Source organism: Somniosus microcephalus, chromosome 5 (genome assembly GCF_052327205.1).
Source record: "Somniosus microcephalus isolate GS21.2 chromosome 5, FLI_Smic_1.0, whole genome shotgun sequence".
Lineage (NCBI taxonomy): Eukaryota > Metazoa > Chordata > Chondrichthyes > Squaliformes > Somniosidae > Somniosus > Somniosus microcephalus.
Genome location: NC_140991.1, coordinates 68,991,181 through 69,135,359, shown reverse-complemented (window position 1 = coordinate 69,135,359; position 144,179 = coordinate 68,991,181).

Genomic DNA, 144,179 nt, shown 5'->3' with positions numbered 1-144,179 from the left:
TGTATCTTGTGAGCCCCCCCCCGCCCAGAGTTTCTGGGCCATGGACATTATCATGTTCTTGTACTGCAATCTAATTGTAAATACTTTACAAATTACAGGAATAGTTCCCAAAGATGTGAATTGTAAGTTAAGAACCAGCGAATCAGACGCTGCTATTAAATCTGTGAATCTTAAGGTATGGTGTTCTTCAATAAATAGATGGAGACTGCAGATCAACAATCAGCAGGTGTTTACTGGATGAGGGTAGTCTAATAACTAACAGTACAGATGCCTGCTCAGGGCTTATATACAGGTGTGGTCACTGCCGGTACTACAGTATACAGGAGCTGTAAAAGTAGTACTCTCTTAAAGGTACATACACTACAATTCCTCCCCTTTTAGATTAACAGTACCATAACATTCAAATAACAGTTAACACTTTTAACATGCACATTAACTGAAATAGTCCATTTATAGATTCAATCTTTGGGGCGGCTTCCTGATCCTTTCTGGATAGCGCCTTTCCTGAGTGTCTTGTTCTTGGTGCGGAGGCGATTCTGGCCCCCTGTCGTCGGTTAGTTCATCAGTTTCCGATGCTACTGTTTCTGGGGTAGATGCTACCGGTATGTCGGGTTCATCACCAGGTACGCTAGACATGGGGTTGACTCGTTCCTGTGACGCTAGGATCTGGTCGACATGGCGTCTCTCAGTGTTCTCCCCGACATCCACTGTGTACATTAGTGGCCCCTGCCGTGTGCATATCGTTCCGGGTTGCCATTTCTCTGTTCGGTAGTCGCAGGCCAAGACTGGTTGTCCTACATTGAAGCTCCTTGTCGGCTTCTCATTGATGTGCTGGAATTGCTATTCTCAAAATTTCTTCGCACATTTGGCCTGAGCAAATCCAGACGAGATCTCAACCTTCGGGTAAAGAACATCATGGCCGGGGTCTGGTTGGTAACTGCATGTGTCGCATTTCTGTAGGCTAACAGGAAATTGGCCACCTTATGCTGCAGTGGAATGTCGTCATCGCACATGGCCCGTACTGCCTTTTTAAAGGTTTGTACGAACCTCTCAGCCAATCCATTTGTGGCTGGATGATACGGGGCGGATGTGTAATGCCTTACCCCATTCCTTCTCATAAATTTCCGAAACTCTTCGGACACAAACTGTGGTCCGTTATCAGAGCAAATCTGCTCTGGCAAGCCGTTCCTGGCAAATATGGTCCGTAGGACTGCAATCGTTTTCTCCGTAGTGGTGGAGGACATTTTGATCACCTCAAGCCATTTCGAGTGCGCATCCACTGCTATTAAGAACATTGAGTCCATGAATGGACCAGCAAAATCAATATGCACCCGTTGCCATGGAGAGGAGGGCCACTCCCATGGGTGTAGAGGGGCATGTGGTGGTGCATTTTGGACCTTCTGGCATCCTGAGCAGCTCTTGGTTAGGTCCTCGATTTGTTGATTGATTCCCGGCCACCACACATAAGCCCTAGCAAGGCTTTTCATTTTCACCCCTCCCAGATGGCCTTCGTGAAGCTCATTGAGCACTCTCTCCCTTAACTTGGGTGGAATTACCACTCGGGATCCACACATCACTGTCCCCTGGCATACTGACAGCTGTTCTCTTCTGGATGAGAATGCTGGCAACAGTGAGTCGCCATGTGTTGGCCATCCCTTCACCGTCAAATCATATACCCGAGACAGCGTCGGATCATTTCGGGTCTCCTCTATATCCGCGTTAGTTACTGGCAAGCGTTCAATTATCGACGAATAAAATATTTCAACAGGGTCCACTGCTGGTGCTTCCTCCGCAGTAGGCAGTGGCAGGCATGATAGCCCATCAGCGTTTCCATGCTGTTTCGTGCCCTTATACTCTATTTCATATTGGTTCACCCCTAGAAAAAGGGACCATCTTTGTAGCCATTGCGCAGTCATCACCGGAACGCCCTTCTTTGGATTAAAGATGGAGACAAGTGGTTGGTGGTCAGTCAGCAAGGTGAACATCTGCCCGTGCAGATAGTGGTTGAACTTTTTTACTCCCCATACTAGGCTGAGGGCCTCCCTGTCAATCTGGGCGTAGTTGCGCTCGGCTGAGGTTAGTGACCGAGACGCAAAGGCTACTGGCCTCTCCAACCCGTCTGGGAATTTGTGCGACAGCACCGCTCCAATACCATAGGGTGATGCATCACACGCCAATCGAATTGGTAGTGCTGGGTTGAAATGGGCCAACACCTCTTTTGATGTGATCAATTCTTTACACTTCTGGAAAGCTCGTTTACTTTCGTCATTCCACTTCCATGGTACCCCCGTCTGCAGTAGGGTGTTCAGTGGGTGTAATACTGTAGACAAATTTGGTAAGAACTTGATGCGCCATCAATTACTCAAAAGACTGAGGTTGAGCGAGTAACAATCAGGCTTTTATTAACTAAAGAATGAAGGTCTTGTCTCGAGTGGTCGACCCGTCCAGAATACTAAGGGACTGGGAGGTAGTCACTTATATACCTGGAATAGTGGGAGGAGTCAGCCGAGGCATGTCCAGACCTGTACCTAGTGGAATACACATACAGACACAGACAGGTATGACAGTGGTTTACCACAGAACTTATGGTAGTAGTTCACCAGCCCGAGGAACGAACTCAGTTGTGACACATTTTCCGGTGCTGGAGCCTTGACTACTGCCTCAATCTTCTCAGGGGACTTATGTAACCCCTCTTCATCAATAACGTGGCCACAATACGAGATCTGCTTCTGGAAAAACTCGCATTTGTGGCGATTAGCTCGTAGCCCATATTCCTTCAATCTAGTGAGCACCTGCTCCAGGTTGGCGAGGTGATCACTGTCATTTTTTCCCGTGACCCGGATGTCGTCCAAATAACACTGGGTCCCTGGAATCCCTTGCAGGACTTGATCCATTGCCCTTTGCCAAATAGCCGGAGCCAATGCTACCCCGAACACCAGCCGGTTGTATTGGTAGAGACCTTTGTGAGTGTTGATCGTGAGGTATTGTTTCGAGGCTTCTTCTACCTCCATTTGCAGGTACGCCTGGGCCAGATCAATCTTAGTGAAGCATTTTCCTCCAGATAGCGAGGCGAAAATATGTTCAATCCGCGGAAGCGGATATTGTACCGTGCGAAGGACTGGGTTCACTGTCACCTTAAAGTCCCCACAGATGCGAACCTTCTTTGGTTCCCCAGGCGTATTACTCAACGACCTCTTCATTACAGGAACGATGGGTGTAGCCCACTCGCTCCAGTCCACTTTGGACAGTACTCCTGAACGTTCCAAACCTTCCAGCTCTGCTTCGACGGCTGGGCGGATCGCATAAGGCACCGGTCTGGCCTTAAAAAAACTTTGGGCTTGCATTTTCCTCTATTTTAATCGTCGCTGTTATGCCTTTTAGTGTTCCGAGTCACTCCTGGAACACTTCTTGTGCGTCAGTTAGCATTTTTGACAGTCGTCCAGGTGTGACGTCGTCATCCTTTTTGGCCTCTGCCGTCAGTGCCTGTATGGAATGCCAATCTAATTGTATCTTCTGGATCCATTCACGTCCTAGTAGTGGTGGTCCTCCATCTGGCAATACATATAGGTCCATTTTTGGTATTTCCTGGCCGTTGTATATCACATTCACCCTTATTTTTCCTTTGGGGTAGACTTTTTGCCCCGTGTACGTCTTCAAGACAATCTCTGTATCTCTCAAGGGTATATGTGAGAATAGCCGCTTGTAGTCCCTTCGGTGTATGACTGTTAGGGCTGATCCTGTGTCCAATTCCATTTTCACTTGGACTCCGTCTATCTTGAGCGTGACCCAGATAGTCTGGTGATCCTCCATTTTGATTACATTATGTAGTTTCAGACAACCCAGCTCCTTGCTTCCGGAGTCTGTATCACTTTTCTGTTCGTCTGAACTACTCTCCGTCACCTTATGTACCTTTTTGTACTTCTCTTGTGGAGATTTCTTGCTGCTGGTTTTCTTCCCCGACCTGCAGACTCTGGCTATGTGTCCTGCTTTTCCACACTGTCTGCACACTTGGTCCTTGAACCAACAATCCTTCTGGTCGTGTGTTGTTCTGCCGCAGCGATAACACTTCCCTGCTCCATATGACATTTCATTTGTGCCATATTCTTGCGGTCTCCGTTGTATCTCTGCAGCGCCCCGTGCTGCTGCTTCGTGTGATACTGCCATGCTGAAAGCCTTGTCCAGCGTAAGATCCTTTTCTGATAGAAGCCGTTTCTGGGTTCCTTCACTTTGAAGCCCACACACAAACTTGTCCCTTAACGTATCTGCTAGTCCCATTCCAAACTGGCAGTGTTTCGATAGCTTGCGCAGTTCCGTTAAATACTCAGCATTACTTTTGTCTTTATGCTGGTTCCTTTTGTGAAACTTAAATCTTTCTGCTATCAGCAGCGGTGTGGGGTTTAAGTGGTCCTGTAGGATTTCCACTATGTTTTCGAAATCCTTATCCACTGGCTTCTCTGGGGTTATTAGGTTTCGCAGTAAGCCATACGTTTTTGCACCCATGGAATTCAACAAAACCAGTGCTTTCCTGGCATCTGGCACTTCATTCGCCTTGCAGTACACCTCGATGCGTTCCACATATGTCGCCCAATCTTCAACTTCATTGTCGAACGCTGTGACACTGCCACTCTTCGGCATCCCTGGGTGTGGTTAGACTGGCTAAAATGGCGTCTCCCGCGCTCTCCCTTCTCCGCTGGCTCAAAATGGCGTCTCCCGCGCTTCCCTTTCTTCCCGCGCTCGCTCTTCTTCTCTGCTGCGGCTTCAAAAATGGCGTCACCCGCGCTCTCCCTTCTTCTCCGCGGCTCAAATGACGTCTCCCGCGCTTCCTTTCTTCCCCCGCGGACGCTGCTCAGCCCTTGAGCCCTGGCTGCGCTCTGCGCGTTTTCCTGTGCGCCTCTCTCGTTGCTGCAGCTCGGTCCTGAACCCCGGCTGTGCTTTACCCTCTCTTTTTGTTTTCTGTCGACGCCGCTCGGTCTTCAACCCCCGGCTGCGCCCTGTGCGCTTTACCCTCTCTCTTACCCCGTCGATGCTGCTCGGCCTTTTCTGTGCCGTCGGTCGGCTCCAGCCGCCGCTGTCTGGGAAGGGTCTGCACTGTACCTGTTGCCAGCCTGTTGCTGGATCATCGTGGCTGGAGAACCAAGCCCAGCTCTCAACAGCCTCCCCTGCAATGCTCACTCTCTGCCGGATGACTGGGCGGTCGCTCATGGTCGACGCCCGTGCTTCAGGCCTCGACTTTCTTCCACTATCCTCCAGGAGCGAATCCTTGGGAGGAAATGCAGAGTTGCAGGTAGGTTTGGAATCGACCTCATCCCCACTATTAAATCCGTGAATCTTAAGGTATGGTGTTCTTCAATAAATAGACGGAGACTGCAGATCAACAAATAGACGGAGACTGCAGATCAACAATCAACAGGTGTTTACTGGATGAGGGTAGTCTAAAAACTAACAGTACAGATACCTGCTCAGGGCTTATATACAGGTGTGGTCACTGCCGGTACTACAGTATACAGGAGCTGTAAAAGTAGTTCTCAAAGGTACATACACTACAGTTGCCACAGACAAACTGGTCCTGAATCAAGCGCAAGACCCTCTTTAATATTAAAAACAACTTGGCACGTTTTGCAGGCAACCGCCAGGGCCACCTAAAGAGAGGTCTTGACGAATTTAGCAGTGTCTTGAATGTACGTGCAGTTCAGGCGTATGTCACCACATTGCTAAATTTGACTGTAAAATGGGCGCGGCAATGTGCATTTCTCCCCCATTGTTTTTTAAACTCCTCTGTAGATTTGTTCTTTTGCAATGTTACAGTTTCATAGTCGTAACCGAACGTGTGCTGGAGGAGGGGGACGGTACTTAATTCACTCTGTTTTGGGGACGTCTTGAGTGTTCTTATGTTAAAAAACAAACAGTTTTTATCCCCCCTTTGTATTAAAGTATTGTAATAATGGCCCAGAAATTCGGGTCTCCACGGGTGAGTACGCACGGGGTACTCACCCGTAAGCTCAATGGAAGTGCCGGTTTCGTGCATGCGCGGGAAACTGGCACTTCCGTTCCCCTGAAAGAAGGGGTTCAGAAGTCGAACGCGTGCGCTGGAAAGGCAGCGCGTGCGCATCGAACTTACGTTTTTTTTGCAGGATTTCCCGGGAAGGTAAGTCTCCAGAAGTTAGACATGTAAAAAGCAGTCGCAAGGCCTGCTTTTTACAAGGTAAGTGGTGAATTAATTAAAATTAAAACATTTTTTCCACAGGTTTATTGGCCCAGAAATTTGGGTCGGAGGCTTCCCACGGGTGCAAGCCTCCAACCTGCACTTACCTAGCGCGCCGGCCGTTGAGCTGTGGGCCCCCGTGGAATTGCGATCCTGGGCCTCCTCCAACTGCTGGCGCGCAGTGCTTGTGTATCCCAGGGGCGCAGTTAGTTCGATGCGTCCCCTGGGATCACGTGGGCCATGGAGAGCCAATGGTAGCAGGGAATGCTTCATTCATAAGTTTGACAGGAAGGACTGTCAAACCTATAAATACTATAAGCCCCAAAACATCACTAAAACCTCAAATAATTTTTTTTTTTTTAAATCGCATTTTTAAAATAAACTATAAATGACATGAAATAACTATTTTAAACAATAATTTAAATTTTTGAAAAAATTAATTACATTTTCTAACGGGGCTAAAAATAAACTTACCTTTCTTTAAAGTATTTAAAAATAATAAACCTGTTGAAAAAATGTTTTAATTTTAATTAATTCACCACTTACCTTACATGTCTAACTTCTGGAGACTTACCCTCCCGGGAAAACCTGCAAAAAAAAACGTAAGTTCGATGCGCACGCGCTGCCTCTCCCGCACACGCATTCCACCTCTGAACCCCTTCTTTCAGGGGAACGGAAGTGCCGGTTTCCCGCGCATGCGCAGTGCATACAGGAAACCGGCACTTCCATTGGGCTTACGGGTGAGTACCCCATACGTACTCACCCGTGGAGACCCGAATTTCTGGACCATTATTTTTAAATACTTCAAAGAAAGGTAAGTTTATTTTTAGCCCCGTTAGAAAATGTAATTAATTTTTTCAAAAATTTAAATTATTGTTTAAAATAGTTATTTCAAGTAATTTATAGTTTATTTTAAAAATGTGATTTAAAAAAAATTTATTTGAAGATTTCACAGAAATCACAGATACCCCACAGTGCAGATAGAGGCCATTTCGGCCCATCGAGCCTGCACCGACACATATCCCACCCGATCCCCGTAACCCCTACACCAACACATATCCCACCCTATCTCCGTAACCCCACGTATTTAGTCCCCCCTAACACTAAGGGTCAATTTATCATAGCCAATCAACCTAACCCGCACATCTTTGGACTGTGGGAGGAAACCGGAGCACCCGGAGAAAACCCACGCAAACACGGGGAGAATGTGCAAACTCCACACAGACAGTCACCCGAGGCCGGATTCGAACCCAGGTCCCTGGCGCTGTGAGGCAACAGTGCTAACCACTATGCCACCGTGCTACCCAACATTTAGTGATGTTTTGGGGCTTATAGTATTTATAGGTTTGACAGGTCTTCCTGTCAAACTTATGAATGAAGCATTCCCTGCTACCATTGGCTCTCCATGGCCCACATGATCCCAGGGGACGCTTCGAACTAACTGCACCCCTGGGATACGCAAGCACTGCATGCTGGCAGTTGGAGGAGGCCCAGGATCGGAATCCCACAGGGGCCCACAGCTCAACGGCCGGCGCGCTAGGTAAGTGCAGGTCGGAGGTTTGCACCCGCAGGAAGCCCCCGACCCGAATTTTGGGGCAATTAATTAACCTCTTTTCCATTCCTGGTTAACACTAGCTCAGCTAAACCATGTATCTCATTATTAAAAGCAAATTACTCTGTTAATGTTCCCATTGTCACTGATGAGTAGTGCATGCAAAGACCTTGTCCTCTGATACCATTTTAGATTACATTTGGGAGCAACATTAGCTGCTTACTTAATGCTGCTTCTATAATAATAATAAACTTGCAGCTTATCTCATTGAAATATCTCGAAGGGCTTCACACACAGTTAATTACTTGAAGTGTAATGACTGTTGACAGAGTTTATGCAAACACGTTATACAGCGACCTTGATGCCATCCTGAACTTTTGAAGCTATTTGCGAATTAGTTCACCTCCAAGAGGCAGGCCTGCAGCAGTGTTGGACTTGCTGGTTGCAGGGTAAACCGTAATTAGAATCACAAACTGCTAAAAGTAATTTAATGGATTTCTGGAGCAGATGCCCAGCAAGAAGAATTGATAACCTCCTTCAAAAAATAGGTCAATACATATGTAGTTGAGAATGGAATCAGTGGTTTTTCCAGTTAACTACAGATAGAAACCACAAGTTCTGTGGAATATTTCAATGTCGCTGAGGCCTGAATGACGTGGGGTGTTATCTACAGAAGGAAGTTGGCTTGAATACCAGACATGTGGGGTGGATAAATATTCAAAATGTTGTGCAAGGCAATGGTTGGGCCACAGTTTGGGTACTATGTGCTATTGATTGGTGGGATAGAGTTCACAATTGAAGTTTACAGTATGTAAGGAAGCCATTTAACCCACTGTATCAGTGCAGACTAGAACAATTCAAAACTAATCCCACTGCCCTGCTCTCTTCCCATAGCCTTGTATCTTTCTCTGCTTTAAATGTTTATCTGTTCTTCCCTTAGAAGATGCAGTGGTCTGTGCCTCAATCACTCACTGTGGGAATACTCTCATAACCTTCTGTGTTACACACATTTCTTCCAATCTCTCTCCTCATTCTCTTGGTGAGAGTTTTAAATCAATGGCTCATCCACCAGATGGAACTATCCTTTCCGTATTCATCCCTATCAAAATCAGAGAATCATAGAAATTTACAGCACAGAAGGAGGCCATTCGGCCCATCTTGTCCGTGCCGGCCAACTAAGAGCTATCCACCCTAATCCCACTTTCCAGCACTTGGTCCGTAGCCTTGTAGGTTACGGCACTTCAAGTGCATATCCAAGTACTTCTTAAAATGTGATGAGGGTTTCTGCCTCTACCACCCTTTCAGGCAGTGAGTTCTAGACCTCCCACCACCCTCTGGGTGAAAGGAATTCTCCTCAAATCCCCTCTAATCCTTCTACCAATTACTTTAAATCTATGCCCCCTGGCAATTAACCCTTCTGCTAAGGGAAATAGGTCCTTCCTATCGACTCTATCTAGGCCCCTCATAATTTTATACACCTCAATTAGATCTCCCCTAAGCCTCCTCTGTTCCAAAGAAAACAACCCCAGCCTATCCAATCTTTCCTCATAGCTAAAATTCCCCAGCCCAGGCAACCCCCTCGTAAATCTCCACTGCATCCTCTCTAGTGCAATCACTTCCTTCCTGTAATGTGGTGACCAAAACTGCATGCAGAATTCTAGCTACGGCCTAACTAGTGCTTTATACAGTTCAAGAATAACCTCCCTGCTCTTATATTCTATGCCTTGGCTAATAAAGGCAAGTATCCCGTATGCCTTCTTAATCAACTTATCTACCTATCCTGCTACCTTCAGGGATCTGTGGACATGCACTCTAAGGTCCCTCTGATCCTCTGCACTTCTCAGTGTCCTACCATTTGTAGTGTATTTATCAGCTCCGATGGACGGGTCACATTGTCCACATGCCCGATACGAGACTCCCAAAACAAGCGCTCTACTCGGAGCTCCGGCATGGTAAGAGAGCCCCAGGTGGGCAGAGGAAACGCTTCAAGGGCACCCTCAAAGCCTCCTTGAAAAAGTGTAACATCCCCACCGACACCTGGGAATCCCTGGTCCAAGACCGCACAAAGTGGAGGAAAAGTATCCGGGAAGGCGCCGAACACCTCGAGTCTCTTCGCTGGGAGCACGCAGAAGCCAAGCGCAGACAGCTCAAGGAGCGCACGTCAACCCAAGCACCCCACCCACCCGCCCCTTCAACCACCGTCTGCCCCACCTGTGACAAGAGACTGTAGGTCCCGCATTGGACTAATCCGTCACCTGCAAACTCATTTTTAATGTGGAAGCAAGTCATCCTCGGTTCCGAGGGACTGCCTAAGAAGAAGATTCCCTTGCCTTGTTAGCCCTCCCCAAGTGCATTACATCATACTTCTCCGGATTGAATTCCATTTGCCACTTTTCTGCCCACCTGACCAGTCCATTGATATCTTCCTGCAGTCTACAGCTTCCTTCTTCATTGTCAACCATACAGCCAATTTTTGTATCAGCTGCAAACTTCTTAATCATACTTCCTACATTTAAGACCAAATCATTGATATATACCACAAAAAGCAAAGGACCCAGTACTGAGCCCTGTGGAACCCCACTGGAAACAGCCTTCCAGTCACAAAAACACCCTTCGACCATTACCCTTTGTTTCCTCCACTGAGCCAATTTTGGATCCAACTTGCCACTTTGCCTTGGATCACATGGGGTTTTACTTTCATGACCAGTCTGCCATGTGGGACCTTATCAAAAGCCTTGCTAAAATCCATATAGACTACATCAAATGCACTACCCTCATCAACCCTCCTTGTTACCTCCTCAAAAAATTCAATCAAGTTAGTCAGACACGACCTTCCCTTAACAAATCCACGCTGACTCTCCCTGATTAATCAGTGTCTTTCCAATAATTTTTCCACCACCAAAGTTAGGCTGACTGGCCGTAATTACTCAGTCTATCCCTTTCTCCGTTTTTAAACAACGGTACCACATTAGCAGTCCTCTGGCACCACATCTGTAGCCAGAGAGGATTGGAAAATGATAGAGCATTTGCTAGTTCCTCTCTTACTTCTCTTAACCGTCTGGGATATATTTCATCCAGGCCTGGGGATTTATCCACTTTCAAAGATGCTAAACCCCTTAATACTTCCTCTTTCACTATGTTTATTTCATCTAATATTTCACACTCCTCTTCCCTGATTGCAGTCTCTGCATCGTCCCTCTCTTTTGTGAAAACAGACGCAAAGTATTCATTAAGAATCATACCCATGTCTTCCGCCTCCACACACAGGTTACATTTATGATCCCTAATAGGCCCTACTCTTACTTTAGTTATCCTCTTGCTCTTAATGTATTTATACAACATCTTTGGGTTTTACTTGCCAATATTTTTTCATGCCCTCTCTTTGCTTTCTGAATTTCCTATTTAATCTCACCCCTGCACTTACTATACTCCTCTAGGGTTTCTGCAGTGTTGAGCCCTCGGTATCTGTCATAAGCTTCCCTTTTTTTCTTTACCCTACCATTTATGCTCCTTGACATCAAGGGACCTCTAGATTTGTTAGTCCCACCCTTTTTCTTTAAGTGAACATACTTGCTCTGAACTCTCACTGTCTCCTCCTTTATACCTCCCACTGCTCTGACACTGATTTACCTTCAAGTTTCTGTCTCCAGTCCACTTTGGCTAAATCACACCTCAGCTTAGTAAAATTAACTTTTCCCCAATTGAGAACTTTTATTCCTAGTCTATCCTTGTCCTTTTCCATAACGACCCTAAATCTAACTGAATTATGATCACTACCACCAAAATGCTCACCCACTGATACCCATTCCACCTGACCAGCTTCCCTCCCTAAAACTAGGTCCAGAACCACCCCCTCTCTTGCTGGGCTTGCTACGTACTGGCTAAAAAAATTCTCCGGAATGCATTCCAAAAATCTTTCCTAATTTTAAAAACCTCAATTAAATCTCTTCTTAGCCTTCTCTGCTACATTGGAAATGGTCCCACGATTTCAAGTCTCTCCTCATAACTATAGCTTAGCATCCCTGATGAATCTACACGATGTGCTTTGATATATTTGCTATAATGGGGGACCCAGATCTGCAAACAGTACTGTAACTGAGGCGGCCTTGCACAAATTTATCATTCCTGCCCTGGTAATCTGCCTCCGTTTTAAAATTGAAAAAGCTATTGTTCCTTATTATGGATTTATCTACCTGCACTTCCATTTTCAAGGAACTGTATATTTGAACCCCAGTGTCTCTCTTTTCAGCCACACCTTCACTGTCTTGCCATTGATTTTTCTTGTTTTGCCTCCCAAAGTACTTCACACTTTTTAAAATTAATTCACTGGATGTGTGTGTCGCTGAACCAGCATTTATTGTCCATCCCTAATTTTCCTTGTGAAGGTGATTGGTGGTGAGGTTCCTTCTTGAATCGCTGCAGTCCGTGTGGTGAAGGTACTCCCATAGTGCGGTTAGGGAGGGAGTTCCAAGATTTTGACCCAGCGACAATGAAAGAACAGCGATATATTTCCAAATTAGGATGGCGTGTGACTTGGAGGGGAACTTGGAGCTAGTGGTGTTCCCGTGCACCTTGTCCTTCTAGGTGATAGAGATCGTGGGTTTGACACTTCTCCACATTAAATTGCAGCAGCTGCCTATCTGCCCATTCTGCTAAACTATATATCCTTTTAATAGGGCGTGCAATTTATGGAAGGAGCAGGCTTCATTGGTTATATGTTTTGAGCTTGTTCCGTGGATTTCCTATGACCTTATACCAACAAAAGACATCTGCCTACGGAAAATTAGCATTCAGAATGGAGTTACAGAAGTGTCAACTAGGTTCATAGTAGCATTCTTGTCTTAGAGTCATGAAGTTTTAAGTTCAAGCCCAACTCCAGGATTTGTCTGAGGACATACTAAACCAAGGCTGACCTGTCTATTCAGGTGGATGTAAAAGATCCCAAGGCACTATTCAAGTAGATGTAGGAGATCACATGGTGCTATTTAAGTGGCTGTATAAAGATTGCACTGTGCTATTCGGGTTGATGTAAAGGATCCCATGGCACTATTCAAGTAGATGTAGGAGATCACATGGTGCTATTTAAGTGGCTGTAAAAAGATTGCACTGTGCTATTCGGGTGGATGTAAAGGATCCCATGGCACTATTCCTAGAAGAGCAGGACAGTTATCCTGATCTTATGACTAACATTTATCTCTCGGCCAACAGCATCAAAAACAGATGAACTAGTCATTTATCTCATTTGCTGTTCATTGGACTTTGCTGTGTGCAAATTGGCTGCTACATTTCTCTAAGTAACAACACTAATTAGCTGTGTAACACTTTAGGACATCCTGAGGATGTAAAAGGCACTATATAAATCATTTCTGCTTGATTGGCACCCCTTAAACATTCACTTCCTCCACCACCGGTGCACCATATCTGCAGTGTGTACCATCTACAAGATGCACTGCAGCAACTCGCCAAGGATTCTTTGACAGCACCTCCCAAACCCGCGACTTCTACCACTGAAAAGGACAAGGGCAGCAGGCACATGGGAACACCATCACCTCCAAGTTCTCCTCCAAGTCACACACCATCCTGACTTGGAGATATATCGCCATTCCTTCATTGGCACTGGGTCAAAATCCTGGAACTCCCTACCTACCAGCACTGTGGGAGTACCTTCAACACACAGGCTACAGCAGTTCAAGAAGGCGGCTCACCACAACCTTCTCAAGGGCAATTAGGGATGGGCAATAAATGCTGGCCTTGCCAGCGACGCCCACATCCCATGAATGAATTTAAAAGAAAGTTCTTTCTGCCTCTCAAGTCCCAATCCCTGAGAACTTGACATACAGAATGACTTTTCACTGAAGAAGTAATGGGAGATGCTCATATAGGTAGCGACATACAAGTAAATCTTACCGTTTGAGCACGGAAACCTACCAAGTCTTCGCATTGCAAAAACTCTAAAGCAGAGGATAATGCACAACCCTTTTCTATGTTACAGATTGTTCAGCTTCACTATCCGATTTTAATGTTGTAATTGTCACTGATGGTTTCAAAGGCATAAAGAGGAGTGAAAATCATGGCCCAAGTTCTATACATTTCTAATGGATTTTCTGCTTTTTATATTTAAAACCACTGATTTTGTTGATTTTAAGTATAGAATATATTTTCATATTAAAAAGCCTTACCAATAATAGGTTCCATACTGTAAGGAAACAATAACTTGTGTATCAGAGATAGTAATATTTTACAAAGACACAGAACCAAATAAATGCCAAGGGTTATAGCAAGAAGCGTACTAAAAATAATGCAGAGCCATCATCATAACTTTCTGTCGTTTGATTTTTCAAAGCAACTTTTTTGTTTCCCATTCTTACCTTCAATGGCTTTGGTAGTGATACAGGGGCTGGGTCTCATAGGCATAAACAAAAGAACTCCTGTTGAGTTTTAGTTATATGTGACTAGTTGGGGAGGTTAGTATTATGGCAGAACCTTTAAAAGGAGCACTGTCTTCATGATGACCTTGTTTTGTTTCCAAACATGCTGCAGTGATGTATTTTGCTTTGAAATTATTGTGACTTACACATCAGATCACACTGACGAAAATTGTGAGGCTTTTCTCCCTCCCAAGAAGTACCCCACAAAATGACTGTGTTTCATTGGGTTTCCACTATAGAGGATAGTGATAGAGTTTCTAAGTAGACAACTAAAGTAACAGGAGTGGCATCTGAATGTATGGGGAAAATAATGGTCAATAATAAATATTAACTGGAGTGCTTGAAAATTCATAAAGCACTAGATTCAGATACCGTGGCATTATGAGTGGCTCAGCTGTACAGGAGGGGAGGAAAAGAGTGGGAGAGCAATAGTGATAGGGGATTCTATCGTAAGGGGAATAGATAGACGTTTCTGTGGCCGCAGATGTGACTCCAGGATGGTCTGTTGCCTCCCTGGTGCCAGGGTCAAGGATGTCACTGAACGGCTGCAGGGCATTCTGAAGGGGGAGGGCGAACAGTCAGAGGTCGTGGTTCACATTGGTACCAACGCCATAGGTAGAAAGAGGGACGAGGTCCTACAACAAGAATTTAGGGAGCTGGATAGCAGATTAAAAAGCAGGACCTCAAAGGTTGTAATTGTAGTGTATGTACCTTTAAGGGGAGAACTACTTTTTACAGCTCCTGTATACTGTAGTACCGGCAGTGACCACACCTGTATATAAACCCTGAGTAGGGATCTGTACTGTTAGTTTTAGAGTAACCCTCATCCAGTAAACACCTGTTGATTGTTCCTCTGCAGTCTCTGTCTATTTCTTGAAGGACACGGTGGCATAGTGGTTAGCACTGTTGCCTCACAGCGCCAGGGACCCGGGTTCGAATCCGGCCTCGGGTGACTGACTGTGTGGAGTTTGCACATTCTCCCCGTGTTTGCGTGGGTTTTCTCCGGGTGCTCCGGTTTCCTCCCACAGTCCAAAGATGTGCGGGTTAGGTTGATTGGCTATGATAAATTGACCCTTAGTGTTAGGGGGATTAAATACGTGGGGTTACGGGGATAGGGTGGGAGATGTGTCGGTGCAGGCTCGATGGGCCGAAACGGCCTCTATCTGCACTGTGGGGTTTCTGTGATTCTGTGACACCATACATCAAGATTCACGGATTTAACATTGGCGACGAGGATGGGATTCGAACCTACCTGCAACTCTGCAGAGGAAGGCCGATTCCAGAGGCGTCGATCATCCGGCGGAGACTCCAGCGAGGCGGGCTGGCAACAGGTACGGCGCAGACCCTTCCCGCACAGCGGCGGCTACAGCCTACCGACAGCACAGGAAAAGGCCGAGCAGCGTCGACGGGAGCAGAGAGAGAGGGTAAAGCGCACAGGGTGCAGCTGGGGTTCAGGACCGAGCGGCGTCAATGAGAGAGGTGTGCAGGAAAATGCGCAGAGCGTGGCCGCTGTTCAAGGGCTGAGCAGCGTCCGCGGGGGAAGAAAGGAAAGCATGGGAGATGCCATTTGAGCCGCAGCGGAGAAGAAGGGAGAGCGCGGGAGATGCCATTTTTGAGCCGCAGCGGAGAAGAAGGGAGAGCGCGGGAGACGCCATTTTGAGCCACAGCGGAGAAGAAGGGCGAGCGCGGGAGATGCCATTTTTAGCCAGTCTAACCACACCCAGGGATGCCGAAGAGTGGCAGTGTCACAGCGTTCGACAATGAAGTCGAAGATTGGCTGACATATGTAGAACGCATAGAAGTGTACTGCAAGGCGAATGAAGTGCCAGATGCCAGGAAAGCACTGGTATTGTTGAATTCCATGGGTGCAAAAACGTATGGCTTACTGCGAAACCTAGTAACCCCAGAGAAGCCAGTGGAAAAGGATTTTGAAAGCATAGTGGCAATCCTACAGGACCACTTAAACTCCACACCGCTGCTGATAGCAGAAAGATTTAAGTTTCACAAAAGGAACCAGCATAAAGATGAAAGTAATGTTGAGTATTTAACGGAACTGTGCAAGCTATCGAAACACTGCCAGTTTGGAACGGGACTAGCAGATACTTTAAGGGACAAGTTTGTGTGTGGGCTTCAAAGTGAAGGAACCCAGAAACGGCTTCTATCAGAAAAGGATCTTAACTGGACAAGGCTTTCAGCATGGCAGTATCACACGAAGCAGCAGCACGGGGTGCTGCAGAGATACAACGGAGACCGCAAGAATATGGCACAAATGAAATGTCATATGGAGCAGTGAAGTGTTATCGCTGCGGCAGAACAACACTGACCATAAGGATTGTTGGTTCAAGGACCAAGTGTGCAGACAGTGTGGAAAAGTAGGACACATAGCAAGAGTCTGCAGGTCGGGAAAGGAAACCAGCAGCAAGAAATCTCCACAGGAGAAGTACAAAAAGGTACATAAGGTGACGGAGAGTAGTTCAGACGAACAGAAAAGTGATACAGACTCCGGAAACAAGGAGCTGGGTTGTCTGAAACTACATAATGTAATCAAAATGGAGGATCACCAAACTATCTGGGTCACGCTCAAGATAGACGGGGTCCAAGTGAAAATGTAATTGGACACAGGATCAGCCCTAACAGTCATAAACCGAAGGGACTACAAGCGGTTATTCTCACATATACCCTTGAGAGATACAGAGATTGTCTTGAAGACGTACACGGGGCAAAAAGTCTACCCCAAAGGAAAAATAAGGGTGAACGTTATATATAACGGCAAGGAAACACCAAAAATGGACCTATATGTATTGCCAGATGGAGGACCACCACTACTAGGACGTGAATGGATCCGGAAGATACAGCTAGATTGGCATTCCATACAAGCACTGACTGTAGATGCCAAAAAGGATGACAACGTCACACCTGGACGACTGTCAAAAATGCTAACTGACGCACAAGAAGTGTTCCAGGAGGGACTCAGAACACTAAAAGGCATAACAGCGACGATCAAAATAGAGGAAAATGCAAGCCCAAAGTTTATTAAGGCCAGACCGGTGCCTTATGCGATCCGCCCAGCTGTCGAAGCAGAGCTGGAAGGTTTGGAATGTTCTGGAGTACTGTCCAAAGTGGACTGGAGCGAGTGGGCTACACCCATCGTTCCTGTAATGAAGAGGTCGTTGAGTAATACGCCTGGGGAACCAAAGAAGGTTCGCATCTGTGGGGACTTTAAGGTGACAGTGAACCCAATCCTTCACACGGTACAATATCCGCTTCCGCGGATTGAAGATATTTTCGCCTCGCTATCTGGAGGAAAATGCTTCACTAAGATTGATCTGGCCCAGGCGTACCTGCAAATGGAGGTAGAAGAAGCCTCGAAACTGTACCTCACGATCAACACTCAGAAAGGTCTCTACCAATACAACCGGCTGGTGTTCGGGGTAGCATCAGCTCCGGCTATTTGGCAAAGGGCAATGGATCAAGTCCTGCAAGGGATTCCAAGGACCCAGTGTTATTTGGATGACATCCTGGTCACGGGCAAAAATGACAGTGATCACCTCGCCAACCTGGAGCAGGTGCTCACTAGATTGAAGGAATATGGGCTCCGAGCTAACCGCCACAAATGCGAGTTTTTCCAGAAGCAGATCTCGTATTGTGGCCACGTTATTGATGAAGAGGGGTTACATAAGTCCCCTGAAAAGATTGAGGCAGTAGTCAAGGCTCCAGCACCGGAAAATGTGTCACAGCTGAGGTCGTTCCTCGGGCTGGTGAACTACTACCATAAGTTCTTGCCGAATTTGTCTACAGTACTACACCCACTGAACACCCTACTGCAAACGGGGGTACCATGGAAGTGGAATGACGAATGTAAACGAGCTTTCCAGAAGTGCAAAGAATTGATCACATCAAAAGAGGTGTTGGCTCATTTCAACCCAGCACTACCAATTCGGTTGGCGTCTGATGCATCACCCTATGGTATTGGAGCGGTGCTGTCGCACAAATTCCCGGACGGCTCGGAGAGGCCAGTAGCCTTTGCGTCTCGGTCACTAACCTCAGCCGAGCGTAACTATGCCCAGATTGACAGGGAGGCCCTCAGCCTAGTGTGGGGAGTGAAAAAGTTCAACCACTATCTGCACGGGCAGAAGTTCACCTTGCTGACTGACCACCAACCACTTGTCTCCATCTTTAATCCAAAGAAGGGCGTTCCGGTGATGACTGCGCAACGGCTACAAAGATGGTCCCTTTTTCTAGGGGCGAACCAATATGAAATAGAGTATAAGGGCACGAAACAGCATGGAAACGCTGATGGGCTATCACGCCTGCCACTGCCTACTGCGGAGGAAGCACCAGCAGTGGACCCTGTCGAAATATTTTATTCGACTATAATTGAACGCTTGCCAGTAACTAACGCGGATATAGAGAAGGAGACCCGAAATGACCCGACACTGTCTCGGGTATATGACTTGACGGTGAAGGGATGGCCAACACATGGCGACTCACTGTTGCCAGCATTCTCATCCAGAAGAGAACAGCTGTCAGTATGCCAGGGGACCTTGATGTGTGGATCCCGAGTGGTAATTCCACCCAAGTTAAGGGAGAGAGTGCTCAATGAGCTTCACGAAGGCCATCTGGGAAGGGTGAAAATTAAAAGCCTTGCTAGGGCTTATGTGTGGTGGCCGGGGATCGATCAGCAAATTGAGGACCTACCAAAGAGCTGCTCAGGATGCCAGAAGGTCCAAAATGCACCACCACATGCCCCTCTACACCCATGGGAGTGGCCCTCCTCTCCATGGCAACGGGTGCATATTGATTTTGCTGGTCCATTCATGGACTCAATGTTTTTAATAGTCGTGGATGCGCACTCGAAATGGCCTGAGGTGATCAAAATGTCCTCCACCACCACGGAGAAAACGATTGCAGTCCTACGGACCATATTTGCCAGGAACAGCTTGCCAGAGCAGATTTGCTCTGATAACGGACCACAGTTTGTGTCCGAAAAGTTTCGGAAATTTATGAAAAGTAATGGGGTAAGGCATTACACATCCGCCCCGTATCATCCAGCCACAAATGGATTGGCTGAGAGTGTTACAAAACATATTTGAAAGTTCTTTATCTGAATGCACGTAGCATTCGTAACAAAATGAATGAGTTAACGGCACAAATAATGACATATGGGTATGATCTTGTGGCCATTACAGAAACATGGCTGCAGGGTGACCATGACTGGGAATTAAACATACCAGGTTATTTAACAATCAGGAAGGACAGGCAGGAAGGGAGAGGAGGTGGGGTGGCTATGTTAATAAAGGAAGGAATCACTATAATACAGAGAAATGATATTGGGTCAAAGGAGCAGGATAGTGAAACAGTTTGGGTGGAGGTAAGGAATAATAAGGGGAAAAAAACACTAGTGGGTGTAGTCTATAGGCCTCCGAACTGTTGCAACTCTGTTGGACGGAGTATTAATCAGGAAATAGTTGAGGCTTGTAATAAGGGAACAGCTATAATTATGGGGGATTTTAACTATCATATTAACTGGACAAATCAAATTGGGCAGAGCAGCCTTGAGGATGAGTTCATTGAGTGTATTAGGGATGGGTTTCTTGAGCAGTATGTAACTGAACCGACCAGGGGGCAAGCAACCTTAGATTTGGTCCTGTGTAATGAGACAGGATTAATTAAAAATGTCCTAGTAAAGGATCCCCTTGGAATGAGTGACCATTAACATGGTTGAGTTCCATATTCAATTAGAGGGTGAGAAGGTTGGATCTCAAACAAGCGTGCTGAGCTTGAATAAAGGAGACTATGAAGGTATGAGAGCGGAATTAATTAGAGTGGACTGGGAAAATAGATTAAAGGGTAAGACGGTACATGACCAGTGGTGTACATTTAAGGAGTTATTTTACAACTTCCAAAAAATATATATTCCACTGAGGAAAAAAGGGTGTAAAAGAAAAGATAGCCATCCGTGGCTAAGTAAAGTAATTAAGGATAGTATCCGACTAAAAACAAGGGCATATAAGGTAGCCAAATCTAGTGGGAGGATGGAAGATTGGGAAGTCTTTAAAAGACAGCAAAAAATAACAAAAAGATTGATTAAGAAAGGGAAGATAGATTATGAAAGTAAATTAGCAAAAAATATAAAAACAGACAGTAAAAGTTTCTATAGTTATATAAAAAGAAAAAGGGTGGCTAAAGTAAATGTTGGTCCCTTAGAGGATGAGACCGGGAAATTAATGGTGGGAAACATGGAGATGGCAAAAACACTGAACAATTATTTTGTATCAGTCTTTACAGTAGAGGACACTAAGAATATCCCAACACTGGACAAACAGGGGGCTCTAGGGGGGGAGGAACTAAATACGATTAAAATCACTAAGGAAGTGGTACTTGGTAAAATAATGGGACTCAAGGCGGATAAATCCCCTGGACCTGATGGCTTGCATCCCAGGGTCTTGAGGGAAGTAGCGGTAGGGATTGTGGATGCATTGGTAATAATTTTCCAAAACTCACTGGACTCAGCAAAGGTCCCGGCAGATTGGAAAACTGCTAATGTAACACCCTTATTTAAAAAGGGTAGTAGGCAGAAGGCTGGAAACTATAGACCTGTTAGCCTAACATCTGTGGTTGGTAAAATGTTAGAGTCCATTATTAAGGAGACAGTAACGGGACATTTGGATAAACATAATTTAATAGGGCAAACTCAGCATGGTTTCATGAAGGGGAAGTCATGTTTACCAAATTTGCTTGAGTTTTTTGAGGAAGTAACATACAGGGTGGATAAAGGGGAACCAGTGGACGTAGTGTATTTAGACTTCCAAAAGGCATTTGACAAGGTGCCACACAAAAGATTATTGCTCAAGATAAAAAATCACGGGATTGGGGGTAATATTCTGGCGTGGGTGGAGGATTGGCTCTCTAACAGAAAGCAGAGAGTTGGGATAAATGGTTCGTTCTCAGATTGGCAACCAGTAACTAGTGGTGTTCCGCAGGGGTCAGTGCTGGGTCCCCAACTCTTTACAATCTATATTAACGATTTGGAGGAGGGGACCGAGTGTAACATATCAAAGTTTGCAGATGATACAAAGATGGGAGGGAAAGTAGTGAGTGAGGAGGACATAAAAAACCTGCAAAGGGACATAGACAGGCTAAGTAAGTGGGCAGAGATTTGGCAGATGGAATACAATACTGGAAAGTGTGAGGTTATGCACTTTGGCAGGAAAAATCATAGAGCAAGTTATTATCTTAATGGCAAGAAACTGGAAAGTACTGTAGTACAAAGGGATCTGGGGGTCCTGGTGCACGAAACTCAAAAAGTTAGTATGCAGGTGCAGCAAGTGATTAAGAAGGCCAATGGAATGTTGGCTTTTATTGCTAGGGGGTTGGAATATAAAAACAGGGAGGTATTGCTGCAGTTGTACAAGGTATTGGTGAGGCCGCACCTGGAATACTGCATACAGTTTTGGTGTCCATACTTAAGAAAAGACATACTTGCTCTCGAGTCAGTACAAAGAAGGTTCACTCGGTTAATCCCGGGGATGAGGGGGTGGTCATATGAGGAGAGGTTGAGTAGATTGGGACTCTACTCATTGGAGTTCAGAAGAATGAGAGGCGATCTTATTGAAACATATAAGATTGTGAAGGGGCTTGATCGGGTGGATGCGGTGAGGATGTTCCCAATGATGGGTGAAACTAGAACTAGGGGGCATAATCTTAAAATAAGGGGCTGCTCATTCAAAACTGAGATGAGGAGAAACTTCTTCACTCAGAGGGTGGTAGGTTTGTGGAATTTGCTGCCCCAGAAAGCTGTGGAAGCTACATCATTAAATAAATTTAAAACAGGAATAGATAGTTTCCTAGAAGTAAAGGGAATAAAGGGTTACGGGGAGCGGGCAGGAAATTGGACATGAGTCTGGGTTCGGAATGGTCATGGCCCTGTGGGTAGTGGAGCGGGCCCAGGGGCCGTGTAGCCTTGTTCTGCTCCTACTGTGTTCTAATTCTGTTAGATTTCAGGAGATGGTTTTATTCCTGTTCCTGGCTGGGGTGGAGATCGCCTTTACAGAAGGTAAGTACTGTAGAAAATATAGGGACAGAGTGATCTCCTGGAAGAATTTCGATCGCCTAGATGGGTCGGAGAGGAATTTCCCAGATTTTTTTCTCCCAAATTGGCCATTGGGTCTTTATCTGGTTTTTCGCCTCTCCCGGGAGATCACATGGGTTCGGGTGGATGCAGAGTGATAGAAGATTTGAGGTTAGGATCAGATCAGCCATGATCTTATTGAATGGTGGAGCAGGCTCGAGGGGCCGATTGGCCTACTCCTGCTCCTATTTCTTATGTTCTTATGTTCTTATGTTTGTACAAACCTTTAAAAAGGCAGTAAGGGCCATGTGCGATGATGACATTCCACTGCAGCATAAGGTGGACAATTTCCTGTTAGCCTACAGAAATGCGACACATGCAGTCACCAACCAGACCCCGGGCATGATGTTCTTTAACCGAAGGTTGAGATCTTGTCTGGATTTGCTCAGACCAAATGTACGAAGAGATGTTGAGAATAAGGAATTCCAGCACATCAATGAGAAGCCGACAAGGAGCTTCAATGTAGGGCAACCAGTCTTGGCCCACGACTACCGAACAGAGAAATGGGAACCAGGAACGATATGCACACGGCAGGGGCCACTAATGTACACAGTGGATGTTGGGGAGAACATTGTGAGACGCCATGTCGACCAGATCCTAGAGTCACAGGAACGAGTCAACCCCTTGTCTCGCGTACCTGGTGATGAACCCGATATACAGGTAGCATCTACCCCAGAAACAGTAGCATCGGAAGCTGATGAACCAACCGACGACAGGGGGCCAGAATTGCCTCCGCAACAAGAGCAAGACACTCAGGAAAGGCGCTATCCAGAAAGGATCAGGAAGCCGCCCCAAAGACTGAATTTATAAATGGACTATTTTCAGTTAATGTTGCATGTTAAAAGTGTTAATTGTTAAATGAATGTTATGGTACTGTTAATCTAAAAGGGGAGGAATTGTAGTGTATGTACCTTTAAGGGGAGAACTACTTTTTACAGCTCCTGTATACTGTAGTACCGGCAGTGACCACACCTGTCTATAAACCCTGAGTAGGGATCTGTACTGTTAGTTTTAGAGTAACCCTTCCAGTAAACACCTGTTGATTGTTCCTCTGCAGTCTCTGTCTATTTCTTGAAGGACACCATACATCAAGATTCACAGATTTAACAGTAATCTCTGGATTACTCCCGGTGCCCCGTGCTAGTGAGTATAGGAATAGGAGGATAGAGCAGATAAATGCGTGGCTAAAGAGTTGGTGCAGGAGGGAGGGCTTTAGTTTCCTGGATCACTGGGTCTGCTTCTGGGGAAGGTGGGACCTGTACAAGTTGGACGGGTTGTACCTGAACCGGAATGGGACCAACATCCTTGCAGGGAGGTTTGCTAGTACTGTTTTGGGGGGTGGGGGGGGGTTTAAACTAACTTGGCAGGGGGATGGGATACGGAGTGGAGCTAAAGTAGTAGGCACTGCCAAATATAGAGGAAAAAACAAGTCAGCCTGTTGGCAGAGCAGATATGTAACGGCACAAGGGAGTATGGCGAGGCTGGATGGCATTTATTTTAATGCAATGAGTCTTGCGAGTAAGGCAGATGAATTGAAGGTGTTGATGAACACATCGGAGTATGATATTGTTGCTATCACCGAGACATGGTTGAGGAAGGGGCAGGACTGGCAGCTCAATATTCCGGGGTATAGAATCTTCAGACGAGACAGAGGGGGGTATAAAAGAGGAGGGGGTGTCGCAATATTAATCAAGGAGTCAATCATTGCTGTAAGGAGGGATGATATCTTAGGTTCCTCTAATGAGGCCATATGGGTAGAACTTGTGGTGTATGTGCCTTTAAGAGCCCCTGTGTACTGTAATGCCGGTAATGGCCACTCGGGCTATATAAGCTTGTATAGTGTGTTGTATCTGTTAGTTCACCTCCAGACTTTGTTCAGTAAACACCTGTGCAACCAACTCCTGCATTCCGTGTCTCCCTTAACACACGGATACAACAGTGGCGACGAATTGGAAACGGACTTACCTGCAATTCGGCAGCACCTCAAGGAGATCGATTCCTCAGACGAAAGTCGAAGAAAAACAAGAAAGAAAAGGGAAAGGCTGTGGTTTCACCGGCTGGCCGAGCTGGTGGCAGGTACTGCAGTGGTCCTTCCTGGGCGGCTGGCTCTGCAGCGGGGCCGAGCAGCGAAGGCGGAGGCAAACAGAGACAGAGGGGGGGAGCACTCGGGAGACGGCCGGCGCTGCAAAGCAGGTCGGCGTTCGGACCAAGCAGAGGGAGGGAAAAGTCCCAGAGAGTCCGGCGGGAACGAGTCTCCACCTATTGGAAAAAAAAACCCTATGTAAATAAAAACCGCAGAGAACAGCGTTGTCAGCAGCGGCAGCGGCGGGAAGCGCCATTTTTTTTTGCTGGGAAGAAAGGAAAGCGCGGGAGGCGCCATTTTTTTTTCACGATGCCTAAGGCTGGCAATATTAATGCTTTCGATAGCGATATAGAGGATTGGACCACATATTTGGAAAGAGTGGAGGTATATTGCACAGCAAATGAAATAGAAGATGATAAAAAGGCATCAGTACTTCTAAATCGAATGGGCGCAAGGACATACGGGCTGTTACGAAACTTAATCACTCCAGCCAAACCAAAGGACAAGAATTTTAAGGAGATTGTTGATACCCTACAGGAGCACTTAAACCCAACACCGCTGCTGATAGCGGAACGATTCAAATTCTTCAAGAGGAATCAGCACAAGAATGAAAGTAACGCTGATTACCTCACCGAATTAAGGAAGCTGTCAAAGCACTGCCAATTCGGGGCAGGACTGGCAGATTCTCTTCGAGACAAATTCGTCGGCGGTCTCCTAAGTGAAGGAACACAGAAAAGGCTACTTTCTGAGAAAGATTTGACACTGGACAAGGCTTTCAGTATGGCTGTATCATACGAAGCAGCCGCAAGAGGAGCTGCAGAGATACAGCAAAAGCCACAGGACTTCGGCACCCATGAAATGACACAGGATTTCGAGAGATGTTATCGCTGCGGCAGATCCACCCATGACCAGAGGGACTGCTGGTTCAAGGACAAAGCATGCAGGCAATGCGGAAAGATTGGACACATTGCACGTGTATGCCGATCTGGACAAAAAAATTCCACGGACAGGAAAAAAATCAATAAGGAAAAGTACAGAAAGGTACAAATGATGACGGACAGTAGCTCCGAAGACCAGAAGAGCGATAGCGACTCCGGAAACAAGAGACTAAGCTGTCTCAAATTACATAATGTAATTGCCAAAGAAGATTACCAGACCATTTGGGTTACCCTCACGATAGCGGGGTCCCCAGTCAAAATGGAGCTAGATACAGGATCAGCTCTGACCGTCATAAGTCGACGGGATTACGAGCGGCTATTTCCGCATATACCTTTGAAAGACACATCCATTATCTTGAAAACATATACGGGGCAGAAAGTATACCCCAAAGGGAAAATAAAGGTGCCTGTTGTATACAACGGCAAGGAAATACAGAAGTTGTATTTATACGTTCTGCAAGATGGTGGTCCACCGCTGTTGGGATGTGAATGGATCAGGAAGATACGTTTAGACTGGCACTCCATTCAGGCACTGACGGTGACCAGTAAGAAAAAAAATGATGATGACGTCATACCTGAACGATTAAAAGACATCTTGGCCAACGCCAAAGAAGTGTTTTAACAGGAACTAGGAACCCTGAAAGGCGTCACCGCCTCAATAAAAGTGGAAGATGCGGCAATTCCCAAGTTTTTTAAGGCAAGGCCGGTGCCATACGCAATTCGTCCAGCAGCCGAGGCAGAGCTGGAGAATTTGGAAAAGGCAGGCGTATTATCCAAGATAGATTGGAGCGAGTGGGCAACACCCATCGTCCCGGTCATGAAGAAAACGTTGAATAATGATAAATCTGAAGAACAAAGAAAAATTCGCATCTGTGGGGACTTTAAGGTGACTGTAAACCCGGTCCTTCACACGGTACAGTATCCTCTTCCGAGGATAGAAGATATTTTCGCCTCACTATCCGGAGGAAAACGTTTCACCAAAATTGACTTGGCTCAGGCATATCTACAGATGGAGGTTGAAGAGGCCTCTAAAAAGTATCTCACGAAAATACACACAAAGGCCTGTACCAGTACAATCGACTGGTTTTCGGAGTAGCATCAGCTACAGCTATCTGGCAAAGAGCTATGGAGCAAGTCCTCCAAGGGATTCCGGGGACTCAATGCTACCTAGACGACATCCTTGTAACAGGAGAAAACGACAACGAGCACCTTGCCAATTTGGAGCAGGTGCTCACTAGGCTGAGAGAACGGGGCCTACGAGCAAATCGCCCAGGTGCGAATTTTTCCAGAAACAAATATCATATTGTGGCCACATAATTAACGAGGAAGGGTTGCATAAGTCACCTGAAAAAATTGAAGCGGTCATAAAAACCCCAGCACCTGAAAATGTCTCACAATTAAGATCGTTCCTGGGATTGATAAGTTACTATCATAAATTTTTACCGAACTTGTCAACTCTTCTGCACCCTCTTAACGAACTGCTACAAACGGGAGTAATTTGGAAATGGAGCGAAGACTGTAAACGTGCCTTCCATAAATGCAAAGGCTTGATCACGTCCAAGGAAGTTTTGGCTCATTACAACCCATCACTGCCAATCAGACTGGCGTGCGATGCATCCCCTTACGGCGTAGGAGCAGTATTATCGCATAGATTCCCTGATGGCTCGGAGCGGCCGATAGCTTTTGCGTCACGCTCATTGAACTCAGCTGAGCGTAACTATGCCCAGATCGACAGGGAAGCACTCAGCCTGGTATGGGGAGTGAAGAAATTCAACCATTGCATACACGGACAAAAATTTACCTTGTTGACTGACCATCAACCCCTCGTCTCCATATTCAACCCTAAAAATGGCGTTCCCATTATGACAGTGCAAAGGCTACAGAGGTGGTCCCTTTTCCTAGGGGCACACCAATATGACATAGAATACAAAGGATCAAAACAGCATGGGAATGCTGACGGTTTATCGCGCCTACCGTTGCCAACGGTAGAAGAGGCACCTACAGTGGACCCAGTGGAGATGTTCCACTCAACCATAGTGGAATGTCTACCAGTAACAAATTCTGCCATTGAAAAGGAAACGAGAAATGACCCGACTCTCTCATGAGTCTACGATTTAACAGTGAAGGGATGGCCAGCACATGGCGAACCACTGTTGCCAGCATTCTCGCAAAGAAGAGAACAGCTGTCAGTGTGCCGAGGAACCTTGATGTGTGGATCCAGAGTGATGATTCCACCCAAACTCCAGGATAAAGTGCTAAAGGAGCTTCACGAGGGGCATCTGGGTGGAGTGAAAATGAAGAACCTAGCCAGAGCGTTTGTGTGGTGGCCAGGTATCGTTGGAGACATCGAAGAAATGGCCAAGAGCTGCCTAGGATGCCAGAAGGTCCAAAACGCCCCACCACAGGCCCCTCTACATCCATGGGAGTGGCCCTCATCTCCATGGCAAAGGGTACACATCGACTTTGCTGGTCCATTTATGGACTCCATGTTCTTAATCGCGGTTGATGCACACTCCAAGTGGCCGGAGGTAATAAAGATGTCCTCCACCACCACGGAAAAAACCATCACAGTATTAAGGACCATATTTGCCAGGAATGGGCTGCCTGAACAGATCTGTTCTGATAATGGACCGCAATTTGTGTCCGAAGAATTCAGGAAGTTCTTAAAAAACAATGGGGTTAAGCACTACACGTCCGCCCCATACCATCCCGCCACCAATGGATTGGCTGAAAGGTTTGTCCAGACCTTCAAGAAGGCCATAAAGGCCATGGGTAATGAAGACATAAATCTACAACATAAGGTAGATAACTTCTTGTTTGCATACAGGAATGCAACACATGTGGTTACAAACCAAACTCCCGCCATGATGTTCTTCAATAGAAGCCTAAGATGCCGGCTGGATTTGATCAAGCCAAACATCAGAAGGGACGTGGAGAACCGGCAATTTCAAGGCATGAATGAAAGGCCAACTAGAACCTTCCAGATAGGTCAACAAGTTTTGGCCCGGGACTACCGTACCGAGAAATGGCAGCCTGGAACTATTTGCACATGACTAGGACCGCTGATGTATACCGTGGACATTGGAGAAAGCATAATAAGGCGCCATGCTGACCAGATCATAGAGTCATCCGAAAAGGGACAACCTACAGCACAACTCTATATGTTTAATGATGAAGCAGAGATACCCATAGTGTCTACCTCCGATCCGGTGATACTGGAACCAGATGAACCCGACACTGGCATTCAAGTCGAATCGACCTTGCCAAAAGAACCTACTACACCACCAAAAACTACTACACCACCGAGGCGTTATCCGGGCCGAGTCAGGAAGCCTCCAGAGAGACTGACTTATAATTGATTAACTGCAGCAAATATGTAGATTATTGTTCTTGTAATATGTTAATTAATGATTACTTAAAATGTTATGTACTGGTTGTCTAAAAGGGGAGGAATTGTGGTGTATGTGCCTTTAAGAGCCCCTGTGTGCTGTAATGCCGGTAATGGCCACTCGGGCTATATAAGCTTGTATAGTGAGTTGTATCTGTTAGTTCACCTCCAGACTTTGTTCAGTAAACACCTGTGAAACCAACTCCTGCATTCCGTGTCTCCATTAACACACGGATACAACAGAACTTAAAAGCAAAAAGGGGGCAAGCACTTTGCTGCGAGTGTACTTTTGGCCCCCAAACAGTCAGGGGGAGATAGAGGAACAGATATGTAGGCAAATCTCAGAGAAGTGTAGAAATAGTAGGGTAATAATAGAAGGGGATTTCAACTTCCCTAATATTAACTGGGATAGTCAGAGTGTGAAAGGCTTAGAGGGTGCCGAATCCTTGAAGTGCATCCAGGAGAGCTTTTTGAACCAGCATGTTGAAAGTCCTACAAGAGAGGGGGCGGTACTGGACCTAATTCTAGGGAATGTAGCCGGGCAAATGGTAGAAGTGTCAGTAGGAGTGCATTTTGGTGACGGGGACCATAATTCGGTGAGATTTAAGGTTGTCATGGAAAAGGACAAAGATGGACCGGAAATAAAGGTTCTAAATTGGGGGAAGGCTGATTTTAATATGATAAGGCAGGATCTGGCCAAAGTGGACTGGGATCAGCTACTTGTAGGAAAATCCACATCTTGGGAGTCTTTCAGAAAGGAAATGGAGAGAGTACAACGCCAACATGTTCGCGTAAAGGTCAAGGGTGGGACCAACAAGCCCAGGGAACCCTGGATGTCAAGGGATATACAAGAATGGATTAGGAAAAAAAGGGAGGCTTTTGGCAGATACAAAGGAGTAAAAACAGTGGACGCTGTAGAGGAGTATAGAAAGTGCAGGGGGGTACTTAAAAAAGAAATTAGGAGAGCGAAGAGGGGGCATGAAAAAACACTGGCAGGCAAAATAAAGGAAAATTCCAAGGTGTTTTATAAGTATATTAGGGCAAGAGGATAACCAGGGAAAGAGTAGGGCCCATTAGGGACCAAAGTGGCAATCTGTGTGTAGAGCCAGAAGATGTGGGTGAGGTTTTAAATGAATATTTTGCATCTGTGTTCACTATGGAGAAGGACGATGTAGGCATAGAAATCAGGCGGGGGGGATTGTGACATACTTGAACAAATTAGTATTGAGAGGGAGGAGGTACTAGCGGTTTTAGCGGGCTTAAAAGTGGATAAACCCCCAGGCCCAGACGAGATGTATCCCAGGCTGCTGTGTGAGGCAAGGGAGAAGATTGCAGGGGCTCTGACACAAATTTTCAGAACCTCTCTGTCCACAGGGGAGGTGCCAGAGGACTGGAGGACAGCTAACGTAGTACCATTATTCAAGAAGGGTAGTAGGGAAAAACCAGGGAATTACAGGCCAGTGAGCCTAACATCAGTGGTAGGGAAATTATTGGAAAAAATTCTGAGAGACAGAATTAGTCTCCACTTGGAAAAGCAAGGATTAATCAAGGATAGTCAGCATAGCTTTGTCAGGGGGAGATCATGTCTAACCAATTTGATTGAATTTTTTGAGGGGTTGACTAGGCGTGTGGATGCGGGTAGTGCAGTTGATGTAGTGTACATGGACTTCAGTAAGGCTTTTGACAAAGTCCCACATGGGAGACTGGTCAAGAAGGTAAGAGCCCATGGGATCCAGGGCAATTTGGCACATTGGATCCAAAATTGGCTTAGAGGCAGGAGGCAGAGGGTGATGGTCGAAGGTTGTTTTTGTGACTGGAAGCCTGTGTCCAGTGGCATACCGCAGGGATCGGTGCTGGGTCCTTTGCTGTTTGTAGTGTACATTAATGATTTAGATATGAATGTAGGAGGTATGATCAGTAAGTTCACAGATGACACGAAAATTGGTGGAGTGGTAAATAGCGAGGAGGGAAGCCTCAGGCTACAGGACGATATAGACAGGTTGGTCAGATGGGCAGAACAGTGGCAAATGGAATTTAACCCTGAAAAGTGTGAGGTGATGCATTTTGGGAGGACTAACAAGGCAAGGGAATACACAATGAATGAAACAGAAACATAGAAGATAGGAGCAGGAGTAGGCCATTCGGCCCCTCGAGCCTGCTCCGCCATTCAATGCAATCATGGCTGATCATCCAAATTCAGTACCCTGTCCCTGCTTTCTCCCCATATCCCTTGATCCCCCTTAGCCTTAAAAAATATATCTAACTCCTTCTTGAATATATTTAATGAATTGGCCTCAACTGTATTCTGTGGTAGAGAATTCCACAGGTTCACCACTCTCTGGGTGAAGAAATTCCTCCTCATCTCGGTCCTAAATGGCTTACCCCTTATCCTTAAACTGTGACCACTGGTTTTGGACTCCCCCGCCATCGGGAACAGCCTTCCTGCATCTAGTCTGCCTAGTCCTGTTAGAATTTTATAAGTTTCAATGAGATCCCCTCTCATTCTTCGAAACTCTAGCGAATATAAGCGAATGGTAGGACCCTAGGAAGGACAGAGGATATGGTGTGCATGTACATAGATCCCTGAAGGCAGCAGGATAGGTAGATAAGGTGGTTAAAAAGGCATATGGGATACTTGTCTTCATTAGCCGAGGCATAGAATATAAGAGCAGGGAGGTTATGATGGAGCTGTACAAAACGCTAGTTAGGCCATAGCTGGAATACTGTGTGCTGTTCTGGTCGCCACACTATAGGAAGGATGTGATTGCATCAGAGAGGGTGCGGAGGGGATTCACCAGGATGTTACCTGGGCTGGAGCATTTCAGCTATGAAGAGAGACTGGACAGGCTGGGGTTGTTTTCCTTAGAGCAGAGAAGGCTGATTGAGGTGTACAAAATTATGAGGGGCATAGATAGGGTAGATAGAAAGGAACTTTTCCCCTTAGTAGAAGGGTCAATAACCAGGGGGCATAGTTTCAAGGTAAGGGGCAGGAGGTTTAGAGGGGATTTGAGGAAAAACTTTTTCACCCAGAGGCTGGTTGGAATCTGGAACTCACTGCCTGAAAGGATGGTAGAGGCAGGAACCGTCACAATATTCAAGAAGCATTTAGATGAGCACTTGAAACACCATAGCATACAAGGCTATGGACCAAGTGCTGGAAAATTGGATTAGAATAGATAGGGCTTGATGGCCAGCGTGGACACGATGGGCCGACGGGCCTCTTTCTGTCCTGTATAACTCTATGGGGGAGAAATTGGGTGAGTAGCGCCACCTGTTAGTGCCTAAAGAGGCAGCCAGTGGCCGTAGCGCCACTGGCTGCGCCTCCCGCGATATTCAGCAGGGGCGCTAATGGTGGCGTTAGCCTGTTGCGCTGCGCCGCCACCGATGACGTCATCGGTGTGCGCAGCGCCACGATCGCGATATTTGGTAGCGAACGCTGCTGTTGCGCTGTTCGTTACCCGCGCCCGGTTCACGGGGCCTTACTGCGCCAGCAGAGGCGCAAGTTAAGGTGGAGGTGCGGGGCGGCCGTTTTTTTCGGCGGCCGCCTGCCAGCACCTCCGTCCCCGGCCTCCAGATCCCCACCCCCCTGCGGCATTGCCGGCTGTTTCCCGAGAGCCCGGCACTTCTCCACGGTGCCGGGCTCTTTTGCCGGCACTCGTGATCGGGGTTCGCGCTGCTGCAGGCCCCGCCCCCTTAACAATGGGAGGAAGGCCTGCAGTACCGCAGCATGCCGTGCCGCAGCGTGTGGCGCTGCGGCACGTTGCGCTGCGAAATTCACTTTCAGCGCCCTAAGAGGGACGCGGAGCGCCTCGAGCCGTGCCCCATCTCCCTCTAGGGGCACTGAGGCTGAATATCTGACGATCGCTACTGCTCCGAACGCTGCGCAAAAATCTGCACCCAGGCGAACTTGGCGCCAATTTGGTGCCTCACCCCAATTTCTAGGCCCATGTCTCTATGACTCTAGATTGCCAGTAAAAGTAAGATAAACTACACGGATGATACCAGAGTCCTACAAGATGGCTGATGTGATTGTAATCTTCAGAAAAAATGTGCTCTTGGGAATAGGGCATCATGGTGAAAAGCAATGGTGCAACACAAGTTTAACTTATACGTGCAAATTGTCATCTTTGAAAATTGGACCCTTATTTCATCTTACTGTCTTTTGAGTTATGCTGAACTACCACAAGATGGCGCTGTTGGAACTTTGGAAACCATTACCGAGCGATGGTCGCCTTCTCGTTAAAGAGATGGTCACAACACTTCGCAGGTTGTCCAATTAAGTCAATGGTACTGAGAAGTAAAAGAACTTAACAAAGAACATTTCTTTTTAGTGGTGGAAGGATATGCGGTGGGTGATATATAAATAATATACCATGCAATATCAGCAAAGGATTAAAATCAACTAACAAGGAACTGGAGGGCCTATTTTTAAGGCCGGCTGCCAGCTGATTAGTGTCAGGAGGTGATAAGTGGTTTGCTGCTCATATGCCAGCTTCTGCTCAGCACCACTAAGGCTTAAACCTTCCGTAGCTGTTTACTGTAAATCAGAGCTGGGTTAATGGTGCACGCCCTCCCACTCCTGCTTTTCTATATTTTTAAGCTGTGTTAAGTTCACATTGAAGCAATCACACCACCATGAATAATATAATTTTAATGAAATCCCAAAATGACTGAAATCTTATTCGCAGTGGGGCAAGACTCCAGCCATGCTGTTTTGCTGCAATTGGGGACACTTTTTCTCTCTCTTTCACCATCACTAAGTCTCTCTTCCCTCTGTCTCTTTTCTGTATAACTCTGAATATCTCTAAAGTTCTTATACACGTTCCTGTACTGACGGTCTCAAATTTCTATCTTACCTTTGTTGAAGCTCAGTTTATGCAGCAAGATACCATTCACTGTGTACTGGACTGAATAATGGCTGAGAGTTTGTCTGGGAGCTGAGGTAAATTTGGGTATTGGGGCTGTGGGCTCAGGCTGTAAGGGAGTGTGGAGCTGGGCCTGGGCCTGGCACCGGGGATGGAGTGCGTAGAGGTCACAGTGGCTTGAGCAGGAGTGAGCAACCTGTGGCTCAGACTAGAGTGGCAGTCTGACACCTGGAGCACTCAAAGGAATCCAGGCTTGGCCCTGGCAGCAAGTAGGGAGTGGGGCTATGCAATGACAGCCAAGGCCTTGCAGCTGTGATGGAGGATAGAGGGCTGGGGCCTTGCAGCAGTAGTTCAGCAGGAATGGAGGTGTGCTGTCTGGGTGCAATCAGGAGAGGGCTGGAGTCTAAAAGCACTTGGGGAGGAGGGAGTCATGGGGGAGGGCAGTTATCACGGGGATGATGTCTGGAACTTGGCTGCATTTAGGTCTGGTGGAAAGTAGTGGGCTAGAATTTTTTTTAAATTCGTTTATGGGATGTGGGCATTGCTGGCAAGGCCAGCATTTCTTGCCCATCCCTAATTGCCCTTGAGAAGGTGGTGGTGAGCCGACTTCTTGAACCGCTGCAGTCCGTGTGGTGAAGGTACTCCCACAGTGCTGTTAGGGAGGGAGTTCCAGGATTTTGACCCAGCGATGATGAAGGATTGGCGATATACTCCTAAGTCAGGATGGTGTGTGACTTGGAGGGGAACTTGGAGGTGGTGGTGTTCCCATGCGCTTGCTGCCCTTGACCTTCTAGGTGGAAGAGGTCGCGGGTTTGGGAGGTGCTGCCGAAGAAGCCTTGGCGAGTTGGCGCAGTGCATCTTGTAGATGGTACACACTGCAGCCATGGTATGCCGGTGGTGGAGGGAGTGAATATTTAAGGCGGTGGATGGGGTGCCAATCAAGTGGGCTGCTTTGTCCTGGATGGTGTCAAGCTTCTTGAGTGTTGTTGGAGCTTCATTCATCCAGGCAAGTGGAGAGTATTCCATCACACTCCTGACTTGTGCCTTGTAGATAGTGGAAAGGCTTTGGAGAGTCAGGAGGTGAGACACTCGCCACAGAATACCCAGCCTCTGACCTGCTCTTGTTGCCACAGTATTTATGTGGCTGGTCCAGTTAAGTTTCTGGTCAATAGTGACCCCCAGGATGTTGATGGTGGGGGATTCGGTGAGGGTAATGCCGTTGAATGTCAAGGGGCGGTGGTTAGACTCTCGTTGGAGATAGTCATTTACTGGCACTTGTGTGGCGTGAATGTCGCCTGCCGCTTATCAGCCCAAGCCTGAATGTTGTCCAGGTCTTGTTGCAACTCTCAAGAGAGGGATTCTGAAATCTGGTAGCAATCAAGTGGGGTCATTAAGGACTTGGGGAGAGTTGAGCTTCTCAGAAATAGTATTTTTTCTTGAGTATTTATCATTGTACAAATTTATATTTAAATTATCTTCCTACTTTGAATAAGCTATTGGCCTGTATCACACTTACCTGGGGGTCGGAAATTCCGACGAGGCAACCACTCTTAAAGGGCTGCACCTCACCAGTAAGGGGGAAGCTGAGGTGATGACAGTAGCTGAATGGCTATGTGTGGGCAGTAGTGCTATTCTTGATGCTAAAGGGTTGCAGATCCTGCTGAAGAAATCTCATCAAAGGCCAGTGGCTCTATTGGTCACTTGCTGGTAATAACACCAGTGCATGGAGGGAGATTGCTGACTCAGTCCAAATGAGGAAGAAATTCTTGGGTATCAGGAGTGTGCTCCTCAGTTTTGCTCACACTTCTTGTGAGGCTTAGCGAGCATGGCACTAATCTAAGTTGGGAAATGCGGCACACTCCAGAAGCATTTGAAGCATTGTCCCAAACCACTGAAGGTCCACTCATGAGAGCCCTTCCTTGACCCAGTGGAATTTAGTGGGTCAGCGGATGAGCTCCGTGGTCCCGGTGTAACTGCAAATGATCTTGGCCAGTGTTCCTGTAGTCAGGTACCACCTGAGCAGTAATTGAGTGCAAACCCTATCTATTCATATAGGCCATGGGGTTGATATGATGTGTCCCAATATCCAAATGGGCCATGCCAACTACATTACCTTGTAAAAAGGAATTAAAGTGTTGGCCATTGGAAACATAGCATTTGTCACTTGCTCAATATAAGTGTGCACTTCAGACTGTTTTGATGTGGCAGATGTACCTGTGGTGGATTGCAAAGCGAGAGTTGCATGAAAGCTGTGGTAACCTTCACTTCTAAGGGAAGTGCCATCCCTGTTGCAGATGTAGTCTGCAGCTTATCCTGCGACAGATGCTACAACTCTGGCAGCCGCACTTGAAGAGAAGGCGGCAGAGACGTTTCCAACTTCAAGCCCCTAATTTAAATAAAAGGTCGGGTGTTAATTAACCACTGCCCCAATCACTGGCTGGCTACACTGGAGGTGAATCAAGCATGTCATGGGTCTCTGTGCCCAACGACAGTGTGCATTCCATCTCTTTATTGGCCCGGTTGGCAAGTTTAATAATCTGTCCCGTGAAAATACCTTTAAAAGAAAATAAATGAGTTAATTGCTGTGTATGAAACATTGTAACTCCAGATTATGCTTGTAAAACATTTCTGACAAATATATAGACCCGAGGCTGCAGCCGGTGAGATTACGAACCGCGGGGAACCTTGGGAAAATCGGGGCTATAGTGCAATAATCAGTTACAGTGTTTTTGATTGTTTGCTGTGAAATTTGAGCCAGCTATCAGCATTTACAAGTTTCTGTCAGGTCAAACATGCTGAATGGTGCAGCATAAGAATTCTGTTGAGACAGATTATATATAATTCTGATGAAGGGTCCCAGACCTGAAATGTTAACTCTGTTTCTCTCTCCACGGATGCTGCCTGGCCTGCTGAGTGTTTCCAGCGTTTTCTGTTGTTATTTCAGATTTCCAGCATCCGCAGCATTTTGCTATGTGTTATAACTGTTTTACAGACATAATCGGTAGCCGCAATGTTACCCACAGAGTAATGACCTATTTTATTTTTTTTAAACAATATTTTCACAGGACAGACTAATATTTGAGAACTGGGGCGATAATGCGATGGAGTGTCAGACAGAATATAGTATTATCTAGGCTATTACAGCATGTTGAAATCTGAAGCCTGAAGCTGCTTAATCGTAGCAACTTTGGAGCATTTATTTCTGAAGAAATAGAAATTCCACCGGAAACAGCTATGAAGAGCCCCAATATCCACATGGGACATGCCATCTACACAACCCTGTGTAGGAACTTGCAGTTGGCAGGGGAAGAATTAATTTGAACACTACATACATTAATTCTTTAAAATATGATGTCCTTGCATTTTGCAGTCAGTGAAGAACGAATGGTACCAGCCGCTCATTACACTTACACTTGCCCACAGACTTTCTGTCGGCTTTTGCACTGGAACTTGCTGTGATTAGAAATCCATTTCAGTGCAGCGCCCTCTACAGGGGATCTGGAACCTGTGTGAACAGGGTAAGCAAGTGTGTGTCTCCTTAACCAATCAAATTGAAGAATTCTTAAAGAGCAGCGCAGAGTCTGAACCAGGAAGTGTTAATTAGAATAGTTAATCCAATGCAAAATTGTGTGCAGAAAGCAAAATAAAGAGAGGGAAAGAAAGATGGCATTAAAAGAAAGAGAGATTAAAAAAGACAGAGAAAAAGTTATTTTTTTTTTATTGTTTTCTTTTCAATCTCCAACAATAATTAAAATCTGAAGGAATGAGACTCCACACTTGTAAAATTAAATTTTCAGTGCCAGAGAGGTTGTTTGGCAGTAATTAAAACTTATCACACTGTTAAAAATCCACTTCCACTAGAATGGACAAGCCTTAACTTTTTCTGGCATGCTTAGTGGGTACAGCAAGTTCACACCCTTCATGTGTTTCAATGCTGAGTCTCTTGGTGAGGTACCAGTGTAGCGAAACTTGTGGAGGAGCAGGGCCATTTGGACAGCAACTTCCTGATTTCCGTGTTTAACTGCGCATGTACGGTCACCAGAAGTTGCTGTCCGATTTACTCTTTAACAACGGTGAGTGCTGATAGCCTCACCATTATTTTTACCGCAAAATCCGACCCATTATTTCTTACTATTTTAACACGCTTGATGCACCTGATGTGCTCAAGTGTAGCCAGCCAGTGACTGGAGAAACGAGAGCCTATGCACAAGCTTTATACAAGGTTCATCAACACCCAGCATTTTATTGAAGTTAAGGAGGCCACCCCATAATGTGACTGGACTGCCTGAGTGATGCTCTAGTTGCCAAGTCTTTCTAGTCTGTCTGAAACTGATTGGGGGGGGGAGGACTTTTGCAGATTGTGGCCCCCCCTCACTAATACATGCCCATCCTCCATTACTTGACCACTTTTCTTTGGCCTTCAATATCTTCAATATAGTGCAGCAAGGAGACTTAGATCCCTAGTGGCTGCAAATGAAAAATAATGGTGGCAATCTTCGGGTCGTCAGCAACCTTTCACTGACTGCCTGACAGTCCAGCCCTCCTTCGCCCTGTGTCATTCATCGTTCCCTGGAACACGACTAAAGTATTCTAATATTTTTATGATGGTGAAAAATCACCGTGCATGTGCACAGGTGCATGGATCTCCACCATTGTCGTGTCACCTTCAAAGTCACTTCTGGATTTAATAAACTTCCAAGGAAAGTACTTTTTGCAAAAAAAAATCTTCCTTTACTGCGGAAATTCAGAAGACTCGATAACAACAGCTGTTCAGTTCATTCACGAACCACGGGGCTACTCTCTGAAGTTGCACAGTCTGCTCAGGTAGACATCTGCCTGCTAGATAACATGTCGAGACAGACAAGAACGCAAAGGTCATGTGACCCATTACTTAAAAAAATCATATATTACTGTCAACAGGTTTTGACACCTAGTTTTTGGGTGCACTCTAGGTAGCAACGCACAGAAAGAAACACCTCTTCATATTAGAAATATATCATAAGATGCTAATGAAAGTTGCAGAAATTGTTTTGACATTCATCTCTTCGCTCATAGAATCATAGCTATTGACTTGGTTCTCACAGATGGGAAGAGTTCTTTAATTGGCTTCTTAGCACTATTGTAGAAAGCAGGATTATTATCCTTAAATCTTAATATTGGCTTAAAATATCCATCAAGATGTAAATGAAATTTAAAATAGTAAGAAATATATTTTAAAGAATTAATATATGTAGTGTTCAAATTAACTCTTACCGTGCCAACTGTATGTTCCTACTGTGTTTTTGGTGGAATTTCTATTTCTCCAGAAATAAAGGGGTGAGTTTTAACAGTAAAGAGCACGTGGGTTTGGGTTCGGGAGGGCCACTAAAACCGGCCAACAGGTCCGGAAACTGACTCCAACAGGCCGAGTTCCGGGTTTAACTCAGACACGTTTCGATGCATGTGCGTAACCCCTTCCGGGGAGACGGGTTACTGCTTATAATACTTCAATGAGGCAATTTCAACAAGATTCTCACCGGGATTTAAATTGAACATGACTTGCATGCGTTTCCCAGGCTTCCTGTAACTCACCATTGAAACAAAGGCGAGAAAAGTGACAGGCAATTCATGGGGCTTATTAAAAGTCAGGCATACGGACATCAATAAATACTCAATGCTCACAGCCGCTTTCTTACCTCCCACTGGACAGGGTTTGTTGAGAGTACATGTGGTGAGAGGCTAATTTGTGCACTTTGGAGGCATTGAGACTCCGATCAGAATGGATGGCGCCATGGCTGCCATAGATTGGACCTTAGACGAGGAGCAAGATGACCATCAGCAGCAGCAACAGCCTGCTATGGAGAGACCTGCAGGTGGTCAGCAGAGAGGAGAGCAACAGAGAGGGGAACAGCAGAGGGATTGAGGGCGCAGGAGGCACTACCCATTTAAAATGGTGTACAGGCAGAGGCTCAGCTTCCTTGACTTCTCAGAAGAGCAGTGCTTCCGGAGGGCCACATCAGCTGGCAGACATCTGCAGCCTCCTAGAAGAAGACCTACTCCCTGCTGGACCTGGTGGCCACGGATTACCAGTGGCTGTAAAAGTGACCATCCCTTTCAACTTTTTTGCCTCTGCATCCTTCCAGGGCACTGCCAGAATCTCCCAATCGGCTGCACATAAATGCATAAGGCAGGTCAATGATGGATTGTTTGCCAGGGCTGGCACTTATGTCATTTCGCTTGTGATGAAACTAGTCAGAATCAGTGGGTGCTCGAGTTTGCGTCTCTGGCTGACTTCCCACAGATGCAGGGCGATATTGATTGTACACATGAAGCAATCCGCTCACCTCCAGATCATCCAGGAGTATTTGTCAACCACAAGGGATTCCATTCCATCAATGTTCAGCTGGTGTGCAACCACAAGAAAAGATTCATGCAGCTGTGCACCAGACTCCCAGGGAGCTACCACGATGCTTTCATCCTGTGGCAGTCCAAGCTCCCCAACCTCTTTGGACCTGCAAGCAGACTTAAAAGGCTCAAATTTCCAAGCCCCGTGGAGGCGGGTTTGGAGGCGGGAGTGGGGGGAAAATTGCAGAATCGAGGGGCACGAACCCTACCCGCCTCCATGCCGTTTCCCAGGAGGCGGGTACCCGACCTGTGCTGGGAGCCGCCTCCCCGAGGCGGGAAGGGGATTAGTGCTAATTAACTGCCTCTTAACAGGTAGTTAACAGGCAGTTTTTGGCCTAATCCCTATTTTTAGCCCTGAAGTGTTGGCTGCCCGACGGCTCCAAACCACGCCAAGTTAGCGAGGCGGACCATCTGGCTGAAGGGCTTGGAGGGTTCGAGATGTCCGATGTTCAGGTGAGTGATGAGTGCAGAGGTAAGTGTGTTTGGTGTGTGTAAAGTGTGTGTAAGTGTGTGTAAGTTTTACTTACCTTTACTTACTAATGCAGGCTTCCTTCCTTCAGGTCTCGGGAGTCCCTCATCTCACCGGCACAGAAAGCAGAATGGCCGCGAGCTGTCAAAAGCTGCAGCATTCTGCTTTCTGTTCTGGAGAGATTTCTAACTGAGTCTGTGGAGAAGGACTCAAGTTAGAAGTCAGATTGTCAGTGTTTGACAGCTTCACAGAGCTGTCAAACACTGATATTTCATCTGTCAAAAGCTCTTGACAGATGAAATGTCAATCCCTGACGTCACCTGTAACCGGGTGTCCCTTAATTGGCCTGCTGGGCCCGTCAATCAAGGGACAATTGCGTGGGTTGGCCACAAATCGATGGAGGCGGGACTACAACCCAAAAAGTGGGAGTCCCGCCTCCATCACATCCCCATTGACAAAATCCAGCCCAAAGGGTGGCAGCGAGGAGACAAAGGATACCCACTTCAAACATGGCTGCTGACACCCGTGAGCAACTCCACCAATGAAGCCCAAGTACCTGGACAGATCTGTAGGCACCCTTCTGTACTTGCCAGCGAGGGTTTCCAGAATGATCGTGGTGTTCTGCGCTCTGTACAATGTTGCGCAGCAGTGAGGATTAAAGCTGCAGGAGGAACAAGGTGCTGAGCACACATCGTCTGTGGGTGAATCCAATGACGAGGAGGAGGAAGAGGCCGATGGTGACCTCAATGCAGCACCAGCCACTCACATTGCTGCCCGGGATGGCAGGAATTCTCTTATAGCTGTAAAGTTCAGTTAGTCACTACCACCAGACCGATGTAACAATCGCATCCAACGGCTACTCTCATCCATCACCCACCCCCCCACAACACACATTCCCACTGACACAAAGCAGTCCTGTCACCGACCATCTTCCCATTCATCAACAAGCAACTGAAAAGGCGAGTTGCCACTTGGCAACCAAGATTGGGCAACGCGGGAAAGTGGTGCAAAATAATATATTTTATGTGATGCTGATAAATAATGGAAACTTAACAACATAACATTTAGTCAAACATTTTGAAGAAGGGTTCGACCCGAAACGTCAACTCAAATTTCTCTCCACGGATGTTGCCTGACCTGCTGAGTTTTTCCAGCATTTTCTGTTGTTATTTAGTTAAACATCCATGTGCATACCCTTTTTGAACTAAAAAGCTTTACTCTTTCTTTTCCTACCGCTCTTACATGGTGCAACCCCTGTGGCTTTAGCAGAGGTAGAGGCAAGCTGCTCAGATCCCTGCCCTGACTGCTGATATGCCCTTGGCCGACGACCTCTGGGATTTGGTCCCTCCAACACGATTCTCCGCAGCTGCCCCTGGCACCATTGTCTGTCCTTGCTCACTTGTGAATTGTGAGTCACCAGGTGAAAACCCAACTAACTGCCTAACTCGACCCACCAAAGTGTGATTATCTGAGCTGGTGCATGGTCTGCATGAGTCCTGTGATGGTGCACCATCTGAAGGAATCAGCTCCTCTGAGGATTTGTCGTCTGGGAGGTCTGACTGCTGCTGTATGTGTGAAAGCCCTGGCGGAGAGAAAAGATATGAATTAGTACTGGCAAGATAAGAATGTTGCAACTTAGCATTGTGAAGATGATCATATTTCGCTCGCTGCTGAAATCAACTTGGTATGACTGATGTTGTTTTACATGTTGGAATCTGATATTTAATTCGATCACCAGGGAGCTGCGAAGCCCCAATCTCCCCATCTCCAATGGTCATGGATGCAGATACGCCACTGATCTCCTTGGCCTCTTCCTCTGATGATGTCAGCTGCACTATGTATGCCGGCCCGCCTCTGGTCCCCTCCCTCTCCCTTGTGTTCTGTGCTCTTTTCTCCTGCAACGGGGGAATGACAGACCTATGAGTGTCTGTAAAGCATGTGTTCACCCGATGGATGTCGTGGATTCAATGAGGGTGACTATCAGGCAGATGCATCACATTGCATAATGATTGGGCTGTGTGGCAGTGGTGGATGGACAAATGGGGAGGTGAGGAAGTGGGTAGAAAGTGAACAATGGGTACTATTCAAACTTAAGTCAGGATTGATGTGATGGAGTACACATCACAGGACAGAGTGGGTCGGGGGGGGGGGGGGTGGTGCGGGGAGTTGATATGCACAACAGGATGTAGGTGAATTACCTTTTCTGACCTGGTTAGGTCATTAAACTGCTTCCTGCACTGGATCCAGGTAGAAGTCACAATACTCCTGCTGGTGACCTCCGCTGCCCTATGCCTTCTTCATGACAGCAGCAGGTTTCTTCTTCCCATTGTTGGGGAAGATTATCTCCTTCCTACTCCTTACTGCCCCCAGCAGTACATCAAGCGAAGCGTCGTTAAAGTGGGATGCAGCCTTTGAACGTCCTGAGTCCATCTTCTACAATTGCCATCTCTATGCAAAATCACCCAAATCCTCCAAGTTCCATCTTTGAATTGGCCCTTTAGATAACTTGAGATTGTGCGTCCGCATGACATGCATTGGAAAAAATGAAACCTGGAAGTAAAATGATTAATATGTATCCATGTTGAAATCAGATATTCTGATGCTCCAAAACTTCTTCCGGGTTTATAATTCCTCCGCACCCCCCCACTCAGAACCCGCCTATGAGTTATTATCCGGGCCAAAGGTTCTAAGGTTGCTAGGATTAACCATCTTCAGACTACAGCTTTCAGCATAATGTAATAGCCTAGACAGATTGGAACTGTTGAAGAGTATGAGCAAGGAATTATTATAAACTAGTGGAAAGCAAATTATAAGCTAATAAGCGTATCTCAAAATGATTTAGAGGTATTCTATGCCTAATCTGTAGAATTAGATGTTGATCAGTCCCTTCATTGATAAAGGAATGCCAATAAATGAGGCTATTCAGCAGGATAGATAGATACAGCAGCCCATAGTGGGTCTCAGAAGCCAATTAAAGAACTAGCCTTGAGGACCTTAGAATTTCTAGAAGATGAAGGAACTATGAATTCAGTGCTTTAATGTCCCTTTGCTGTGCTCTGCAGTAACTTTTGTGGTGGCATGGGCTTCATTGTATATGCTATGCTGCCTTTTAGGGTTTTCTCATTGGGCTCATCAGCCATAGTTAGTACAGTTATTGGATCGGAACTTGCTGAAAAAGTGATGGCGTGTGAACGACGCATGCTGTTATTAATGTACAAATAGGCCAGCAAGTTCAGGGAATTAAGAGATAGGCCGTGAGTAGTGAATCTCCAGAACTTGCTGGTCAATTTATGCTGCTCCACAGTTTACCGCGCATAAACAGCATCTTACTCTTAGCCTCCCCATTATTTTAAAGAAATTGCTGGATTTACACATTAATTGTCTTTTAACCTGCCACAGGAAGTTAAGTCTAGTAATTAATAGCGCAAGTACCCTTTTAATGACATGATAATTGTTAACGACTGCCAATCAACCGCACTGTCCCAGAAAATGAACAATTTAAACTGTGGAGTCTCATTCATTCAGGTAATGAATTGTTGTTGGAGATTTTAAAAATATCAAATTTTAATTTTTTTTCTTTTCCCTTTTTGTCTCTTTTTTTCTCTCAATACAATCTTTCTCCCCTCTCTTTATTTTTCTTTCTGTAGCTGATTTGACTCTAATTCACCCACTCTAATTCACCCTCCTTCTCAGTTCCTCCTCTGTTTATTTCTCAATCCTTAAATCTCGTTGATTAAGGAGATAGACTTTTGATCTCACCATTCACTAAGGTCCCAGATGCCTTGTTGCCCTTGCCATGCTGTTATTGGCTCACACTTCCAACAAGCTAGGGCGTAAACATTTTTGAGTTGAAGGGTGCAGGAAAAAGTCTAAGTAATGGCGTACGCCGCAAGATGCCCTGCTCCAGCAAGTTCCAGCCCATGCACAATATCACCTTTCTGGTGGAAAAGTTACACTTCTGAGCATGGCAATGAAGTAGGAAAGAGTTAAAGAGTTACATTGAGCATTAAGGTGGGCTATAGGATGTACAACTGCTCTGGATTAAAATGCAGTCAGAGAGAGACTTTTGCTACAAAGAGCAATTGTAATACATGCAAATATCTAATAGAGTTGTGGTATGTTTGAAGGAATCTTTATTGCATTTTAAAGCATTTTGAAAATTTAGCTTTGATGGGAAGTTACATACAGAGGAGGCATTGACTGAAGAGGCGGGTGGCAATTTTAAACATTTTCATGAGTACCTGAATAATGTAACTAATAACTGTGTTTATAAAGTACAAGTCAGCTTTTTAAACTACATTTTTGGGAAAGAAAGGCTATTGAGAAAATAAATACAGCTTGTTCAGTTGTAAGTCTTCTAATATTCTTAACATTTAAATTTAAATGAATTCTAAGTGACATTGAGAAGTTGTTCAGAACTAGTACTGCCCAAATATTTGAAAATAAAGTACTAGAACTGTACACAAAAATCCCCATCTTGGGATGTTGATTGGAATAGCTGACAAGTTGTGATAAAACCTTGTCTTTTCACTTCTTTGAACCTGACGTGAATCAAATAAAGACTGATCAGATTGTGTTTGCCAAGGGTCTCAAGTAAAATCAATTTGGCCAAGTTCAATCTAGTTCTCAGTGAATATATCAGTCGTCCAAAACTGCTCTGAGTTGCTACTACTTCAATAATGTTGCACAGACAGGCCTCTCAAAGACAAAGAATGTAAGAAATGGAAATGCCAAACTGGTAGTTAGAGGCTGTTCTCCTGAGGCTGGGGTTTGCAATGTATTGTTGGAGCAGTGTTATCTTGTATACATTACTTCAAACATCTGATTTGTTCTGAGAACCTTCAATTGTCTCTGAGTGTGAACATACATACCTTTGTCTGTTTTCACACTGCTTGTCTTAAATGTTAACAAATAAAATGTCAGAAATTATATCAAACTGATTTAGATTTTATCTGCTGAACTCCCCATGTTGGAGATCTTGAGTGATACTTAGGGCTAGATTTTCAGTATAGACAGTTTTGGGGCGCTAACCTTAGCGCCCGCCCGAAGTTAGCGCCCGCCCCAAAGTGGCGCCCCGTTGCCGGAAATTCAGTGGCTTCGCCCTAAGAGATTGGTGGAGCGCTAAAAGAGGCGTTCCACTCCTATCTTTAGGCGCTAAGCCGGCGGTCCAGAGGGATAGCGCCCAGGCGGGGCGCAGCGCGGGTGCGGTCATTTTTGGACTGACAGCAGACCCCGTGGCGCCGACCAGCTCTTAAAGGGGGAAGGGACGAATTGGTCTGCTGCCACGCCCTGCACACTGCAGCCTTGCAAAGAGGCCTCAACACTGCTGCTCAGCCCCAGGGAGTCATGGCAACGCCAGAGAAGGCCCGTCAGCATGCCCTGCGCTTCTCAGAGGGTGATCTGGACATAATGGTCACAGCTCTGGAGGTGAGGCGCAAGATCTTGTTCCCAGAGAGTGGGAGGAAGCCAACCCACCACGACTACACCAAAGCCTGGAAGCAGATTGCCCAGAGGGTGACGTTCACCGGCGATGCCCCCAGGACCCACAAACAATGTCGTAAAAAATACAACGATCTGACCAGGATTGTGAAGGTGAGTAGCCTTTCCAGTCTCCTCCTCATTCTTGCATGTACACCTGACATGATGGGCAAAGGGAGCTGAAAGTCCTATTGGCCAGCCCTCAGCCAGCAGCATTGGGACAGTCATGAGCATCACATGGCCATTCGGCACTCTACACTTTGTCCAAGCTATTCCACCATGGGAGGCAGTGCACACTACATCAGGGCTTCACTCTGTCCACGCTATTCCACCATGGGAGGCAGTGCACACTACATCAGGGCTTCACTCTGTCCACGCTATTCCACCATGGGAGGCAGTGCACACTACATCAGGGCTTCACTCTGTCCACGCTATTCCACCATGGGAGGCAGTGCACACTACATCAGGGCTTCACTCTGTCCACGCTATTCCACCATGGGAGGCAGTGCACACTACATCAGGGCTTCACTCTGTCCACGCTATTCCACCATGGGAGGCAGTGCACACTACATCAGGGCTTCACTGCGCACTTACAGCCCGTCCTTTCTCTTGCAGGCTAAAGTAGCGTTTAATCGCCAGGCGCGTGCCAGGGGTGGCCGCGCCAAGCTGCAGAAGCTCACTCGGCTGGAGGAGCGCGTGTGTGTGCTCATGGGAGCCCGTGTGATTGTCTCCACAGCGTGCGGAGTATCCGACCCTCCACTGCCCGGCAATGGTAAGGACCTCGCCTTTTGGCCCTCTCGCGTTGCACTGGCCCATCCGAGCTACCTCCTTTGCCACTGTCCCACCAATGCGCTGAATGCCACCAGTCCTAACTCCCTCGCTGACGCCGTCTCCTCACTCTGAAGCTACTCTTGTGCATTCCTGCTTTCAGCTGGTGACGACCAGGACCCTGAAGCTGCCAGTGACAGCACCTCCGAGGAGGAGGAGGAGGAGGAGCAAGCCGGACCTTCGGGGGAACAGTCACGTCCCGCAGGAGAGGAGGAAATGCTTGACACCTCCTCACTGGACGAGTGCCTGGAGGAACTGTCGCAGGGCAATGCAGCTTCTGGGACCAGTGGCGTCCAGCCACCCAGGAGCCGTGCGCGTGGCCCGCGGCCTTCCCCCCAAAGTGGGGTAGGATCAGAGGGGAGTGCTGCTGTTCGGCACACTCGCCGCCACCAACGCGGCAAGGGTCCCCTAGTTCGGCCCCCTCCTCCCCAGCGGGAGAGTCGCGACTCCAGTCCGGACACCTTCACCTCGGAGGAAGTGCGGAAGCTGGATAAGATGGCCGAGGATTCGGACCGGCGCCACACGGAGCTCATGAGCGTGGTGGGGCGCATGCCTGAGGCCATCGAGTCGCTGGCGACCAGTGTGCGCGAGTTCGGGGCAGCAACTGCCGCGAGTGGCCGCATGCTGACTGATGCCGTCAAGACCCTGGTGGCTGTGATGCGCGCGCACAGCAGGACCACAGGGGCACTCACTGCTGCCACATGCGCTGTCTCAGGCAGGCATCGCCAGGGCAGCCGCCGCGCTGGACCATCCCAGCAAGCCGCCCCTCGGCTGATTGTTGCGGATCCTGCAGTGCGGGCCCGGCCGAGTGCCACCGCGCCACAGCACCAGCCAGCGCATCCCAGACGCCAGCTGGCCCACATTGCGCCATCCGTCGCCGCCATTCCCCCACTGGGGCGTCAAGGGCAAGCGGCTGCAGCTGATGGTGGCCAGGCTCAGGTGCGCCACTCAGCAGACGGCCCCTCGAGGCCCAAACGCCGTGTAGGCCGCCCCCCAGCGGCATCTGGCGGAAGGGCATCTGAGCCTCAGGCGCCTTCCCCCAGCCTTGCAGCAGCCACTGGGCAGAGCTTGCGAAGGAGCAGTAGGCCGGGCAGGGGAGGCAAAAGGCTGGGCAAGGTCTCGCCCTCGCGGGCCACTCAGTAGAGGGTGTGGCCAGCTTTCCTTTTATATGGCGGTGGCCATCTTTATTTTGCCCATGGTTGTGTTGTTGGAGGGCTTATTTTTTGCGTTAGGCCGACGTTGAGGCCCGGTTTGAAGAAAGGTGGAGTGACTCCTCCCCAGTTTGTGGGAGTGAGTCGTTTGTTGGGCTTTTTGTGGGGCCCGTTTATTGTTTTTGGGGATTCATGTGGGAAGGGCTTTTCATTTTTGTGTAATAAAAAATTATCTTTATTCATGCAGTCTCCATGGTTGTTCTTCTTAGTGTTTGTTGGCTTCGCCGGCTGAGGGCTTGCGGAGCGGCTGCATTCATCTTCCCTCATGGCCCCTGGCCATTCCCTGACAGGGGGCTTAGAAGTACCGTGTAATAAGGTGGCGTCGTGCGGCCCTTGGCCCTGGTCGCTCCCTCCTGGGAACGTACTCCTGCTCCTCCTGCTCCTCCTCCTCCTCCTCCTCATGCTCCTCCTGCTCCTCCTCCTGAGGTGCTGGTCCAACGTCAGGTGGCAGTGCCTGAGTCCTGCGGATAGCCAGGTTGTGTAGCATGCAGCAAACCACCACAAATTGGGAGACCCGGTCCGGCGAATACTGGAGAGCTCCTCCGGAGCGATCAAGGCAGCGGAACCGCTGCTTGAGGACCCCAATAGTTAGCTCGATGATGTTGCGGGTGGTTTGATGGCTCTCGTTGTAGGCCTCTTCAGCAGCGGTCCTGGGCGCGCGGAGCGGGGTCATGAGCCAGGTGCACAAAGGATAGCCTTTGTCCCCGAGTAGCCATCCTCTTGGGGGAGGCTGTGCCTGGAACATGTCATGCACAGTACTCTGCTGCAGGATAAAGGCATCGTGGCTGCTGCCTGGGAAGCTGGCATTGACTGCCATGATGCGCTGCTTGTGGTCACAGACCAGCTGCACATTCAGAGAATGGTAGCCCTTCCTGTTGCGATACTGCTCGCCATGCTCCAGAGGGGCCCGCAAAGCCACATGCGTACAGTCAATGGCGCCCTGCACCAAGGGGAATTCCCCGAGTCTGGAAAATCCCAATGCGCTGATGCTGGCCCTCCAGGGCCATGGGGAAGGAGATGAATTGGCTTCTCCTTCTGCACAGTGCTTCGGTCACCTGGCGGATGCAGCGATGCGCGCCGTACTGGGAGATGTTTGCTATGTCCCCAGCAGCGTATTGGAAGGAGCCGGTGGCATAGAAGTTCAATGCCACCGTCACCTTCACTTCCACCGACAGAGACGTCCTGCACCTGAGCTTTGGCCGCAGATCTCGGCGAAGCAGGTGGCAGATCTCTGCAATCACCTCCTTTCGGAATCGGAGCCTTCTAACACATCGCGCGGCACTCATGTTTAGGTAGGAGCGCTGCTGGCGGTATAGCCTGACTGGGTAAGGCCTACGTGGCTGACGCCTGTAGCCCCCTCTGCCTCTAGCCAGGGCTGCCCCTCTCACAATGCGTCTGCGAGCCCTACGGACATGGAGCTGCAGCTCCGCGTTGGCACCCCATGCAACCCCCATCAAATCCTGGCAAACACGCTAATTTCCAAAAGGCCACTTGCAGCGCTCTGGCCTGAGTCCAAAAATACCTGGCTCTTGCTGCTTGAAACCAGTTAGCTATCCTCCTTGTTGTGTCTCCAGAAATGCGTTGCACAAGAGTGTTTTCTGAAAAAAGGCTGGCCTTTATACTGGAGAGTACGTCCCCTTTAATTTGCGCCCCCCGGGGCCCGCGCTGGTTGTGTTGCGTTCCTTTTTCCAAACGCTCCGGCCGCCAGCCGCACAATGGGGCGGTCCGACTGAAGTTTGGAATCGGGGCGCACAAAGGGCGTTGCACGAGGATGTGACGTCATTTTCTGCGCGCGCATCCGGGCGGGCGCTAAACTTTGCGCCGGCGCTAACGGGCAACTTAATTTGGGGCGGGGCGCAAACTGCGCTGCGCCCGGGCGCTACACGCATAGCGCCCGAAAATCACTTCTCTTAAGGCGCTAACTGCTGGCGCAAGCGACTGAAAATCTAGCCCTTAGTCTTGGCTTTCTCCAGTTTCACCAGATCTTGAAATGCCTACTAAACTTAGAAGTTCACAGTGGTGATAGCCCCATCTTGAAGCAAAAGACAGCTGTCGTCAAAAGATATGGAGTGGCATTGAAAAGAACCCAGGCCATTATGTTCAATTGCCAATCTCTCCACTCAAATGAAAGAATTCACCATGGAGTGAAGAAAACAGCAAACCCAGTGAACTGCTAAAAGGAAAATATTGAACTGAGACCCTCTGATTGAATTGGCAGGTAAGAATGAGAATGCAGGGAAAAAGAAGATATGCTGTCAGGAGCCAAATTCATAAATCTATGATCTGAGCAACTTAAGCAGTATAACGCTACTAAGGTGACTAGACCAGGATAATGGGAGGAGCTGAACTCTGGAGATCTGTAGATAAAGGAACAATTTGAGTTGTTGAGGAACATGTGATGTGAGACTCCTACAAGTTATACAACATGATAATATGATAAAGAAAAAATTCTGATTACATTGCTAAGACTGAATGTGAGGCTAATACGGATCAGTGATACCGGGTAGAGATGAAGTATTCCACATCAAAATGGTTTACTCAGTAAAATAGCTTCCATAGCTGAGAATAATGATACTCCCAATTCAGCAGAGAGATTGAAATAGAATCTATATGGATTGAAATAAAGGATAAGAAGGGATAGGGCACATTATGAGGGATATACTGCCGACTACCAAATGGTAGAAGGAAATGGAGTCGATATGTAGGCAGATATATGAAATGAGTAAAAAACAGAATCATAATCATGAGTGATTTCAACTACCCCCCAAATAAACTGACAAGCAGAGGGGAGAAGGGGATGGAGCTTTTACAGTGCGTTCAAGGCTCCTTTCTGATCCAATAAGTAAGAAGCCCTGCTCAACCTCATATTTGGAAATGAACTAGAACTATAGAAGTAAGCATGGGAGAACATTTAGGGCATTGTGATCACAATATAATAAGGTTTAAGGTAATCACTGAGAGAGGTATAGATAGTGCAAAGATCAAAGTAATAGATTGAAAATAAGCCAGCAACAAGGAAACGAGGATGGAGCTGAGGGAGGTAAATGGGAGAAAAATCTGACCAGACAAAGAGGTAGAACCAACAGTGGGCAATATTTAAAGGAGAGATTGATGGAGTACAGGAGAAATATATTCTACTAAAAAATAAAAACAAAAATGAGATGCCATGGATAAATAAAGAGGTGGGGATAAAATTGAGTCCAAAGAAAAAGGCATACCAAAGTACATAAACAAGAAAGGAGAGGATGACAAAAGGGAATACAATGAGCTTAGGAAAGAGGGAAAAAAGACAATTAGGAAGATAAAAAAGAAACATGAACTGAAAATATCATATAATGTAAAAATAACTAATGAAATATTCTATAGGTACATAAGTTACAAAAGAAGAATTAAGATAGGGATGGGGCATTAAGGGATGACCAAGATAAGGAGATTATACTAAAATGGCAGGGATAATAAATAAATATTTTACTGAAGAGGCTAACAATGAGGAAATGACAGTAGTAGAAGTCAAGAGGAATATTACAACAGTTAAGGCAGAAAGATGGAAATACTAGACAAACCAGCCAAACAAAGAGAATTGGATAAATACTTGAAGGGAAAAATTTGCAGGGATATGAGCAATATTCCCTTTAATTTTTTTTTTGGGTACGCGGTGGGCCGCGTGGCCTATTCAAAGTACTGCACATGCAAGATTTTCCCATTGAAAAGCTGGTGAGCCGGCTGCACGGGGGGTTCAAGAGTGCTGTGTGGCCGCATGGCCAAACAGCTTAAAGGGAACATTGGCTAGGGGGAAAGAACATAGGAGTGGGTATGTAATTGGCAAATTAGTTTCAATATAGATAAATGTGAGGTGGTGCATTTTGGCAGTAAGAATAAAGAGGCCACATACTCCTTGGAAAATAAGAGTCTAAATGGGGTCGAGGAGCACAGGGATTAGGGGTACAGATACACAAATCACTAAAAGTAGCAATGCAGGGTAATCAGGCCATAAAAAAGGCAAACAAAGCACTGGGGTTCATTTCTGGAGGGATAGAATTGAAAAGCAGGGAAGTCATGTTAAACTTATAGGGGGAGAAATTGGGTGAGTAGCGCCACTTGTTAGCGCCTAAAGAGGCAGTCAGTGGCTGTAGCGCCACTGGCTGCGCCTCCCGTGATATTCAGCAGGGGCGCTAATGGTGGCGTTAGCCTTTTGCGCTGCGCCGCCACCGATGACGTCATCGGTGTGCGCAGCGCCCCGATCGCGATATTTGGTAGCGAACGCCGCTGTAGCGCCGTTCGCTACCTGCGCCCGGTTCACGGGGCCTTGCTGCGCCGGCAGAGGCACAAGTTAAGGTGGAGGTGCAGGGCGGCCGCTTTTTTGGCGGCCGCCTGCCAGCACCTCCGTCCCCGGCCTCCTGGTGCCCCCCCCTGCGGCATTGCCGGCTGTTTCCCAAGAGCCCGGCACTTCTCCTTGGTGCCGGGCTCTTTTGCCGGCACTCGCGATCGGGGCTCGCGCTGTTGCAGGCCCCTCCCCCTTAACAGCGGGAGGAAGGCCTGCAGTACCGCAGCGTGCTGTGCCGCAGCGTGTGGCGCTGCGGTACGTAGCGCTGCGAAATTCACTTTCAGCGCCCTAAGAGGGACACGGAGCGCCTCGAGCCGTGCCCTGTCTCCCTCTAGGGGTACTTCAACTGAATTTGCGGCGATCGCTAATGTGGCGATCGCAGCGCAAATTCCAGCACCCAGGCGAACTTTGCGGCCTCAGGCCAATTTCTAGGCCATACAGAATCTTGGTTAGTCAACACTTAGGGTACTGTGCACAGTTGTGGCCTCCATATTATAAAAAGGTTGTATAGGCACCGGAGAAGGTGCAAAAAGGCTTATAAGTACGATGTCTGAACTGAGAGGCTATACCTATCCGGAAAGATTAAAAAGGCTGGAACTCTTTTCTCTAGAAAAGAGAAGGCTGAGGGGTGACCTAATAGAGGTCTTTAAGATTATGAAAGGGTTTGATAGGGTAGATGTAGAGAAGATGTTTCCACTTGTGGGGGAGACCAAACCTAGGGGCCATAAACATAAGATAGTCGCTACTAATTCTGATAGGGAATTCAAGAGAAACTTCTTTACCCAGATTGTGGTTAGATGAACCTTCTACCACAAGGAGTAGTTCAGGAGAATAGCATAGATGCATCTAAGGGGAAGCTGGATAAACACATGAGGGAAAAAGGAATAGAGGGGTGGGAGGAGGCTCGTGTACAGCATAAACACTGGCATGGACTATTTGGGCCGAATGGCCTGTTACTGTGCTGTACATTCTAGGTAATTCTATATAATACCATGTAACTAATTGGATAGCTCTTTCAAAGAGTCAGCACAGGCACGATGGGCTGAATGGCTTCCTTCTGTGCTGTATGATTCTAACTTAAGGAGGCCCAAACCCAGGTCCAGATGGGTTGCAGATAAGGATGTGCAAAGAAACTAGGGAGCAGATAGCAAAGGCACTACTATCAATATATAAAACAATTAATAGAAAAAGGAATAGTGTTGGAGAACTGGCAAACAGCAAATGCAATTCTTATCTTCGAAGCGGGAGCTAGAACTAATCCAGGGAACTATAGACCAGTTTGTTTAATGCAGTGGTAGGAAAGATATTAGACTCTTTGCTACATGAGTTCAGAACATCTACAAACTGAGAATATAATAACAACATCAGCATGTATTTATTAAAGGAAGGTCATGTTTAACCAACCTTCCTGAATTATTTAAAGAAGTAACAGAAACAGTAGACAAGGGCAATGTAGTGGATGTTGTATACATGAACTTTCAGAAGGCCCGCAATAAGGTGCCACATAAGAGATTCATGACAACGGTCAGGGCCTGCAGAGTCTGGAGCAGGTAGCAGAATAGATTGAACATAAGAACAAAAGAAATAGGAGCAGGAGTAGACCATTTAGCCCCTCGAGCCTGCTCCGCCATTCAATAAGATCATGGCCGATCTTCCACCTCAACTCCACTTTCCTGCACTATCCCCATATCCTTTGATTCCCTTAATATCCAAAAATCTATCGATCTCTGTCTTGAATATACTCAACGACTGAGCCTCCACAGCCCTCTGGGGTAGAGAATTCCAAAGATTCACCACCCTCCTGAGTGAAGAAATTTCTTCTCATCTCAATCCTATTCTGAGACTGTGACCCCTGGTTCTAGACTCCACAGCCAGGGGAAACATCCTCCCTGCATCTACCCTGTCAAGCCCTGTAAGAACTTTGTACGTTTCAATGAAATCACCTCTCATTCTTCTAAACTCTAGGGAATATAGACCTAGTCTACTCAATCTCTCCTCATAGGACAATCGCCCCATCCCAGGAATCAAACTGGTGAACCTTCTTTGCACTCCCTCTATGGCAAGTAAATCCTTCCTTAGGCAAGGAGACCAAAACTGTACACAATACTCCAGGTGTGGTCTCACTAGGGCCCTATATAATTGCAGTAAGACATCTTTGCTCTTATACTCAAATTCTCTTGTAATAAAGGCCAACATACCATTTGCTTTCTTAATTGCTTGCTGTACCTGCATGTTAACTTTCAGTGATTCATGTACAAGGACACCCAGGTCCCTCTGAACACCAACATTTCCCAATCTCTCACCATTTAAAAATGCTTTGCTTTTCTATTTTTCGTACCAATGTGGATAACTTCACATTTCTCCATATTATATTCCATTTGCCATGTTCTTGCCCACTCACTTAGCTTGTCTATATCCCCTTGAAGCCTCTTTGCATCCTCCTCAGAACTTACATTCCCACCCAGCTCTGTATCATCAGCAAATTTGGATATATTACATTTGGTCCCCTCATCCAAATCATAGATTGTGAATAGCAAAGGCCGAAGCACCGATCCTTGCGATACCCCACTAGTTACAGCCTGCCAACCCGAAACTGACCCGTTTATTCCTGCTCTCTGTTTTCTGTCCATTAACCAATCCTCAATCCATGCTAGTATATTACCCCCAATCCCATGAGCCCTAATTTTGTTTAATAACCTCTTGTGTGGCACCTTATTGAATGCCTTCTGAAAATCCAAAACACCACATCCACTGGTTCCCCCTTATTGATTCTGCTAGTTGCAACCTCAAAAAACTCTTAACAGATAGTCAAACATGATTCCCCTTTCATAAATCCTATTATTACTTCCTAAGTGCCCTGTTACCACGTCCTTAATAATAGATTCTAGCATGTTCTCTACTACTGATGTCAGGCCAAGTGGTCTGTAGTTCACCGTTTTTTCTCTGCTTCCTTTCTTAAATAGTGGGGTTACATTTGCTACCTTCAAATCCGCGGGAACCATTCTAGAATCAATGGATTTTTGGAAAATGACAACCAATGCATCCACTGTCTCTATAGCCACTTCTTTCAAAACCCTAGGATATAGGCCATCAGGTCCAGGGCATTTATTGGCTTTCAGTCCCATTAATTTTTCCAGTACTATTTTTTTAATAATAGTTATTTCTTTCAGTTCCTCATTCTCGCTAGACCCTTCGTTCTCTGGGAGGTTTTTTGCATCTTCCTCCGTGAAGACAGACACAAAGGGGGTGATTTTGCCAACCCTGGGGAGGTGGGTATGGAGGCGGGACTGCCAGGAAAATGGCAGAATCTGGGAGTGGGTACCCATCCCGCCCCCAACCCTCCTCCGTGCCATCTTCTCAGGAGGCGGGTACCCAACCCGCGCCGGGTCCAGTCTCCTCGAGGTGGGAAGGGGATTAGTGCCAATTAAATGCCTGTTAACAGGTAGCTAACAGGCAGTTTTTTGGCTAATCCCTATTTTGTGACGTAAAGTGTGGGCTCCCCAGTGGCTCCGAATCTCGCCAGGGTCAGCGAGGCGAGCCGTGGGTCTGCGGGGGTCTGAGGGGCCGAAAAGTGCGCTGTGGAGGTGAGTGATGAGTGCCAGTGTGGAGAGGTAAGTGTGTGAGGTGAGTCTAAAGTGGGCGGGCTTAACAGGATCAATCAAGGGAAAATAGCGTGGGTTGGCCGGACGTTGATGGAGGTGGGACTAAAACCCGACAAGCAGCAGTCCTGCCTCCATCACATCCCCATTGATAAAATCACTCCCAAAGTATTTGTTTAATTTATCTGCCATTTCCTTATTCCCCATTATAATTTCTCCTGTCTCAGCCTATAAGGAACCCACATTTACTTTTGCTAATCTTTTCCTTTTTACAGACCTCTAGAAGCTTTTACAGTCTGTTTTTATGTCTCTCGCTAGTTTACTCTCATATCCTATTTTCCCTTTCTTTATCAATGTCTTGGTCCTCCTTTGCTGAATTCTAAAATCCTCCCAATCCTCAGGCTTACTGCTCTTTTTGGCAACATTATAAACCTCTTCCTTTGATCTAATATTATCTTTAACTTCTCTTGTTAGCCACAGTTGGACCACTTTTCCTGTGGGGTTTTTGTGCCTTAAAGGAATGTATATTTGTTGTAAATTATGTATTAATTCTTTAAATGCTAGCCATTGCTTGTCTACCATCATACCTTTTAATGTAGTTCCCCAATCTACCTTAGCCAACTCGCCCCTCATACCTATGTAGTTTGCTTGGTTTAGATTTAAGACCCTAGCTTCGGATTTAACTAAATCACTTTCAAACTCAATATAAAATTCTATCATATTATGGTCACTCTTCCCTAAAGGTCCCTTTACTACAAGGTTATTAATTAACCTTTTCTCATTGCACAATACTAGATCTAAAATAGCTTGTTCCCGAGTTGGTTCCTCAACATACTGATCTAGAAAACTATCTTGCATACATTTCATGAATTCGTCCTCCACACTATTACTGCAAATTTTATTTGCCCAGTCTATATGTAGATTAAAGTCCCCCATGATTACTGTATTATCCTTGTTACACGCGCCTCTAATTTCCTGATTTATACTCTGCCCTACATTACAACTATTGTTTGGGGGCCCTTAAACAACTCCCACCAATGTTTTCTGCCCCTTGCTCTTTCTTAGCTCCACCCAAACTGATTCTACTTCTTGATTTTCAGAGCTAAGAGCCTTTCTCTGTGCTGTCTTTATCCCATCCTTTATTATCAGGGCTACCCCTCCTCTTCCATTTTGCCTATCTCTTCTAAAAGTTTAATATCCTGGAATATTTAGGGGGAAGAATTGGGCTGCTTTGCGCCTCCCATTTGCACCCCCTCAGGGCGCTAACGGGGCGCAAAGCCACTAGCGCCTGGGTGCGGTGCCGCTAATGCCTCCCGCGAAATTCAGCAGGAGGTTAGCGGCGGCAGTAGCCGGTAGTGCCCCGCAGCGCTACGCCTATGTCATCGCTGTGCGCAGCGACCCGCTCACGCCCCGGCTGCAAACTTCGGTCGCGCTCCCTGACTTACCGCTGGACGATATATCTGACGGTGGCGTTTTTGTGTCCGTAGCAGTGCAAATTAAAGGGCAGTTGCCAGGTGGCCATTTTTGTTAGCTGCCTATCAGCACCTGACCCCTTCCGCTTTTTTATGCGAGGTGCTGGGTGCGATTGGTCTCCTCTTCAGTGCCAGGCTGTTTTCCTGGCACCCCACTCCCCGGTGGTCCAACAGGGCTCCGGAGCGCACTATGCTAGGCCCCTCCCCTTTAATCAGGGGAGGGGGGCCTGTAATACCACTGCGCTACGTGCGGATGTGCGTGGTGCTGTTGCACGTAGTGCCGTTGCACGTAGTGCCGCGATATTCAAGGTTCCACACAAAAGATTACTGATCAAGATAAAAAATCACGGGATTGGGGGTAATATACTGGCATGGGTGGAAGATTGGCTATCTAACAGAAAACAAAGAGTTGGGATAAATGGTTCGTTCTCGGGCTGGCAATCAGTAACTAGTGGTGTCCCACAGGGATCAGTGCTGGGACCCTAACTCTTTACAATCTATATTAACGATTTGGAGGAAGGGACCGAGAGCAACATATCCAAGTTTGCCAACGATACAAAGATGGGAGGGAAAGCAGTGAGTGAGGAGGACATAAAAAACCTGCAAAAGGACATAGACAGGCAGAGATTTGGCAGATGCAATATAATGTTGGAAAGTGTGAGGTTATGCACTTTGGCAGAAAAAATCAAAGAGCAAGTTATTATCTAAATGGAGAGAAACTGCAAAGTGCTACAGTACAAAGGGATCTGGGGGTCCTGGTGCATGAAACACAAAAAGTTAGTATGCAGGTGCAGCAGGTGATCAGGAAGGCCAATGGAATCTTGGCTTTTATTGCAAGAGGGATGGAGTATAAAAACAGGGAAGTCTTGCTGCAGTTATACAGGGTATTGGTGAGGCCACACCTGGAATACTGCGTACAGTTTGGTTTCCATATTTAAGAAAAGATATACTTGCTCTCGAGGCGGTTCAGAGAAGGTTCACTCGGTTGATTCCGGAGATGAGGGGGTTGACGTATGAGGAAAGGTTGAGTAGGTTGGGACTCTACTCATTGGAGTTCAGAAGAATGAGAGGCGATCTTATCGAAACATATAAGATTGTGAGGGGGCTTGATCGGGTGGATGCGGTGAGGATGTTTCCACTGATGGGTGAGACTAGAACTAGGGGGCATAAAATAAGGGGATGCCCTTTCAAAACTGAGATGAGGAGAAACTTCTTCACTCAGAGGGTAGTAAATCTATGGAATTTGCTACCCCAGAGAGCTGTGGAAGCTGCAACATTAAATAAATTTAAAATGGAGATAGACATTGTCCTAGCAGATAAGGGAATTAGGGGTTACGGGGAGAGGGCAGGGAAGTGGACGTGAGTCTAGATTCAGATCAGCCATGATCCTATTGAATGGCGGAGCAGGCCCGAGGGGCCGTATGGCCTATTCCTGCTCCTATTTCTTATGTTCTTATGTTCTTATGGTAGCCCCCCAGGAAGGAGGGGGAGCGCTTCCAGTAATGCCCTGCCTCCTGCTTGGGGCACTACCTCTGAATTTATGGTGCAGGTGGGCTAACTTTTTTTGGGCACTAAAAGTAGCGCCCGGCAAAGGTATCACTGCAAAGGGGGCACCACCGAATTTTTCCCCCTTAGTTCCCAACTTTGGCCACATTGCAACCATGTCTCTATATTGGCTATTAGATGAAACCATTAATTTGTCTATTTTGTTGCGAATGCTTTGCGCATTCAGATATAGTGCCTTTAGCTTTGACTTATTTCTATTTTTCCCTGATGTCACCTTAGTCACTGATGCCTGATTACCTTTGTTACTCTCTCTGTCCCTTCCTGCTTATTTTTACCCAAAACTCTACTCTGCTCTACAGCCTTGACATTCCTCTCGCTGCTTTTAAATTTACTCTTTCCTGAATCCTCCCCCCCCTGCCCCCCCCCAGCCCTCCTTCATTAGATTAAAGTTTGAAAGATTGCTACACAACTGAAATCAAAGGGTAGGAGTTAAAGGAAATTTTTTGGGCTGGCAAAAAGTGGGAAGTGATGTTCCCAAGGGATCCATGTGGGACCACTGTTGTTTACCATATACATAATTGATTTGGACTCAGAAATTGGCGGTATGGTATTGAAAATTGCAGATGAAAACCAACTAGGGGTACAGCTAATACTGTGGAAGATTGCACCAAAGTACAGGAAAACATAAGCAAGTTTGCAGAGTGGGTAAATAAATGGAAAATGAAATTCATTATTGCAAAGTGTGAGGTGGTTCATTTTGGCAGGAGGAATAAGGAGGCCACTTATTCCTTGGAAGGTATGAAACTACATGGGATAGAGGAGCAAAGAGATCTGTGAATACAGATATTTAAATCACTAAAAGTAGCAACACAAGTTGATAAGAGTGCAAACAAAGTACTGGGGTATATTTCTAGAAGAATAGAATACAAAAGCATGGAGGTAATGTTAAATCTATATAGAATCTTGGTTAGACCACACTTGGAGTACCATGCGCTGTTTTGGTCTCCATACTGCAAAAAGGATATTTAAGCACTCGAGAAAGTGAAGGAAAGATTAACAAGGATGTGACCAGAATTGAGAGGATGCCAATATCAGGAAAGATTGAGGACTGAGGCTTTTTTCTGTAGAAAAGAGAAGACTAAGAGGAAACTTGATCGAGGTCTTTAGAATTATGAAGGAGTTTGATGGGGCATATGTGGAGAAACTGTTTCCACTTGTGGTTGAGTCCAGAACAAGGGCATAAGTGTAAGATATCCAGTAACGGATCAACAAAATTAATTTAGGAAGAATTTCTTTTGACAGAATGGCGAGAATGTGGAACTCACTGTCACATAGAGAGGCTGCAGCAAACAGCATTGGCTCATTTAACCGGAGACTTGATGCATACGTGAGGGAAAAGAGGATAGAGGAATTTGGGGGCAGGGTGGGAAGAAGTCATTAAAGTGGGAGGAAACTCATCTGGAGTATAATGACCAGCATGGACCAATTGGGCCGAATGGCCTGTTTCTGTGCTGTAGATCCGATGTAATAGCAGAGGGAGCCAGAGACTAAATAAATTACTGAAAATCATTGTTTCAGCTTCCAGAAAATGGAAATCGGGATAGTTGGAAAAAGGATGTACAAGCTGACAGATTTCAAATGTTAATACTTTGTCTCAGGTGACATATTGAAATTACTTTTTTAAATTGCTTGGATGGATTCAGGCAGCTCCTCTGTCTGAGAGACCAGAGTGCTGCTGCAGGGCCTGAGGTGAGCATAGCTTCTGCTTATATCTCAACACAGCTGCAGTATTTCAGCTTGTTTTGTTACCGACAATGCTTTTAACATCTGATTTTGCACAGTTAAATATACCACGATGTCCAAAAAAAAAATCATGGGGTATTTAGAGAAGTCATGCTGTAGATGTGAGGAGGACTGTATTAAATGTATTGGCCATGTTTAACAGGTGAATCATGATGAGGTTATTTAACAGCTTAATCATTGTGAAATAATTTTATCTAAATGCGTGAGCAGGTTTGTGAGTGACAGATTCAATCTTTTCTGTGCCAACGAATGGCTGATTGTGATTACTTACATCCAAATGAAGATTATGCTTATGAAATCACGGTAAAAGGATTTAATTTTGCTGATCAGCAGCACAAGCACTTGAAAACTTGACTGGACTACCAACCAGGAGGCTGAGCCCGAATCCCAGGACTGCCTGCCACTCAAACTCTCGAGCCTTGGTTGGATGAATTTTGTCAGTTCGTAGCGATGCGAGCACAACCTTTACCCAAAGGAAATCATTTTTCTGTTGCAGCTGGCACAAGTCAAGACACTTTCCATATGAATATATTATGCATGGGGTGATCCATAAGATGCGACCAGGCAGGCCAGTAACTGTTACAGGTCTACTCAAGTGAGTAGGCAACATGGCTGAAGAATCCAATCTAGGTTAAAAAATGGGATTGAGAAACTGGCTTGAGGGGGAAAAGACAATATTAACATAAACAATAGGAGCTGGAGTAGGCCATTTGGCCTTTCGAGGCTATTCCGTCATTCAATGAGATCATGGCTGATCTTCTACCTCAACTCGGAGCAGCAGAGAGCAGCGAGGAGGAGCCCGGCTTAAAAACCGGCGGCAGTTGCGAGGCCCGACCACTCGGAGCAGCAGAGAGCAGCGAGGAGGAGCCCGGCTTAAAAACCGGCGGCAGTTGCGAGGCCCGACCACTCGGAGCAGCAGAGAGCAGCGAGGAGGAGCCCGGCTTAAAAACCGGCGGCAGTTGCGAGGCCCGACCACTCGGAGCAGCAGAGAGCAGCGAGGAGGAGCCCGGCTTAAAAACCGGCGGCAGTTGCGAGGCCCGACCACTCGGAGCAGCAGAGAGCAGCGAGGAGGAGCCCGGCTTAAAAACCGGCGGCAGTTGCGAGGCGTACCAAATCAACAGCAGAGGAGAGGGGTAAATAGTAATCAGTGTGTGACGTCACCAGGGAGCAGCTGGTGCAGTCGGGAGAGCAGGAGGCCAGTAACTCTTATATAGGTGGAGCTGTTGCTAAACCCGAAACACTACAGTGTAGTGTCTCCCACCCTTCCACCTCCTCTAACCTTTTAGGGGTTAGGGGAAGTTGAAAAGGTAGGTTCAATTTATTTTATTTCAGGAGCCTAACCTAGGTGGAAAAGGTTCCAGGACAGGAGGCGGCAGTGAAAATACAACACCAGAAAACAGGTAGGTGACTGGTTGGTGAGTACTTTCACAAACTTATTCTAAGTAGAATTCAATAATTAAGCTAAATCGTAGTAAATAAAAAGGTATTGTAAGGGTTAAGTCATGGAAGGGCAGCTCAGACCCGTGTCATGCTCCTCCTGTGCCATGTGGGAAATCAGGGACACTGTCCCTGACAACTATGTGTGCAGGAAGTGTGTCCAGCTGCAGCTCCTAGCGGACCGCATGGCGGCGCTGGAGCTGCGAATGGACTCACTCTGGAGCATACGCGATGCTGAGGATGTTGTGGATAGCACATTCAGTGAGTTGGTCACACCGCAGGTAAAGGCTAGCTCAGACAGTAAATGGGTGACCAAAAGGCAGGGTAAAGGCAGGAAGGTAGTGCAGGAGTCACCTGCGGTCATCTCCCTCCAAAACAGGTTTACCGTTTTGGGTACTGTTGGGGGAGATGACTTATCAGGGGAAGGCACCAGCAGCCAGGTTCAGGGCACCATGACTGGCTCTGCTGCACAGAAGGGCGGGAAAAAGAGGGATAGGGCTATAGTGATAGGGGATTCAATTGTAAGGGGGATAGATAGGAGTTTCTGTGGCCGAGACCGAGACTCCAAGATGGTATGTTGCCTCCCTGGTGCAAGGGTCAAGGATGTCTCGGAGCGGGTGCAGAGCATTCTGAAGGGGGAGGGGGATCAGCCAGTTGTCGTGGTACATGTAGGTACCAACGATGTAGGTAAAAAGAGGGAGGAGGTCCTACAAGCTGAATTTAGGGAGTTAGGAGCTAAATTGAAAAGTAGGACCTCAAAGGTAGTAATCTCTGGATTGCTACCAGTGCCACGAGCTAATAAGTTTAGAGAGAGTAAGATAGATAAGCTAAATACGTGGCTTGAGCAGTGGTGCAAGGGAGAGGGATTTAAATTCTTGAGGCATTGGAACCAGTTCTTGGGGAGGAGTGACCTGTACCAAGGGGACGGTCTACACCTGAACTGTGAGGGAGCCGATGTCCTCGGGGTAATATTTTCTAGGGCGGTTCGGGAGGATTTAAACTAATTTGGCAGGGGGATGGGAACCTAGGTAGTGGAAAAGAGGGAAGTCATATGAAGTCAGAAATAGATGGTAGAAAGGTGAGAAGCAATAAGCAAAGGAGAGAAACACAAAGGGCCAAACTAATTCATAATGAGAGTGTGAAAAAAGCAAGCCTGAAGGCTTTGTATCTTAATGCTAGAAGCATTAGGAACAAGGTGGATGAATTAGTTGTGGAAATAGAGGTAAACAAGTATGATTTGATTGGGATTACAGAAACGTGGCTGCAGGGTGGGCAAGGCTGGGAACTTAACATCCAGGGATATACAATATTTAGGAAGGATCGGCAAAAAGGTAGGGGAGGTGGGGTAGCATTGCTGGTAAAGGAGGGGATTAATGCAATGGAAAGGAAGGATATTAACTCGGATGAAACGGAATCTGTATGGGTAGAAATGAGAAATAGCAAGGGGAGGAAAACGTTAGTGGGTGTGATATATAGGCCTCCAAATAGTAATATGGAGGTGAGGGAAGGCATAAAAAGGGAAATTAGAGAAGCGTGCGATAAGAGCACAGCTGTCATCATGGGTGACTTTAATTTACATATTGATTGGACTACCCAAATTAGTAAAAATTCTGAGGAGGAGGAATTCCTGGAATGTTTTCGGGACGGTTATCTGGACCAATATGTCGAGGAGCCGACTCGAGATCAGGCCATTTTAGACTGGGTATTGTGCAATGAGAAGGGACTTATCAGCAATCTTCTTGTACAAGGCCCCTTGGGTCAGAGCGATCATAATATGATCGAGCTCTCAGTCGAGATGGAGAGTGAGGAAATTGAATCAGAGACTAAGGTCCAGAACTTAAATAAAGGGAATTACGAGGGTATGAGACGGGAATTGGGTAAGATTGATTGGGTGGTGTTTCTGGGGGGATTGACAGTGGATAGACAATGGCAAGCATTCAAAGATAGAATGGAAGAATTCCAGAACATGTTTATACCGGTTTGGCATAAAAATAAACCTAAAAAGGTGACTCAACCGTGGATAACGAGGGAAATTAGGGACAGCATAAAATCAAAAAAAAGGGCATATCAACTGGCAAAAAAAAGCACCAGACCGGAAGATTGGGGGCAGTACAGGATACAGCAAAAGAGGACAAAGGGATTAATCAGGAAGGGGAAAATAGAATACGAAAGTAAACTTGCAGCAAACATAAAGACAGACTGCAAAAGCTTTTATCGGTATATCAGGAGGAAAAGACTGGTAAAATCCCAAGTCGGTCCCTTGCAGTCCGATTCGGGAGAATATATAATGGAGAATAAGGAAATGGCAGACCAATTAAACTCATACTTTGGTTCTGTATTCACAAAGGAGGACACAAATAACCTCCCAGGAATATCGGCAAACATAGGGACTAATGAGAGGGAGGAGCTGACAGAAATTAGTATCTCTAGGGATATGGTGTTGGGTAAGTTGAGGGGACTGAAGGCCGACAAATCCCCGGGGCCTGATAAACTACATCCTAGGGTACTTAAGGAGGTGGCCCTGGAGATAGCAGATGCTCTAAGGATCATCTTCCGGAACTCCATTGACTCGGGAACAGTACCCGTGGATTGGAGGGTAGCTAATGTTACCCCAATATTTAAAAAGGGGGGTAGAGAGAAAGCAGGGAATTATAGACCAGTAAGCCTTACATCGGTTGTGGGCAAAATGCTAGAGTCCATTATTAAGGATAGAATAGCGGAGCACTTGACAAATGGGGAAAGGATCGGACAGAGTCAACATGGATTTACAAAGGGTAAATCGTGTTTGACTAATCTGCTGGAATTTTTTGAGGAAGTAACTGGTAAAATAGATGGGGGAGAGCCAGTGGATGTGGTGTACCTTGACTTCCAGAAAGCCTTCGATAAGGTTCCACACAAAAGATTATCATGCAAAATTAAGGCTCATGGAATTGGGGGCAAAGTATTAACGTGGATAGAGAACTGGCTGGCGGATAGAAAACAGAGAGTTGGAATAAACGGCTCGTTTTCGGAGTGGCAGGCAGTGACCAGCGGGGTGCCGCAAGGATCTGTCCTGGGACCCCAGCTGTTCACAATATATATAAATGATCTGGATCAGGGAATTGGATGCAATATTTCCAAATTCGCTGACGACACTAAACTAGGAGGAGGGGTGGGCTCTGATGAGGATGTCAGGAGGCTACAGTGCGATTTGGACAGGTTGGGGGAATGGGCGGATACGTGGCAGATGCACTATAATGTGGATAAATGCGAGGTTATCCACTTTGGGGGTAAAAACAGGAGGGTAGATTATTATCTAAATGGCAATAGATTGGGAGATGGGGAAGTGCAGAGGGACCTGGGTGTTCTTGTGCACCAGTCACTGAAGGAGAGCATGCAGGTGCAACAGGCGATTAAGAAGGCAAATGGTATGTTGGCCTTCATATCAAGGGGGTTCGAGTATAGGAATAGGGATACCTTACTACAGCTGTACAAGGTGCTGGTGAGACCGCATCTGGAGTATTGTGTACAGTTTTGGTCGCCCCATCTGCGGAAGGATGTTCTTGCCATGGAAAGAGTGCAACGGCGATTCACCAGGCTGATACCTGGAATGGCGGGAATGACCTACGAAGAGAGATTAAATAGTTTGGGCTTGTACTCACTGGAGTTTAGAAGATTGAGAGGGGATCTCATCGAAACATATAAAATTATGGCAGGCCTGGACAGGCTGAATTCAGAGAGAATGTTTCCAATGGTCGGGGAGCACAGAACCAGGGGCCACAGTCTAAAAATAGCGGGCAAATCATTTAAAACAGAGATGAGGAAGAATTTCTTCACTCAAAGAGTGGTGAGCCTGTGGAATTCCCTGCCACAGAGGGCTGTGAAGGCTAATTCAATAAATATTTTCAAGAGAGAATTGGATATATTTCTGAAGGCTAAGGGGATTAAGGGTTACGGAGAAAAGGCGGGGACGGGGTACTGAACTGGTAAGATCAGCTATGATCTCAGACGAAGATCAGCCATGATCTCATTGAATGGCGGAGCAGGCTCGAAGGGCCGAATGGCCTACTCCTGTTCCTATCTCTATGTTTCTATGTTTCTATGTAACTCCACCTTCCCGCATTATTAAAGTCAGAAGTGAGAAAAAAAATTACTTCAAGAACCAGAAAAATGTAAAGTAATTAATTATCTATTTATATTATAAAACTAATGTATCTATGGGGTAGATATAAAAAGGGGGGAAATGCTAGAAATTTGAAACAATAACCAGACGATTGCCAGAAATGCACAACAGAGTAGACAGCTTGGGTAAAAGTGAAAAGAAACCCACTGAAATCTCTGCACTCCTCCAGTTCCAGCCTCTTGCGCATCCCTGATTTTCATCGCTACACCACTGGTGGCTGTCCTTTCAGCTGTCTGGGCCCGAAGCTCTGGAATTCCCTCCCTGAATCTCTCTACCTCTCTCCTGCTTTAAGACGCAGTTTAAGACCTACCTCTTTGACCAAGGTTTTGATCACCCATCCTAATATCCTTATTAGTGTCAAATTCTGTTTGATAATTGCTCCTGTGAAGCACCTTTGGATGCTTTACTCTGTTAAAGGCGCTATATAATTTGTGATTGCTGTTGTTGAATTTTCTAGAAATTGATTACTAGTGGTAATTTTATGAATTTGCACTCCTGGCACAGAGCTTTGCCCACCGGGAGAGCATAGTGAGAATTTGGGTTTGGAAGACACTGCAAGGTTTTCCATCATTAGGTAGATTGACTTAGTGATTTTAATGAGGAAGATGACCAGTTATATTTTGTTGTTCTTGGTGTTCAGGTCAATGCACTCTACTACAGAAAGGATCAGAAGGAAATGTAGTGCAAAATGTCATCTTTGTGTTTGCCATTTCTGCACACAGTAGGGAATGAATGAATGATTTATGAACATAATTATTGGCTCAGGAATATACAATGTGCATCCACATTCTGCACTCAGTTGTTTAGTGGGAACAGTAGCGTAGTGGTAATGTCACTGGGTTAGTAATCCAGAGGCCTGGACTATTGATCCAGAAATGTGAAATTCCCCACCACGGTAGCTGGGGAATTTAAATTCAATTAAATAAATCTGGAATAATGACTAGTATCAGTAATGGTAACCATGAAACTTTCGGATTGTCGTAAAAACCCATCTGGTTCACTCATGTCCTTTAGGGAAGGAAATCAGCTGTCCTTACCCAGCCTGGCCGATAGATGACTCCAGACCCACAGCAATGACTCTTAATTGCCCTCTGAAATGGCCTAGCAAGCCACTCAGTTGTAACAAACCGCCGCTATGAAACAAAATAATAAAAATGAAACCAGATACGGACATGGCAAAGGCACACCCAGCCCAGTCAACCCTGAAAAGTACTCCTCACCAACATTTGGGGACTTGTGCCAAAATTGGGAGAGCTGTCCCACAGACTAATCAAGCCTGAGTCATACTCACAGAATCATACCTTTCACCCAACTCCTCCATCACTATCCCTGTCCTGTCCCACCTGGTATATAGTCAGGAAGGAGTGGCCCTGGGAGTCCTCAACATTGACTCCGGACCCTATGAAGTCTCATGGCTTCAGGTCAAGTATGGGCAAGGAAACTTCCTGCTGATTACCACTTCCCAGTACTCCTCCATGTTGAACACCACTTGGAAGAAGCACTGAGAGTAGCAAGGGCACAGAATGTACTCTGGGTGGGGGACTTCAATGTCCAGCACCAAGAGTGGCTCGGTAGCACCACCACTGACCGAGTCCTGAAGGACATAGCTGCCAGTGAGAGAACCAACATGAGGGAAAGACCTACTTGACCTTGTCCTCACCAATCTACCTGTCGCAGGTGCATTTGTCCATGACAGTATTGGTAGCAGTGACCACCGCACAGTCATTGCAGAGACAAAGTCCCGTCTTCACACTGAGGACACCCTCCATCGTGTTGTGTGGCACTACCACCGTGCTAAATGGGATAGATTCAAAACAGATCTAGCAGCTCAAAACTGGGCATCCATGAGGCGCTGTGGGCCATCAGCAACAGCAGCAGAATTGTATTTTACCACAATGTGTAACCACATGGCCCGGCATATCTCACTCTACCATTACCATCAAGCCAGGGGACCAACTCTGGTTCAATAAGGAGTGTAGAAGAGCATGCCAGGAGCAGCACCAGGCGTACCTGAAAATGAGGCACCAACCTGGGGAAGCTGCAACACAGGACTACATGCATGCTAAAAAGCGGAAGCAGCATGCTATAGACAGGGCTAAGCAATCCCACAATCAAGGGATCAGGTCAATGTTCTGCAGACCCGCCACATCCAGTCGTGAATAGTGGTGGACCATTAAACAACTAACGGGAGGTGGAGGCTCCATGAATATCCCCATTCTCAATGATGGTGGAACCCAGCATGTGAGTGCGAAAGACAAGGCTGAAGTGTTTGCAACCATCTTCAGCCAGAGGTGGTGAGTGGATGATCCATATTGGCTTCCACCTGCGGTCCCCACCATCACAGAAACCAGTCTTCAGCCAATTCGATTCACTCCACGTGATATCAAGAAACGGCTGAGTGCACTGGTTACAGCAAAGGCTATGGGCCCTAACAACATCCCGTCTATCGTGCTGAAGACTTGTGCTCCAGAACTAGCCGCGCCTCTAGCCAAGTTGTTCCAGTACAGCTACAACACTGGCATCTATCTGCCAATGTGGAAAACTGCCCAGGTGTGTCCTGTACACAAAAAGCAGGACAAATCCAATCTGACCAATTACCGCCCCATCAGTCCACTCTCAATCATCAGCAAAATGATGGAAGGTGTCATCGACAGTGCTATCAAGCGGCACATACTCACCAATAACTTGCTCACTGATGCCCAGTTTGGGTTCCGCCAAAACCACTCGGCTGCCGACCTCATTACAGCCTTGGTCCAAATATGGACAAAGGAGCTGAATTCCAGAGGTGAGGTGAGAGTGACTGTCCTTGACATCAAGGGAGAATTTGACTGAGTGTGGCATGAATGAGCCCTAGTAAAACTGAAGTCAATGGAAATCGGGGGGAAAACTCTCCATTGGCTGGAGTCATACCTAGCACAAAGGAAGATGGCTGTGGTGATTGAAGGTCAATCATCACAGCCCCAGGACATCGCTGCAGGAGTTCCTCAGGGCAGTGTCCTAGGCCCAACCACCTTCAACTGCTTCATCAATGACCTTCCCTCCAACATAAGGTCAGAAATGGGGATGTTCGCTGATGATGGCACAGTGTTCAGTGCCATTCACAACTCCTCAGATAATGAAGCAGTCCATGCCTGCATGCAACAAGACCTGCACGATGCTCAGGCTTGGGCTGATAAGTGGCAGGTAACATTCGCGCCACAGAAGTGCCAGGCAATGACTATCTCCAACAAGCGAGAGTCTAAACACCACCCCTTGACATTCAGTGGCATTACCATCACCGAATCCCCCACCATCAACATCCTGGGGGTCACCATTGACCAGAAACTTAACTGGACCAGCCACATAAATACTGTGGCAATAAGAGCAGGTCAGAGGCTAGGTATTCCGTGGTGAGTGTCTCACCTCCTGACTCCCCAAAGTCTTTCCGCCATCTACAAGGCACAAGTTAGGAGTGTAATGGAATACTCTCCACTTGCCTGGATGAGTGCAGCTCCAATAAAACTCAAGAAGCTTGACACCATCCAGGGCAAAGCAGCCCGCTTGATTGGCACCCCCTCTACCACCTTAACCATCCACTCCCTCCACCACCGGCGTACCGTGGTTGCACTGTATACCATCTACAAGATGCACTGCAACAACTTGCCAAGGCTTCTTCAGAAGCACCTCCCAAACCCGCGACCTCTTCCACGTAGAAGGACAAGGGCAGCAGACGTATGGGAACACCGCCACCTCCAAGTTCCCCTCTAAGTCACACATCATCCTGACTTAAAAATATATCGATGATCCTTCATCGTCGCTGGGTCAAAATCCTGGAACTCCCTCCCTAACAGCACTGTGGGAGTACCTTCACCACATGGACTGCAGCGGTTCAAGAAGGCGGCTCATCACCACCTTCTCCAGGGCAATTAGGGATGGGCAATAAATGCTGGCTTTGCCAGCGACGCCCACATCCCATAAAAACGAAATAACAAAATAAAATACCAATTTTTTTTTTGACAGTTTAAATAAATATGGCCTATACATTCCTCTTTTACTGAAAAAGAAAGTGGTTTATTTTATAGAACTGAATGAGGACCAAACCAAGTGTTGAGTATGTTGGATTTTATTTGATTATTTCATTCATTCCTGTTAGTGGGAACAAAGGAAAACCAGCTTATAATAATGCACCTGTAATAATGCTCCATTCACAATTGTCAAGCAGCTAACATACCACTTTACTAGTGGAAATGTAGAACAATTTGCTCATCCGTTTGTGGATTGAAAACCTTTGAAAAATGCCACAGTGAAAATTGAAGAAATCCCATTTCACTGACTGGGGCATGGAGGTCCTGTCAGGCAGCATCGTAGAATAAATATGATGAACCTGTCTAAAAATTTGCAGCACACAGAGCACATGACAGTATGTGCCAAACGTGCTCAACTTGGGGTTGATCATTATGAAGGGTTGGCTAGAGGTGTAGAAGAAGTAGTATCATGATTTGAAAAAAAGCATTAAGGTAAAGCAGGAAAAACACCCTGGCTGCAAAATTCGATGTTATAGCTCCGGCCATTAAGGCCGGTTTTCTTGAAAAGTGGCAGCTGCCTCACTTCTGCCTGCTTCTGGCGCGGGACACGACGGCCGCCATTTTGGCAAGGTCAGAACGCTGCTGTTGCCTGCGCTCGCCTCTCCAGTGTAAATGTACAGATCGTGACATAAATCGGCGAGCAATGCCTGAATTCACGCACAATTGCGATTTTGGACATCGCTGCACTCCATCCCACCCTCTCCTAACCACACATAGGAGAACATGCATGCAGCACACACATCTTTCAGGTAAGTTTTGATTTCAGCTTTTGGAATGTTTTTAAATATTTTATTAGAGACGTGGCTTGGTACAATACATTAAAAAAGTTGTTAAAGTGTGCAGGGAGTACTGCTAGATGCTTGCAAGGATTTGGAAGTTAAAGGAAGGCCTCTGAGAAGACCACTTGCGCACAGTCCTGGGGGTTCTCGTTGCAGCCCCCCTTGGGCTGCAACATCACATGGCGATGAAGCAGAAGCAGCAAAGGGGACAAGCTGCTCGCAGAGGGAAGAGGAGGCAGCAGAAGAGGAGGAAGCGGAAGGACGGAGGCAATCCAGACAGCCCTTTCTAGCCGGGATATCCGGGCTCGAATCATCCACCTGCGGTGCCAGTGAACACAACCCCAATTCCCCTTTACCCCCACACCTTACCTTTCTTCTGTTACTGACCATCACAGCATCCTCTTGGCCACCATGCTGAAATAAAAGCCACTGCAAAGCAAACTTTCCAATCCAACTTTATCCATATATGCATCAAAAAATCAACTAATCACCCTTGTGCATTCCCTTAGTGACTGTCTTGTGTGTTGTCGTGTATTGATTGCGAGTTTGACACCAGTCAATACGGTAATGTAATGTGCGAGTTTAACACCAGTTAATACGGTAATGTAATGTGCATTGCATTATGGGAATTACCCAGGAAAGCAGCAGTCAGCCATTTTAAAGAATAAAGAGAATATCGTAGTTATGAGCCTGTCTGCCTGATTCGATGCTGTAATGCGTTCATACAACATTGACGATGAGGATAACGAAAGGAATCATTTTAGATAAGTAGTTGCCCAAGTTTTAGTTAGCTAGGATGGAGAAGACCGGCATTCAAAATTTTGCATGCTTCGCCAAGCCAGCCGCGTTGGGTCCGAGATGGACGAGGTGGTTAACGTCTTTTGAGCTTTATGCCGACGGCAAAGGACTCATTATCGACGATACCGCTACAGTTGCCACGAAGCAGAGGAGAAGAGCTTTACTTCTACACCTAGCAGGACCAGATGTCCAGGATATCTTTTCGACTCTACCGGACACAGGAGAGCCAGCAGACTACACGGCGGCGGTTAGTGCTTTGAATCACTACTTCGTGCCCCAGGTCAACGCAGCATTTGCTAGACAGACTTTTCATAAGTTGTCCCAGAAGACAGGTGAGACTGTGCAACAATTTGCTACTCGCAGGCTGCTAAAGACTGTGCTTTTGGGGGGGATGCGGATAATCAAATAACAGATGCTATCCTGAGTAGGTGCACGTCAGCCTATGTGCGGAGGAAATTGCTAGAGGAAGGGCATGGTCTAACGCTCGCCTGCACGTTACAATTGGCCTCACAATGTGAAAACGTCGAGGAGCAGATGCCAGCCATGTCATGTACAGAGAAGGCGGAGACAGATACTGTTCGTCGTGTTACACAGAAAAGAGGGTATTATGCGAAAAGCTCGACAGAGAAACCAAAGGGAAATGGCGATAGGAACGAAAGGAAATGTTACAGATGTGGACACACAGACCACATGGGCAGAGATCCGAAATGCCCAGCACGCGGACGAACGTGTCATAAGTGCAAGGGAAAGGATCATTTCTCCAAAGTATGCCGCACAAAGTACAAAGAAACACATTGTGAACAATGTAGAGGAACAAAATAACTTTGCATTGGCTGTTACTGGAAATAACGTGACAGAGAGACTTACCTTTTGTGTGGGGGGAGTAAACCTGAGAATGTTAATTGATTCGGGTGCAACTAGTAATGTGATAGATGAGAATACATGGGAAGGATTAAAGTCAGAACACATTAAGTGTCAGTCACATGTCCCTAAGACAGAGAGAAAGTTATTCTCTTATGCTTCTAGCCGACCACTGTCAGTTAAAGGTGTATTCACATGTGGGATTACAAGGTGGAGTTCATTGTGGTTAAAGGCCATGGAGAGCCGTTGCTAGGAAGGGAGACAGCCATGAAACTGGGAGTTTTAAAAATAGACGCAGATGTCTCAGCTGTGGTAGATGTAAGACAGCTACTAGAACAGCGGTATCCAAAGGTGTTCCAGGGAGTAGGAAGGCTGAACACAAAACAGACCAGTTTGTATATCGACCCACAAGTGAAGCCTGTGGCCCAGCCACTCAGGCGTATACCATTCAACTTAAGGGGGGCAGTCGAGGCCAAAATAAAACAATTGAGGGACATGGACATTATCGAACCTGTAACTGGTGGGTAAATCCTGTGGTTATTGTACCAAAAGTGGATAAGGATGTAAGGTTATGCCTAGACATGAGACGAGCAAACCAGGCAATAGTGAGGGAACGATATCCAATCCCCACCGTTGATGAGATACTCCAAAGTATGAATGGCTCGACGGTGTTTAGTAAGCTAGACCTGAAATGGGGTTATCACCAGCTAGAACTGACCCCTGAGTCACGAGAAATCACAACGTTTGCAGTACATAACGGAGTATACAGGTACAAGAGGCTGATATTCGGTGTATCTTCAGCTAGTGAGCAATAGCAATATCAGCACGAGATAGCTAATGCCTCAGCTGGAATAGAGGGTGTTGAAAACATCTCAGACGACATTATCGTGCATGCACACGACCAGGAAACACACGACAGACGCCTGCATGCTGTCATGACCAGACTAATGGAAAGTGGACTGACACTAAACTCAGAGAAGTGCCAATTCAACATGGACCGATTGATTTTCATGGGAATCCTGTTGTCTGAAAAGGGCATTGGACCAACAGCAGAGAGAGTGCGAGCAGTGGCAGAAGCTCGGGAACCAGAGAATGCTACAGTGGTGAGGAGTTTCTTGGGACTCGTTGGGTACAGTAGCAGATTCATCCTACAGTTTGCAACGCTATCAGAGCCACTACGACGCCTGATGAGAAAAGACACACCATTTAAATTTGGATCACAACAGAGACAGTCATTCAGTGCACTCAAGGAAGAGCTGGCCAGAGCCGGCACTTTAGCATATTTTGATAAGGACGCACCAACCAAGGTGATAGCAGATGCCAGTCCTGTAGGTTTAGGCGCAGTACTAGTTCAGGAACAACAGGGACAAGAGGTGCCAATGTGCTATGTAAGTCATAGTTTAACAGACTGTGAGAGGAAATACTCTCAAACAGAGAGAGAGGCCTTAGCTCTTGTATGGGCTTGTGAGAGGCTGCATCCATATTTAACTTGGTAACTGACCATAAGCCATTACAAGTGATATACGGCCCACACTCTAAACCCTGTGCCCGTATAGAGAGATGGGTACTTAGATTACAGCCGTACGATTTTAAGATGATACACATTCCAGGCAAGCAAAACATTGCAGACCCACTATCACGATTGCTGGGGGAGACAGCAAAACAGGAGAGACATTCTCATGGCTCAGATGAATACGTGAGATTTGTAGCTGTGAGTGCGACACCAAAAGCACTCACTGCTAGAGAGGTGGAGGAAGCCTCTGCTACCAACCCAGAGCTGATTGAGGTACGGAAGGCAATCACAAACGGACATTTTGAGAACTGTAAAGCTTATGCAGCAATTGCAAACGAGCTGTGCATAGTGGGGTACCTAGTTCTTCGGGGAACACGCATCGTGCTACACACAGTGTTACACGCACGAGCCCTGGTGTTAGCATATGAAGGACACTTGGGAATAGTTGGAACAAAGCTACATCTCAGAACCAAGGTTTGGTGGCCTGGCATGGACAAGGCAGCTGAAAAACACTGTAAAGCGTGCCACGGCTGTCAGATAGCAGCCAGAGCCGACCCACCTGAACCGTTGAGACCAACACCATTACCGGAGGGCCCCTGGCAGGATGTAGCTATAGACTTACTGGGACCCTTGCCATCCAACCACTCCATTCTTGTGGTAGTTGATTATTATAGTCGCTACTATGAATACGACATCATGACCTCCACAACAACAGAGAAAGTTATTGATAGTTTAGAGTCAATCTTCAGCCGTCATGGTTTGCCAATCAGCTGCAAATCTGATAATGGTCCCCAATTCAGATCTGAATTATTCAAAGAATATTGTGAAAACAACAGGATCAAACACCTGAAAACGACAGCAAAATGGGCTCAGGCTAACGGAGAAGTCAAGCGCCAGAATGCACCGCTGATGAAGAGAATCAGAATTGCTCAGTCAGAAGGACTGGATTGGAAATGTGAACTTAGAAAATATGTGACTGTGTACAGGAGCATTGACCATGCCACGACAGGAAAGAGCCCGGCAGAGCTGCTCTTTAAACGGAAAATGAGAGGAAAGCTGCCAGACATCACAGAGTCGCACGCAGACATGGAAGTACGTGACCGGGACGCAGAACAAAAAGGTAAGTCCAAACTATACGCAGATGAACAGCGGAGAACACAATACTCAGAGGTGGAAGTTGGCGACACGTGCTGGTACGGCAGGACAAAGTGGACAAGTTCACCACTCCTTTTAATGCCACACCGCACAAAGTTTTGAGTAAAACAGGGAGTCAAGTAGTAGTAGAATCTCCAGACGGAGCACACTACTCGAGAAACACTACGTTTGTGAAGAAATACAGAACCAATGGACCAAAGGAGACACTCCATGAGCAGGAGGAAACACAAGGGACTGAGGATAGTATAGTAGACCATGACACATGCAATACCCACTGCACCAACATGTCAGACATACGCAATACAGCCAGACCTCAAAGGGTTAAACGAAAACCCCAAAGACTGTCTGATTATGTCACAACATAAACTGTGCGAGAACTGCATGGGTGATGTTAAATGTTTAAACCTGGGAATTAATTTAGTTGTGTGGTAAGACACAGGTTTATAAAAACTTTATAAATCAAATAAGTTATGCAGTGTTATTGTAAGCAACTGTTTGTAAACTGCAAGTTTGTTTCCAAGGAAAAGGGGGATGTCGTGTATTGATTGCGAGTTTGACACCAGTCAATACGGTAATGTAATGTGCGAGTTTAACACCAGTTAATGCGGTAATGTAATGTGCATTGCATTATGGGAATTACCCAGGAAAGCAGCAGTCAGCCATTTTAAAGAATAAAGAGAACATCGTAGTTATGAGCCTGTCTGCCTGATTCGATGCTTTAATGCGTTCATACAACATGTGTGCTTTTGCCTATTCTTTTTTAAAATTTGTTTATGGGATCTGGGCATCACTGGCAAGCCCAGCATTTATTGCCCATCCCTAGTTGCCCTTGAGAAGGTGGTGGTGAGCCACCTTCTTGAACCGCTGCAGTCTGTGTGGTGATGGTACTCCCACAATGCTGTTAGGGAGGGAGTTCCAGGATTTTGACCCAGCGACGATGAAAGATCGGTGATATACTTCTAAGTCAGGATGGTGTGTGACTTGGAGGGGAACTTGGAGGTGGTGGTGTTCCAATGCGCCTGCTGCCCTTGTCCTTCTAGGTGGAAGAGGTCGCGGGTTTGGGAGGTGCTGCCGAAGAAGCCTTGGTGAGTTGCTGCAGTGCATCTTGTAGATGGTACACACTGCAGCCACGGTACGCCGGTGGTGGAGCGAGTGAATGTTAAAGGTGGTGGATGGGGTGCCAATCAAGCGGGCTGCTTTGTCCTGGATGGTGTCGAGCTTGTTGAGTGTTGTTGGAGATGCACTCATCCAGGCAAGTGGAGAGTATTCCATCACACTCCTTACTTGTGCCTTGTAGATGGTGGAAAGGCTTTGGGGAGTCAGGAGGTGAGACACTTGCCACAGAATACCTAGCCTCTGACCTGCTCTTGTTGCCACAGTATTTATGTGGCTGGTCCAGTTATGTTTCTGGTTAATGGTGACCCCCAGGATGTTGATAGTGGCGGATTCGACGATGGTAATGCCATTGAAAGTCAAGGGGAGGTGGTTAGACTCTCGCTTGTTGGAGATAGTCATTGCCTGGCACTTCTGTGGCGCAAATGTTACCTGTCACTTATCAGCCGAAGCTTGAACATCGTCCAGATCTTGTTGCATGCGGGCATGGACTGCTTCATTATCTGAGGAGTTGTGAATGGCGCTGAACACTCCAGTCATCAGCGAACATCCCCATTTCTGACCTTATGTTGGAGGGAAGGTCATTGATGAAGCAGTTGAATATGGTTGGGCCTAGGACACTGCCCTGAGGAACTCCTGCAGCGATGTCCTGGGGCTGTGATGATTGACCTTCAACCACCACAACCATCTTCCTTTGTGCTAGGTATGACTCCAGCCAGTGGAGCGTTTTCCCCCTGATTCCCATTGACTTCAGTTTTACTAGGGCTCCTTGATGCCAGGCTCGGTCAAAGGGTGTCAAGGGCAGTCACTCTCACCTCACCTCTGGAATTCAGCTCCTTTGTCCATGTTTGGACCAAGGCTGTAATGAGGTCGGGAGTCGAGTGGCCTTGGCGGAACCCAAACTGGACATCAGTGAGCAGGTTATTGGTGAGTAAGTGCCGCTTGATAGCACTGTCGATGACACCTTCCATCACTTTGCTGATGATTGAGCATAGACTGATGGGGCAGTAATTGGCCGGGTTGGATTTGTCCTGCTTTTTGTGGACAGGACATACCTGGGCAGTTTTCCACATTGTCAGATAGATGCCAGTGTTGTAGCTGTACTGGAACAGCTTGGCTAGAGGTGCGGCTAGTTCTGGAGCGCAAGTCTTCAGCATGATAGCCGGGATGTTGTCGGGGCGCATAGCCTTTGCTGTACCCAGTGCGCTCAGCCGTTTCTTGATATCACGTGGAGTGAATCGAATTGGCTGAAGACTGGCTTCTGTGATGGTGAAGACCTCGAGAGTAGGCTGATATGGATCATCCACTCGGCACTTCTGGCTGAAGTTGGTTGCAAATGCTTCAGCCTTGCCTTTTGCTCTCCCGTGCTGGGTTCCACCATCATTAAAGATGGGGATATTCTTGGAGCCTCCTCCTCCCGTTAGTTGTTTAATGGTCCACCACCATTCATGACTGGATGTGGCAGGACTGCAGGGCTTTGACCTGATCCGTTGGTTGTGGGATCGCTTAGCTCTGCCTATAGCATGCTGCTTCCGCTTTTTAGCATGCATGTAGTCCTGTGTTGCACCTCATTTTTAGGTATGCCTGGTGCTGCTCCTGGCATGCTCTTCCACACTCATTGTTGAACCAGGGTTGGTCCCCTGGCTTGGTGGTAATGGTAGAGTGAGGCATATGCCGGGCAATGAGGTTACAGATTGTGGTGGAGTACAATTCTGCTGCCGCTGATGGCCCACAGCGCCTCATGGGTGCACAGTTTTGAGCTGCTAGATCTGTTCTGAATCTATCCCATTTAGCACGGTGGTAGTACCACATAACACGATGGAGGGTGTTCTCAGTGTGAAGACGGGACTTTGTCTCCACAATGACTGTGCGGTGGTCACTGCTGCCAATGCTGTCATGGACAGATGCATCAGCGACAGGTAGATTGGTGAGGACGAGGTCAAGTAGCTTTTTCCCTCGTGTAGGTTCACTCACCACCTGTCGTAGGCCCAGACTGGCAGTTATGTCCTTCAGGGCTCGGTCAGTAGTGGTGCTACCGAGCACTCTTGGTGATTGACATTGAAGTCCCCCACCCAGAGTGCATTCTGTGCCCTTGCTACTCTAAGTGTTTCTCCCAAGTGGTGTTCAACATGGAGGAGTACTGATTCATCAGCTGAGGGAGGGCAGTAGGTGATAATCAGTAGGAAGTTTCCTTGCCCATGCTTGACCTGAAGCCATGAGACTTCATGCGGTCCGGAGTCAATGTTGAGGACTCCCAGGGCCACTCCTTCCCGACTGTATACCACTGTGCCGCCACCCCTGGTGGGCCTGTTCTGCCGGTGGGACAGGACATACCCGGGGATGGTGATGGAGGAGTTTGGGACATTGGCTGAAAGGTATGATTCTGTGAGTATGACTATGTCAGGCTGTATCCTAGCGATGTCACGCAGTGCTACGGCAGTGGCTGCAGCATGGCTGGTGGAAGGCTGTTGACTTTCAGTGGGGGACATTGCAGATGGCCTCGCAGGATGACCTGGAGGAGCTGGTGGCTGGGAGTGTGAAATTGAGTAACAGTGTTTTTTCTTCTTCACTCACCTCTCCCTCTTCTTGGTCAACCACTGGCTGGGCAGGCTGGATTTATTGGGTGTCTGAAATGAGGAAGGCACAAGGGTGGGGTTGTGGTGAGGGGAGGGCGGGAAAGCAAAAGGTACATCAGAAGAGATTGTGGGTTATGGGGAAATTGGGATGTGAGAAGGAGGATAACGTATGAGGATACCAGCATCTTGTATTCTTTCAGCCCGCCGCTGGCCAAGGGCTGAGCCATGCCCCTGCCAAGAATGGCCAGCACTGTCTTCTCCAAGGGGGTGAGGTGAGGTGAAGCTAGGAATGTGAGGTGTGCCTTGTGTTTGGTAGGGAGATTGTTGGTAGGTGAGTGATGGGGGTGGGGTGGTCGTGCATTGAGCAGTGGTGCAGTTGGTAGGAGACGGCTTTTGAAGATGCATTCACTGACCTTGGCCACTTGTCTGAAGTCATGAAACTTCTTTGGGAACTGGAGCCAGGTCCTGGAGCGATATTGCTGACAATGACTGCCTCAGCGATCTACCTAAGAACATAAGAAATAGGAGCAGGAGTCGGCCATTTGGCCCCTCGAGCCTGCTCTGCCATTCAGTAAGGTCATGGCTGATCTTCGACCTCATCTCCACTTTCCTGCACTATCCAAAGATGTGCGGGTTAGGTTGATTGGCTATGCTAAATTGACCCTTAGTGTTAGGGGGATTAAATACGTGGGGTTACGGGAATAGGGTGGGATATGTGTTGGTGGAGGGGTTATGGGGATCGGGTGGAATATGTGTCGGTGCAGGCTCGATGGGCCGAAATGGCCTCTATCTGCACTGTGGGGTTTCTGTGATTCTGTGATCCCCATATCCCTTGATGCCCTTAATATTCAAAAATCTATCGCTCTCTGTCTTGAATGTACTCAACGACTGAGCCTAAACAGCCCTCTGGGGTAGAGAATTCCAAAGATTCACCACCCTCTGAGTGAAGAGATTTCTCCTCATCTCACTTCTAAATGGCTGACCCCTTATTCTGAGACTGTGACCCCTGGTTCTAGACTCCCCAGTCAGGAGAAACATCCTTCCTACATCTACCCTGTCAAGCCCTGTAAGAATTGTGTATGTTTCAATGAGATCACCTCTCATTCTTCTAAACTCTAGAGAATATAGGCCTAGCCTACTCAATCTCTCCTCATAGGACAACCGCCTCATCCCAGGAATCAGTCTGGTGAACCTTTGTTGCACTCCCTCTATGGCAAGTATATCCTTCCTTAGGTAAGGAGACCAAAACTGTACACAATACTCCAGGTGTGGTTTCACCAGGGCCCTATATAATTGCAGTCAGACATCTTTACTCCTATACTCAAATCCTCTTGTAATAAAGGCCAACATACCATTTGCTTTTCTAATTGCTTGCTGTACCTGCATGTTAACTTTCAGTGATTCGTGTACAAGGACACCCAGGTCCCTCTGAACACCAACATTTCCCAATCTCTCACCATTTCAAAAATACTCTGCTTTTCTATTTTTCCTACCAAAATGGATAACTTCACATTTCTCCATATTATATTCCATTTGCCATGTTCTTGCCCACTCACTTAGCCTGTCTATATCCCCTTGAAGCCTCTTTGCATCCTCCTCACAATTTACATTCCCACCTAGCTTTGTATCATCAGCAAACTTGGATATATTACATTTGGTCCCCTCATCCAAATCATTGATGTATATTGTGAATAGCTGAGGCCCAAGCACTGATCCTTGTGGTACCCCACTAGTTACAGCCTGCCAACCCGAAACTGACCTGTTTATTCCTACTCTCTGTTTTCTGTCCGTTAACCAATCCTCAATCCATGCTAGTATATTACCCCCAATCCCATGAGCCCTAATTTTTTTTAATAACCTCTTGTGTGGCATCTTATCGAATGCCTTCTGAAAATCCCAAAACACCACATCCACTGGTATCTCCTTATCTATTCTGCTAGTTACAACCTCAAAAAACTCGTAACAGATTCGTCAAACACGATTTCCCTTTCATAAATCCGTGTTGACTCTGCCCAATCCTATTATTATTTTCTAAGTGTCCTGTTACCACATCCTTAATAATAGATTCTAGCATTTTTGCTACTACTGATGTCAGGCTAACTGGTCTGCAGTTCCCCGTTTTCTCTCTTCCTCCTTTCTTAAATAGTGGGGTTACATCTAGTCCCACATCCTTCTTTCTGGAGGGCCTCCTGGCCCCCTGTGGGTAGGGGACCTCTCTTCCAGTGTTGACCCCCTGCACAAAGCTGGAGTGCTGTGTGCGAGACAGTGGGTGCCCTTTCCCTGGCCTGTTGAGCCATTTGTGTTAGTGCTGAAGCACGTTTACCATTTTATACGTGAAGAAGGCAATTGACCTTTTAGGGCTAGAGACTGCCTGTTTTTGAATGAGTTTTAATTTTTTTTTCAGAAGGCAGTTCACCTTTAAGTGCTCGAGACTGCTTTCAAATATGACAGCCTTGCTTTGAGAGAATGCAGCCTCGCTCCAGCGACGCTACAGCGACGCAACCTTGGGGCTCCTGTTGAGGGTGGAGCCTGAAGCAGCACGTTTGTCATTGGGCTGTGCGCTAAAATCATTCAAATTTCAAAACGGACCTGAGCAAATCTCGCCCCACGGTGCCACCACCCGTTTTCGGGCCTTATTGAATTTCTAGACCCCTGTCTTAATTTGAAGACATATAAGGGAAATTAATTTAAATCATAGCTGTTAAAGATATAAATGGAAAAAGGAACTACTCACACAGCTGAATTAATGAATAAAATGCCAGATTTGAACACCAGACTTTTAAAAAATTCTTTCCTAGGATGTGGGCATCGCTGGCAATGTCGGCATTTATTGCCCATCCCTAATTGCCCTTGAGAAGGTGATGGTGAGCGCTGGCTTGAACTGCTGCAGTCCGTGCGGTGAAGGTACTCCCACAGTGCTGTTAGGGAGGGAGTTCCAGGATTTTGACCCAGCGACGATGAAGGATCAGCGATATACTTCCAAGTCAGGATGGTGGTGAGCCACCTTATTGAACTACAGACGGCAGTTAAGAGTCAACCACATTGCTGTGGGTCTGGAGTCATATATTGGCCAGACCAGGTAAGGATGGCAGATTTCCTTCCACTAAAGGATATTCGTGAACCGGATGGGTTTTTACAACAATCCAGTAGTTTTATGGTCACCATTACTGATACTAGTTCCAGATTAATTTAATCAATTGAATTTATATTCCCTAGCTGCCTGTGGGATTTGAACTCACATTTGCAGGATCATTTTCTAGGCCTCTGGATTACTAGTCCAGCAACATAACCACTATGCTACTGTACCCTCACTGTCCTCATTCATACTGCTCTTATGTTTAAAGGCCAAACTTGCACAGAACAGGGGGACGAGAAGTGGAACAGTGGGTGAACCTTTCTAGGAGAACCCTCCACAAGCAAATGAACAATGAGTAGTATAATTAATTGGAAGGGAGACTCTGGAAGGGACTCATCCTTCGGGGATTGGAAGGCCACACAGACCACCCGGTAGGTACCATACTAATCGTGTATTCTATGCTTTGTACCACATTATATCAATATGTCCATAGACAAGTACGTCATAGATTGTGCAATGAAAACACAAGACCCAAATGGAGAATCAACTGTTTTGTGCCCAAGGCACAGAGGACCATTCACTACAGACCAACTGTCACCACTCACACTTAGATCAAGCAATAATCCAGAGGGAGAAATGTTATCATTTATTATTGCGAATGAGGCAGCACAAAGTGAAGCTAGAGCCATTGCTCCTGAAGCAAGAGCAAAGGCAAGAGCTGGTAAGGGATCAGCAAATACAAGGTGAAGGTCCACTGTGCTGAATGCCTCCTGAGTTATCTCAAGATACACGGCTAGAAATTCAATTGCCCCCGAAAACAGGCGCGGGGATCACGATGCGGGATCAACCCACGCTTATTCAAAGTAATGCAGGCAGCATGCAAACTGCGTGCTGCCTGCTGATTAACATGATTGTGGCATGTAACTCAGCGCTGAACGCACTGCTGAGTGGCTGCACGCTCAATAGGGGTCCCAAGTTCGTGCAAGGCTAACACCAATTAAAGCTAGCCTGCACTTCGTAAAGGGAACAGAGTTTGAGCAGGAAAAAGTACTACTGATGGCACAACAGGGGAGAAAGCATGCTCCAAGGTTCTCAGATGAAGCACTGGAGGCCTTGGTGCAGGAGGTCGACAGGAGGAGAGAGGTCCTGTTTCCACAGGAAGCCAGGAGGCCCTTCAGGCAAATTCGTAAAAGACAATGGGAGCAGATAGCCATCATGGTCAATGCCAGCAGTGTAGCCCTAAGGACCTGGATGCAGTGCAGGAAGAAGTTTAATGACCTCACACCAGTGGTTAAGGACAGTGAATTCATCTTCAAATGCCATATCCTTACAACTGAACCACTAGCCTCAGATACTGCTCAATGCTCCATACCTCCATCATTAACCTACACTTGTGGACACAACCATCATGCAGCATCTGATTGCCAATGTCTCAGTTTTCATTGCAGCACAAGCAGAAGCCACCTGTTATTCATTAATAACTAGACATTCTTATTATGAACAGCTAGCTTCTAGCTAGTCATTTATTCAGTACACGTTCTCTAGTTACGGCATCTGTAGAGATTCAGCATGTGTACTTCTGTGTGCAGGCAGCCATCTTGACTACTGCCTTGTGGGTAGCCTAGTGCATCGTGGGTAGTGCAGTCTTAAACACATACAACTAAATATACAGCTCTATACAGCTCTACGGCTCCATCTAGTGTACCACTCTAGAATGACATGTTATTGATCATTACATCCCCCTTTCTTTGAGGTTAACAAAATCAATATCAATCAACTTTCAAGAAAAACGATAAAGATGATATCAATAACACTTTTGTTAGTGCTCTATAAACATAAACATTTTCACAACAGTCAATACATTTTCAATATAGTTTTTCTTTGTACTCAAAGATTAAGTCTATCAGGCTTTTTTACTACACGTGTGGATCTTCTCAGCACGGGTAAGTCTGATGTGTTTTCATGAGATTGTTCTGGTGGTGAATGACAAGATTCAGTTGCGGCATTGTCATCAATCTGCTCTTGGATAGTTTCTTGTGTTTTCAGGAGGGAACGGCGGTTCCTCCTGAGAATCTGTCCTTCCTCAGTTCTAACAGTGTATGACCTTGGTCGTACTTCCTCAAGAACTGTAGCTTTCCTGTTCCATGCATCTGGATCCTCAGTCCTGACATCATCCCTTGTCAATGGTTTTAGAGTTTTGGATGACTTGTCATAGTATGATTTCTGTTTCAGCTTTAACAGTTGAAGTCTCTGTCTCAGTTCCTTACTTTGCTGTTCTTTTGCACAGCAGGGTAGCGTGGTGTGCAACTTGCGATCCATTAGTAGTTCAGCAGGTGAAGAACCACAGTCTAAAGGTGAGGCTTGGTAGCTCAGCAGGGCGAGATAAGGATCAGACTTGCTTTCTGTCGCTTTCTTCAGTAGCTGCTTGAGAACTTGAACACCTTTCTCTTCCTTACCATTTGACTGAGCATACAAAGGACTGGATGTGATGTGCTGAAAGTCATAATGTGCTGCAAACTGTTGCCACTCCTTACAGTTGAAGCACGGACCATTGTCGCTAACGGCAATCCTGGGAATTCCATGTCTGGCGAAGATGGATTTCACATGCATTATGACACTGCTTGCTGTGGTGCTTGAGAGCAGCGCCATCTCTGGATAGTTAGAATAGTAGTCAATCACTATTAGATAGTCTTTACCATTTAAATGAAAAAGGTCCATACCAACCTTTTGCCATGGTGCTGTTGGTATGTCAGCTACTATTATTTGTTCCTTTGCTTGTTTTGTTTTGGTGTTTCTGACATGTCTCACATTTGCCTATCATGTTCTCAATGTCCTTATTTATGCCAGGCCAATAAACAGTGTCTCTTGCTCTCCTTTTGCATTTTTCAATTCCGAGGTGTCCCTCATGAATCCTTTTGAGCATGTCTTGATGTAGAGCCTGTGGAATGACTATTCTGTTCTGTTTTAGTAATAGTCCACTTACGACACTCAACTCTGACCTTATGTGATAGTATTTTGGACAGGAACCTTTTGGCCAACCATGATGAATGTTCTCTATTACTGTTTGTAACACTGTATCTTTTACTGTTTCTTCTGCTGTTTGCTTTGATTTTGTGTCTGACACGGGCAGCGCAGCAGTGACCATACTCACATGAACATCCACGTCTTCTTCAGTAGAGCTCACTTGACTCATTGTGGGTGCTCAGGATAGTGCATCTGCTAACACTATGTATTTGCCTGGTGTGTAGATCAGTTCAAAGTCATATCTTTGCAGCTTCATCATGAGTCGTTGAATCCTTGGAGACATCTCATTCAGATTTTTTTTTATGATGGCAACCAGTGGGCTGTGGTCTGTCTCAACTGTGAAGGTGGGAAGTCCATATATGTAGCCATGGAACTTTTCTAATCCAACTACCAAGCCTAGACATTCCTTTTCAATCTGGGCGTATCGACACTCAGTATCAGTCATAGACCTGGAGGCATAGGCAACAGGCTTCCAATCTTCACCCTCTGCTTGTAGCAAGACCGCGCCTAGGCCATCCTTTGATGCATCCGTTGACACTTTGATTCTCTTTGTTGGGTCAAAGAAGGTGAGTACAGGTGTGGTTGTCAGCACTGTTTTGAGATTCATCCACTCTTGTTCATGTCTTTCTGTCCATGCGAACTCATTTGTTTTATGTAGCAGGTCTCGCAGACAGGTTGTCTTGGCTGACAAGTTAGGAATGAACTTTCCAATGAAGTTTATCATCCCCATGATGCGTAGCACTCCTTTTTTGTCAGTGGGTTGGGGCATGTTGAGTATGGCGTTTACTTTTTCCATATCTGGCTCTATTCCTTTACCAGATAGATTATCTCCTAGGAAAGTGACTTCCTGGACACCAAACTGACACTTGGCTTTGTTGAGCTTCAGTCCATTCCGGCGTATGCTCTGTAGCACTTTAGTCAGTCTCTCATTGTGTTCTTTCAGTGTGGAGCCCCAGATGATGATGATGTCATCAACATAGACATAGACCCGAACTCCTTCCAGACCTTCCATCGCTCTATGAAAGATTTCAGATGCAGATATTATCCCGAAAGGCATTCTGAGGAAACAATACCTGCCAAATGGTGTGTTGAAGGTACAGTATTTGGTGCTCTCTTCATCCAGTTTTAGTTGCCAAAATCCTTGTTGTAGTGTATGTACCCGTCTACCTTTAAGGGAACGATTGAGTGTAACCGTTCACCTTTAAGAGAACTACTTTAGGTGTGGCACTATTTGATTGGCTTCTGTATACGGTAATACCGACAGTGACCACACCAGTATATAAGTGATGTTACAGGATAACTAGGGCAGATTCGCCCTGACCTCTGAATAGTAAAGACCTGTTTGTTTGTACTTCAAAAGTCTGTGTATTTATTTACTGCACAACCCACAGACTTTACAGTGGCGACGAGTCCGATCGTACCCTGCGGCAAGAATAGCAAAGTAACAAAGAGCGTCGAAGAGAGGCAACCGCCCTCGTCGTGCTACCAAAAGAAAACACGAGGCTACAACAACAGAAAGTGTGGTACTTTACAGAAGCTGGAAGACTAGCAACAAAAGCTTCATCAGCAACAGGCACTGATTACCCTGCTACCACGGTGTAGAGTGAGCCGACCAGCAAGAAACAAGGCGGCCGAAGAGACTGTGAGTAGGGGAAGGGGTAGAAGTATCCGGAGGAGAAGGGCAGAGCACTCGACCTCGGTCGAGGGGGAGCTGTACCGGCCAAAAGTCGGGTCCAACGGCGTCGGGTGACAGCCGGACCGCGATCGGCGGGAAAAATCCGGGCAGCGACCGCAGCCACGAAGCGCTGAACCTGCGAGTAGGCGTGGGAGGAGAAACCCAGCCGCAGCCGGGGAGGGAAACACCGGTCTGCGAGAGGGCTGGGGAGGCGTACGGGAACCGTGCGGGTGAGAGCCGGGTGCGGAGTGAGAGACTGCGAGGAGCCAGTCCAGCGGCTGAGCTGTTCTCCACCAACGGGGTACTCAGAGCCGACAAAACCGAACGTGCGGGAGTGGGAGAGCGAACAGGAGCCGAGAACGGGGAGAGAGACTGCGCGAGAGCCAGTCCAGCGGCTGAACTGTTCTCCACCTACCGAGTACCCAGAGCCGATAGAACCGAACGTGCGGGAGAGGGAGAGACAGAGCCGAGCACGGGGAGAGAGAGACTGCGCGAGAGCCAGTCCAGCGGCTGAACTGTCCTCCGTTAACGGGGTGTACCCAGCGCCGGTAGAGCCGTGCGGGCGGGAGGAAAAGACAGAGCCGAGTAAGGGGAGCTGTGCGAGAGCCAGCCCAGCGGCTGAACCTGTCCGCTGTGGGGAAAGCGTACCCCTTACACCAGGGAGAAACGCGGAAAGCCGCCATTAGGCGGAGAAGACGACAGAGGCGGGAAACCGCCATTGAAGTGGGCGGGGAGAGAAAGGAAGAGCGGGAAACCGCCATTTTCACGGGAAAAGAACCGCCATCTTAACTGCCATTGAAGTGGGCAGAGAGAGAGAGAGAGAGAGAGAAGGGAAGAGCGGGAAACCGCCATTTTCGCAGGAAAACCGACATTTTAGAAAAAAAAAAGATAATAAATAATACTTAAAGAAATACTGTGCTGCTTCAAAGAAAGAAAGATGCCTAAGCGAGGGAATATTAACGATTTTAATTCTGAAATAGAAGACTGGGCCACGTACGGGGAACGCATAGAGATCTATTGCGAAGCCAACAAAATAGAGGAAGACGACAAGGCGATAACATTGCTAAACTCGATGGGGGCAAAAACATATGGGCTCTTGAAGCATCTAATAGCACCAGCTAAACCAGCGGATCAGACCTTCGAAGAAATTGTGGCTGTGCTGAAGGACCACTTGAACCCCACACCGTTGATGCTGGCTGAGCGATTCAAATTCTACGCAAGAACGCAGAGGAAAGACGAAAGCAATGCGGAATACTTGGTCGAACTGCGTAGGCTAGCGAAATACTGCCAGTTCGGAGGGAATCTGACAGAGGCACTGCGGGACAAGTTCGTATGCGGATTGTCCAAAGAAGGAACGCAGAAGCGACTACTGGAAGAAAACGACCTCACACTGGACAGGGCTGTCCTCATAGCTGCATCACACGAAGCCACAGCGAAAGGAACGGCCGAAATGCAGCTAAAGGCGGCGGCACTCAGGGTGGACCAAATTACTTCGAGCACAACAAAATGCTACCGTTGTGGGAAGACCACGCACGACCAGAATCACTGCTGGTTTAAGAACCAAGAGTGTCGGAAATGTGGCAAACTGGGTCACATCGCGAAGGTATGCAGGTCCGGGAAAAAGACCAACAATCAACGGAAGCCACCACAAGAAAAGTACAACAAGGTACACAAGGTGGCTGAAAAGAGTTCAGACGAACAGAATTCAGACTCAGACCCAAACAACCAGGAGCTGGGTAGTCTGAAGATCCACAATGTGGGGAAAGAAACTGATCTACAAACGATTTGGGTCGTACTAAAAATAGCTGGAGTCCAAGTACGAATGGAGCTGGACACTGGATCAGCTCTATCAGTCATCAACCGAAGAGACTACCACCGGCTGTTCTCTCACATACCTTTGAGAAATACCAAGTTCGTATTACAGACATACACGGGGCATAATGTATACCCCATGGGGAAAATAAGAGTCAAGGTGAGAGATAGAGGGAAAGAACACCCAAGAATGAATTTGTACGTATTACCTGAGGGAGGACCACCACTTCTAGGACGGGAGTGGATTAAGAAAATAGACATGGAATGGCACTACCTAAAAGCCATAATGAAGGAGGATTCAGTGCCAGCTATCAGCTCAGATTCTGAGATGGATGACGATAAGACCAATTCAAATATGCATGACAAGGCTAAAGGGGACTTGCCGACGATGGGGAAGGAAACAAAGACATGCAGAAAGACTTATGTCACCAAGAAGAATAAAGTTACAGAGCAGAACTCCAGGTTGACAGAGAATTCTGAGCCTGTTCAAGCTAAGGATTCATCCACGACGGAAGAACACCGAGCTCGGACTCAAACTTATGTCAAAGTACGACAACAATTAGAACAGTGGAGTGACCGTCTCGTACAAGAGATGAAAAATATGGAAAAGTTCTGGGACACTGAATGGGAGAACCTGGAAAGACAACAGAGACAGCTAGCTCAAGAAAAGAGCGACCATAGAGCCATCGTGGCCAAGTACCGATCACATCTCCCTGAAACTGTTCAGGAACTAGACTATTTACAGAACGACCTAAAGGAAGAGGAATCTTAAGGAAGCCAGGATTTTATCCCAGTTCATCTCTACGACTCGTTGCAAGCAGAGTGTAACAAGTTGAAGGAACAGTATGAACGGGCCCAGACTACAATCTTGGAAGGGGTTAACTCGGCAACCTCCGAAAAGCTAGTTTTAGTGAAAGCATATGAACAACTAAAGTTTGAACATGAGCGAGAATTACAAAGGCTGCAGGAAATGTTTGACGAGCTCCAGGCCAAGACAGACTCATCGGTAGAGATTCCATCCGTAGATGGAAAATTAGAGGTGGAAGACATAGCAGAACGTGAAATTCAAGATGTCCAAGAACTCGTTAAATTATTGAAGGAAACCCAAGACAAATATGAGGCGGCAATGGCAGAGGTCCAACAACTTGAAGAACATATTCAACTAGGAATCCGGGCAGTGGAAGGAAAGGCCAATGGAAGGAACACAGAGACTGTAGGAATGGCCCCTGATCAGGAGTTAGAGAACACCAAGGCGCAATTTCTTCGAGCGCTTAAAACCAAAGGACCGGAGGAAAGGAAGGTGAAAACATTGGAGGGAAAGGTGGATGAAATGGAGAAGGCGCTAATCCACAGTGTCCCCGTAGAAGAGTTAACGGCCAGCCAACTCTTATACACGCTGAGGGACAAGACTCCAAAATGGGAACACGAGTTTCAGGTTTCAAAGGGAAAGAATTCGGAGCTTCCAAAAGTCACGGAGAGAGCTGAGGGGGCAACACAGCTTGCACATGGATGTCAAAAGTATGCTGAATTACGTCAAGGGGAACAGAAGAATGCGGAAACAGCTACTTCAGTAGAAGGATTAAATAGCCTGATAACGGAATCCCCGATGGAAGGGAAGGTATTGAACTCACAAATGAGGCCAGGCGTGAAGGAATGGCAGACATCCCAGGAAGAGCGGGATGAATATGAATGCTTGAAGAAGTCTTTTCAAGAAAGATGGTCAGAGAAGGAACCACCGTTGGCTAACGTCCAGTTGGATAAGAAGGAAGTAGAAGGGCCCCTCACTGGCCTAACTCAGGACGACCCCGAATACTATCATGACCTATTGAGTGACACTGAATATTACGAGGATCTGGTCTGCCCAGTTTGTGATGAAAACTCCCAAAGTACAGAAATCCGCATGAAGCACTTAAGGTCTAATGAACATAGAGAGTTGGTGGCGCTACAGATGGCCGCAGAGAAAGGGGCTCCGAGAGTTTCAAAAAGGCAGAAAAGGAAAAGAAGAAGCAGGAGATAATAACTGTCTAAAATACTATCATCTCAGGCGGGACACCATGAAAGGAGCTAAATTAGTTGAAAACCCGAAAATTATCAAGACAGCCAGTTGGTTGTAAAAGTCCGCACTGCTGGTTCAACAGGACGGAAGGTCAAGCTGTTACGTTAAGAAAAAGGCTATGGAGGAGTCACACTAGCCATGTGAACCGGCTACACCAAAGAGATGCTGTTCGGAATGAGTCAAGATCAGAGACTGAATCTATGAACTGTTTCCGCAGAGACTGAACCTGTGAACTGTTCCCACCGAAAGTATATCTGTAAACTGTTTTATATGACGTTGACTCCACCGGAATTATCTCTGTAAATTGTTTGTTCTCCACCGAGAGTATATCTGTAAATTGTTATGTGAAGTTGAAGATATGTATGTTTAACGGGGACCCTGTAAGTAATAAGCTAAAAAGGGAGGATTGTAGTGTATGTACCCGTCTACCTTTAAGGGAACGATTGAGTGTAACCGTTCACCTTTAAGAGAACTACTTTAGGTGTGGCACTATTTGATTGGCTTCTGTATACGGTAATACCGACAGTGACCACACCAGTATATAAGTGATGTTACAGGATAACTAGGGCAGATTCGCCCTGACCTCTGAATAGTAAAGACCTGTTTGTTTGTACTTCAAAAGTCTGTGTATTTATTTACTGCACAACCCACAGACTTTACACTTGTGAGGCATCGAGCTTTGTAAAGCATCTGGCACCTGACATTTCACTGGTGATTTCTTCTCGCTTGGGAATCTGGTAGTTGTAGTGTATGTACCTTTAAGGGGAGAACTACTTTTGGCAGCTCCTGTATACTGTAGTACCGGCAGTGACCACACCTGTATATAAACCCTGAGTAGGGATCTGTACTTTAGTTTTAGAGTAACCTGCATCCAGTAAACACCTGTTGATTGTTCCTCTGCAGTCTCTGTCGATTTATTGAAGGACACCATACATCAAATTTCACGGATTTAACAGTGGCGACGAGTCAATTCGAACCTACCTGCAACTCTGTAGAAGAAGGCCAATTCCACCAGTGCGGGCGTCGACCATCCGGAGAGGACTTGAACATCGCAGAGGAGGCTGTGGAGAGCTGGGCTTGGTTCCCCAGTCGCGACGATCCAGCGCAGCGGGCTGGCAGCAGGTACGGCGTAGACCCTTCCCGGACAGCGGCGGCTGGAGCCGACCGACGGCACAGAAAAAGGCCGAGCAGCGTCGACGAGGTAAGAGAGAGGGTAAAGCGCACAGGGCGCAGCCGTGGTTGAAGACCGAGCAGCATCAACGAGAGAGGGGAAAACGCGCAGAGCGTGGCCGGGGTTTCAAGGGCTGAGCAGCGTCCGCGGGGGAAGAAAGGAAGCGCGGGAGACACCATTTTGAGCCAGCGGAGAAGAAGGGAGAGCGCGGGAGATGCCATTTTTAGCCAGTCTAACCACACCCAGGGAGGCAGAAGAGTGGCAGTGTCACAGCGTTCGACAATGAAGTCGAAGATTGGGCAACATACATAGAACGCGTAGAAGTGTACTGCAAGGCGAATGAAATGCCAGATGCCAGGAAAGCACTGGTATTGTTGAATTCCATGGGTGCAAAAATGTACGGCTTACTGCGAAACCTAGTAACCCCAGAGAAGCCAGTGGAAAAGGATTTTGAAAGCATAGTGGCAATCCTACAGGACCACTTAAACCCCACATCGCTGCTGATAGCAGAAAGATTTAAGTTTCACAAAAGGAACCAGCATAAAGACGAAAGTAATGCTGAGTATTTAACGGAACTGCGCAAACTATCGAAACACTGCCAGTTTGGAACGGGACTAGCAGATACTTTAAGGGACAAGTTTGTGTGTGGGCTTCAAAGTGAAGGAACCCAGAAACGGCTTCTATCAGAAAAGGATCTTACGCTGGACAAGGCTTTCAGCATGGCAGTATCACACGAAGCAGCCGCATGGGGCGCTGCAGAGATACAACGGAGATCGCAAGAATATGGCACAAATGAAATGTCATATGGAGCAGTGAAGTGTTATCGCTGCGGCAGAACAACACACGACCATAAGGATTGTTGGTTCAAGGACCAAGTGTGCAGACAGTGTGGAAAAGTAGGACACATAGCAAGTGTCTGCAGGTCGGGAAAGAAAACCAGCAGCAAGAAATCTCCACAGGAGAAGTACAAAAAGGTACATAAGGTGACGGAGAGTAGTTCAGACGAACAGAAAAGTGACACAGACTCCGGAAGCAAGGAGCTGGGTTGTCTGAAACTACATCATGTAATCAAAATGGAGGATCACCAAACTATCTGGGTCACGCTCAAGATAGACGGAGTCCAAGTGAAAATGGAATTGGACACAGGATCAGCCCTAACAGTCATAAACCGAAGGGACTACAAGTGACTATTCTCACATATACCCTTGAGAGATACAGAGATTGTCTTGAAGACGTACACGGGGCAAAAAGTCTACCCCAAAGGAAAAATAAGGGTGAACATGATAAAAAACGGCAAGGAAACACCAAAAATGGACCTATATGTATTGCCAGATGGAGAACCACTACTAGGGCGTGAATGGATCCGGAAGATACAGCTAGATTGGCATTCCATACAAGCACTGACGGTAGATGCCAAAAAGGATGACGACGTCACACCTGGGCGACTGTCAAAGATCCTAACTGACGCACAAGAAGTGTTCCAGGAGGGACTCGGAACACTAAAAGGCATAACAGCAATGATCAAAATAGAGGAAAATGTAAGCCCAAAGTTTTTTAAGGCCAGACCGGTACCTTAAGCGATCTGCCCAGCCGTCGGAGTAGAGCTGGAAGGTTTGGAACGTTCAGGAGTACTGTCCAAAGTGGACTGGAGCGAGTGGGCTACGCCCATCGTTCCTGTAATGAAGAGGTCGTTGAGTAATACGCCTGGGGAACCAAAGAAGGTTCGCATCTGTGGGGATTTTAAGGTGACAGTGAACCCTGTCCTTCACACTGTACTATATCCGCTTCCGCTGATTGAAGATATTTTCACCTCACTATCTGGAGGGAAACGCTTCACTAAGATTGATCTGGCCCAGGCGTACCTGCATATGGGGGTAGAAGAAGCCTCGAAACAGTACTTCACGATCAACACTCATAAAGGTCTCTACCAATACAACCGGCTGGTGTTCGGGGTAGAATCAGCTCCGGCTATTTGGCAAAGGGCAATGGATCAAGTCCTGCAAGGGATTCCAGGGACCCAGTGTTATTTGGACGACATCCTGGTCACGGGCGAAAATGACAGTGATCACCTCGCCAACCTGGAGCAGGTGCTCACTAGATTGAAGGATTATGGGCTCCGAACTAATCGCCACAAATGCGAGTTTTTCCAGAAGCAGATCTCGTATTGTGGCCACGTTATTGATGAAGAGGGGTTACATAAGTCCCCTGAAAAGATTGAGGCAGTAGTCAAGGCTCTAGCACCAGAAAATGTGTCACAACTGAGGTCGTTCCTCGGGTTGGTGAACTACTACCATAAGTTCTTGCTGAATTTGTCTACAGTACTACACCCACTGAACACCCTACTGCAAACGGGGGTACCATGGAAGTGGAATGACAAATGTAAACGAGCTTTCCAGAAGTGCAAAGAATTGATCACATCAAAAGAGGTGTTGGCTCATTTCAACCCAGCACTACCAATTCGGCTGGCGTGTGATGCATCACCCTATGGCATTGGAGCGGTGCTGTCGCACAAATTCCCAGACGGCTCGGAGAGGCCAGTAGCCTTTGCGTCGCGGTCACTAACCTCAGCCGAGCGTAACTACGCCCAGATTGACAGGAAGGCCCTCAGCCTAGTGTGGGGAGTGAAAAAGTTCAACCACTATCTGCACGGGCAGAAGTTCACCTTGCTGACTGACCACCAACCACTTGTCTCCATCTTTAATCCGAAGAAGGGCGTTCCGGTGATGACTGCGCAACGGCTACAAAGATGGTCCCTTTTTCTAGGGGCGCACCAATATGATATCGAGTATAAGGGCATGAAACAGCATGGAAACGCTGATGGGCTATCATGCCTGCCACTGCCTACTGCGGAGGAAGCACCAGCAGTGGATCCTGTCGAAATATTTCATTCGACTATAATTGAATGCTTGCCAGTAACTAACGCTGGTATAGAGAAGGAGACCCGAAATGACCCGACACTGTCTCGGGTATATGATTTGACGGTGAAGAGATGGCCAGCACATGGCGACTCACTGTTGCCAGCATTCTCACCCAGAAGAGAACAGCTGTCAGTGTGCCGGGGGACCTTGATGTGTGGATCCCGAGTGGTAATTCTACCCAAGTTAAGGGATAGAGTGCTCAATGAGCTTCATGAGGGTCATCTGGGAGGGGTAAAAATGAAAAGCCTAGCCAGGGCTTATGTGTGGTGGCCGGGAATCGATAAACAAATCGAGGACCTGACCAAGAGCTGCTCAGGATGCCAGAAAGTCCAAAATGCACCACCACAGGCCCCTCTACACCCATGGGAGTGGCCCTCATCTCCATGGCAACGGGTGCATATTGATTTTGCTGGTCCATTCATGGACTCAATGTTTTTAATAGCCGTGGATGTGCACTCGAAATGGCCTGAGGTCATCAAAATGTCCTCCACCACCACAGAGAAAACTATTGCAGTCCTACGGGCCATTTTTGCCAGGAATGGCTTGCCAGAACAGATTTGCTCCGACAACGGACCACAGTTTGTGTCCAAAGAGTTCCGGAGGTTCTTGAAAAAGAATGGGGTAAGGCATTACACATCCGCCCCGTATCATCCAGCCACAAATGGATTGGCTGAGAGGTTCGTACAAACCTTTAAGAAGGCAATAAAGGCTATGTACAATGACAACATTCCGCTGCAGCACAAGGTGGACAATTTCCTGTTCGCCTACCGGAATGCGACACATGCAGTCACCAACCAGGCCCCAGCCATGATGTTCTTTAACCGAAGGTTAAGATCTCGCCTGAATTTGCTCAGACCAAACGTACGAAGAGATGTTGAGAGTAAGCAATTCCAGCACATCCATGAGAAGCCAACAAGGAGCTTCAATGTAGGGCAACCAGTCTTGGCCCGTGACTACCGAACAGAAAAATGGCAGCCAGGAACGATATGCACACGGCAGGGCCCACTAATGTACACAGTGGACGTTGGGGAGAGCATCGTGAGACGCCATGCTGACCAGATCCTAGAGTCACAGGAACAAGTCAACCCCATGCCTCGCCCATATGTACCTGGTGATGAACCCGACGTACAGGTTGCATCTACCCCAGAAACAGTAGCATCGGAAGCTGATGAACCAACCGACGACAGGGCCAGAATCGCCTCCGCACCAAGAGCAAGACACTCGGGAAAGGCGCTATCCAGAAAGGATCAGGAAGCCTCCCCAAAGACTGAATATATAAATAGACTATTTTCAGCTAATGTTGCATGTTAAAAGTGTTAATTGTAATTAGTTCGATATTTAATTGTTAAATGAGTGTTATGGTACTGTTAATCTAAAAGGGGAGGAATTGTAATGTATATACCTTTAAGGGGGGGAACTACTTTGTACAGCTCATGTATACTGTAGTACCGGCAGTGACCACATCTGTGTATAGCACTGAGAAGTAATCTGTACAGATCAGTTGCAGTGTGAGCCACGTTGAGTAAACACCTGTTGTACCGTTCTCCGCAGTCTGTGTCTTATTATACACGGACGCAACACAGTCTGTGTGGTGAAGGTAACCACAATGCTGTTAGGGAGGGAGTTCCAGGATTTTGACCCAGCGACGATGAAAGATCGGCGATATACTTCTAAGTCAGGATGGTGTGTGACTTGGAGGGGAACTTGGAGGTGGTGGTGTTCCCATGCGCCTGCTGCCCTTGTCCTTCTAGGTGGAAGAGGTCGCGGGTTTGGGAGGTGCTTCGGAAGAAGCCTTGGCGAATTGCTGCAGTGCATCTTGTAGATGGTACACACTGCAGCCACGGTTCACCAGTGGTGGAGGGAGTGAATAGTTAAGGTGGTAGATGGGGTGCCAATCAAGCGGGCTGCTTTGTCCTGAATGGTGTTGAGCTTCTTGAGTGTTGTTGGAGCTGTACTCATCCAGGCAAGTGGAGAGTATTCCATCACACTCCTTACTTGTGCTTTGTAGATGGTGGAAAGGCTTTGGGGAGTCCGGAGGTGAGACACTCGCCAAAGAATACCAGCCTCTGACCTGCTCTTGTTGGCACAGTATTTATGTGGCTGGTCCAGGTAAGTTTCTGGTCAATGGTGACCCCCCAGGATGTTGATGGTGGGGGATTCGGTGATGATAATGCCATTGAATGTCAAGGGACGGTGTTTAGACTCTCGCTTGTTGGAGATAGTCATTGCCTGGCACTTCTGTGGCGCGAATGTTACCTGCCACTTATCAGCCCAAGCCTGAATGTCGTCCAGGTCTTGTTGCATGCGGGCATGGACTGCTTCATTATCTGAGGAGTTGTTGTTGAATCCGTGATTCTTAAAGTATGATGTTTTCCAATAACTACACGGAGGCTGCAACTTAACTATCAACAGGTGTTTACTGGAGGAGGGTAGTCTAAAGACTGACAGTACAGAGGCATGCTCAAGGATTATATACAGGTGTGGTCACTGCCAGTACTACAGTACAGGTAGACTACCCTTTATCCGGACTTCCGAAAACCGAAACCCTCTAAAAACCGAAGGTTTTTTCGTTCAGCATAAGTCGTGCATACGACTTACGCTGAATGAAAAAACCTTCGGTTTTTAGAGGGTTCCGGTTGCGGAAGTTCGGATAAAGGGTAAGTCGTGCGCACGACCCCCCGCCGACCCCCTCGCGGACCCCGCCGGCCCCGACAACCGCCAGCCCCGACAACCGCCGACCCCCCCGCGGACCCCGCCGGCCCCGACAACCGCCAACCCCGCCAGCCCCGACAACCGCCAACCCCCCCGCGGACCCCGCCGGCCCCGACAACCGCCGACCCCGCCAGCCCCGACAACCGCCGACCCCCCCGCGTACCCCGCCGGCCCCGACCCCCGCCGACCCCGACTGACTTACGCTGAGCGTCAGCGTAAGTCGTGCGCACGACCCCCCGCCGACCCCCCCGCAGACCCCCGCCGACCCACCTTCCGAAATCCGAAATTCTCCTTTATCCGAAACTCGGCTGGTCCCGAGGTTTTCGGATAAAGGATAGTCTACCTGTATATAGGAGCTGTAAAAGTAGTTCTCTCTTAAAGGTACATACACTACAATTCCTCCCCTTTTAGATTAGCAGTACCCATAATGTTCAAATAACAATTAACACTTTAACAGGCACATTAAACTGAAATAGTCCATTTATAGATTCAGTCTTTGGGGCGGCTTCCTGATCCTTTCTTCCTGAGGTTCTTGTTCTTGGTGCGGAGGCGATTCTGGCCCCTTTTCGTCGGTTATTTCATCAGTTTCCACTGCTACTGTTTCTGAGGTAGATGCTACCGGTATGTCGGGTTCATCCCCAGGGGTGCGAGACATGGGGTTGACTCGTTCCTGTGACGCTAAGATCTGGTCGACGTGGCGTCTCACAATGTTCTCCCTGACATCCACTGTGTACATTAATGACCCCTGCCGTGTGCATATCGTTCCGGGTTGCCATTTCTATGTTCGGTAGTCACGGGCCAAGACTGGTTGTCCTACATTGAAGCTTCTTGTCGGCTTCTCATTGATGTGCTGGAATTGTTTATCCTCAACATTTCTTCGCACATTTGGTCTGAGCAAATCCAGACGAGATCTCAACCTTTGGTTAAAGAACATCATGGCCGGGGTCTGGTTGGTAACTGCATGTGTCGCATTTCTGTAGGCTAACAGGAAATTGGCCACCTTATGCTGTAGTGGAATTTCATCATCGCACATGGCCTTTATCGCCTTTTTAAAGATTTGTACGAACCTCTCAGCCAATCCATTTGTGGCTGGATGATACGGGGCGGATGTGTAATGCCTTACCCCATTCCTTCTCATAAATTTCCGAAACTCTTCAGACACAAACTGTGGTCCATTATCAGAGCAAATCTGCTCTGGCAAGCCGTTCCTGGCAAATATGGTCCGTAGGACTGCAATCGTTTTCTCTATAGTGGTTGAGGACATTTTTATCACCTCAGGCCATTTCGAGTGAGCATCCACTGCTATTAAGAACATTGAGTCCATGAATGGACCAGCAAAATCAATATGTACCCGTTGCCATGGAGAGGAGGGCCACTCCCATGGGTGTAGAGGGGCATGTGGTGGTGCATTTTGGACCTTCTGGCATCCTGAGCAGCTCTTGGTTAGGTCCTCGATTTGTTGATCGATCCCCGGCCACCACACATAAGCCCTAGCAAGGCTTTTCATTTTCACCCCTCCTAGATGACCTTCGTGAAGCTCATTGAGCACTCTCTCCCTTAACTTGGGTGGAATTACCACTCGGGATCCACACATCACTGTCCCCTGGCATACTGACAGCTGTTCTCTTCTGGATGAGAATGCTGGCAACAATGAGTGGCCATGTGTTGGCCATCCCCTCACCGTCAAATCATATACCTGAGACAGTGTCGGATCATTGCGGGTCTCCTTCTCTATATCCGTGTTAGTTCCTGGCAATCGTTCAATTATTGACGAATAAAATATCTCGATAGGGTCCACCGCTGGTGCTTCCTCCACAGTAGGCAGTGGCAGGCGTGATAGCCCATCAGCGTTTCTATGCTGTTTCGTGCCTTTCTATTCTATTTCATATTGGTTCACCCCTAGAAAAAGGGACCATCTTTGTAACCGTTGTGCAGTCATCACCGGAACGCCCTTCTTTGGATTGAAGATGGAGACAAGTGATTGGTGGTCAGTCAGCAAGGTGAACTTCTGCCCATGCAGATAGTGGTTGAATTTTTTTACTCCCCATACTAGGCTGATGGCCTCCCTGTCAATCTGGGCGTAGTTGTGCTCGGCTGAGGTTAGTGACCGAGACGCAAAGGCTACTGGCCTCTCCAACCCGTCTGGGAATTTGTGCGACAGCACCGCTCCAATACCATAAGGTGATGCATCACATGCCAACCAAATTGGTAGTGCTGGGTTGAAATGGGCCAACACCTCTTTTGATGTGATCAATTCTTTGCACTTCTGGAAAGCTCGTTTACATTCGTCATTCCACTTCCATGGTACCCCCGTTTGCAGTAGGGTGTTCAGTGGGTGTAATACTGTAGACAAATTTGGTAAGAACTTATGGTAGCAGTTTACCAGCCCGAGGAACGACCTCAGTTGTGACACATTTTCTGGTGCTGGAGCCTTGACTACTGCCTCAATCTTTTCAGGGGACTTATGTAACCCCTCTTCATCAATAACATGGCCACAATATGAGATCTGCTTCTGGAAAAACTCACACTTGTGGCGATTAGCTCGTAGCCCATATTCCTTTAATCTAGTGAGCACCTTCTCCAGGTTGGCGAGGTGATCACTGTCATTTTCGCCCATGACCAGGATGTCGTCCAAATAACACTGGGTCCCTGGAATCCCTTGCAGGACTTGATCCATTGCCCTTTGCCAAATAGCCAGAGCCGATGCTACCCCAAACACCAGCCAGTTGTATTGGTAGAGGCCTTTATGAGTGTTACATAGAAACATAGAAACATAGAAGATAGGAGCAGGAGTAGACCATTCGGCGCTTCGAGCCTGCTCCGCCATTCAGTGAGATCATGGCTGATCATCCAAATTCAGTACCCTGTCCCTGCCTTCTCCCCATATCCCTTGATCCCTTTAGCCTTAAGAAATATATCCAACTCTTTTTTCAATATATTTAATGAACTGGCCTCCACCGCCCTCTGTGGCAGAGAATTCCACAGGTTCACCACTCTCTGGGTGAAGAAATTCCTCCTCATTTCAGTCCTAAATGGCTTACCCCTTATCCTTAGACTATGACCCCTGGTTCTGGACTCCCTGGCCATCAGAAACATCCTTCCTGCATCTAGTCTGTCCAGGCCTGACAGAATTTTATAGGTTTCGATGGGATCCCCTCTCAATCTTCTAAACTCCAGTGAGTATAAGCCCAATCGACACAATCTCTCCTCATACGTCATTCCTGCCATCCCAGGTATCAGACTGGTGAATCTTCGCTGCACTCCTTCCATGGCAAGAACGTCCTTCCTCAGGTAAGGCGACCAAAACTGCACACAATACTCAAGGTGTGGTCTCACCAAGGCCCTGTACAACTGTAGCAAGACATCCTTGTTCCTGTACTCGAACCCTCTTGCTACGAAGACCAACATACCATTTGCCTTCTTAACCGCCTGCTGCACCTGCATGCTTACCTTCAGCGACTGGTGCACAAGAACACCCAGGTCTCTTTGCACTTCCCCTTCTCCCAATCTATTGCCATTCAAATAATAATCTGCCTTCCTGTTTTTGCCACCAAAGTGGATAACCTCACATTTATCCACATTATTGGGCAGAAACATGGCAAATGCACTATCACCCAATCTGTCCAAATCGTAGTGGAGTTTCAGGACATCCTCCTCACAGCTTACCCTCCCACCCAGCTTTGTGTCATCTGCAAATTTGGAGATATTACATCCAATTCCCTCGTCCAGATCATTAATATATATTGTGAACAGCTGGGGTCCTAGGACCGATCCTTGCGGTACCCCACTAGTCACTGCCTGCCACTCGGAAAACGACCCGTTTATTCCAACTCTTTGCTTTCTGTCCGCCAACCAGTTCTCTATCCAAGTCAATACCTTGCCCCCAATCCCATGTGCCTTAATTTTGTACGCTAATCTCTTATGTGGGACCTTATCGAAAGCCTTCTGAAAGTCCAAATACACCACATCCACTGGTTCTCCCTTATCTATTTTACCAGTTACATCCTCAAAAAATTCCAGTAGATTAGTCAAGCATGATTTACCTTTTGTAAATCCATGTTGACTTTGTCCGATCCTGTCACTGCTTACCAAGTGCTCTGCTATTACATCTTTTATAATAGATTCTAGCATTTTCCCCACTACTGATGTCAGGCTTACTGGTCTATAATTCCCTGCTTTTTCTCTGCCACCTTTTTTGAATAGTGGAGTAACATTAGCTACCCTCCAATCCATGGGTACTGTTCCAGAGTCTATCGAGTTCTGGAAGATGACCAGCAATGCATCTACTATTTCTAGGGCCACTTCCTTAAGTACCCTGGGATGTAGATTATCAGGCCCTGGGGATTTATCGGCCTTCAGTCCCATCAATTTTCCTAACACCATTTCCCTACAAATACTGATTTCTTTCAGTATTTGTGAGGTATTGTTTCGAGGCATCTTCTACCTCCATTTGCAAGTACGCCTGGGCCAGATCAATTTTGGTGAAGCGTTTACCTCCAGATAGCGAGGCGAAAATATCCTCAATCCGTAGAAGCGGATATTGTACCGTGTGAAGGACTGGGTTCACTGTCACCTTAAAATCCCCACAGATGTGGACCTTCTTTGGTTCCCCAGGCGTATTACTCAACGACCTCTTCATTGCAGGAACAATGGGTGTAGCCCACTCGCTCCAGTCTACTTTGGACAGTACTCCTGAACGTTCCAACCCTTCCAGCTCTGCTTTGACGGCTGGTCAGATCGCATAAGGCACCGGTCTGGCCTTAAAAAACTTTGGGCTTGCATTTTCCTCTATTTTAATCGTTGCTGTTATGCCTTTTAGTGTTCCGAGTCCCTCCTGGAACACTTCTTGTGCGTCAGTTAGCATTTTTGACAATCGTCCAGGTGTGACGTCGTCATCCTTTTTGGCCTCAACCTTCAGTGCCTGTATGGAATGCCAATCTAATTGTATCTTCTGGATCCATTCACGTCCTAGTAGTGGTGGTCCTCCATCTGGCAATACATATAGGTCCATTTAAAGTATTTCCTGGCCTTTGTATATCACTTTCACCCTTATTTTTCCTTTGGGGTAGACTTTTTGCCCCATGTACGTCTTCAAGACAATCTCTGTATCTTTCAAGGGTATATGTGAAAATAGCCACTTGTAGTCCCTTTGGTTTATGACTGTTAGGGCTGATCCTGTGTCCAATTCCATTTTCACTTGGACTCCGTCTATCTTGAGTGTGACCCAGATAGTCTGGTGATCCTCCATTTTGGTTACCTTATGTAGTTTCAGACAACCCAGCTCCTTGCTTCCGGAGTCTGTATCACTTTTCTGTTCGTCTGAACTACTGTCCATCACCTTATGTACCTTTTTGTAGTTCTCCTGTGGAGATTTCTTGCTGTTGGTTTTCTTCCCTGACCTGCAGACTCTTGCAATGTGTCCTGCTTTTCCACACTGTCTGCACACTTGGTCCTTGAACCAACAATCCTTCTGGTCGTGTGTTGTTCTGCTGCAGCGATAACACTTCCCTGCTCCATATGACATTTCATTGGTGCCATATTCTTGCGGTCTCCATTGTATCTCTGCAGCGCCCCGTGCGGCTGCTTCGTGTGATACTGCCATGCTGAAAGCCTTGTCCAGCGTAAGATCCTTTTCTGATAGAAGCCGTTTCTGGGTTCCTTCACTTTGATGCCCACACACAAACTTGTCCCTTAACGTATCTGCTAGTCCCACTCCAAACTGGCAGTGTTTCGATAGCTTGCGCAGTTCCGTTAAGTACTCAGCATTACTTTTGTCTTTATGCTGGTTCCTTTTGTGGAACTTAAATCTTTCTGCTATCAGCAGCGGTGTGGGGTTTAAGTGGTCCTGTAGGAATTCTACTATGCTTTCTGTAGTGTACGTGCCTTTAAGACAGAACTACTTTTACAGCCCCTGTATACTGTAGTACCGGCAGTGACCACACCTGTATATAAGCTTTGCGCATGCCTGTGTACCCCCAGTCTTGAGACTACCCTCCTCCAGTAAATACCTGTTTATCGTTAAGTTACAGCATCCGTGTGGTTATTGAATAACGGCATACCCTCAGAATCACGGATCTAACAGTGGCGACGAGTGTCGATTTGAATATACCTGCAAAAAAAAAAGAGTCGAGGCCAGGAACACGGTCGTCAACCACGAGCAACCGCCCAGTCGTCAGCCAGAGAGTGAACATCGCAGGGGAGGCTGTGGAGAGCCGGGCTTGGTTCCCCAGCCACGACGATCAGCGGGAGACTGACGACAGGTCCAGCGCAGACCCTTCCCGGGCAGCGGCGGCTGGAGCCGACCGACGGCGGAGAGAAAGCCGAGCAGCGTCGACGGGGTAAGACAGAGGGTGAAGCGCACAGGGCGCAGCCGGGGGGTTGAAAACCGAGCGGTGTCGAAAAAAACAAAAACGGAGAGAGAGAGGGTAAAGCAACAGCTGGGTTCAAGGCCGAGCGGCGTCGATAAAAATAAAATTAAATAAATAAATATTTAAAAAAGTAGAACGCGCAGAGCAGCCAGGGCTCACGGGCTGAACAGGGTCCGCGGGGAGAAGAAGGGAGAGCGCGGGAGGCGCCATTGAGCCGCGGAGAAGAAGGAAAGCGTGGGAGACGCCATTTTGTGCCAGCGGAGAAGAAGGGGAAGCGCGGGAGACGCCATTTTTGACAGTTAAATCACACCCAGGGATGCCGAAGAGTGGCAGCATCTCTACGTTCGACAATGAAGTCGAAGATTGGGCGACATATGTGGAACGTATTGAGGTGCACTACAGGGCGAATGAAGTGCCAGATGCTAGTAAAGCACTGGTTTTGTTAAATTCCATGGGTGCAAATACTTATGGGTTACTGCGAAATCTAATAACCCCAGAGAAGCCGGTGAACAAGAATTTCGAAAGCATAGTAGAAATCCTACAGGACCACTTAAACACCACACCGCTGCTGATAGCAGAACGATTTAAGTTCCATAAAAGGAACCCACACAAAGACGAAAGCAATGCTGAGTACCTAACGGAACTGCGCAAGCTATCGAAACACTGCCAGTTTGGAGCGGGACTAGCAGATACGTTAAGGGACAAGTTTGTGTGTGGGCTACAAAGTGAAGGAACCCAGAAACGGCTTCTATCAGAAAAGGATCTTACGCTGGACAAGGCTTTCAGTATGGCAGTATCACACGAAGCAGCCGCAAGGGGCGCTGCAGAGATACAACGGAGACCGCAAGAATATGGCACCAATGAAATGTCCTATGGAACAGGGAAGTGCTATCGCTGCGGCAGAACAACACATGACCAGAAGGATTGTTGGTTCAAGGACCAAGTGTGCAGACAGTGTGGAAAAACAGGACACACAGCAAGAGTCTGCAGGTTTGGGAAGAAAATGAACAGTAAGAAATCTCCACAGGAGAAGTACAAAAAGGTACACCAGGTGATGGACAGTGGTTCAGACGAACAGAAAAGTGACACAGACTCCGGAAGCAAGGAGCTGGGTTGTCTGAAACTACATAAGGTAACGGAAATGGAGGATCACCAGACTATCTGGGTTACACTCAAGATAGACGGAGTCCAAGTGAAAATGGAATTGGACACAGGATCAGCCCTAACAGTCATAAACCAAAGGGACTACAAGTGGCTATTTTCACATATACCCTTGAAAGCTACAGAGATTGTCTTGAAGACGTATACGGGGCAAAAAGTCTACCCCAAAGGAAAAATAAGGGTGAAAGTGATATATAAAGGCCAGGAAATACCTAAAATGGATATATATGTATTGCCAGATGGAGGACCACCACTGCTAGGACGTGAATGGATCCGGAAGATACAATTAGATTGGCATTCCATACAGGCACTGAAGGTTGTGGCCAAGAGGGATGACGACGTCACACCTGGACGACTGTCACAAATGCTACCTGATGCAAAAGAAGTGTTCCAGGAAGGACTAGGAACACTAAAAGGCATAACAGGAACGATTAAAATAGAGGAAAATGCAAGCCCAAAGTTTCTTAAGGCCAGACCAGTGCCTTATGCGATCAGACCAGCTGTTGAAGCAGAGCTGGAAGGGTTGGAACGTTCAGGAGTATTGCCCAAAGTGGACTGGAGCGAGTGGGCTACACCCATTGTTCCTGTAATGAAGAGGTCGTTGAGTAATACGCCTGGGGAACCAAAGAAGGTCCGCATCTGTGGGGATTTTAAGGTGACAGTGAACCCAGTCCTTCACACGGTACAATATCCGCTTCCATGAATTGAGGATATTTTCGCCTCGCTATCTGGAGGTAAACGCTTCACCAAAATTGATCTGGCCCAGGCGTACTTGCAATTGGAGGTAGAAGAAGCTTCAAAACAATACCTTACGATTAACACTCATAAAGGTCTCTATCAATGCAACTGGCTGGTGTTCGGAGTAGCCTCGGCTCCGGCTATCTGGCAAAGGGACCCAGTGTTATTTGGATGACATCTTGGTCACGGGCGAAAATGACAGTGATCACCTCGCCAACTTGGAGAAGGTACTCACTAGATTAAAGGAGTATGGGCTACGAGCTAATCGCCACAAGTGCGAGTTTTTCCAGAAACAGATCTCGTATTGTGGCCACGTCATCGATGAAGAGGGGTTACATAAGTCCCCTGAAAAGATTGAGGCAGTAGTCAAGGCTCCAGCACCAGAAAATGTGTCACAACTGAGGTCGTTCCTCGGGCTGGTAAACTACTACCACAAGTTCTTACCAAATTTGTCCACGGTATTACACCCACTGAACACCCTACAACAAACAGGGGTACCATGGAAGTGGGATGACGGATGTAGATGAGCTTTCCAGAAGTGTAAAGAATTGATCACATCAAAAGAGGTGTTGGCCCATTTCAACCCAGCACTACCAATTCGTTTGGCATGTGATGCTTCACCCTATGGTATTGGAGCGGTGCTGTCGCACAAATTCCCAGACGGGTTGGAGAGGCCAGTAGCCTTTGCGTCTCGGTCACTAACCTCAGCCGAGCACAACTACGCCCAGATTGACAGGGAGGCCCTCAGCCTAGTATGGGGAGTAAAAAAATTCAACCACTATCTGCATGGGCAGAAGTTCACCTTGCTGACTGACCACCAACCACTTGTCTCCATCTTTAATCCGAAGAAGGGCGTTCCAGTGATGACTGCACAACGGTTACAAAGATGGTCCCTGTTTCTAGGGGTGAATCAATATGAAATAGAATATAAAGGCACGAAACAGCATGGGAACGCTGATGGGCTATCGTGCCTGCGACTGCCTACTGTGGAGGAAGCACCAGCAGTGGACCCTATCGAGATATTTTATTCGTCAATAATTGAACGATTGCCAGTAACGAACACGGATATAGAGCAGGAGACCCGCAATGATCCGACGCTGTCTCAGGTATATGATTTGACGGTGAGGGGATGGCCAACACATGGCGACTCACTGTTGCCAGCATTCTCATCCAGAAGAGAACAGCTGTCAGTATACCAGGGAACAGTGATGTGTGGATCCCGAGTGGTGATTCCACCCAAGTTAAGGGAGAGTGCTAAATGAGCTACATGAAGGTTATCTGGGGGGAGTGAAAATGGAAAGCCTAGCTAGGGCTTATGTTTGGTGGCCGGGAATCGATCAACAAATCGAAGACCTAACTAAGAGCTGCTTAGGATGCCAGAAGGTCCAAAATGCACCACCACATGCCCCTCTACACCCATGGGAGTGGCCCTCCTCTCCATGGCAACGGGTGCACATTGATTTCGCTGGTCCATTCATGGTCTCAATGTTCTTAATAGCAGTGGATGCTCATTCAAAGTGGCCTGAGGTGATAAAAATGTCTTCAACCACTACAGAGAATACGATTGCAGTCCTACGGACCATATTTGCCAGAAACGGTTTGCCAGAGCAGATCTGCTCTGATAATGGACCACAGTTTGTGTCCGAAGAGTTCAAAAAATTTATGAGAAGGAATGGGGTAAGGCATTACACATCCGCCCCGTATCATCCAGCCACAAATGGATTGGCTGAGAGGTTCGTACAAACCTTTAAGAAGGCGATAAAGGCCATGTGCGACGATGAAATTCCACTACAGCATAAGATGGACAATTTCTTATTAGCCTACCGAAACGCGACACATGCAGTTACCAACCAGACCCCGGCCATGATGTTCTTTAACCGAAGGTTGAGATCTCGTCTGGACTTGCTCAGCCCAAATGTGCGAAGAAATGTTGAGGACAAACAATTCCAGCACATCAATGAGAAGCCGACAAGAAGCTTCAATGTAGGGCAACCAGTCTTGGCCCGGGACTATCGAACAGAGAAATGGCAACCCGGAACGATATGCACAAGGCAGGGGCCATTAATGTACACAGTGGATGTCGGGGAGAACATTGTGAGATGCCACGTCGATCAGATCTTAGCATCACAGGAATGCATCAACCCCATGTCTCGGGTACCTGGGGATGAACCCGACATACCGGTAGCATCTACCTCAGAACCAGTAGCAGTGGAACCCGATGAACTACCTGATGAAAAGGGGTCAGAATCGCCTCTGCACCAAGAACAAGAACCTCAGGAAAGGCGCTATCCCGAAAGGGTCAGGAAACCGCCCCAAAGACTGAATCTATAAATGGACTATTGTTGTTTAATGTACATGTTAAAGTGTTAATTGTTATTTGAATATTAGGGGTACTACTAATCTAAAAGGGGAGGAATTGTAGTGTATGTGCCTTTAAGACAGAACTACTTTTACAGCCTCTGTATACTGAAGTACCGGCAGTGACCACACCTGTATATAAGCTTTGCGCATGCCTCTGTACCCCCAGTCTTGAGACTACCCTCCTCCAGTAAATACCTGTTTATCTTTAAGTTACAGCATCCATATGGTTATTGAATAACCGCATACCCTCAGAATCACAGATCTAACACTTTCGAAATTCTTATCCACGGGCTTCTCTGGGGTTATTAGGTTTCGCAGTGAGCCATAAGTTTTTGCACCCATGGAATTTAACAAAACCAGTGCTTTCCTAGCATCTGGCACTTCATTCGCCCTGCAGTACACCTCAATGCGTTTCACATATGTCGCCCAATCTTCGACTTCATTGTCGAACGCAGTGATACTGCCACTCTTCGGCATCCCTGGGCGTGATTTAACTGTCTAAAATGGCGTCTCCCACGCTCTCCCTTCTTCTCCGCTGGCACAAAATGGCATCTCCCGCGCTTTCCTTTCTTCCCGCGCTCGCCCTTCTTCTCCGCTGCGGCTTCTAAAAATGGCGTCTCCCACGCTCTCCCTTCTCTGCGGCTCAATGGCGTCTCCCGCGCTCTCCCTTCTTCTCCCCGCGGACGCGGTTCAGCCCTTGAGCCCTGGCTGTGCTCTGCACGTTCTCCTGTGCGCCTTTCCCGTTGCCGTCGCTCGGTCCTGAACCCGGCTGCTGCTTTACCCTCTCTCTCTCTCTCTCTGTTTATTTTTCCTCGACGCCGCTTGGTTTTCAACCCCCAGCCGCGCCTTGTGTGCTTCACCCTCTCTCTTACCCCATCGACGCTGCTCGGCTTTTTCTATGCCGTCGGTCAGCTCCAGCCGCCGCTGTCTGGGAAGGGTCTGCGCTGTACCTGTTGCCAGTCTGTTGCTGGATCGTCGTGGCTGGGGAACCAAGCCCGGCTCTCAACAGCCTCCCCTGCGATGTTCACTCTCTGCCGGATGACTGGGGGGTTGCTCGTGGTCGATGCCCGTGCTTCTGGCCTCGACTTTCTTCCACCGCCCTCCCAGAGCGAATCCTTGAAGGGAAATGCAGAGTTGCAGGTAGATTCGAATCGACCTCGTCGCCACTGTTGAATCCGTGATTCTTAAAGTATGATGTTTTCCAATAACTACACGGAGGCTGTAACTTAACAATCAACAGGTGTTTACTGGAGGAGGGTAGTCTAAAGACTGACAGTACAGAGGCATGCTCAAGGCTTATATACAGGTGTGGTCACTGCCGGTACTACAGTATACAGGAGCTGTAAAAGTAGTTCTCTCTTAAAGGTACATACACTACAGTTGTGAATGGCACTGAACACTGTGCAGTCATCAGCGAACATCCCCATTTCTGACCTTATCTGAACGGTTGCTTTCGCGTGCCCAGTGTTTGCTCACCGTGGACTTGCTTTGCCCACGAGCACTATTTTATCTGCTCTCTGGTGCACGAGGCGTATGCCGAAGATACAAATTGCTGCAAGTGATCTTTATATGAATGTTACTGGACTGTTTCCAGATAGAGGGGTGATTTGTCATGATGCCTGCACCATGAGAAAAAAGATGGAATTAGCTGTCTGTATACTTGTTATATGCCATGGACCATCGTCCAAATCCAACCATTCCCTTCCCCCCCTCTCGTCTTAGATGTCTAATGCAGGGATGACAAATGTGATTTGCAAGATTAACAACTTGCATTTGTATAGTATCTTTAATGTAGAAAATGCCCAAAGGTGCTTTATAGAAGGAGATAAATAATAAAATAGATAAAGGAACAGACATCAAGCCATGGAGGTAGAGTTAGGAGACGTTACTGAAAGCTTGGTCGAAAAGAAATGTATAATCATATACTGAACTCTGTCACTCACCCATTATGAACATTTGGAATGGCTGAAACATGAATATATCCTGGTAGTTTGTGCGGGCTATGGAAAAAAACGTTTTTTTTACAGATAATTTATTGATACCGAGTAGCACATGAAAATAAAACATTGCTTCGAAGAGGGTGCATAGATTTAGAAGGAACTTTATATATTCATACTCTTGGGATTAGAGGGCTTCGCTTTTTTGCATTTTTCATTTTGAGGACAGCAGTTAGGCAGAAGATGTACCTGTAGAATGTGATTCAGTGGACTAGAAGAGGCATAGCAAATTAGTGTTCTAACAGTGAGAGTTGAGAGAGAATGCAGTAGACATTTATTATTTGATTTCTATCACAAAACATAGTCCTTGTCTGCCAGTGTATAGAGAGCCTTTCTTTGTTTGTTTTCTTCTTCAGATGACTGAAATTTCAACAGATATATGTGTTCTGACGAAAGGTCACCGACCTGAAACGTTAACTCTGTTTCTCTCTCCGCAGATGCTGCCTGACCTGCTGAGTGTTTCCAGCATTTTCTATTTTGATTTCAGCTTTTCATGATCCGCAGTAGTTTGCTTTTGTGTTAAGATGTAAACATTTTGTTTGTGCCTAATTTTATCGCAAAATAGTAGAAAGAATTAAAACATGACTTTTAACATGACAATTAAAATGGATGACTCTAAGAAAACCACTGTGAAGTATGTTTGTAATATCTTAACTATATTAATGTTAGGTGGAGGTTACAGGTGAACCATTGCACTGTTTCGTAGGCAAATACTCCAGTGATATATATACAAAAAGTTTGGGTGTAAAGAGGTAAGATAAGGTAATATCCCTTAAAAGGATAATGAATAGTTTGCACTTTTGGCTCATCCTTATAGTTCGTCAGTGAAATTCTATTATTTTTGTTTGCCTTGATACATATGTACTGTATAGTATACACGTATGAATCGGCATATTTGCATTTGTATTATAAAGTACATTTAGCATTCTGTTCCCTGGCTCACCACAAATTGTGGGCAAGATTTACAGGTGGGCTGTAAATTAGATGAAAGCCTCTTTTATTGCAACGAGTTCTGTACTTATGCCAATTCTTGTTTTTGAATTGGCCTGTTCACACTTCAGGATGGAGTCGGCAACAATGGAATCTTCTTCTCTTCTTCTTAGGCAGTCCCTCGGAACCGAGGATGACTTACTTCCACATTAAAAATGAGTTCGCAGGTGACTGATTAGTCCAATGTGGGACCTACAGTCTCTGTCACAGGTGGGGCAGACAGTGATTGAAGGGGTGGGTGGGTGGGGTGCTTGGGTTGACGTGCGCTCCTTGTGCTGCCTGCACTTGGCTTCCGCTTGCTCCCGGCGAAGAGACTCGAGGTGTTCGGCGCCTTCCCAGATACTTCTCCTCCACTTTGTGCGGTCTTGGGTCAGGGATTCCCAGGTATCGGTGGGGATGTTGCACTTTTTCAAGGAGGCTTTGAGGGTGTCCTTGGCACGTTTCCTCTGCCCACCTGGGGCTCTCTTGCCGTGCCGGAGCTCCGAGTAGAGTGCTTGTTTTGGGAGTCCCGTATCGGGCATGCGGACAATGTGACCCGTCCATCGGAGCTGATTGAGCGTGGTCAAGGCTTCGATGCTGGGGATGTTGGCCTGAGCAAGAACACTGACATTGGTGCGCCTATCCTGCCAATGGATTTGCAGGATCTTGCGGAGGCAGCGTTGGTGGTACCTCTCCAGTGCTTTGAGGTGCCTGCTGTACATGGTCCATGTCTCTGAGGCATACAGCAGGGTGGGTATCACTGCTGCTCTGTAGACCATGAGCTTAGTGCCGGGTTTGAGGTCCTGGTCTTCAAACACTCTCTTCCTCAGGTGACCGAAGGCTGCACTGGTACACTGAAGGCGGTGTTGGACTTCGTCATTGACGTCTGCCCTTGTTGACTGTAGGGTTCCGAGGTATGGAAAGTGGTCCATGTTGTCCAAGGCCTTGTCGTGGATTTTGATAATCGGGGGGCAGTACTGTGTGGCGGGGGCAGGTTGGTAGAGGACCTTTGTCTTATGGATGTTTAGTGTAAGGTCCATGCTCTCGTACGCTTCGGTGAAGGTGTTGATAATGGTTTGGTGTTCGACCTCCGAGTGAGCGCAGACGCAAGCGTCGTCTGCATACTGTAATTCGACGACAGAGGCTGGGACGACCTTGGATCTAGACTGGAGGTGACAGAGGTTGAATAGTTTCCCGTTTGTTCCGTAAATTAGCTCTACTCCAGTGGGGAGCTTACTGAGGGTGAGATGGAGCATTGCAGAAAGGAAGATTGAGAAGAACGTTGGTGCGATGACACAGCCTTGTTCGTACGTGAATTGGATCTGTGGTGGAACCGTTGGTCAGGATCACGGCTTGCATGTCGTCTTGAAGCAGGCGGAGGATAGTGACAAACTTTTGAGGGCAGCCGAATTTGAGGAGGACACTCCCTAATCCCTCATGGTTGACAGTGTCGAAGGCCTTTGTGAGATCAAACAGCGGTTGGTGCTGTTCCCTGCATTTCTCTTGTAATTGACGTGCGGTGAAGATCATGTCCATTGTGCCCCTTAGTGGGCAGAATCCGCATTGCGACTCTGGGAGGAGCTCTTCGGCCACTGGGAGAAGGCGATTGAGGAGGATTCTTGCGATGATTTTCCCTGTGGCAGATAGCAGGGAAACTCCTCTGTAATTACCGCAATCGGACTTGTCACCTTTCTTGAAGATGGTCACAATTACGGCATCTCTGAGATCCCCTGGCATGCTCTCCTCCTTCCAGATAAGAGAAATGAGTTCATGAATTCACACCAGTAGTGCTTCTCTGCCATGCTTTAGTGCCTCGGCGGGGATTACATCTGCTCCTGAGGCCTTGTTGTTCTTCAGTTGTCGGATGGCCTTTTCAACCTCATGCCGGGCTGGGGTTGTGCTGAGATGGTGGCGGGTAGCATGCTGTGGGATGGAGTTGAGGACACTCGTGTCGAAGGCAGAGTCGTGGTTAAGGAGATCTTCGAAGTGCTCCTTCCAGCGGGCACTGACTGCTTCCCTGTCCTTGATGAGTACCTCTCCGTTCTTGGCCCGCAGTGCTGAAGGGCCTTGGGTGCTTGGGCCTTAGATGGTCTTGACTGCGGTAAAGAATCCACGCACGTCATGGTTGTCGGCTAGCTGCTGGATCTCCTGCGCTTTCTCCACCCACCATCTTCTTTAGGTCGCGAATTTTTTGTTGGACCTCGGCCTTCAGGCTTCTGTAGAGCTGCTTTCTTGCTCTCGAGTTCTGTTGCTGTTTCCAGATCAGAAATGCCTTGCGCTTGCGGCTTATTAGCTCCTGGATCTCCTGGTCATTCTCGTCGAACCAGTCTTGGTGTTTCCTGGTTGAGTGACCGAGCGTCTCTTCACAGGTGCTGATTATGGAGGCCTTGAGTGCAGACCAGACGCTGTGGGCACTCTGTGTCTCTGCATCACTGGGAGTCGTCAGGTTGTTTGTGAGGCGCAGGCTGAATAGGGCTTTCTTAGCGGGGTCTTTGAGTGCTCCAGAGTTAATTTTCCTGCGGCATTGTTTCTGTTGCCGCCGCTGTTTTGGGGCTGCATTGATGGAGATGACAGAGCGGGTTAGGCGGTGGTCTGTCCAGCAGTCGTCAGCTCCTGTCATGGCGCGGGTGATGCAGACGTCCTTGCGGTCCCTCACTCGGATGATGACGTAGTCCAGCAGATGCCAGTGCTTGGAACGAGGGTGCTGCCATGAAGCCTTGTACTTGTCTCTCTGACGGAACAAGGTGTTGGTTATGACGAGGCCATGTTCTAAGCATTTCGACAGGAGGAGGGTACCGTTGGAGTTGGCTTTCCCTACCCACTCTCTGCCGATCACACCTCCCCAGAGGTCTGTGTCCTTTCCAACTCTGGCGTTGAAGTCGCCAAGGAGGATCAGCTTGTCGCCCGTTGGGACTCGGGACAGGGATTGTTCAAGGCTGGAGTAAAATTCCTCTTTGGTCTCGTCTGTGGCTTCCAGTGTTGGGGCATACGCACTGATGACCGTAGCGCACTGGTTTCGGGCTAGGGTGAGTCGAAGAGTCATGAGGCACTCGCTTATACCACTAGGGGAGTCTCTGAGACGCCCGACCAGTTCATTTTTTATGGCGAAGCCTACCCCATGGAGGTGGCGTTCTTCTTCGGGTTTGCCTTTCCAGAAGAAGGTGTAACCACCGCCTTGTTCCTTGAGCTGGCCTTCCCCTGCCCGCCGGGTCTCGCTTAGGGCGGCGATGTCAATGTCGAAGCGTCTGAGCTCCCGGGCAACGATAGCAGTATGGCGTTCCGGTCTGTCACTGTTGGGGTTGGCCATGAGGGTCCTGACATTCCAGGTCCCGAACTTCATTTTAAAGGGTGGAAGATGCCTGTGCGTGAATTCTTTTAACGTGGGGTGGTCGTTGCACACCAGCTACCACACGGGCTTGACAGAGCAAGGTCTTGGTCCAATGGCAAGGGGATCCAAGATGATTGGAGACCAGGCTCTGCTGCAATGGCCTAGCACACACACACAAACATATTCCTACTGTCCTCTTCCCTCCTTCCCGCAGGTCCTCTTTGCTTGGGTTTCGTAGGATGCATTGTGGTCCTCCCGACCTCGCTGTTGGCCTGTGCCGCACCTTCCCTGGGCCCCGACCCCGCTGTTGGTCCACGCTGCGCCACTCCTGCGCCTTGACCTCGCTGCTGGGCTCGTCCTCGTTCCTGGGTCCCGGCCTCGGACATGAATGATGTTGTCTCTCACAGGATCAAATTAGCATTGATATTCTCGCTTTGGGAGCTAAGTTTAAGTGAAGAGCCAGTGCTCACTGAGAACAAAGAACAGGCATGGTCGGGGGATGGGCAGTTGGCTCAGGTAACTTTAACCTTTAACTGTGGCTTTCGAGATGGCTCCTGTGCTGGCAGCTCCCTAGTGAGCTCCTTTGCCATCCTTGACAATCCATTGCCATCCTTTGCTCTCTTTCTCCCCAGTCTCCTCTCTTCTGCTGTTTAAGCTCCCCTGGCTCTAATAGTGGGTTCATTTTTAACAGGAATAACTGTATGTGCATGCACAGTTGTTCAAAAGTCAGGTCAGAGGCTAGGTATTCTGCGGCGAGTGTCTCACCTCCTGACTCCCCAAAGCCTTTCCACCATCTACAAGGCACAAGTAAGGAGTGTGATGGAATACTGTCCACTTGCTTGGATGAGTGAAGCTCCAACAACACTCAAGAAGCTCGACACCATCCAGGACAAAGCAGCCCGCTTGATTGGCACCCCATTCACCACCTTAAACATTTACTCCCTCCACCACCGGCGTACCGTGGCTGCAGTGTGTACCACCTACAAGATGTACTGCAGCAACTTGCCAAGGCTTCTTCGACAGCACCTCCTAAACCCGCAACCCTTACCATCTAGAAGGACAAGGACAGCAGTCGCCTTGAACACCACGACCTGCAAGTTCCTCTCCAAGTCACACACCATCCTGACTTCAAAAAAAAAAAATCAAAATCAACTTTTTTATTGTCATTGTTAGTGCACAAGTGCAGTACAACGAAATGTAGGCTTGCGGCTCCCGAGAGTGTACATTTAGATTAAGACATTTAAACATTCAACATACATTTGGCTTGTAATACATTAACATAAACATAACCATAATAAAGTGCATTGGCAGGTGTGCAGGCTTTAGAGTTTATTTGTGGAGTTCAGTAGGATGACAGCCCTGGGAAAGAGGCTGTTCCTAAATCTGGTCGTACGGGTGCGAATGCATCTGTAGCGTCTCCCAGATGGCAGGTGGGCAAACGGACTGTGGCTGGGGTGGGTAGGGTCTTTGATGATGGACCGTGACCTCCGTAAACAGCGTTTCTGGTATATGTGCTCTATGGTCGGTAGCCGGGTGCCGGTAATGCGTTGGGCAATTTTGACTACCCGTTGCAGGGCTTTCCGGTCATAGTAGCTACAGCTGCCATACCATACTGTGATACAGTTTGTCACGATGCTCTCTATTGTGCAGCGGTAAAAGTTAGAGAGGATCAGGGGTGACAGGTCACATCCCTTCAGCCTCCTTAGGAAATATAGGCGCTGCTGGACCTTCTTCACCAGAGAGGAGGTATTGAAGGACCAGGAGAGGTCTTCTGTGATGTGGACTCCGAGGAACTTAAAGACTTGGAAACATATCACCGATCCTTCATCGTCACTGGGTCAAGATCCTGGAACTCCCTCCCTAACAGCACTGTGGGAGTACCTTCACCACGCAAACTGCAGCAGTTCAAGAAGGTGGCTCACCACCACCTTCTCGAGGGCAATTAAGGATGGGCATAAATGCTGGCCATGCACTTGTGTGATGCGAATGCTACTTCCCACATATCAGCCCAATCCTGAATGTTGTCCAGATCTTGCTGCATGTGGGCCCAGACTGCTTCATTATCTGAGGAGTTACGAATGGAACTGAACACAGTGCAGTCATCAGCGAACATTCGCACTTCTGACCTTATGATGGAGGGAAGGTCATTGATGAAGCAGCTGAAGATGGTTGGACCTAGGCCACTGCCCTGAGGAACTCCTGCAGCAATGTCCTGGGGCTGAGATGATTGGCCTCCAACAACCATAACCATCTTCCTTTGTGCTAGGTATGACTCTAGCCAGTGGAGAGTTTTCCCCCTAATTCCCATTGACTTCAATTTTACTAGTGCTCCTTGATGCCACACTCTGTCAAATGCTGCCTTGATTTCAAGAGCAGTCACTCTCACCTCACCTCTGCAATTAAGCTCTTTTGTCTATGTTTGGACCAAGGTTGTAATGAGTTCTGGAGTGGGTGGCCCTGGCGGAACCCAAACTGAGCATCGGTGAGCAGGTTATTGGTGAGTAAGTGCCGCTTGATAGCACTGTCGATGACACCTTCCATCACTTTGCTGATGATTGGGAGTAGACTGTTGATGTGCCTCAATAAATCCGAGATTCGATGTTAGCAAAACAAAACAAGGCTTTTATTGACTTAGAAGGTAACACACAGAGGAGAATGTATCTTCCATCCAGAGGTCTGCCGTACTGGATGTGCTGCAGGCTGGGCCAGCTTACATAGGAGCCAGGTATGGGCGGAGCCCTACACACAGTACAATACAATGGAAATGAAACTGAAACCAACCACAGTCACAGGCAGAGAAATACTGATGAGTGATGAATGGAATATTTCATCACATTCACCCCTTCTATAGATTTAGTCTGTTCGGGGATTTGATAGTCCTCTGCGACCGACGTGGCTGTTGTGGTGCCGCGGGTGTCGGCTGGGTGTCCCCGGTGGCCTCCTGGGTCTCTGCCAGGGGTGCCGCCAGAGTTGTTGAAGGGGTAGTTGGTGGGGGTACCGTTGGTCGATGTTCTTTCGGGGGTGATGAAAGAGTAGTGGGTGGGTAAGAGTTGCTGTGGTCATTGTTGCTGCTGTTGTCGTGGTTGTTGTCGTTACCGGCTGGGGCGACGTCTTTTATGGACACGGTATCCTCCCTTCCGTCGGCGTGCCGGACATACGCGTATTGGGGGTTGGCGTGGAGTAGGTGCACTGACTCCACGAGAGGGTCCGTCTTGTGGCCCCTCACATGCCTTCGCACGAATACCGGACCTGGGGTGGAAAGCCATGACGGCATGGATACGCCTGAGGTGGATTTCCGGGGAAAGACAAACATTCGCTCGTGAGGCGTGGCATTAGTGGCAGTACACAATAGCGACCGTATCGAATGGAGCACATCTGGGAGGACTTCCTGCCAGCGGGAGATAGGGAGGCCTTTGGTCCTTAGAGCTAGAGTGACTGCTTTCCATACTGTCCTGTTCTCTCGCTCCACTTGACCGTTACCCCGGGGGTTGTAGCTGGTGGTACGGCTCGTAGCGATCCCCCTGGACAGCATGTACTGGCGTAGCTCTTCACTCATGAAGGACGCCCCCCTATCCGTATGGATGTAGCTCGGCATACCGAACAGGCAGAACAGGCTGTTGAGGCATTTAATGATCGTGGCGCTGGTCATGTCTGGGCAGGGGAAGGCGAATGGGAAACGAGAGTATTCGTCCACAATGTTCAGGAAGTAAACATTGCGGTCGACGGACGGGAGGGGGCCCTTGAAATCTAAGCTGAGCTGCTCAAAGGGCCGTGTAGCTTTGATTAAGTGGGCTCTATCTGGGCGGTAGAACCGAGGCTTGCACTCAGCGCAAGTGCGACAGTTCCTGGTCAGGGACCGAACTTCCTCAATCGAGTAGGGTAAGTTGCGGGACTTTATGAAGTGGAACAGCCGCGTGACCCCTGGGTGGCAGAGGTCATTGTGGAGGGTCTGTAGCCGATCCCCGGTGGCGCTGGCACACATCCCTCATGAGAGGGTGTCGGGGGATTCGTTAAGGGCACCTGGCCGGTAAATTATGTCATAATCGAAGGTGGAGAGCTCGATCCGCCACCTAAGAATCTTATCATTTTTAATCTTCCCCCTCTGTTTATTATTGAACATAAACGCTACCGACCGCTGGTCGGTAAGTAGGGTGAAGCGTTTGCCGGCTAGGTAGTGGCGCCAGTGGCGCACTGCCTCCACGATGGCTTGGGCCTCCTTTTCTACGGAGGAGTGTCTGATCTCGGGCCCTTGGAGGGTCCTCGAGAAGAAAGCTACGGGCCGCCCCGCCTGGTTGAGGGTGGCCGCCAAGGCAAAGTCAGACGCATCACTTTCCACTTGAAAGGGAGTGTTCTCGTCCACTGCCTGTAGCGTGGCCCGCTCAATATCGTGCTTAATGCTTTTGAAGGCGGCATGGGCCTCAGCAGAGAGCGGAAAAGAGGATGCTTTCAAGAGGGGGCGGGCTTTGTCGGAGTAGTTGGGGACCCATTGGGAATAATAAGAAAATAACCCCAGGCACCTTTTCAGGGCTTTGGGAGTGTTGGGCAGGGGCAGCTCCCGTAGGGGGCGCAATCGGTCGGGGTCTGGTCCGATTTCCCCATTCTCCACCACGCTGCCTAGTATGCAGAGGCGCGTGGTGTTGTAAACGCACTTGTCCTCGTTGTAGGTGAGGTTGAGTTTTTGTGCGGTTTTCAGGAACCTCTCGAGGTTCGAGTCGTGATCCTGCTGGTTGTGACCGCAGATGGTGATGTTGTCGAGGTAGGGGAAGGTTGCCTGCAAGTGGTGGTCATCGACCATGCGGTCCATCTCCCTCTGGAAGACCGAGACCCCATTCGTCACCCCAAAGGGGACTCTGAGGAATTGGTAGAGGCGTCCGTTCGCCTCGAAGGCGGTGTACGGGCGGTCCTCTGGTCTGATAGGGAGCTGGTGGTACGCTGACTTGAGGTCGATGGTGGAGAACACCCGGTATTGGGCGATTTGGTTCACCATTTCTGATATGCGGGGTAGCGGGTAGGCGTCTAGTTGGGTGTACCTGTTGATCGTTTGGCTATAGTCGATCACCATCCGTTTCTTCTCGCTACCCCTTACCACCACCACTTGGGCGCGCCACGGGCTATTGCGTGCGTTCAATAATGCGCTCTTTCAGGAGGCTGTCTACCTCGGTCGCGATAAACCGCCTGTCCTCCCAGCTGTACCTCCTGCTTTTGGTCGCTATTGGCCGGCAGTTAGGGGTAAGGTTCGCGAATAGCGAAGGCGGCTTTACCTTCAGGGTAGCCAGACCGCACACTGTGAGGGGCGGCTGGGACCCACCGTAATTGAGCGTGATGCTTTGGTGGTAGCACTGGAAATCCAGGCCCAAGATCACGCTCGCACATAGATTCTTCATGATTAATACTTTAAAATTATCGTATACAGTTCCGTTAACGGACAATTGTACCGTGCAGTAACCCATAATGGTCGATGTCTGGGTTTTATCAGCCATAGAGATGGTACCCCGAGTAGGGACCACCTTTAGGGAGAGTTGTTGTACCAGTTCAGGGTGGATAAAACTCTCCGTGCTTCCACTGTCAATTAAACATTTAACCCTGCACCCGTTTACCTCGATGTCCACCATTGATTTGGATAGCGGGTGCGGCCTGGTCTGGTCCACTGTGACCAATGCCACTGTAGGGCCCTGATCGAGACAAGATGGCATCCACGCTGTCTGCTCACAAGATGGCGGACCCCACGAGGTCGGGCAAGATGGTGTCCAAGATGGCCGCTCCCACGGCGCACACGCGGCGGTGGCGGGTTTTCCGGCGGGGTTCCCTCTGCACACCTTCCCGAAGTGCCCCTTCTTACCGCACTTAAAGCGGGTGGTGCCTTTCGCCGGGCACAGGTTTCTGGTGTGCTTCGGCTGCCCGCAGAAGTAGCAGTTGGGTCCCCGACGCGTCGCGGCTGTCGTAGGGCTTCTGGGGGGAGAGCGGGGCCCCGACGGTGTCGGGCTGCCGGGCGGGGAAGATGCCTTCCAAGATGGCGGCGCCCTTGGTGCACACGTGGCGGCGTGGACGGCGCGGGCTGAAGAGTAGGCGTCCGAGTTTCTCTGGGCCACATCCAGGGATTGTGCTGTGTCCGCAGCCTGTTTCAGGTCCAATCCCGTTTTTTCCAGCAGTCTCTGCCGGATGTAAGTGGAGCTGAGGCCTGTGATAAAGGCATCGCGAACAAGCTCGTCAGTGTACACTGTGGCTTTTACATCTTGGCACTTGCAGTCTTTGCCAAGCGTTTTCAGGGTGCCTAGGAACTCCTCCACCGATTCCCCAGGTCGCTGCGCGCGAGTAGCGAGCAGATGCCTAGCATACACCTCATTCGTAGGCTGCTGGTAATGCGCCTTTATGATGTCGCAGGCGGCCGGGTACGTGTCGGCGTCTTGGATGAGGGGGTAAACCCGGTGGCTTACCCAATTCCGCAGAATTCCGAGTTTCATACTCGCAGCGTCCGTAGCGTCTTTGACGGCAGCGGAATTGTCCAGGAAGAATTCCATACACATAAACCAGTGTCCAAAGCGTGCCGATGCGTCCGAAGCATGCTGGTCCAAATCCAAACGTTCGGGTTTCAAGAGTTGATCCATTGTGTTGAAAATTAAATCAATAAAATTGATGTGCCTCAATAAATCCGAGACTCGATGTTAACGAAACAAAACAAGGCTTTTATTGACTTAGAAGGTAACACACAGAGGAGAATGTATCTTCCATCCAGAGGTCTGCCGTACTGGATGTGCTGCAGGCTGGGCCAGCTTACATAGGAGCCAGGTATGGGCGGAGCCCTACACACAGTACAATACAATGGAAATGAAACTGAAACCAACCACAGTCACAGGCAGAGAAATACTGATGAGTGACGAATGGAATATTTCATCACAACTGTTAGGGCGGTAATTAGCCGGATTAGCTTTGTCCTGTTTTTGTGGACAGGACATACCTGGACAGTTTTCCACATTGTCGGGTAGATGCCAGTCTTGGCTAGAGGCGCGCACAAGTCTTCAGCACAACAGCCGGAATGGTTTCAGGGCCCATAGCCTTTGCTGTATCCAGTGCCCTCAGCTGTTTCTTGATATCACGTGGAATGAATTGAATTGGCTGAAGACTGGCTTCTGTGATGGTGGGGACCTCAGGAGGAGGCCGATATGGATCATCCACTCGGCACATCTGGCTGAAGATGGTTGCAATCGCTTCAGCCTTATCTACGCACTTGTGTGCTGGGCTCCGCCATCATTGAGGATGGGAATGTTCATGGAGCCTCCTCCTCCTGTTAGTTGCTTAATTGTCTGCCTCCATTCATGACTGGATTTGGCAGAACTGCAGAGCTTTGATCTGATCCGTTTGTTGTGGGACCGCTTAGCTCTGTCTATAGCATGCTGCTTCCACTGTTTAGCATGTATGTAGTCCTGTGTTGTAGCTTCACCAGGTTGGCACGTATTTTTAGGTACTCCTGATGCTGCTCCTGGCATGCTCTTCTACACTCCTCATTGAACCAGGGTGGGCCACTTGGCTTATGGTAATGGTAGAGTAAGGAATATGCTGGGCCTTGAGGTTACAGATTATGGTGGAATACAATTCCGCTGCTGCTGCTGATGGCCCACAGCACCCCATGGATGCTAAGTTTTGAGTTGCTCGATCTGTTCTGAATCTACTCATTTAGCATGGGGTTAGTGCCACACAACACGATGGAGGGTGTCATCAGTGTGAAGACGGGACTTCGTCTCCACAAGGATTCTGCGGTGATCACTCCTACCAATAATGTCATGGTCAGATACGTCTGCGACAGGTAGATTGGCGAGGACGAGGTCAAGTAGGTTTTTCCCTCATGTTGGTTCTCTCACCACCTATCGTAGAGTCATAGAATCATAGAATGGTTACAGCACGGAAGAAGGCCATTTGGCTCGTTGCGCCTGTGCCGGCTCTCTGCAAGAGCACTTCAGCTAGGCCCACTCTCCCGCCCTTTCCTCATTGCCCTGCAAATTTCTTTCCTTCAGAAACTTATCCCATTCCCTTTTGAAAGCCGTGATTGACTCTGCCTCCACCGCCCTTTCAGGCAGTGCATCCCAGATCTTAACCACTCGCTACGTAAAAAAGTTTTTTCTTACATCGCCTTTGGTTCTTTTGCCAATCACCTTGAATCTGTGTCTTCTGGTTCTCGACCCTTCTGCCAATGGGAACAGTTTCTCTCTGTCTACTCTCTCCAGATCCCGCATGATTTTGAACACCTCCATCAAATCTCTCAATCTTCTCTGCTCCAAGGAGCACAACCCCAGCTTCTCCAGTCTATCAACGTAACTGAAGTCCCTCATTCCCGGAATCATTCTCGTAAATCTTTTCTGCACCCTCTCTAAGGCCTTCACATCCTTCCTAAAGTGTGGTGCCCAGAATTGGACACAGTACTCCAGTTGGGGCCGAACTAGTGTTTTATACAGGTTCACCATAATTTCCACCCTTTTGTACGCTATGCCTCTACTTATGAAGCGCAGGGTCCCATAAGCCTTTTTAACTGCTTTCTCAACCTGTCCTGCCACCTCCAACGATTTGTGTACACATACCCCCAGGTCTGTCTATTCGTGCACCCCCTTCAGGATTGTACCATTTAGTTTATATGTCCTCTCCCCATTCTTTCTACCAAGATGTATCACTTCACACTTTTCTGCGTTAAATTTCATCTGCCACGTGTCCGCCCATTTCAGCAGCCTGTCTTTGTCTTCCTGAAATCTATCACTTTTCTCCTCACTGTTCACTATACTTCCAAGTTTTGCGTCAGCTGCAAATTTTGAAATTGTGCCCACATCCAAGTTATTAATATATATCAAGAGAAGCAGTGGTCCTAGAACCAACCCCTGGGGAACACCACTGTATACCTTCCTCCAGTCTGAAAAACAACCGTTCACCACTACTCTCTGTTTCCTATCACTTAGCCAATTCCGAATCCATGTTGCCACTGTCCCTTTTATTCCATGGCCTTCAACTTTGCTGGCAGCCTATTATGTGGCACTTTGTTGAACGCGTTTTGGAAATCCATGTACACTACATCAACTGAATTACCCTCATCAACCCTCTATGTTACCTCATCAAAAAACTCAATCAAGTTAGTTAAACACGATTTGCCTTTAACAAATCCGTGCTGGCTTTCCTTAATTAATCCACACTTGACCAAGTGACTGTTAATTGTGTCCCTGATAACTGTTTCTAAAAGCTTCCCTACTACCGAGGTCAAACTGACTGGCCTGTAGTTACTGGGTTTATCTTTACACCCTTTTTTGAACACTGGCGTAACATTTGCAATTCTCCAGTCCTCTGGCACCACTTCCATATCTAAGGAGGATTGGAATATTATGGCCAGGACCTCTGCGATTTCCTCCCTCAATTCCCTCAGAATCCTAGGATGCATCACATCTGCTCCTGGTGACTTATCTACTTTAAGTACAGCCAGCCTTTCTAATACCCCCTCTTTATCAATTTTTATCCTGTCAAGTACCTCCACTACCTCTTCCATTACTATGTCTATCGTAGGCCCAGTCTGGCAGCTTTGTCCTTCAGGATTTGGCCAGCTTGGTTAGTAGTGGTGCTACTGAGCCACTGTTGGTGTTGGACATTGAAGTCCCCACCCAGAATACATTCTGTGCCCTTGCTACCCTCAGTGCTTCTTCCAAGTAGTGTTCAACATGGAGGAGAACTGATACATCAGCTGAGAGAAGGCGGTAGATGGTAATCAGCAGGAAGTTTCCTTGCCCATGTTTGATCTGATGCCATGATACTTCATGGGGTCCAGAGTCAATGTTGAGAACTCCCAGGGCAACTCCCTCCCAACTGTATACCACTGTGCCACCACCTCTGGTGTGTAAGAAAGGGGAAATCTTCACTTCTGAGTCTCCCTACTAACTAACGCTCAAGTTGAGAAAGCAATAAGTAAATTAGGGGACTACGAGTGATGGGAAGTAGCTTATAGTGCCAGCCAGCATCCCTGGGCATGAATAGTATCAGCAGGCTGATAACCTAGAATTAGCCAGAGTAGTGAAGAGCCGGTTGTGAGAAGTCAATAAGGATATTCCCTTCTCAAAGTAGGGAATTGTAAGAAACATGTAATCCTAAGAAATTTGCAAGTTATAAGGAAACAGATCTGCGAACCCACTGACTTATTGCCCAGAAAGAATTCCAATCACATCAGATAAGAACAGAGGGAGGCCTTAGGTCAACACAAGCACAAGCAGGCCTCCCAAACAGACATAGCGGGCAGGATTTTCATTGGGCCGTGGAGGCGGGATTGGAGGCGTGTGGGGGGTTAAAATCCTGAAATCGGGGGTCCTGACACCATCCCGCCCCCAACCCACCTCCATGCCAGTTTCAAAGGAGGCGGGTACCCGCCCCACACTGGGACCTGCCTCCCCGAGGCAGGAAGGGGATTAGTGCCAATTAACTGCCTGTTAACAGGTAGTTAACAGGCAGTTTTTAGCCTAATCCCTATTTTTAATGCTGAAGTGTGGGATTCCCGACAGCTCCAAACCACGCCAAGTTAGAGGAGGCGGACCGTCGGGATGAAGGGCTTGGAGGGGTCGAGATGTCCGGTGTTCAGGTGAGTGATGGGTGCATGAGTGCAAAGATAAGCGTGTTTGGTACGTGTAAAGTGTTTAAAGAAGTTCTACTTACTTGTACTTACCTTTACAGCCTTCTTTCAGGTTTCGGGAGTCCCTCATCTCACCGGCACAGAAAGCAGAATGGCTGCGATCTGTCAAAAATTGCAGCATTCAGCTTTCTGTTCCGGGGAGATCTCTAAATCATCCTGAGAGGAAGGAATTAACTTAGAATACAGATTGTCAGTGTTTGACAGCTTCAAACAGATGTGAAACGCTAATATTTCATCCGTCAAAAGGTCTTGACAGATGAAATTTCAATCTGTGATGTCACCTGTTGCCGGGTGGCCCTTAATTGGCCTGCTGAGCCCGCTGGGTGGGCTCAACAAGATCAATCAAGTCAAAATCGTGTGGGTTGGCTAGACCTCGATGGAGGCGGGACTACAACCCCGAAAGTTGTAGTCCCGCCTCCAACCCGACTCCTCAATGAAAATCCAGCCCAGCAAGTCTGATAAGGGAGACAGGGAACCAATCAGTCGAATAAGCAAAACACTCTTAACCATAATAAAACATTTAACACAAAAAGATAAGAAGTAACTGAATTCCAGCTCAGAGAATAAGATGGTCAGGAAGTACCTTTGCCCTGGTAATAAAAGTCATGAGGTGTTTAAAATTCTTAGACATCTGTGATCCCAGCCCACCAAAATAAGATATAAAAATAGGCTAGAGAGAGAGAGAAGCTAGCTGTTAGGGAGGAAGGGGTTCCTTGGAGTGGATGAAATGCTAGCTTCGGCTTAACACTCTGATCAGGCGCGACCCCTGAGGTGCTGGCTGGCAGCCGAACACCTCCGACAGCTCAAGGAGAGACCCAACAGAAGTGACCATTGTTGCAGACAGAGACATCCGTCAACATTCATTGATGTCCATCCATCTGGTCATTTTGTTCCATTGTGGGGCCGTAGATCGTTCTCATCTGTCACTGGTTGTATGTTTACTGTATCTATTTCAATTGCATGTAGTAGTATCTGATTTTGCTTAAACTGTACCCCTCTAATACCTAACAACTCCTAAGACCCTTTAGGTAATGTGTGTAATCTGTGATCCAAATCTTACAGGTGGGCCTGTCCTGCCTGTGGACATACCCAGGGATGGTGATGGAGAAGTTTGGGACATTGGCTGAAAGGTATGATTCTGTGACTATGACTATGTCAGGCTGTTGTTTGACTAATCTGTGCGACAGTTCTCCCAATTTTGGCACAAGTCCCTAGATATTAGTGAGGACTTTGCAGGGTCGACTGGGCTGGGTTGCTTTTGTTGTGTCTGACTCTGGTGCTGAGGTCAATGCTGGGTAGTCCGGCCCATTTTACATACATAGATACATAGAAGATAGGAGCAGGAGTAGGCCATTCAGCCCCTCGAGCCTGTTCCACCATTTAATGAGATCATGGCTGATCATCCAAATTCAGTACCCTGTCGCTGCTTTCTCCCCATATCCCTTGATCCCTTTAGCCTTAAGAAATATATCTAACTCCTTCTTGAATATATTTAATTAATTGGCCTCAACTGCCTTCTGTGGTAGAGAATTCCACAGGTTCACTGAGTGAAAAAATTCCTCCTCATCTCAGTCCTAAATGGCTTACCCCTTATCCTTAGACTGTGACCCCTGGTTCTGGACTCCCCCGCCATCAGGAACATCCTTCCTGCATCTAGTCTCTCTAGTCCTGTTAGAATTTTATAAGTTTCAATGAGATCCCCTCTCATTCTTCTAAACTCCAGCGAGTATAAGCTCAATCGACCCAATCTCTCCTCATATGCCATTCCTGCCATCCCAGGAATCAGTCTGGTGAATCTTCGCTGCACTCTCTCCATGGCAAGAACATCCTTCCTCAGAAAAGGTGACAAAATTTTACTATTATTGCTTTTTGTAGTGGTTTGATACAACTGAATGGCTTGTTAGGCCATTTCAGAGGGCAGTTAAGAGTCAATGACATTGCTGTGGGTCTGGAGTCACTATAGGCCAGACCTGGTGAGGACGGCAGATTTCCTTCCCTAACGGACATTAGTGAACCAAATGGGTTTTTATGACAATCCGGTTGTTTCATTGTCACCATTACTGATACTAGTTCCAGAGCGAACTGCAATGGGGCGATACTGAAGGTTTTGCTGAAGTTTGGTTCCCAGGGGCTGGACACCCTCTGAGACCTCACACAATTTTCCATAGCTCATATGTGAGCCTTGACTTCCGCTGTTGGCAAGCTTTTTGACTGCAGAGACATCACGGCCAAGCTCAATCTTGTCCTCTCCGTACACATGCACGTCCGGCGGGAATTTCTGCATAACAATCCGGAGAGGAACCTTCAACTGATTTTCCCCCTTCTCTAATATTGAGTCATTGAAGCCAATTGTAGAGACTTTAATACCACCCTAGCCCAGATCAAGTAATTTAGCACAGATTGATGATCATACCTTGGACCTGCCTAGTCTGCATGACTCAGTTATTGACTGGATAAACTCACTGTGCTTCTGATTTTATCTGCTACATTATTCGGGTGGGAGTTAATAATAATTGATTTTAATTGTGATACCTCATTAATATGATGTATTTTAATGCTGTAATTATACTTTAACACTTGGGTTGCAATATTAAAAAAAGCATTTGATGATGGGGATAAAGCTCTTGAGCTTCACTATAATGAGTTGATGGACACTAATTTGTTTCATAAATAAAATTGACAAAAGACTTTAAAGTCATTACTCATGAATGGCAGACAATAACTTGCTGGACAATGTTGATAACATAACAACTAGAACATACCCTCAATTCTAGGCTGTAGTAAATTGAATAGCCAGTACCATTTTTAGTTTACAGAATATAGGTCATTCGTTTTTTCTTCTCTTAGGCAGTCCCTCGGAACCGAGGATGACTTGCTTCCACATTAAAAATGAGTTCTCAGGTGACTGATGAGTCCAATGCGGGACCTACAGTCTCTGTCACAGGTGGGGTAGATGGTGGTTGAAGGGGCGGGTGGGTGGGGTGCTTGGGTTGATGTGCGCTCCTTCCGCTGTTTGTGCTTGGCTTCCACTTGCTCCCGGTGAAGAGACTCGAGGTGTTCGGTGCCTTCCCGGATGCTTCTCCTCCACTTTGTGCAGTCTTGGGCCAGGGATTCCCAGGTGTCGGTGGGGATGTTGCACTTTTTCAAGGAGGCTTTGAGGGTGTCCTTGAAGCATTTTCTCTGCCCACCTGGGGCCCTTTTGCCGTGTCGGAGCTCTGAGTAGAGCGCTTGTTTTCGGAGTCTCGTATCAGGCATGCGGACGATGTGACCCATCCATCGGAACTGATTGAGTGTGGTCAAAGCTTCGATGCTGGGGATGTTGGCCTGAGCGAGAACACTGAGGTTGGTGCACTTATCCTGCCAATGGATTTGCAGAATCTAGCGGAGGCAGCGTTGGTGGTACCTCTCCAGTGCTTTGAGATGCCTGCTGTACATGGTCCATGTCTCTGAGGCATACAGGAGGGTGAGTATCACTACTGCTCTGTAGACCATGAGCTTGGTTCCGGGTTTGAGGTCCTGGTCTGAGTAAATTAAGGTCATTCGTTTTAGTACACCATTGATTGTTGGTAAGATCAGTGTCACACACCATCTTATAGTTATTAATATCTATTCAGTAAATGATTTGGAAGGAAATGTGTATCAGTTTAACTTCTTAAAGAACTATATCCTGTGGAAGGTAGGATTTTACTTGTAGGAATTATCACACAAATTGTACGTCATGTTTTCACTTTGTTTGGGACTAACAATTCAAATAATGATGTATTTTCCCACTCCATTTTATCATAATGGAAGACTGCAATCATTTCTGTTACTACCCCGAATATGCTTTCTGCATCCGAGACTCTGGCTGTGGACTGATTAATAGAGCTCAGTTATATTAATGATGGCAAACCTGAGGTGTGAAGGAAAAAGGGGCCAGTTGTTCAGTGCTAAACATAATTCACAGCGGCTGCAGTGTTTGTGTTTGGGTCGAGTGAATGCTGATAATTACATCTGCTGGTCTTAGTATGCTCTCTTTTACCTGAGGTGCATAAGAGTGGAACAGATGTGTTTTGGCTTTCTGAATCAATATTAGCTCCTCATTTTTTTAAAAGGGCCATTGACTCAAAACACTCAAAATACCTTTCATTAATTGATTTTGATGAATTAGTGCCCTGAAAGTCTAAAGAATTCCAACTTTGCTAGTAAATGATCAGGAATAGGGGTTTATATAGCCCAATTAATGACCAATATGCTACTTTGAATAAGTGCATGTGTATCTAGTCATTGCTAACATTTATTTTGAAAATGTTCAAGCATTAAAATATTCCTATGACTCATAATTTACAATGATCCCTTTAATTCCACCATATTGCAGAGTGTTCTGGTGTTTGATTGACATTGCAATCTATATGAATGATATTTTAAAACAGCTTCCGTTTAAAATTATATGTTCATTAAAAAGTAGACAATTTGTTAATGGTTGAGCACCTATATAAAATGTCCTGCATATCTCAGCAGAACATTTAAATTGCACAGTACTGCTGCAACGTTACTTGAGGGTCAGCACAAACTCATCAGAACAGTAGACGGAAAGCAGAAAGGCTCCAATACAAGAACTTCATGGGGTAGATTTTGATTTTGTGCGATATTGTAAAACGGGTGATAGTGAATCGGCTGCCCGTTTTGCATCCTGATTTTTTAATTCCATTGATTTCATTTCAATATTTGTGGTTGGGCTTTGGGACAGTAGTATTATGTCCGTGTGTAATTGAGACACGGACTGCAGGAGTAGGTTACAACAGGTGTTTACTGAGTGGAGACAAAACTGGAACTACTATGCAAGGTTACTACACAGGCTTATATACAGGGGTGGTCACTACTGGTACTGCAGTATACAGGGCTGCAGAATATAGTTCCTTCTGCAAAGTACATACACTACAATTCCTCCCCTTTTAGCTAAATAGTACATAACATTCGATTAATAATTAAACAACATATTTACAATTACAGTTGCTAGATACATTAGCTGAAGTTAAGCAATTATAAGTTCAGTCTTTGAGGAGGCTTCCTGATTCTGTCTGGATAACGCCTCTTTGGGGTATCAGGTTCTTCTGGCAAAGTTGATTCGGGATCAACGTCGTTGTTTGGTTCGTCTGCTTCCAATATCACCGATTCTGAGGTAGATGCAATTGGTACTTCGGTTTCATCACCAGGTGTATCGGATCGTGGTGTGGAATTGACGTTTTCCAGTGACTCTAGAATCTGGTCAGCATGGCGTCTTACAATGCTCTCTCCAACGTCCACGGAACACATTAGAGGTCCTTGTCGTGTGCAGATCGTTCCTGGCTGCCATTTCTCTGTGCGGTAGTCCCGGGCCAAAACTGGTTGACCTATCTTAAAACTCCTGGTCGGCCTTTCATTCATATTCTGAAACTGCCTGTTCTCCACATCTCTTCTGATGTTTGGCTTAACCAAATCCAAGCGGCATCGTAGTCTTCGATTGAAGAACATCATGGCTGGAGTTTGGTTGGTAACCGCATGTGTCGCATTCCGGTAGGCAAACAAGAAGTTATCCACCTTGTGTTGTAGGGGTATGTCTTCATTACACATTGCCTTGATAGCCTTCTTGAATGTTTGAACGAACCTCTCAGCCAGTCCATTGGTGGCTGGATGATATGGGGCGGATGTGTAATGCTTAACACCATTGTTCTTTAAGAACCTCCGGAACTCTTCAGACACAAACTGTGGTCCATTGTCAGAGCAAATCTGTTCAGGCAGCCCATTTCTGGCGAATATGGTTCGTAAGACTGATAGTTTTTTTCTGTGGCGGTTGAGGACATTTTTATTACCTCTGGCCACTTTGAATGTGCATCCACCGCAATTAAAAACATCGAGTCCATAAATGGACCAGCAAAATCAATGTGTACCCTTTGCCATGGAGATGAGGGCCACTCCCATGGATGTAGAGGGGCTTGTGGTGGGGCGTTTTGGACCTCCTGGCATCCTGTACAGCTCTTGGTCATCTCTTCGATTTCTCTATCGATTCCTGGCCACCACACAAACGCTCTGGCTAAGTTCTTCATTTTTACTCCTCCCAGATGACCCTCATGAAGCTCATTGAGCACTCTATCCTTCAATTTGGGTGGAATTACTACTCTGGATCCACACATCAAGGTTCCTCTGCACACTGACAGCTGTTCTCTTCTCGGCGAGAATGCTGGCAACAGTGGTTCGCCATGTGCTGGCCATCCCTTCACCGTTAAATCATAGACCCTGGAGAGTGTCGGGTCATTTCGTGTTTCCTTTTCTATGTTTGCAGTCGTCACAGGTAGACATTCGACTATGGTCGAGTGGAATATCTCCACAGGATCCACTGCAGGTGTTTCTTCCACCGTCGGCAACGGTAGGCGCGACAATCCATCAGCATTCCCATGCTGTTTAGTTCCTTTGTACTCGATGTCATATTGGTGTGCCCCTAGGAAAAGGGACCACCTCTATAGCCGTTGTGCTGTCATTATCGGGACGCCCTTCTGAGGGTTGAAAATGGAGACAAGAGGTTGATGATCAGTTAGTAGAGTAAATTTCTGACCGTACAGGTAGTGATTGAACTTCTTCACCCCCCACACCAGGCTGAGGGCCTCTCTGTCAATCTGGGCATAGTTACGCTCGGCTGAAGTTAACGAGCATGACGCAAAAGCTATCGGCCTCTCTGAACCATCAAGGAATTTATGTGACAGTACCACTCCAATGCCGTAGGGAGACGCATCACACGCCAGTCTTATTGGTAGTGATGGGTTATAGTGAGCCAATACTTGAAGTGATTAGGTCTTTACTCTTCTGAAAGGCCCGCTTACATTCATCGCTCCATTTCCATGCTACTCCAGTTTGTAGTAGAGCGTTCAGTGGGTGCAGAATTGTGGACAAATTCAGCAAAAACTTATGGTAGTAATTCACCAATCCGAGGAATGACCTCAGTTGCGACACATTTTCAGGCGCTGGAGCCTTAACTACTGCTTCAATTTTGTCAGGGGACTTATGTAACCCCTCTTCATCAATCACGTGGCCACAATACGATATCTGTTTCTTAAAAAACTCGCACTTGGGGCGATTGGCCCATAGCCCAAGTTCACGTAGTCTGGTGAGCACCTGCTCTAGGTTGGCAAGGTGTTCACTGTCATCTTCACCTGTCACTAGGATGTCGTCCAAGTAACACTGAGTCCCTGGAATCCCTTGCAGGACTTGTTCCATCGCTCTTTGCCATATCGCCGGAGCTGATGCTACTCCGAATACCAGTCGATTATACTGGTAAAGACCTTTGTGAGTGTTTATCGTGAGATACTTCCTAGAGGATTCTTCAACCTCCATCTGCAAATATGCTTGTGCTAGGTCAATTTTTGTAAAATGCTTCCCTCCAGATAGTGAGGCGAAAATGTCTTCTATCCTCGGGAGAGGATACTGCACTGTGTGAAGGACTGGGTTCACCATCACCTTGAAGTCCCCACAGATGCGAACCTTCCTTGGCTCCTCAGACTTATTGTTTAACGTTTTCTTCACGACAGGAACGATGGGTGTCGCCGAGATAACACGCCTGCATTCTCCAGATTCTCCAGCTCTGCCTCGACGGCTGGGCGAATTGCATACGGTACCGGTCTTGCTTTGAAAAACTTGGGAATTGCATTCTCTTCTATTTTTATCGAGGCGGTTACATCTTTAAGAGTTCCCAGTTCTTGTTGAAATACCTCTTTGGCGTTAGCTAAGATTTTTGACAATCGTCCAGGTGTGACGTCGTCATCCTTTTTACCAGCCACAGTCAGTGCCTGAATGGAGTGCCAGTCTAAACTTATCTTTCTGATCCATTCACGTCCCAATAACGGTGGTCCACCATCTTGCAGTATGTACAGATACAATTTCTGTATTTCCTTGCCGTTGTATTCGACAGGCACCCTTATTTTCCCTCTGGGGTATACTTTCTGCCCCGTATACGTCTTCAAGACAATGGATGTCTCTTTCAAGGGTATGTGTGAGAATCTCCGCTCGTAGTCTCGTCGATTCATGATGGTCAGGGCTGATCCTGTATCCAATTCCATTTTGACTTGGGACCCTGCTATCGTGAGGGTGACCCAAATGGTTCGGTGATCCTCTTTTGCGATTACGTTGTGAAGTTTGAGACAGCTTAGTCTCTTGTTCCCGGATTCACTATCACTCATCTGGTCTTCGGAACTACTGTCCGTCATCTTTTGTACTTTCCTGTACTGTTCCTTTGTAGCCTTTTTGTTGTCGTTAGTCTTCTTTCCAGACCTGCAAACTCGTGCAATGTGTCCCATCTTTCCACATTGCCTGCATATTTTGTCCTTGGACCAGCAGTCCTTCTGGTCATGGGTTGTTCTGCCGCAGCGATAACATTTTTCAAATCCCCGTGTCATTTCATGGGTGCCGTATTCTTGTGGCTTTTGCTGTATTTCCGCAGCTCCCCTTGCTGCTGCTTCGTACGATACTGCCACGCTGAAAGCCTTATCTAGCGTCAGCTCTTTCTCTGAGAGTAACCTCTTCTGGGTTCCTTCACTCAGGAGTCCACAGACAAATTTGTCCCGTAGGTTATCTGCCAGTCCTGCTCCGAACTGGCAGTGCTTTGATAGCTTGCGTAGTTCCGTAAGGTAATCAGCATTGCTCTCCTCTTTATGCTGATTTCTCTTGTGGAATTAAAATCTATCTGCTATCAGCAGCGGTGTACGATTTAGGTGTTCCTGTAGGATATCAACAATTTTGTTAAAACTTTTCGCCATCGGTTTGGCTGGAGTGATCAGGTTCCGCAATAGGCCGTACGTTCTTGCGCCCATTAAGTTTAGTAGTACCGATGCCTTTTTCTCATCGGCTACTTCATTTGCCTTGCAATATACTTCAACTCTTTCCACATACGTGGTCCAGTCTTCTATTGCATTATCGAAGGCAGTGATATTGCCAGTCTTCGGCATCTTGGAAATCTAAGATGGCGCCTCCCGCGCTTTGCCTTCTTCCCCGATTGAACAAAATGGCGCCTCCCGCACTTTGCCTTCTTCCCCGATTGAACAAAATGGCACCTCCCGCGCTTTTTGTCTTCTCCGCTGCTGCTAGCGCTGTTGCTGGCGATTTTATGCCTTGATGGCGATGCCCTAGGGTCTTCGCGCACTTCCCCCCCGCGCTGCTGCTAACGCCGCTCTCCGCGGTCCCCGTGGCAAACTGCAGCTCCTCGCGGCTTTCTGCGCTTCTAGTTTCTTTTATTTTCCCGTCGTCAGAGCAAACCCCCCGGGACACTTTTCACCCTCTTCTCGGGTCTGTACGCTGCCCGGCTTCGTAGCACCGGCCGTGCCCTGTGTGCTCCACCCTCTCTTTCTCTCTCCTCTTCCCGACAACGCTGCTCGGCCCTGTTGAAAAGCCACCCGATCGAGCTCTAGCCCGCCGCAGCCCAGGAAGGATCAGTGTACTACCTGCCACCAGCCCGATTAGCTGGAACACCATAGACAGGATAACCAAGCCTCGCTCTCGACAGCCTCTCCTGCAAATCTTCAACTCCGATGAATCAGAGGCGGTTGTCCACGGTCGACGCCCGTTTCTTCTGTTTGTTTTTTTTTCTTTCTTCTGGCCTCGACCTCCAACAACTTCGCTTCAGGGATGGATCCCCATGAGGTGGTGCAGAACTGTAGGTAAGTTCGGACCTGCTCGTCGCCAGTATTATGCCCGTGTGTAATTGAGACACGGACTGCAGGAGTAGGTTACAACAGGTGTTTACTGAGTGGAGACAAAACTGGAACTGCTATGCAAGGCTACTACACAGGCTTATATACAGGGGTGGTCACTACTGGTACTGCAGTATACAGGGCTGCAGAATACAGTTCCTTCTATATAGGGCAGCACGGTGGCATTGTGGTTAGCACTGTTGCCTCACAGCGCCAGGGACCCGGGTTCAAATCCGGCCTCGGGTGACTGTCTGTGTGGAGTTTGCACATTCTCCCCGTGTTTGCGTGGGTTTTCTCCGGGTGCTCCGGTTTCCTCCCACAGTCCAAAGATGTGCGGGTTAGGTTGATTGGCCATGATAAAAAAAAAAAAATATCGACCCTTAGTGTTAGGGGGGATTAAATACGTGGGGTTACGGGGATAGGGCTTGGGTGGGATGGCTGTTGGTGTAGGGACCGGGTGCTAGGGTTTGGATGATCAGCCATGATCTCGTTGAATGGTGGAGCAGGCTCGAAGGGCTGAATGGCCTACTCCTGCTCCTATCTTCTATGTTTCTGCAAAGTACATACACTACAAGTAGCATTCAAGCTGAGAGTGAAGATCTCCGAGTGCTGCTTTCCTCATTTTAATGACCGTTTGTGTCACTGGTGCTTGTTGAAGTGTTAGTAGAAATCTGTTTGTTTTCTGCACCCTTGGGGGTGAACTCTAATGCCCCCCCGAAAACAGGTGGGATGGGGTACGGTGAGATGTTACAATTTTAAAAATCTCAAACCCGACCCCAGCCTACCCACTTCCGAGTTTAGCAGAGGCGGGATATGGGGCGGGCAGCATTTAAATATTTTAATGAGGCTGGCAGCCTCAGATTTAACGTGCTTTACAGGTTTAACCCTGGCCGGTCGGGTTTCCCAGGCCTCGGGGAGGGGAGAACAGCTTCGGGGAGAAGGTAAGTAACTTTATAGCACTACTTGTGGGCCAGGAGTAGCAGGAGTGCTTCCCCCGACCCCCCCAAGCTTACCTTCTTCCCTTGGCTCAGACCCCTCCACCATACACGGATCCCCTGGGGGTTGGGAGTTGGGGTTCGGAGATTGGACCCCCCATACAAAGACCCCTGAATTAGGGATCGGACCCCCCCCCTTCAGGTTGGGGATTGGAGATCAGCTCCCTACCCGGTGCCAGATTTCAGAGCCCCCCCCCCATGTTCTCACTAGCAGAGCAGGCTGCGATCTGCGCCGGAGTGCTCGCCGTCCGACTGGAAGCCAAGCCTGTCTCTTCTGGGTGGTGATCTTGCTGTAAGAAAAATACACACGCTGTGGAGTTCATAAGAACATAAGAAATAGGAGCAGGAACAGGTCATTCGGCCCCTTGAGCCTGCCCCACCATTCAATGAGATCATGGCTGATCTGATCTTGGCCTCAACTCCACTTTTTCGCCCGTTCCCCATAACCCTTGATTCCCCTGTTTTTCAAAAATCTGTCTATCTCATCCTTGAATATATTCAATGACCCAGCCTCCACAGCTCTCTGGGGTAGAGAATTCCAAAGATTCACGACCCTCTGAGAGAAGAAATTCCTCCTCATCTCCGTCTTAAATGGGCGACTCCTTATTCTGAAACTATGTCCCCTAGTTCTTGATACCCCCACTAGGGGAAACATTCTCTCTGCATCCACCCTGTCAATCCCCCTCAGAATCTTACATGTTTCAATAAGATCACCTCTCATTCTTCTAAACTCCAATGAGTATAGGCCCAACCTGCTCAACCTTTCCTCATAAGACAACCCCTTCAACTCAGGAATCAACCTAGTGAACCTTCTCTGAACTGCTTCCAATGCAAGTATATCCCTCCTTAAATCAGAATTTTTGGCTGTGACCTCTACAGATTATGCAAGTATGCAGCTGGTGGCTTGGCAACTAGAACTGGGTTTGGGGTTGGTCACTTTAAGCATGGTGCTCCTGCAACTGCCACAGCATGCGAGGAAACCGGGACTTCTGGGTTTCATGATCGAAACTCTGCTCCTCCACTCACCAAACCCATCCTTGTCAATATTGAGGTCTTGATCTCTGTTTTTGAGAATTTTGTTCCTGGACACCAGTATGGAACTCATCGGGCTGGATTTTGCCAGGCCCGAAGAGGCGGGTTTGGAGGCATGTGAGCTGTTAAAATTGCAAAAAATGGCTGGCAGATCCGATCCTGCCTCCAGCCCGCCTCTAAGCAATTTTCCCACAATCGGGCTTTCAGACGCCGTTTTCATCCCGCCTCCAAGAGGCGGGATAGGCCCTTAAGGCCCTTAACAACCAGTTAAGTGCCTCTATAATCCCATTTTGAGAGGCCTTTCTGAATTTAACACATTTCCCCCGTGCTGCACGTCTCCTCTGGAACATGCCAGTGTGTTGTAAGTTGTTGTCATAGCATCACAGTGATAGGGAGTGTGAGGGCTGCATAGTCAAATAATTAAGTGATTGTGAACATACAGCGAGAGGGAATGGGTAAGGGTGCAGGGATGTAAGGGTGAAGTGGGATGTGGAGGAGGAGGTTGACAAAGCAGAGTGCTGGTGATGAGAGGCGATGGGGATCAGATTGAGGGTCATAGGGATGGAATACTCACTTTTCCTGTGTGGAGAAGGTCATGAAACCTCTTTCTGCACTGCAGCCAGGTTCTGCTGCACATTGAAATCGCATTCACCTCCTGTGCCACTTGCAGCCACACAGCTTTGGTCTGTTGTGGAGGCTTTTTCCTCCCTGAGGAAGGAAAGAGCACTTCCTTATTTGCTCTTGCTCCCTCCACCAGAGCTTGGAGGGAGGCCTCATCGAATCTGGGTGCACACTTTGGTCTGGTGCTGGACATCGTTGCAGTAGGAATCCCTCAGAAGTATGTTGATAAAGTTGTAAGGCTGAAAAAGAACCAAGGCTGCTTGCAGGCCTTAAATCCAGTTGCATAGAGGACGTCATCGGAGGCGAGTTTCAGTATCAAAAGACTCATTGGGCCAGGGATTCCCACACGCTGGAAATCAAGTGCCTAATTAGGGCAAATCGCACTTTTATCCCGCCTCATATCGGAGGCGAGGTCCTGACACGCCGACCACCTGACACGCCCCCAGCCCACACCCAATGATAAAATCCAGCCAATCTTCTTTACATTATAGTGTCATGGCAGTTGCAGGAGTACCATGCTTAAAGTGACCCACCCCAAACCCAGTTCTTGTTGCCAAGCCACCAGCTGCATACTTGCACAATCTGGTAGAGGTCGCAACCAAAAATCTGTTCAACTCCCTCACAGACAATGCCACTATTGATTTAAAACAGTGATTTGACTGATTTTAGATGTAATCAGAGACAGTGAGTTCAGCACTCTGCCCATTTTACCCTCTTTCTTCAGGATTCCCCAATATGGTTGTTCGTTGTTGTGTTTTAGTTTATGTCACTCTACGTCTTTATGGAGTTCGGAAAAGTAAAAAATAGTTTAATTCTTTAGTGCTGTCATCCATCACTGTAAGCATCATTAAACTAGATGCGGAACAAGAATAATGCTGTTATCTGGAGGTCTCCTGATAACTTCAGTAGGTCAAAACTTCAATCAAGAAAGCTGAAGATTTAGATTTAGAGGCCTAGGATTTGGACAGAGGTGATCATGATTCAATTAACAGGAATCAAGTGTACATGTGGTTAAAGTACTATATTTGCATAATAATTTTAATTGCAGAAATTATTGTATGAGAGGAACCCTGTTACAAAGTTATTATTTCAGTTTTGTTACATTGCACTGCATAATGCCCTTCTGATAATGACAGAAAATATAATAAAGTTTGTGTTGCTGGAGACTGATATCCTCCAGGAGAAGTAAGTGGAAATAAACCAAGACTGCAAGATTTACCATATCGTCAAAACATACCAAAGAGGCAGAGAATCAATAACTGATCATAGCAATACTATTTGGGTTAAGAAAGAGTTTGTGGCCTAGAAATTCAGGGGTTTAGCGCCGGCCGATACCACCCGCTTTGGGAAAAAAGGCAGCCGCCACACTTCCGCCCGCTGCCGATGGGTCCCACGGTGGCCACCATTTTTGGCTGGGCAGCAGCGCTGCCGATGTCCGCGCTCACTATCAATATAGAGATTATGCAGATCATGACATCAGTGAGTGTGCATCGCTCACTTGACGCCAGATCTGCGCATTTCAACTGCACCGCTCCACTTAATTGTCCTAATTGCGATCAGCTGAGCTAGCGTTGACAAGCAGGAAGGAGGCTCCAGCAGCATTATTTAAAGGGATCATCAGCAACAACTTGCAGCTGACATGTTTCTTCAGTTTGACTGGCTCTGTGAAACTTTATGCAACTTTAAAAACTTCTTTTTAGGTCCTAAGGTAACAGAGAGTGTTGGGGCAAGTGGAAAATGCCTTCATTCTTATTTAAAGGCTTTTGCTCACAACACTTGCTCACACTCACGGGGGCTCTACTGTCAGTCCCCCTCGCACTCGAGTATTTTAGGAAGAGGGCGCGGAGGCAGCGAAGAAGAGGAGAAGATGCGTGCAGAGGGAGGAGGAGGAGGAGGGCCAGGAAGGCTCTCAACAGGAGGCCTTGCCCACGTAGGGTCTTCTGAGAGCTCTTCTCTTATATCCACTTAAGCGAGGAGCAGTATATTAGGAGGCTCCGCTTCACCAAGGAGGTGGACACAGAACTCTGCCACGTCCTGCAACCAGACTTGCAGCCTCAGAGCAGGGTGACCACAGCTCTCCCAGTGGCCCTCAAGGTCACCATGGCCCTCAATTTCTCACCAGTGGATCCTTGCAGTCTGCAGCAGGAGACATAGCTAACATCTCCCAGTCCATCGCTGCACCCGGGAGGTCAATGAGGGCCTCTACACCAGGAGAAAGGATTATGTTTTCTTCTCTCTGAGCAGAGAGAAGCAGGTGGAGCATGTGTGTGGCTGTGCCAGGATAGCAGGCTTCCCCATGGTGCAGGGTGCCATTGACTGCACCCACATGGCTTTGCGGGTGTCGCATAACAATCCTGAGATCTTCCGTAACTGCAAAGGCTACTACTTGCTTAATGTACAGTTGTTGTGCGATCATGTCCAGTGCTTCTGGGTAGTCAATGCCCGCTTTACTGGCAGCAGTCATGATGCCTTCATCCTGCGTCAGTCCGATGTGCCAGCAATCTTCCAGCCGCCACGTGCAACCCGAGGGTGGCTGCTCGGAGACAAAGAACCTGGCTCATGACTCCCCTCCACAACCCCACCACTCCTGCCCAGCTATCATATAATGAGAGCCATGCTGCCACCAGGAATGTCATCGGGCTGCTGAAGCAATGGTTCTGCTGCCTTGACTGCTCAGGAGGAGCCCTCCAGTAACATAGAAACATAGAAGATAGGAGCAGGAGTAGGTCATTCGGCCCCTCGAGCCTGCTCCACCATTCAATGAGATCATGGCTGATCATCCAAATTCAGTACCCTGTTCCTGCCTTCTCTCCATATCCCTTGATCCCTTTAGCCTTAAGAAATATATCTCCTTCTTGAATATATTTAATTAATTGGCCTCTACTGCCTTCTTTGGTAGAGAATTCCATAGGTTCACCACTCTCTGGGTGAAGAAATTCCTCCTCATCTCTGTCCTTTGGCATAAAAATAAAACAAAAAAGGTGACCCAACCGTGGCTAACAAGGGAAATTAGGGATAGCATAAGGTCCAAGGAGAGGGCATATAAATTGGCCAGAAAAAACAATAATCCTGAGGATTGGGAGCAGATTAGGATTCAACAAAGGAGGACAAAGGGATTAATTAAGAAAGGGAAAATAGAATATGAGAGTAAGCTTGCAGGGAACATAAAAACTGACTGTAAAAGCTTTTATTGATATGTGAAGAGAAAAAGATTGGTGAAGTCAAGCGTAGGTCCCTTGCAGTCAGAATCGGGGGAATTTATAATGGGGAACAAAGAAATGGCAGACCAACTAAATACATATTTTGGTTCTGTCTTCACAAAGGAGGACACAAATAACTTCCCAGAGATGCTGGGGAACATAGGGTCTGATGAAAGGGTGGAACTGAAAGAAATCAGTATTTGTAGGGAAATGGTGTTAGGAAAATTGATGGGACTGTAGGCCAATAAATCCCCAGGGCCTGATAATCTACATCCCAGGGTACTTAAGGAAGTGGCCCTAGAAATAGTAGATGCATTGCTGGTCATCTTCCAGAACTCGATAGACTCTGGAACGGTACCCATGGATTGGCGGGTAGCTAATGTTACCCCACTATTCAAAAAAGGTGGTAGAGAAAAGGCGGGGAATTATAGACCGGTAAGCTTGACATCGGTAGTGGGGAAAATGCTAGAGTCCATTATAAAAGATGTAATAGCAGAGCACTTGGAAAGCAGTGACTGGATCGGACAAAGTCAACATGGATTTACAAAAGGTAAATCATGCTTGACTAATCTACTGGAATTTTTTGAGGATGTAACTGGTAAAATAAATAAGGGAGAACCAGTGGATGTGGTGTATTTGGACTTTCAGAAGGCTTTCGATAAGGTCCCGCATAAGAGATTAGCGTGCAAAATTAAGGCACATGGGATTGGGGGCAAGGTATTGACTTGGATAGAGAACTGGTTGGCGGACAGAAAGCAAAGAGTTGGAATAAACGGGTCGTTTTCCGAGTGGCAGGCAGTGACTAGTGGGGTACCGCAAGGATCGGTCCTAGGACCCCAGCCGTTCACAATATATATTAATGATCTGGATGAGGGAATTGGATGTAATATCTCAAAATTTGCAGATGACACAAAGCTGGGTGGGAGGGTATGCTGTGAGGAGGATGTCGTGAAACTCCAGCACGATTTGGACAGGTTGGGTGATTGGGCAGAAACATGGCAAATGCACTATAATGTGGATAAATGTGAGGTTATCCACTTTGGTGGCAAAAACAGGAAGGCAGATTATTATTTGAATGGCAATAGATTGTGAGAAGGGGAAGTGCAAAGAGACCTGGGTGTTCTTGCACACCAGTTGCTGAAGGTAAGCATGCAGGTGCAGCAGGCGGTTAAGAAGGCAAATGGTATGTTGGCCTTCGTAGCAAGAGGGTTCGAGTACAATATCAAGGATGTCTTGCTGCAGTTGTACAGGGCCTTGGTGAGACCACACCTTGAGTATTGTGTGCAGTTTTGGTCGCCTTACCTGAGGAAGGATGTTCTTGCCATGGAAGGAGTGCAGCGAAGATTCACCAGGCTGATACCTGGGATGGCAGGAATGACGTATGAGGAGAGATTGTGTCGATTGGGCTTACACTCACTGGAGTTTAGAAGATTGAGAGGGGATCTCATCGAAACCTATAAAATTCTGTCAGGCCTGGACAGACTAGATGCAGGAAGGATGTTTCTGATGGCCGGGGAGTCCAGAACCAGGGGTCATAGTCTAAGGATAAGGGGTAAGCCATTTAGGACTGAAATGAGGAGGAATTTCTTCACCCAGAGAGTGGTGAACCTGTGGAATTCTCTGCCACAGAGGGTGGTGGAGGCCAGTTCATTAAGTATATTCAAGAAAGAGTTGGATATATTTCTTAAGGCTAAAGGGATCAAGGGATATGGGGAGAAGGCAGGGACAGGGTACTGAATTTGGATGATCAGCCATGATCTCATTGAATGGCGGAGCAGGCTCGAAGGGCCGAATGGCCTACTCCTGCTCCTATCTTCTATGTTAATGGCTTACCCCTTATCCTTAGACTGTGACCCCTGGTTCTGGACTCCCCGACCATCGGGAACATCCTTCCTGCATCTAGTCTGTCTAGTCCTGTTAGAATTTTATAAGTTTCAATGAAATCCCCTCTCATTCTTCTAAACTCCAGCGAGTACAAGCCCAATCGACCCAATCTCTCCTCATACGTCATTCCTGCCATCCCAGGTAGCCTGGTGAATCTTCGCTGCACTCCTTCCATGGCAAGAACATCCTTCCGCAGATAAGGCGATCAAAACTGCACACAATACTCAAGATGTGGTCTCACCAAGGCCCTGTACAACTGCAGCAAGACATCCTTGTTCCTGTACTCAAACCCTCTCACTACGAAGGCCAACATACCATTTGCCTTCTTAACCGCCTGCTGCATCTGCATGCTTACCTTCAGCGACTGGTGCACAAGGACGCCCAGGTCTCGTTGCACTTCCCCTTCTCCCAATCTATTGCCATTCAGATAATAATCTGCCTTCCTGTTTTTGACACCAAAGTGGATAACCTCGCATTTATCCACATTATATTGCATCTGCAGTACTCGGTAGAGCGGGTGTCTCATTTTGTGGTGGTCTGCTGCATGCTTCACAACTTGGCCATCATGAGGGTGCAGCCCTTGCCAGCAGGCATTGCAGGACCATCTCAGGAAGAGGACGAGGGAAAGGAGGAAGAGAAGGAGGAGGAGGGCAGCAGATCCCCCTTGAGCATGGGCTGTCCGTGAACACCTCATCAGACTCCGATTCCAGTGAATGAAACCCCAGATCCCTGTTGCTCACCACACCCTCATCAACCACGTCCCCATCATACCATCCCTCAGTCACAGAATATCACAGCATCCTCCTGGACACAAAGCTGAAATGAGAGCCACCACTAAACAAAGATTCCAAACAAAATTAATAAATTTATCAATAATCAATTCACATATACTATATCAACTAATCACCCTTTTGCAATCTCTTAGTGCCTGTTGTTTGCATGCCCTTTCCTGCTCTAGTGCTCCTACAACGTGCTCCCACAGTGGCTGCAGCATGGATGGTAGAAGGCTGTTGCATTTCCATGGGGGAGACTTAAGATGGCCTTGCAGGATGACCTCGACCAGCTGTGGACCTAGAAGGCCCGGCTTTGGACTGCACCACCTTGACAGTCTGTGCTGGCTGGCTGACAGGCAGTGGCAGGAGCAATGGCGGAGTGTCAGTGAGGGTGCTGCAATGTGCCTGCCATAGTTGAATAACTGTCAGTGTGTGCAAGGTGTGAGATGTGGGTGTGAGTGTTGCAGCAGTGGTAAGATTGTGAGGGTGAAGCGAAGCTATGTTTGTGAGGTCTGAGTGGTGATAGGTAGAGATTGTTGGTAGGTGAGTGCTGGGCGTGTGGTGCATTGAGCAGTGTGTGAGGCTTGTGGTGCAGATGTTGGGATATGCCATTTGCTGAAGCCTCCACTCACCTTGATCTGCCATGTGAGGGCATTAAACTTCTTGTGGCATTGGATGGAGGACCTGGGGACCACGCTGTTGGCTGTCACATAATCAGATATCTCCTGCCCCAGCCTTCTGCGTGTTTGGGTCGATGGCTTCCTGCTGGCTTGCGGGAAGAGGACAGCCCGCCTCCTCAAAGTGGCCACCATCAGTGACTCCAGAGCCGCATCTGAGAAGCCTGTTGAG